Source organism: Podarcis pityusensis, assembly GCF_964106645.2.
Source record: "Podarcis pityusensis genome assembly, chromosome: 2".
NCBI lineage: Eukaryota > Metazoa > Chordata > Lepidosauria > Squamata > Lacertidae > Podarcis > Podarcis pityusensis.
In genome coordinates, this window is record NC_138029.1 from 31,313,176 (window position 1) to 31,446,827 (window position 133,652).

The window sequence follows — 133,652 nt, forward strand, 5'->3', positions numbered from 1 at the left end:
CTTCCACTTTATAAATTCCTGCTTCCTGCAAAGGGGAGTGCACAGCTAACTTGCTCTGCTTCTAAACTCAAGATTATGATTATTTCTAGAAGGTTTAATAGTATGAACTAGTGTGACTTGCAGCAAAATCTTGAACTATGGTATGCTCCTATTGAATGTTCCAGCCATACCTTCTTTCGGGACACTCCCTTGCAAGCTCAAGGGGCTGGGGCTGGTTGAGGAGGCTCCAATGGGAATAGTATTGGAAGTGGGGCTCCCCTCCTCCCAAGCAGTTGCCTCATTCTGTCTAATAATAGGACCAGCCATGGATCTGGAAAAGTAGAGCTGGGAGGGAAGCTTATACAGAGAGACATAGTGGTTAAGAGCGGTAGATTCGTAATCTGGGGAACTGGGTTCGCGTCTCCACTCGCTCCTCCACATGCAGCTGCTGGGTGACCTTGGGTGGCTAGTCACACTTCTCTGAAGTCTCTCAGCCCCACTCACCTCACAGAGTGTTTGTTGTGGGAGAGGAAGGGAAAGGAGATTGTTAGCCGCTTTGAGACTCCTTCAGGTAGTGATAAAGTGGGATACCAAATCCAAACTCCTCCTCTTCTATTGCCAAGACCTGATTTCCATTCCTACTACTTGCACCATCTCCACCATCTTGCCCTAAGCAGGCCCTTCCCGACACTGCCTGCAAATTTAGGAGCACTTTTGCAGGCGGCGAATCTTGCAAATGCAAGCAGGAACCATCTCATGGGGCAGCCTTAGGTTTAGAGAATGCCCCCCACTGTGGATAGCAGTGCAGAGTGAATGTGTAGCCCCAATTTCTTGCCTCACACAATTTGACATAAAACAGCCGAATAGAGATGTTCCTTCTCCCGATATCTTGACTAGGTCCTCCATCCGCCCTTCTGCTCATCCATGACAGAGAAGCAGCAATATGCTCCTCTGACCCTACTCTTCACTTCACAAAAAGTACAGTGGTGCCTCGCAAGACGAAAAGAATCCGTTCTGTGAGTCTCTTCGTCTAGCGGTTTTTTCGTCTTGCGAAGCAAGCCCATTGACGGATTAGCGGATTAGCGCTATTAGCGGCTTTTAGCGGCTTATCAGCTTATCGGATAAGCAGATAAGGGGCTTAGCGGCTTAGAAAAAGGGGGGGGGAAGGGGGGAAAAACCGCAGGAACTCGCAAGACATTTTCGTCTTGCGAAGCAAGCCCATAGGAGCTTCGTTTTGCGAAGCACCTCCAAAACGGAAAACTCTTTCGTCTAGCGAGTTTTCCGTCTTGCAAGGCATTTGTCTTGCGGGGCACCACTGTAACCAGTGGTTGGTTGACACTGTTAGGCCACACAGCAATCTTAACAGCAAATGAGCATGGTACCTGCGGGAAGAAATGTATTTTGCAGGCTGACTGCTGGGTCAATCCAGTGTTTCTACAACAGAAGCACAGCTCGGAGGAAAATGTAGCAAGTGTGAGAAAAATTAACACGTGCAGAAACAGCTTTGACTTCCTCTGCAGTGTGAAGAATGCTCTAAAATCTCCAGTCCACTTACCACTTTCTCAAGTGGCAACCATAGTATAAGACCCGCTATCCCACCAGGGGCCAGCTGAATTAACCTGAAGTCTCACCTGAGAATGGAAACAGAAAGATGTGACTTAGTAATCATTGAGGAAACTGCTTGTTTAAAAACAAGTACTTTCAATTACTCAAAATTGCTGAAATAATCCTCCCCTGTAGAGCTCAAAGTGGTAGCAACATAACGTTTGGTACAGAAGGGCTCTTGATCTGTGAAGAAGTAAATGATGCCTGTGGTATTTTCTAGAAAGAGATAGATGGTGCAGAAAAATCGTGTCCTTAAAACCATCTTCCATATACCACTGTATCCCCAAGACAAAAAAGGGAGAAAGCAGAAATACCAGGGCGACCCACACACTTCTAAACCATGAGGAGATAAAGGTGATAAATGCCTGGTTTATAATGTATACGGGCTAAACCTGTAAGATGAACAGTAACTGGTTGCCCTACTTGGTTACTATTATACAACCTTTAGCCAGATATCCACATTAGAACCCCTCCCCAGAAGGCTCCCCTGCATGCTCAGTGCCAATATTTTCCTCAACTTTTGCCTTTAGGAACCACTAGATGGCAACCACATAAAAGTATCTTACACAAATGGCCCCGCTTAAAGGGGCTCTGGTCACTCCCAGCACTGGGTGGGCTATGGGAGCAGAAAAAAGCTGTGGGGGAAGCAAACCCACACAACCCCCCCCCCCAAAATAGCCTCAAAGTTCACAGAGCTGATGCAGAAAGAAACTGCAAGACATATGTGAAGGGGCATAAAATAAATTTAAAATGTGAGGGGTCGATTCAGCTGCAAAAGGCTGCCCACAGACATTGCCAAGAGCACTGTGGACCAGGCTGAAGCCTCCATTGCACTGAAAAATAAAGGCCCGCAGCAGGGCAGAAAGAGCAAATGCTCCCTCTGCTGGCTTAGTCAGACCTGAGCAGAGAGACAGGCTGGAGATTGTGTCTCCTCAGCTCAGCTGGCCCCAGATATCATCTCAAGGTCAATTATGCAAAAGTCTCTCCCACTAGCTGTTACCTAGGCATGGCAAAGCATTTGTTCAGTTCTGCACGCTGAGTGATTCTGCTGGACAGGACAAGGATCAATAGTATACTAAAAGTGAGATACAAATATTCTTCTTGGGAGAGGGAGGGGGAAACAATACAATTTATAGAACCACTGGCTTGAGGGCCTGTAAAAATAATGCCTGTTTGGAAAGCCAAGGCACTTGCTTACTTAGCTCTGTTATTGGAAGTTGGTGGTCGGTGTGTCAAAAGCGAGATTCATATTTTTAATTTGGTAAAGCAACAAGTAATGTTGTCTTACAGGGCAAGTGCTTGAGGGCATATGCTAGCACATTGTTCTCTGTGCATAGCATTAAAGCAAAGGAAAATAATGCATTTGAAGGATATTTAAATAATTAAGCTTGAAAAGGCACAGCTTTGTAATAAAAGTAGGGCATATTTTCTGCCTAGGGAGTTTCCAAAGCACAGAGTTCTCAAATAACAAATTGTAATCATCATCACTGAGAGCAATTTAGCTCAAAGATGTGTATAAATCAGAGCTTTTTAATATGAATGTTTAAAAATTCCACATATATTAAAAAGCTCTGCACTTTTTTGATCTACACACATCTTTGAACTCATTGCTCTCAGAACCAACAATTACAATTTGATGAGTCACCAAAGAGGCACAAGCAACACAACATTTAAGAGAGCGCAGGAACAGACATCCTGATAAGGTGCATGCTGGGATTGTTTGAACAGGGAACAGGTGAGAGCCTGGGGCTCCAAATGTAAGAAGATGGGGAACAGCTTACGGCAACTCCCAGTTTCTCTCTAAGGTAACTTCATGATTTGGCTTCTGTATTTTAATTCTAGTATTAAACCACTTTTGTGAAAGCAATGTCCACTTCTTCACGGACCATGAAATTTAGATGTTGTTATAAAGCATGGTTTTCAAACAAACTCCAGATTACCACTAGATTTTGACGTGAGAAAGTAAACACTTTCCTCATCAGAGTGTATTAGAAGAAGAGAATTTGTCAAGATCCAGACATGGAAAAGATTCAAGGGTATTCACATGGTAGGTGATTGACTAGTTTGGGATTTGCCTCAAAAGAGCTACACAACTTCAGAGACAAAGTAAAGTAAAAGTACTTAAGTCATTAGTATCAGTTCTGCAAAGGCTATGAAAGTAATTCATGCTTCTTGAAAAAGAATATCAGCACAAATACCTGTACTTATAAAGGTCACTGAGCATGGAAGGCACTGAACCACATGGTCCGGGCAGCCCTTAGGCAGATGGAAATGTGCCAGTTGTTCTTCAGTGGCCAAAGCATCCTCCCAGCACATGGTCAAATTGAAGCCGACACGTGCTCTGCTATACCTAAAGGATGGGTTCAGGCCTAGACTGAAGTGGAGGGAGAAAAAGGTGGCACATGCTGGCAAACATCACCCTGTCCCTTCCCTTTTGCATTCCTGCCACTGCCTGAAGCAATGCAGAAGCAAATGCCCTTTTGTAATGGGTTTGGTCTCCACCTGAGGGGAAAGAGAGGAGGGGAACATCTTGCTAGGCAAAAGATGATTGGGAGGGGCAGAGCTAGTCAGGTACAGGGGCACTAGGAAAAGCAGCTAGCCAGATAATGCAAACAGGAGGAACTGTTTTGAAAGTACTGTAGTCTTAACCATTGCCAACTCAGAAGTCCTAGCAGGAGATAGCTGCAGCAGGAATAGCAGTCAGAAAGGTGTTATCTGTCCTGAATCTTCTAACAGTCAGCTTCATTGAACATCCACGAGTTCTAGAGTTATGAGAGATGGAGAAAGTCCTGTCCTGCTCAGGTCTGATGCTGAATTCTACAGGGAAAGCAAGCCTGGAAGCTGGCTCATGGATAGCACTAAGCGAATGACTTGTTCCTCCCAGCTCCACCCACTTGTAGAGAACTGCTTATAAGCCCTTGGGGTGTTGGAGGGTTTCAGGGGTCATGACACCAATTTCCTTCCGTTGTGTAGCACCACTCAGGGCCCTGTATGATTCTGCAAGGCTGTGCAGCAATAGGGCTGGAGAATTATTGTCTTTCAATTCCTCCCCTGTTCTCAACTGCTCCACGAATTCCAGCATGGAATTCACATGCTCCCGCATCTGCTGCCCCTTTGGAACCTCATCCCATGCAGTTTGAGTAGCGGCACTAGCTTAGCGCCAAATTCAGAAGTGCAGGGTCCTTCCATGATAGTCACAGCCATGCGCTCTCACAGCCACACCATCTTCTAAGATTATGTAGTCAAAATGAGCTTTCAGTCTCTTTGCTTGGAATTCTGTTTAGCACAAACACACTGGGCAGCTGACCTGCATAAATGCCTTTGCCATGATTAAGAGCAGCAGCAGAGGGCAGTGGTGCTCCTATTTCATTTTAATGGGCTTTTACAAGAGAACTCCCTGGTGGTTTGTACTTCAGTCACTACAACTGCCTGTATGAAGGACAGTCTGTAGATCCACGTTACTAACAAACCTAATATGTTCAACTGAATGACATATATTCACAACACTGATAGTACTATGGTAGGTATTACTCCTTTTGTTATGATAGGCTTATGACCCAACCTGCTACACACCCTAAGAATAGACACCCATTTCCCATACAGTAGCTATAGGAGGATAGTGGAGCAAGTGGCGGTTCACTTCAAAACACAAGAAAATCTCACCCAGTGCAAGATGGTAAGAATGCCAGAAACAACCTTTATTTGTTAACAGGGAATGAACAGCTAGAAATCATCAGGCCATGAAAGCCACAGCAGGTGGGCTCACTTCTGCCACACAAAATATAGTCACTTTATTGTTACCCCCATTTTGCAGAAGGGACTTGAAAACGAAGAGATAAACTTCCAGGGTGGCGCCATCGGTAATGGCGGATTCCCTCTGATCTGGAGGGACCAGCTCCACAGGAAACGGGTCTTTTCCGCTACGGCGAAGCGGGGACCCTTTCAAAAATCACAGGCGGATGAAGCCTGTGACCATGGGACTCGGCGGGCACCTTTAGCGCCCCCCCAACCCACAAAGGAACCCACTAACGGGCTCCGGAGCGAAGAGGGGGAAGTGGCGCGGTGATGAGAGTCAACTGCTTCTTCCGTGGAGCGAAGCTGCACAGCCGTTGCCGGAGAGCGCTGCCTTTTTCCTGGGACAATTTGGCTTCTAAAACAATCACCCGTGAGTACTTAAATTTCGGACAATTGGACTCTAAATAAGGACTTGCGTGCAGAAAGGAAAATTGGACTTAAAAGTTTATTTCAATTTGGCACTGAAACGGGAAGGTCTAAACAGGAAGTCAGCCTTCCGTTTCTTTGTAGATAGATTAAAGCAAAGACATGGCAAACTAGAGCTCAGAAAATCGCTTGTAAAGGACTAACTTTCATCATTTAAGATTGTTGAACCCCCTTTGGAAGCAGGAGAAGAGGGGGGATTTTTTCTGAACTGTTTAAACCTGCAGAAGTGAGTGTAAAGTAAAGTAACTTTCCACCGTCTTGATCCTGGAGCGGGGTGTCACGACTGACTTTTTTGAAGCTCATTGACCAGAGACAAACGTTTTTGATAGATAGCTAAAAGAAGAGAAACATAGTGATTCCATTGTTCCCCTTCGCATTTTAAAGGAATAAATATTGACAAAATATCTGAAAAAGGAAACTTTGTTGTTAGATTTGTCTTTAAAAGAAAAGAACAAATAGAAGTTTTTCCCCTAGAGGGAGCCTGTGAAACTGTAACTAATTCTGAATCGGGGAGCTTGCAGTTGTTACAGATTACGATCGTGGGAATAGACTTCTGACCTTGCAGGACAATGTATTCAGAAGCTCTGCTGTGTGCTCTCTGTAAAACAAGTGCCCTACTGGAACAGCTACATGAGAAGACGGACTTGATGACTGATGCAATCAAAAATTTTGAACAGGCAGTGGGAAATTATATGGAGCCCACTCAGGAATTAAATCAGGAGTGTGCCCTGACAGAACAGATGAGGGAAGAGGATGTTGCTGAATCTTGGGCGCCAGAGATGGAGGGAGCTGTGGCCCAGCAGGAACATGAGCTTTTGGATTTGACAAATGAACTTGGAAAAAGCCAGATTTGGAAAGATAAAGTTTGATTTGGTTTGGAAATGGGGGGTTGGATAGACCCCCCCTATGCAGGGATGTTTGGACTTTTCAGGTCTGGCAATGGGCCGTGAGATGTTTGGGGTTGTGGGGGCTCTTAATTTTGGAGAGACTTTGAAACATGTTCTTAAATATCACATGGAGTTTAGTGTGGACTATGGAAAAGGGGCTGATATGTCGAGAAGGGTCAAAAACATTGCTAAGCTGGTGTTCCCACGAGTGAAAGGAGCAGGAGACAAAGGAAAATACAGTTATAAATATGAAGAAGAGCCGCGGAAGGGACATGGAAGGGACTTAAGGGCCTCGGATATAAGATTACCAGGTTAATGCGCTAGATTGATGAGATAAAAAGGACTGACAAAACCCGGGACCAGGAGGAAGAGATGCTGGATGAAGATTGGATTGTTTTTTTATTTCTTTTTTATTATTAGGATTGTTTTATAAAACTGATGAATGTTAGAAAAATGTTGGAACGAAATTATTTGGCTTTAGCAAAAATGTTTAAAGAATTATGTAAGAATATTATGGTTATGAGAAGTTGGTAAAAATAAGATTTAAGTTTCAGGTTTTAAGGTTTTTTATAGTAAGATAAGATTAAAATAGATTAAGGTAATGTAATGACAGAATATTATGAAATATGGAAAGGATTTGCTGCGACAGTTAACAACTAGGATACAAAAAAAGGGAGGAGGAGGAGGTCAAAGAAAGAAGGTAATGACAGTTAAGGATTTGAGAATAATGGATTTGTTTTTAAATGTTTGTAGTATATTTTTGTTTTTTGACCGTGTTATGATATTTTTTGATTTTGATTTTTATTAATTTGTATTGTTTGATGTGGTTTGTTTTTTCTTTGTTTTTTCTTTCTCTTTTTCTACCTTGTTATCTTTTGTAATTCTAAAAAAATTTCAATAAATATCATTTAAAAAAAGAAAAAAGAAAACGAAGAGATAATAGCTGGCCAAAGAAGACACCCACTTCCGTCTGTGACTCACGTGCAATTTGAACTCAGTCATTTTACATGATTTACAATCCAGCTATAATCAATTACTTGGATTAGAGGCTATTTAATCCCATCAAAGTCTACGAGGCTAAACTATTTTAAATCCGGGTTAAGGAATTGTGCATCAAATGCTCAAATACTTGTACAGAGTTTCAGTGAAGACTTATAGAGCATGGTGCTTCTCTTTCTTTTGATCCTGAGATCTGAGGAATACAAAGGCACTTTCCTTTGCTGCATTAATTGTTCATAATTTTATATAACCAGGCCCTCCCTCTGTCTCATGCCCAATATGCTTCATCCCAGACCCATTTCCCACAATCCTCCTTTAGGGCTCCTGTTCCTGACTGACATCTTCACCTACCTACCCCACAACCCCACATCCCTCTCCCATTTCATGTTAGTTGAAGTTGAACCTGCGCATTCTCTATGCAGTATTATTTCTCTGCCCAACCCACCCCGACTCCTCTGCATGGTTTTCTGAGCACCTCTCATGTTTACACTCATGGATGTCTTCAGCAGCAGGAGCTATAGCATCTTTGGTGAGTGTCATACCACCTTCCCCTTGCATTCCTTTCCGTGGCAGGCTGGACATGGAAAAGTGTCTGGAATGATGTGAACCTCAGAACTTAACACAAAATCAATGGTCCCAGGTCCTGGGAAGGTGGCCTGGAAAAGAAATTGCAGTTCTGCTCAATAGCTCGCCTTGCAAATCTAATAGAACGGAGCCTACATTGGGAGTGCAAAGCACAGGGATAGCTAAAAAATAATTGTTGTGCCTTACAGCATATTGTAGCTTATGGAAGAATACTTCCTGCCTATTTAGCACAACAGCTTTCTATCACTGGATTTCAATTAGTACATGAAAGAAGAGCTTTCAGGCATAGTTGCTTTATTGTTTTTGGAAGGACACAGTGAGTGAGCTAGACTGAAAGGTAAGCTAATAAATTATTTATTATTATTATTATTATTATTATTATTATTATTATTATTATTAATTCCCTGTCCATCTGGCTGGGTTTCCCCAGCCACTCTAAGTGTTTGGTAATTTGGGTAATACCAGTTTTTGCCTTGAGTCTTTTAGATTATTGGTTACAAAGCCAATATTCCCTCATTAAACAGAAGCAAGTAGTTCACATGATGCAATATCCCCCCAAATTGTTTTAACAGCTAGGGTTGTGCAACCACTGCATCCAAATCCCAAGATGAGGCGGGATCAAAGTAGGGTCCCTCCAAGGCTCAGCTCTGCCCTCAAAGCGATCTGAGCCGAAGATCCCCCTGCTCTGGAGACATTCAGTTACAAAGCAAAGGTGATCTAAGCCAAGTAACCTGTCTCCAAAATGACTGGAAAAATGTAAACGTCCTCAAATAAGGGAAACACGATGATGGAGTCAATGGGAGTAGTAGAACTGGTGTTTGCTCCCCGTAGCCTCAAACCCAGACGTAGAATATTATCCTACATCCCCACAATCCTAGTATCTTTGTCCCAGTGCCTTTCCCCCTCACACTCTATGGCTAGTACTATGAATGGCACAAGGAGTTTGCTGTGGTATTTTGATTCAGCTTGTCTCTTAACCCAACATTTCTACCTATTTGCTTTTTTCACCCTTCTCTATCTATCTACACACACACATAGAGCTTGTTGTCAATATTAGTCTCCAGTTATAATAGCCACTAAGGCATTTTTACTTCCTTCCTCTCCCAAATGTGGCTATGGTGTTTTGAACTTTATTTACACTTGTATCATCTCTCAATGAGTCATAGATCCTTCATAATCAAACTACGTGTTTGTTTTCTATTCTTTTCCATCCTTCCCAATCCAACATTATATATACATATATCTATGCACACAAGCATATACACATATTGTGTGTTGTCCCCTGGCCATAGTGTTTTCTGAGATAGGTTTTCAAAATCTTTTTCAAATAAGTTATGACTGTTCTGGATTATTATTATTATTAGAAAAGTCACACGATCTATGTGTCTCAAATTTGGCAGGGTTCATCCTATTTTTGGAGAGGTGGGCCTTCTATGTCAGCAGGTGTTATGCACCTATGTAACTATTCCAAAATTTGTGAATATCTTGCTTTCCCAATGCAAGTCAATGGGAGGTCTGAAGCTGCAGCTTTGGATTTGGGGTGCAATACCACCCCCTTCTTGTAGCAATTCAAACTGAATAGGGGACAGTCAGAAGTGAAGCAGCTTGGGTTGCTTCACAGAGCCCTAAGAAATATCATGGCGTGATTACAGCAGCCAATGAATTAATGCCTGGACTGCAACATGGAACAGCAATTTCCAGCTCATAGTTCCTACCTGTCAACCACTCTGAGTTAGGAGTGCTTTATTCAAGCCATAATTTGAAAGTTTTATGGAAAACTTAAACCTTCTAGCCTTTATTTTTAGGTGTTGATGAAGATTTGACACTGGAATAGGGTAGACACTCCAGAGCAATTGTGTGATCTGAGAAACGTAGTCTAACAACCTATCTTGATTTCTTCTGGCTTAGCATCTCAGTGCTGATGCCAATACATGACCCTCCTAAAAGTGCCTGTTATTTCCAGGGAGACTGATTTGGGTGAATCTCCATCAGTCTTGGTACTCAATGCACTCAGAGTTTTCTCTCCTGGGGGTGGGGGAGTCAAATACTAGACTGGAGTGAATATTTACCTCAATAAAGAAAGCCTTCCATCCCGATTGTGGCTTTTCCTCTTCTGCCTTATAAACACCCGTTTTCTGCAATGGGATCAGACAGAAGCCACTGAGAAATGAACAGGTAACAGGCGCTCTTGTAAACCCTGAGCTTATGGAATTCTAAAATGTTCACTAGTGTGAATCTGGAGAAGAGTGTTCCTGGTTTGAGTCTCCCAAGGACAGGGTAGAGTGGAACAGCTATGGCGACTGTGCTCAAAGTGGGGCAAGATGGGTTGGGGTTACATCCCACTTCTTTCCAGGTGATCATAAACCATTGCATACATCACGGATGGGAACCTCAGGCCCAGGGGCCAAGGGCAGCCCTCCAGCCCTCTCTATCTGGCCCTTGGGATAATCTCCAGAACACCCACACTTCCAAAGCACAACCCTCACCAGCTGTGCTTTCCTCCCTCCTAGACTGTTTCCCCCTGGCTGGAATGTGTCCTTGGACTCTGATAATACTTCTTGCTTGCCTGGATGGAGGATAGACAAAAAAGTGTGTCTGTGAAGAAACTAGGCTACTGCACAATTGTGGAATTCACATTGATTGCTCTGTTCACTTTTGCCTTTTACACTGCCCATCACTGGCATGCAGCCTCCACAAGCTTGCCCAGAAGGAAATGCAGCCCTCATTGTGAAAGAGGTTCGCCACCCCGCTATAGACTCATGAGCCCCAATATATTAGTGGGGCTTACTTTCTAGCACGGGTCATTTTAGAACTACAGCATAAAGATAATGCTCTTTAGCTCACATCTCCTGGGGCAACATTAGATGGAAATAGATGGAAATACACTCTGCTGCGCTTTGAAATGAAACCATCCTATGGATGTTTTTGGTAACTTATATAACAAAAGAATCCCATTTTATTTGGTTGTTTGACTCTTGGATTACTTATTCATTCAATGTATACCCCTTTCTTCTGAAGAAACCCAGCAGGTTCCAGAGTGGGCCTTATTGTTACATATGAGCTTCTGCTCCTTTAAGGTGGAAGCAACAGCAATGGACTTTCCTGTGCAGCCCATCACAAATGGTAACCAGCCGGTACATGTCACACACACCACACCACACCACACCACACCACACCCACACCACACCACACCACTATCCTAACTGAGTACACTCACTATCTGTGTAATTTTTTAAAAAGAACTTTGCAAATAAATGGGCTAATTCAATGTGTCGGCAACAGAACCCATCTTTGAAGGAAATAATTTATTTTTGAAGAACTGCTTGTGTGCGTAGGGGTGGGGGTTTGATTCACTCAGCTGTGTTACGAAGCTTAGAAAACCCCCCAATCCCAAATCCTCTTACCACTTTCTCAACCTTGCAGGGAAGCCAAGATATGGGTTGTGAAACACCTGAAGGACCAGGACCCATCAACAGCCTGAAGTCTCGCCTGAGAATGAGAAGGGAAGGAGGAGGCACAGTGAGTGCTGAGGAAGCTACTTTTTGGAGACAAGTACCACTGCCAAGGCAATAGTTCACTTATTGAAGCAAAAGGGATCGTTATGTATAAGGAAATCAAAAATACTCTTTGTCTACTACTCAGATGACTCAACCATTCTGATGGTTCTTCAAAATTATCAACCCGATTCAAAAAGTTCTAGAGCATATTCAGTAGTCCACCCACAGAGTTCCCTTATGAATCTTGTTTGTAGGTTTGAAAACATATAAAAGTATAAAAACTATAATGTTTTGTGGAGCTGTTCACAAAGAGCAATCAGAATGCTTTCTTTTCTTTTTTGCTAGAGAGAAAATACTGCACACTTTAGGGAAGGGAACACCCCAATGGCTTCTTTGTAGAGATTTAAAAGCGAACCTCCATTGTCACACTTTCAAAAATAAAGTGGAAACCAAAACACAGACATCCTTCAAAATTCACATGTCTTTGAAGTTTGCAGTGCAGCTCTCAAGCCAAGTAATGTGCACAGAAATGCTAGGGTGAAGTGTGTATATAAAGGCATAGGTTAGTGAAAATAAAGAACAAAAAAGCACTAGGGGGAGTTGTTAGCAAAAATATGTATATTTGACAAAACGACATACAGAAATGTGGAGATTAAGAGAAAAGCACACAAAAATGCTGGCAATTTTTCATGAGGATTTTTTTTAAAAAAACAGTAATTTGCAAATTGCAGCAGAAATGTGGAGAACTGAATTTAAGAAAGAGACAACTAAGATTAACAGATTGTCCCATTCTTTGTATATTTATATGAACTCTGCATATTTGTATTAATAAATCATACACAATAAATCCTACCTTTCAGAGCCCAAAGTGTTAGAAAAGAAACATTTAACTGCTGAAGGCTCCATATCTGTGTAGAGCTCGATAATGCCCGCAGCTTTTGTCTAGAAAAAGAGAAAATAGGACAGAAATATCAAGTGTTCCTCAAGCTATCATCCATTTCTTCTATCAGCGACATGAAAGTTTTCTATAGGAAGCTGTCTTATACAGAGTCAGACCATTGGGTCCATCTACCTCAGTTTTGTCTACACTGATTGGCAACAGCTGTCTAGGGTGATTACAAGCAGGTTTCTCTCCCAGGCCTATGTGGAAACATCAGGGATCAAACCAAAGACCTTCAGCATGCAAAGCAAATACCACTGTGCAATGGTTCTTCCTACGTAGATCCCAAAGATCTCATTTCAACAGCAGCCACCTAATTAGCTGGCTAGTATAGAAACATGTGTCAGGAAACAGTCTGTGTGAAATCAACCTACAGCTTTCATTGAAATTAAGAACCTTTCAGTTTCATTGAAATTAAGAACCTTTCTTTGTGCTTTGCCTCTAGGGGCACATTCATATACATATACTAATAGAGCCTATTTAAATATTTACTGTATCTGAATGTAACATTAAAAGGCCAGAAGGAAATGTCATAATATTCTAATATGTACCAGTAAAGCTCAAAACCAACCAAGTGCCCTCAGAAAATGGCCAAATGTCATAATGTTCCTGTCATTTATTGGAACATTGGCCAAGGCTTCCTGTTTCCAATAATCCAATAATTTCCTAGTAAGCTTGAGTTTAACAGAGTGTCCTTGATAAACCATGATTTTCATCAATTAAAAGGCTATGTGTACCCATGGCTTGAAGCAAATAATAAAACAAGTCTCATGACTGAATTAGTTATGTTGCAACATGAGTTTTCCTCACCTCAGTTCTCTTCCAGGAAATTTGGGGCATTTTCAGATTCAAAATGGTGTTAAGAAAAAAGCTTATAACCGACATTGCAATCGATATTTTAATCGATGGGTCCCGTGTCATCAAGTGATCATTGTTTGGGGTGGCCCTGCAGGGCAACAGAGAGGTTTTTGAAATAATAGCTCCCTTGCAATAGACAAAGCAATTACATATTTCCTCTAATCACAGAAATTTGACTCTTTCTGAGTTTTTCTTCTTTGGAATATACATATATAGAAAAATATACAGGCGGGGGGGGGGATATTCTAATTCAAACCCTCTATGAATTTTGCAGCAGGGATCTGTAGCCAAGTTCTAGGCTCTACTGACAAATTAAAAACAGAAAATCACCAGATTTTACCCACCAAAAAGTTCTTAAAGAACTCAAATGTGAAATTGCTGTTCTTCTAACAGAAATATTTAACTGGTTCCGAAGACCTGTCTCCATGTCTGAGGAATGCAAATGGGCCCAAGTAACACCAACTTTTAAAATGCAATCAAGAGGGGATCTAGGAAGTAACAGGCCAGTTAATAGGTGAAATTAGGTGAAAACCCTTATTAAAAATAGAATTAGCATATAAAAGAGCAAGACTTATTGAAGTAAAACTAGCATGGCTTTTGCAAGGGTAAGTCTAATAATAATAATAATAACAACCTAATAATAATAATAATAATAATAATAATAATAATACCCCGCCCACTCTGGGTGGCTTTTCTTTCAGAGTTCTTTGAGAGATTCAAAAAAATGAAGCCAGGAATTACTGAGGGTAAAGACAATTGTAAACATTTTTAAGTATAGATTAATTTGAACGTATTAATTTGAAAGAATAGATTAATTTGAACCACACAGCAAAAGCTGCCTTTGCGCAAAACCCATTGGTTGGTGTCCTTTATGTCATCGAGTTTCAACTCATCAGAGGGCAGAACTGCTTTGCAGGCTTCTTCTTTTTTTAATCCTTCTTAATTAGTAAGATGGCAAGCAAATTGACAGAGGGATATGGAAACACACTGAATAATAATAATAATAATAAGTGGCAGACACTCATCAGAAACATTGCAGTGTTGATTGGAGTGATGGCTGAACTAGCATTTTGTTCACTGGTTGCATGTTTATCATTCTAATTACAAAGGTGGGTTAATAACACCATCCACTGACTACCTAACAACCTGGGTCACTTCTGCCCTTCCTCCAAAAAAGAAAGTTTGTTTATCTCCTCTCCTGTGTTCCAGGAGTTCTCCTGAACCCCCCAGCCAACTGGAAGGGGGTGCAGAAATGGGGGGAAACCTTGTTGTGCCAGTGGAAGTCCTTGTGTGGGCGTCCATTGGTTGTGTTTGTTAGCTGAATCCTGTCCTATGCTTGGGAGTGTGTGGGGTGTGCCTGGTAAAGTCCCAAAAGCCACAGGAGCTACTAAAGTTTCCTGTTATCAAGGGTGAAGCTTTGGTATTCTGCACAGCTCCTTACCATTGTCCTTGATTAGACTATGCAGAATTATTGCACAACAGTAACACATTACAGAATTAAGCGAGAAAAGGTTTTATCATTTAAATGCACGTAACCGATGCAAATTAGAATCCAGATTTTCTTGGCTCGGAATGAGTTAGCTTGTTGTAGTTTTGCGGAACATGGGCTGCTGTTTGATAGTAAAAGGAAAAATGAGAGCAGCAGCATGAACTCACCGGAAATATTTTGCTCCTGATAGCTCATTGAAGAAATGGTGGGAATCATCGAGAGGGAAGAATTCATCTCCTGCTGCTATGATTAGATACTTGGGTTTGTTTATGTATCGTTCGTTATATGCTGGGGATGGGAAAATTAACTGTTTTAGAAATGACCAACATATGGTTCTCAGGTTGCTACCACTTTGTTTTATCATAAGTCATCATAAAAAGGATAGCAAGACTGCACAGAAGCAATAAAGAATAAGTAGAATGGAGTAAGGATCACAAATTCCTAAAGGGGGCAGAATGTAAGTACGTGGGAGAATTCTGTCCAGTGGACACAGGTGTTGAAATTGCAGCAGTTCTCATATTCATTTGATTTCCAGAATCAGTCTAGCAAAATCTGAAGTCGGCAGATTATATAAAATTAATGACATGCCACAACAGAAAATTTTTTTATTTAACAAAATTTGTATACCACTTAATTAAGTGGCTGTTGTAGCTTAACAAAGCCGGTAATTGGCTGATAGAGGAAGAAATGTGGAGAGGCAGAGGAAGGGGGAGTGGAGAAATGAGAGAGGAAGAAGAAAAGGAGTTGGAAGTTTGGAGTGGGGGAAGACAGCAAGGGAGTGAACACTTACTCAAGGCAGGCTGTTGAAGGATAGCGTGCAAAAGTGTCTAATCAGTGACCAGCTTGATTGCTTACTTGCTCTACCTACCCTGCCCCACCCCAGACAAAATAATGGATCTACACCAAAGTGGGAAAGACTTCATTTGGTCGAGCCATTCTCTATTCCTCTGAATAACACCATGCTCTTCCATGCTTGTTCCGTGCATTGTAGCGCCACCAAAATTGCCCTTTCCTTCTATTTCTACAACTATCCTTTCTTCTGCTACCATATCATTTATCAGAGAAATCTGAGAACATAAGAAGTGCTCACCAAGTGGATCAACATGCGAAGTTAATATCTTGAACCGCGGAGTGTCCAGCTTCTGAGTAATTTTCAGTTCATGTATGTGCCGCCATGCAAATGTCCAGCCACAGTATGCTCGGTATTGATGATGCCAGCTCTGAAGCAAAGCAGCCAGAAGTGAGTTCTCTGTGTACATTAAGACTTTCCATACAGCAAGTGCCAAAGCTTAAGTGCTGTATTTTTCACTCTATAAGACGCACCACACCACAAGATGCACCTAGTTTTTGGAGGACGGAAAAATTAATATTTGAATCTCAGAAGCCAGAACAGCAAGAGGGATTGCTGCGCAGTGAAAGCAGCAATCCCTCTTGCTGTTCTGTCTTCTGGGATAGCTGCGCAGCCTGCATTCGCTCCATAAGACACACACACATTTCCCCTTACTTTTTAGGAGGGAAAAAGTGAGTCTTATAGAGCAAAAAATACGGTACTTGAAATCCTGTAGAATGGAGAATTACCACACACACATAGCGCATTGCCCTTTGTACAGTCTCGTTGTTCTCTACTCTTCTTTACTTTACTGTGAAGAAACTGGATTCTCACCTTAATGATATTCAAAAGATCAAATACAAGTGGAGCAAAGGACACAACTCTTTCATCCACAGCTGCCGCAAGCCAGCTAGTCCAGCCACGCTTCCAAAAAGAGACAAAAGAATGAGGTTGGGAACAAGAAGAAAACAAGGAGGATAATGCAACTGATGAGTTACATACATGGAAAGCAAAGCAGCACAGACCTTCGTACCTACCTTGGAACCACCTGTCAACATGAACTTGGCAATGTTCAACTTTCCAGCAGATTCTTTCTGTAAGAACGCTGTTATGGTGTCCATGGCTCGCACAGTGGCCTGAACACAAGACAAAAGGATTACAGCCTCTGGAATTCAAAGGACATACTTGCAAAGACTCTGAGGATACTCTATTGTTAGAATGGCATAGTCACAGTGCCATCACAAGGTGGTTTGTCTTCAGAGCTTTAACAGGGGCGCCCTATATTCTGCAAAGGCAATACTGAGGGTACACACAGTGTACTGATGTAAGAATTAGCACTCATCACCTCACTGATATTTTTTACAAATCCTTCTCCTAGAAACAAAATGAATTAATTTCACCCTCTGATATATTCTGTGTTTAGTTCGTTGCAACAGTGTGCTCATTCGTCAGCTCTCAAGCAGAATGTGCACATAATCCCTCAACGGAGAGGGAATTGTGCAGAATTTGTGATCATCATACATAATTTCCAGCAAGGCCAGGGAAATGTGCATATTTCAAGTGAATTTTGTATATCACTGGCAATTATACATAATCCCTAATAGGCTTTGCAGAATGTTCATATCTTCAGCTAAATTTTGAACATTATCAGACCATTATGCATAATCCCAAACAGACTATTGAAAATGTATGTATCTTGACTTCCTTTTGCACATTTTCTGGGCATATGTAGATTCTCTAGTCTATATGCATAGTCTCCATGAAACATGCATTTTTTCCTATTTCCTGTTCAGAACTGCTTCTGGACCAGTGCCTAATCTTACATGGTCGACAGCATACCTTCCCATGGCTCAGCCAAGGAGTAGGAAAAATGGGGGGGGGGGGCTCAGAATAAAGATCAACTTTATTCTGGAGTCCGGCACCCTTTTTCACCACTCTCAGCTGTTCCCCAGTCACCTGAGCAGCACAAGGGGACTCTCGCCACTCCTAGCCTCCCTCCCACCCCCACCCGCCATTCCTCTGAAGAATGATTCCATGCTGCATTGCTGGGAACAAGCAGCAACATGTTCCTGAATATTGGCAGTGTCTGTCCACCAATCCAGAAAGAAGGAAGAAGCCAGAGTTACCTTGACCATTGGGAACTGAATCAGCACATCTGGCTGTGCCATCTTGTCAATTATGAACTTCCTCCATGAACAAAATACAGCATAATCTTCAATGCCATTCTTGCATTCTTGCATAGGGATTTTCTAGAAGCAAAACAGATCAAAGTTTTTGGTTGAGGCCTCCCATCTGGTCCCCTAGAACAACATGATAGGCCTATCCTAGTTCTCATACCAGGTGGAATGAGAACTGCCATGATCTATTACTCTAGCATAGCAATGTGTTTGTTCAGTTCTGTTACAGGTTGAGTGATTCTGCTTGACAGAATGAGGATCAATATATCAAAAGTGAAATACAAATGTTTTCTTTGGAAAACAATACCAGTGAGGGATGGGGGAGAAATTCAAACCGGCTTGCGTTTTAGCGTCAATGTCCCTCATTTGTGTTGTCTGAAGCAATATGTGAAATGAAACACACCTGTCCACGCAGATTTCACGATGCAGTATGCCAGCAAAATAATGCACACACAAATGTGCACGTGCTATTCTATTTGTTTATTTTTGCATATTTGTTTATTTTTGCATATCCTTCAATGCATGTAGCAAGGCAATTTACAAACATGTAGCTGCTTTAAAAACCCATACAAAATAAGAACAGCCTGGTGATAAATTTGAGAACAATTCAACATAAACCATCTATTGCAGAGACTATTTCATCCAGCTGGAAAAGTGTATCTAAACAAAAATGTCTTCCATTGTTTGTAAAAGGTTCAAAGAGCGGGTGTGTGCTGTATCCCAGCAGGAATTCTGTTCCACAGAGCAGGGACAGCTCACTATCTGCACTTTCTACAAACTATTGGAGACATTTTTGTTCCAACAGCTTTTCCCCGTTGGATGAATCGGTCTTTAGCTATGGGTGTCTATTTTGGACTGGTGTGTGCATATGTTTAAAATATATCCCCTGCTTATTGTGTTGTTTTTGTTTTTACCTGGTTTATTGTATATCGCCTAGAGGTATGTGTGTGGAAGGAAACTAATAATAAGTAAATGATGTATTAGGAAAAAATAACATCTAAAATGCGTAATATTAGGGGAAGTGCTTGCAAAAATGTGTACATTAGGGGAAATTGCACACACAAAATGTGCTTATTAGGAGAAATTTTCCTAAAATACTGATGAAACTTCACAAGCCCCTAAAAGAATTCCATAGGTGGGTGTGTAATTGTGGAGAACTGAACTTTAGATTTGATTGAGTGCGTGGGTGGATGAGAAACAGAGAGAAATCAAAACTGTCAGATGTGAACATCCCTACACCCAATCAATTCATTCTGTGGACACACATAAGAGTATGAAAGAGAGTGTGGGAAGAGCACTTACGTGGTAGGTAATTGGCTGGTTTGGGATCTGCCTCAAAATAGCTGTGCAACTTCAGAGACAAAGCGAAGTATTAGTCATTAGTATCTGTTCTGCAATGGCTTCATGCTTCTTTGAAAATAACATCAACGCAAGCAAATACTCTCTGTGATTGACAGGGAATGATGCCAAAGCATCCAGAGCCAACAACTCTGGGTGGCTTTGGGGCCAGTCATAAAATCTGCTAAAATCAAGACACACACTCTATTACAGCAGTTCAGAGAAGAGCAAACTGATATTAATTTCCTGTTCTTTTGCTGCCATTTTAATTAACAGTAAATCATGGTCATTACAGTTTCTTAAATGATTTGAATGCCTGATCTGAGTATGCGTGACAAAGAGTTCAAGAAACATCTTGGTCATAATTTGTACGTATGTACTGGGGAGCTGAGAGGCAGATAACCCAATAAATAAGCATAAAGAAACTTTCTTGAATACAGTGAATTGGAATAGATTACCATTAAACATCTGCTTCACAGTTCTCTATTCTAGTAGGGCTACTAATTCCTTTAACAGTGTTAACAAAGCAGAGTTGGTGTCATAATCATTTCTCAGGGATTCTTCCTGCTACTTACAACCCGGCAGATTTTGCTGTCATAATGGCTTCATCAACCCTTAAGTCCATGGGTTGAGGGACATCATCATTTCTTCCATTCCCAATCATCAGCAAACACAAGTTCGTCATTTTGGGGTTTTGGGGGACAACAATGGTCAGTTCATGCCACCAAACTGTTGCATCCACTTCAGAATCTGAATGGATACACAGAAACATAACTGATATTTATCTAATAGTAGAGAAATCACACACAGGGTTAGGACATATGAAGCGAAAGGAAGGTCACCAGCATCCCCCCCCCCGACATCAATTAGGGCAGGGATGTTGTTAGATTCCAAATCCCATCAACCCCATCAATCGTAGCTCAAAAAATGGAGCATGGAAGGAAGGGAAATGGAAAGGGATGTTGAGCCACTCCTGCAGATAACAGTAAAAACAATGTACTGATTCACACGGGAATCTGCACCAAAAGAACCATGCACTAAGTAAAAAAAGAGTCATCATAAAAGCAGTCAGGAAAATCCCCCGATAAAGGGTCAGTATGACTGGAGGTTGGGGCATGTATCTTGTTCCTCATGCTCAAGCAAGATGCAGCAATATGTGAAAACATTTCACGTTGGATTGGGCTCTGAAGTGAACAATTCCTTGTGGGCAGATTTTGGAAGCGTCTGGGATATGGAGAAATTTGGTAGGAGAATGCTGCTGGCCCAAGAAAGTCAAATGACCCAGCATAAACCTTTGCATTAATTAAAGCTTAGCTCCCAATTGCCCTGCAGTTGTTCTGTAGATGGTGGGTCATTTCTTCTTCATTACATTCTCAGACTGGACAGCTTTTATCAGACCTTGACCTTACAAAGTTTTCTAATTCCAACCTTAATAATTTGTGCGAATTAACCACTTTAAAGAGATTCTATTTCCTGCTTGGACCTATGTCTTGATCTCTGCCTCAGAACTATGTTTTCCCCAGAAGCTGGGGAAGTGACCATGCTCCCTTTTCTAGCCAGCCACAGGGAGACTAGGCCTGTAGCCGCTGCTCCTCACGTTTCCTTACTTCCCACAGAGCAGATCACATCCATCTAGCAGCCTCCACATCACGTTAGGCTTCCCTCCCGCTCTTTCTCATCCTACTCAAATGAAAAGGGCAAGCGGAAAACTGCCATCTTCTGCTCTCACCATCCAGCCACTTCAGGGAGGTCATGTTGAGGGTATAGATGGTGACATCTGGCCTGTCCTCCTTGTTCTTGAGGGTGTAGCTGTAGTGAGGGTCATGCTGCTTGACGTAGTCATCCAGGGCCTTCTGCTTCACCATCCATCCTGAGGGCAGGCAAGTGGTCAATAGGAGAAGGGAGACAGCAGCATACATAGTCCAGTGACTTGACTGTGTCCCGCTGGCAGTTGTCCCAGTTGCTTCACATCACACTAACCAACAGGTAGGTTGACAGCGCACACCAGAGCTTTTCTACAGAGCAGTTCCCTCTATAAATGTTACAATAGGCTTTCCCTGTAGTTATAAAGGTCACTGAGCATGGAAGGCCCCGAATCACATGCTCAGGGCAGCTCTTATGCAGATGGAAATGTGCCAGTTGTTCTTCAGTGACGTCCAGTCACAAGGCATTCTCCCAGCCACATCATCAAATTGAAGCCACTGGGTGCTCTGCTATACCTGAAGGATGGGTTCAGGCCTGGATTGAAGTGGAGCAAGAAAAAGGTGGCACATGTTGGCAAGCAGCACCCTGCCCCTTCCCTTTTTCATTCCTGCCACTGCCTGAAGCAATGCAGAAGCAAATGCCCTTTTGTAATGGGCTTCCTTGCAGGCTTACTCTCAGGTATTTAGAGTTAGTAAGAGAGGGGACTTCCGGGTTAGCGCCATCGGCAATGGCGGAGTTCCTCTGACCGAGAGGAACCCACTCCGTGAAAATCGGGTCTTGCCGCCGCGGCGAAGGCGGAGACCCTTCAAAAATCCCAGGTGGAGGAAGCCTGGGAACGTGGGATTCGGCCGACACCAAGAGCGCCTCCCCTACTCGCGGGGAAACCCTTTTTAGGGGATCCGAAGCGAAGTGGGGTGAGTGGCGCGGTGTTTTGAATCGACTGCTACTTTTACGGAGTGAAGCCGCACAGCCGTTGCCGGAGAGCGCTGACTTTTTCCTGTGGACAATTGGACTCTAAACAACTACCCGTGAGTAGAACGGAAAATTGGACTACAAAACATTTTAATTTGGCACCGAAGCGGGAAGGTTCTAAACAGGAAGTCCGCCTTCCGCTTTTGTAAATAGACTGAAGCAAAAATTTTGCAAGCTAAAGTCTGGAAAGTCGTATATAAAGGACTAAATTTCCTTCAGTTAAAATTACCAAAACCCCTCTTGGAAGCAGGAGAAGAGGGGGCGAATCTTAGATTGTTTAAACCTGCAGGAGAGAGAGTAAAGAAAGATAAATTTCCACCGTCTCGAACCTGGGAACGGGGTGTCAGAGACAGACGTTTTGGGGAAGTTCATCGACTGTGAATGAAACGTCTTTTGACAGATAGTTAAAAAAGAGAAACATATTGATTCCAATGTTGCCTTTTGCATTTAAAAGAAACAAAATATTTGAAAAACGAAAGTTTTTTTTCTTTCTTGCTGGACCTGCTTTCAAAAGATGGATACAAATAGAAATTGTCTCCTCTAGAGGGAGCTTGTTAAACTGTTGCTGGAGTCGATCTGGGGAATTCCACAGCTGTGGAGATTAAGGATCGTGAGACCAGACTTTGACCTTGGATAAGAATGTGCTTAGAAGAAGTTTTGGTGCTTGCTTTTTGCAAGACAAGTGCTTTGTTGGAGCAGCTGCATGAGAAGATGGATTTGATGACTGTTGCAGTCAGTAATTTTGGACAAACAGTGAATACTCATACAGAAACCACTCAGGAACCAACCCAGGAATCTGCTTTGACAGGGCAAGTGCAGAAGATAATGGAGGAGGTTGTTGTTGAACCTCAAGTAACACAAATGGAGAGACCCGAGGCCTTGTTGGAACATAAGCTGCTGTCTTTGACGACTGAATCTGGAGAAAGTCAGATTTGGAGAGATGGAGTACTGTTTGGTTTGGAGATGGGAAGTTGGATGGACCCCCCTATGCAGGGATGTCTCGGCTTTTGGGATATGGTTTTGGGCCAGGGGGAGTCTGGAGTTGTGGGGGTTCTTAACTTTGGAGGGACTTTGAAACATGCCTACAAATACTTTTTGGATTACAGTGCTGACTGTGGAGAATGGGCTGACCTGCCGAGGGGGGATGGAGACATGGTTGGGTTGGAGTCTCCCCGAGACCTACTCCTCAATGAGAAAGGAAGGAAATTAAGAATAACATCAGCAAAAGACAAAGTAAAGTGCAGGTATAAACAAGAAGAAGATCTGCAGAAGGGACATGGAAAAGACTTAAGAGCCTCGGACAGAAGATCACCAGGTTGATGGACTAGATGGAATGGATAGAAAGGACTGACATAACCCGAGACCAGGAAGAAGAGACGTTGGATGAAGATTGGAAGAAAGTTTTTAAAAATTCATTTTGAGAATTACCGTATTTTTCGTTCTATAGGACGCACATTTCCCCCTCCAAAAACTAAGGGGAAATGTGTGTGCGTCCTATAGAGCGAATGCAGGCTGCGCCGCTAAGCCCAAAGCCAGAACAGGAAGACGGAGCACTGTGGAGCGCTCCGTCTCGCTGTTCTGGCTTGGGAACAGCCTTGCTAGCTTCTGCAAGACAGCGGGGTGAAGGCACCCCGCTGCCCTGCAGAGGTTTGCGCGCAGCCCTCCCCAAGCTAGAGCAGCGAGACGGCAGAAGCTAGCAAGGCTGTTCCGAAGCCAGAACAGCGAGACGGAGGGCTCCGTCTCGCTGCTCTAGCTTGGGGAGGGCTGCGCGCAAACCTCTGCAGGGCAGCGGGGTGCCTTCACCCCGCTGTCCTGCAGAAGCTAGCAAGGCTGTTCCCAAGCCAGAACAGCGAGACGGAGCGCTCCGTCTCGCTGCTCTAGCTTGGGGAGGGCTGCGCGCAAACCTCTGCAGGGCAGCGGGGTGCCTTCACCCCGCTGTCCTGCAGAAGCTAGCAAGGCTGTTCCCAAGCCAGAACAGCGAGACGGAGCGCTCCGTCTCGCTGCTCTAGCTTGGGGAGGGCTGCGCGCAAACCTCTGCAGGGCAGCGGGGCGCTGCGCTCCAAAGGCTTCAGGGATCTTTGAGGCTGGCTGTGGGGGAAAGCAGCGCTTCCCCCCACCGCCAGCCCCACAAGCTCTGGTGAATGTACCTTGAACGCACCTTGTTTTGGAGGGGGAGAACAAGAAAAAAAATCTTTTTCCCTGTTCTCCCCCTCCTATGATCCGGTGCGTCCTATGGTCCGGTGCGTCCAATGGAGCGAAAAATACGGTAGTGTAAAATTAATGAGTGTTAGGAAAAATGTTGGAATGAAACTACATGGCTTTAGTAGAAATGATATAAGGAGTTATGTATAAATAAGTATTAAGTTTTAAGTTTTAAGGCTTTTTATGGTAAGATAAGGTTAAAATAAATTAAGGTAATTTAATGACAGAATACAGTTAAAGATGGAAAGGATTTGCTAAGTTAATAAATAGGTCAGACTGTTAAGATAAATTATAGAACAAAAATTGAGAAAGATGGAAAGAATTTGCTGAAACAATTAATTGAACTAGAATACAAAAAGGGAGGTGTGAGGAGGTCGATGAAACAAGTAAATGAAAGATAAAGATATGGAATATTGGATTTTTAGTGTTATTGTTCTTTTTTGTTATATTGTTGTATTGTTTTTTATGGTTTCCTTTTTATGTATTGTAATGTATGTCTTGTTAAATTTTGTGTTGTTTTCTTTTTTTTCTTTTTTCTGTAATTGTTAAACTTTTAATAAATATCATTTTTAAAAAAGAGTTAGTAAGAGAGGTACATTGTTTTGCATGGGTACAGTGTGTATAATCTCAAGGCAAGGCATTATGAACTGTCGAAATCGGCTGTTTGTATATGTGTTTGTGTATGGGGGGCATAGGTGGTAAATTTTACTGCCTGTCCTTGAGCCCAAACTATTTAGGGACAGTGAATTGTAGTCCTGGTGTTCACTCTATCTAGAGCTCATTCAAATGTGAATTGAGAAACAAAAATCCTCAAGCAACTTGTTCACAATGATTCATACTGTTTGTTCTCTGACTTAGAAAGTGTTTATTTTATTTTCATTATTTAATTTTTTTCTTTCGTGAGTATTCCTCAAAGTAAAATATTTCAGAAGTGATCTGGATGTTGTCCTTGACAGTACTGAAAACATGGTTCCACTGGCTGAAGAAGAGACACGTCAGCATAAAAATACAAAACTTCATGTACCATAACGTAAGCACACCCTGTTAAATGTTGCTATAAATGAATTACATTTCCAGTGTTTTTTTGTATTTAATCTAACATGATGACTGAAACAGGGTAGGTTCATTTAGTAGCTTATTAGGCATAGCATGCCTTTGTTTCTTGTTTCCTGGAACTTTTCTTAATTTTCTCTTCTTGATCAGGATTCTGTTGTTCTGTTGTTCAGCCGAATATTTGTTCCTACCCTAAGCAAATAATGCTGTTGCCACCCTTTGTTTCTTGGAAGTGTGCCCTAACAGACATTTCCTTTGAGCTATCAAAGACAAGGCTTTCGAGCAATGCCCCAAAGTGAACATGAAATGCCTTAGGTGAGACTCCCATGTTCTTTGTGTTTTCTAATGTACAGTCGCCACAATACTTGCAGTTTAAATTGCTTTTTCATTCAAGAGAAGAAATCATTTTGGTTATCCAACAGTATAGGTAGCCATCTTTTTTTCCTTTTTCTTGAGGTGTTTTTTGGGAAAATCAGAATGATTAGCACAATAAACTGCCTTTGCCATTCTCTGGATAGCAACTTGGGGAGGATCCCAGCAGCATGAGCTGGGGCCACAGCACCCCTGCTGAGTGTTGCACCAGCTTTCCATAGCAATGTACCCTTGCAGCCTGCATATGGAAATGTGGCTGGGATTGTGGGAATTTCTGAGATAAATACTTATGTGTTGTTGAACCCAGGTACCTGAATGGTGATCTTGAAAAGAGATGGCACTACGGCTGAATAATTGTGTGAGAGGTTTCTCTGGGGTTCCTGTCCAACAGCCTCAGTGGCCTTCCTATCTTCAGCAGTCAACTCTGATCCCTGAAGTTGACCCAGTGCAGCATCTGCTCACCCTGCAGGCTCTGACTCAGTATCCAGGTCACAGATAGATTCAGGGGTCATGACACCAATTTCCTTCCTTTGTGCAGCCCAACCCAGGGCCCTGTATGATTCAGCAAGACTGTGCAGCAATAGGGCTGCTCAATTATTGTCTTTCAGTTCCTCCCCTGTTCTTCTCAGCTGCTCCACAAATTCCAGCATGAAATTCACATGCTCCCACATCTGCTGCCCCTTTGGAGTCTCATCCCGTGCAGTTTGAGTAGTGGCAGTAGCTTAGTGCCAAATTCAGAAGTGCAGGGTCCTTTTATGATAGTCGCAGCCCTGCCCTCTCACAGCCACACCATCTTTTAAGAATATGCAGTAAAAATGTGTTTCGCACAAATGTACTGGGAAGCTCACCTGCATAAATGCCATTGCAATGATTAAGAGCAACAAAAGAGGGCAGTGGTGCTCCTATTTCATTTTAATGGGCTTCTGCAAGGTGATTTCTACCTTAGGTCACCACAACTGAATGTATGAAGGAAAGTCCATAAATCCAATTTATTTAGCCTAAATAAAACTAATAGGTTCAACTGAATGACAGTATTTACAACACAGATAGGCATTGTTCCTTTCGTTATGATAGGCTAATAGCCCAACTAACTACACACCCTAAGAATTCGATTTCTTAGCTGTACCATACTATGAATGGCAGTGAAAGGATGCAGTCTTAAAACATATATTTGGGAGTCTTACTGAAACCTGTTACTCTGTGCTTGAGACAGGAAAAGTGCTAAGAATTGCTAATGCTATGATTTAAATTTATATGTCACTATTCGCATACAAGATACCCTGCTCATGATTTCAAACATTATTCCAATGCAAACACCATTGAAATGAACTGGATTCAAAAACAGTGTCCAGTAGATCCTGGACACAGTAGATCATTATCAGGAGTAGTTGCGGACATCTCTGCTATTGAAATAGCCTTGCAGTCAGTGGGTCCCCACTACACAGATCTATCAGGTCAGTAACAGATATCCCAAACAAACGATTACTATCTCTCTCTCTCAAGTAATATTCTAAGTTACTATTGCACAAGTGTTTCCTCTGCTCATGTCTGCTGTACCAACATCAACAAATGCTCTGTCTCATATCTGTGCTTCAGGATGATCTAGAAGTGTACTCACATAAAATACAAAAGTGGTTTTTGACATGTTCACAACATGTAATAAGAAAAAGACATGCCTGGGGTTTGCTATCATCACTCCATACATGCTCAGGGAGCAATGTGTCCTGGCATACTCAGAAACATAATCACCATAATCACAAATGTCATTCTTGACGGCTGAACTGAAAAGAGATTCAAAGCCTTTGCAAAACTCCAGTCCAAATCAAACATGGACTTTGTTGTGTGTATATGTCTGGAGAGGACACTGCCACCTTTTCTCTCTTACGCCATCTTCTCTCTAAACTGCTACATTTGTGACATCACTGGGTGCCCTTCCCTCTGCCATCATTCATCTTTGCCTGCACTGGAACGCCAGGCAGTAAGCGTCGCAGGCTCCTACACTTCCGCTGCCCACCATCAGGCTCAGTGCCAAGTCTCTGCTTAGGCAAATAGAAACAGGCAAGTGCTGGTGCCCCTGTTTCCTGCACCATGTCACCTGAGTGGGCACGACGCATTGGCACTCCTTCCTGAGGGCACACGTGGTTTACACACAGTCCTGCCTGCGGCAGAAGCACTTGTGGCCCGTCTGCAGCAGGTGCACTTCGACAAGCGTGGATAGCAGACAGTGCGCTCCAGCCCTGCTGCTGCCTGAGAGTAACAGCTTGCGGTGGGCAACTGCTGCAACAACAGCAGAAGCCTCTGCATTGCACACAAAAAAAAGCTAGTCAGGCGGTGGAAAAAAGGCAGCAGAGGGACCCACCAAGGGGACAGGCAGAGCCTGGAAAGGGGGCAGTTAGGTGAGGAAGCACCCAGTGTCAGGTTTCTAGGATGTTACAACAGAGTTCCTGAAAAAGCAAGGGGCCAGTGACCCCCATACCCCTGGACAATTCCTTCCTGCACAGCAGGTACAGCTTACTGTTTAAATTTGCACGCTCATGCAGTCTCTTTAAGGCATCCCACATACTCTAGATGTATCTTCCTTTGATGTGAATCAGCCGGTCATTTTCCACAACCAGGGTGATCACCGCGTTCGCTCAACTATTCCTTTTTGTCCCCATTTTCAAGGTTATCGGCAGGCCTGTCTGCATTCGCCGCTTCCCACAGGTCATCCTTGAACGTGTTGCTTGAACTCCCATTGTTCAGCTTTGCCAATCCCCTGTTTAAGATCTGAGCTGCTTGCCATATTAACATCCAGAAGCCTCCTCTGCTTTGGGCCTACAATGGTACCTCGGGTTACATATGCTTCAGGTTACAGACGCTTCAGGTTACAGACTCCACTAACCTAGAAATAGTAGACTTTACAGGAGCCAGAATCAAGTATGAAAAGAGTATTAGAATTGCTTCAAGAATTTGGTCAGGTAGCAGGTTTTAAGTTGAATAAGACGAAAACTAAAGTTTTGGAGAAAAATCTAAATGAGATTGAGATAGAGAAGTTCCAGAAGGAGACAGGTCTGACATTGGTTAAGAAAGTGAAATATTTAGGGGTTAATATGACTGCTAAGAATGTGAATTTATTTAAGGATAATTATGAAAAATGCTGGACTGAAGTGAAAAAAGATTTAGAAATATGGTCAAATTTGAAGCTATCGCTGCTAGGCCGAATTGCTGTGATAAAAATGAATGTATTGCCAAGAATGTTATTTTTGTTTCAAACACTGCAAATTTTGGACAAAATGGACTGTTTCAAGAAGTGGCAGAGAGATATCTCCAGATTTGTCTGGCAGGGCAAGAAGCCTCGTATAAAATTTAAGATATTAACTGATGCTAAAGAAAGAGGTGGATTTGCCCTGCCAGACTTAAAACTTTATTATGAATCAGCCGCTTTTTGTTGGCTGAGAGAATGGATGCTTCTTGAAAACACGGATGTTTTGGATTTGGAAGGTTTCAATAATGTATTTGGTTGGCATGCATATTTGTGGTATGATAAGGTCAAAGCACACAAAGCATTTAAAAACCATATTGTAAGAAAAGCACTGTTTAATGTCTGGATAAGATATAAGGATTTGTTAGAAAATAAAACCCCAAGATGGCTGTCACCAATGGAAGCAAAGGCTTTGAAAAAACTCAATATGGAGGCCAAATGGCCGAAGTATTGGGAAATTTTAGAACAAGAGGGTGACAGATTAAAGCTACAGAGCTTTGAAAAATTAAAAAACAGAGTACGAGATTGGCTCCATTATTATCAAATAATGGAGGCATATAATTTGGATAAAAAACTAGGTTTTCAGGTGGAAAAATCAAAGCTGGAAACAGAATTGCTAGAACCTAAAGTTAAGAATTTGTCAAGAATGTATAACTTGCTGTTGAAATGGAATACTCAAGATGAAACGGTGAAATCCGCTATGATTAAATGGGCACAAGATGTTGGACATAATATTATGATGGCTGACTGGGAACAGTTATGGACCACTGGTATGAAGTTTACGGCATGCAATGCCTTAAAAGAGAACCTAATGAAAATGATCTACAGGTGGTACATAACACCAGTCAAGCTTGCAAAAATTTATCATTTGCCCAATAATAAATGTTGGAAATGTAATGAAACTGAAGGCACATTCTTTCACCTTTGGTGGATGTGCCCAAAGATTAAGGCATTCTGGGAGATGATCTATAATGAAATGAAAAAGGTATTTAAATATACCTTTCTAAAGAAACCAGAGGCCTTTCTCCTGGGCATGGTGGGCCAATTGGTGCCAAAGAAGGATAGAATTTTTTTCATGTATGCCACAACAGCAGCAAGAATACTTATCGCAAAGCACTGGAAGACACAAGATCTACCTACCAGGGAAGAATGGCAGATGAAGCTGATGGACTACATGGAGTTGGCGGAAATGACTGGCAGAATCCGAGACCAGGGAGAAGAGTCGGTGGAAGAAGATTGGAAAAAATTTAAAGTTTATTTACAGAAATATTGTAAAATTAATGAATGTTAGAAGGATGCTGGAATGAAGTTATATGGCTTTAGCAGAAATGTTATAAAGAATTAAGTAAAAATAGATTGTTAATGGGTTACAGTGGAAATTTAAGGTTAATTGTGTTAAGATAAATTATAGAACAAAAATTAAGAAAGATGGAAAGGATTTGCTGAAATAGCTAATTGAACAAGAATACAAAAAAGGGAGGTGTGAGGAGGTCAATGACACAAGTAAATGAAAGGTAGAGATATAGAGATATTGGATGTGTTTTTTAAATGTTTTTGCTTTTTGTTGTTGTTCTGTTGTATTGTTGTTGTTGTTTTATTTTCTTTTCTTTATTTTTGATGTATTGTGAACTTTTTATTGTTTCTTTCTTCTTTTTTCTGTAACTATTAAACTTTTAATAAATATCTTAAAAAAAAAATAATAACCTAGAAATAGTACCTCGGGTTAAGAACTTTGCTTCAAGATGAGAACAGAAATCGTGCTCCGGCGGCGCAGCAGCAGCGGGAGACTCCATTAGCTAAAGTGGTGCTTCAGGTTAAGAACAGTTTCAGGTTAAGAACAGACCTCCAGAATGAATTAAGTTCTTAACCTGAGGTACCATTGTACTTTCTTTTTCTCTCTGAGTCAGTCACTGTTTACAATAACAGTGCTTCTGGCCCCATGAGCTGTTAGTAGAGTTAACTTGAGTAACACAGAGGGAGTCAGGAGAGAAAAGAAACTAACCATACTTTACTGGGCAAACTGAACAGGAATGGTACATAACTTGAAGAGAAACTTATTTACAGGCCTAGTTGAGAGAAGGGAGACCTATTCCACCACAAGTCCTGAGATGAACCTCCTTCAGACCTAATTTTCCTTCCAACTCCTTCACCTGTGGAAAACATCAACTGGTTTCTAGGCAACCCACACCTCTTTTATAATTGCCAGCAGAAATTGCCTTCCTGAAGCCTATCATTCCCCATAATCAGAGGAGGTACCATAGAATGGTGGCACCCTATGCGTGTTTCTTAAGAAGTCCTACTATAACCAGGAGTAGTAACTCTCCACAGGTGTGTATAGGATTGTAGATGGATGTTTTATTTGGGCAAAGACGGTTGCACGGGGGATGGGGAGCTCCAGCCCTTTCTATGCCTTAAGCAGGTATCCCCCCCCCCCCTGCAACTGAGTTGCCTCCTGGTGCCACTTCTCCCCTCTCCTTCAGCTTCTACTTAGAGCCCCCAGAAAGGGATGAAGGACAATATTTTTCTCAAGTCTGCCTTGATACTGCGTTGCAAAACAATACCTGCATACCCTCCAACATGTCAAGGCGAAAAACCAGGATGTGTGTCTTCCAGGGCCACTATTTGATTCTGGAGGCAGTTGACCTGGTTTACGTTATTGAATAAGCCCAATGACATAGAAGGGGTTGCATTTTGTTATAATTGTGCGATTGTTAGCCTTGAACGTCACTTGTTAGAAGAACGGGTCATGGGTTTAACTTAATATCTTAATAACTAATAAGTTTAAATATATCTCTGTTTTAAGTATTTCTATTGGATCAGGGTCCTCCTGTGTGATGGATATGTATGTATATTTTACTGAGTGAAAGATTCTGAGTTCAGGGCAGGGAGGGGAGTGTGTGTGTATATGAACCTAATAGTGTTTAGCTTATCTTTTAGTTTTCTTATATGAACTATAGCTGACTCTTCCTCATCCTTTATTATTTATGAAGTGAACTGAATAGCGCTAAGAGGACTTTGAATTTAATTTAATTGGAAGTATAATTGCTCATATACCTCCAGGGCTCTGCCTCCTTTCTTTTAGCAAATGTTTTGTGCCACTGGGGAAGTGGTAATTCTGTATTGATTTGTTTTGAATGTTTGTATGTGATGCCAATAGAATGTTTGATGATGATGATGATGAAGATGATAACTTCAGTTGGAAGGAAGGATGAAAGGAGTCTGTGAACTGCCAAGGAACTGATAAGGTTCTTTATTGAGTCATCTGAAGTTCAACAGATGGTTCTTCCCAGGCTAAGAAGGGAAATGATGACAACAGGTTATTAACTGGGACAGAGTGACTTTTGCAACCATTGTTAAAGTTGCAAACAACAAAGCATGGGATGGAGCAATGAAGAAATTTCTGGAACAACAATGGGATATCAGCTCTGCCCAAGGCATGATGGATAACAGCAACAACCACGAGAAAGAAAGATATAACATCTTACAAGGGCAGGAAGAAACTCCATGGACAGAACAATTGCCACACACAGGAAGAACAAGAATATAGTTTGAGTTCCTCACTTGTAGTTTTATAAATAATTTAATGTGCCGACATGAATAGTAGTTATTAATACTGCAGTTGTTGTATAAGAGATTACTATTATGACTGGAATGTAATTGAAATTAATAAGATTTTGGAATGCAGAAATAAAGAAAATAATCAAACCATAAAATCTAGCATGTGGGAGGCCACTTCATCTAAATTATATAATTTGGTATTTGGTATTATTAATAACTGAATTATAAATCGGTATTGTTATAATGAGGCTATTATTGGACTGTAATTGAAAACTAATAAAAAAATTATTACAATGTCCAGGTGTTATGCTCAAATTTCCCTTAACATAAACACTGTTGGGACTGGCACTGAGTGATCAGGAAAGGGATCTTGATGTTCAGTGGGTAGAGCATGAGACTCAAGCCCCACGTTGGGTGAATGTTTCCTGCATTGCTGGGGGTGGACTAAATTATCCTCGTAGTCCCATGCAGCTCTACAAATCTGCAGTTCTGTGATGGACAACTCAATGAAAATGTTGAGAAAATATGCTGCAGCTGTGAAAAAAAAATAATGATTTCCATTCTAGGAATCATTAGGGAAGAGATCAAACCTGAAATTGATCATAATTCTGTACAAATCTAGAGGAATTCTGTACCTGTTGGTCACTGACCACACTTCAAACACAATATTGCAGAGCTGAAAAAGGTACAAAAAAAGCTAGGAGACATGAGAGATGTATATAAATTATGGGTGGTGTGGTGCCACCCATAATTTATATACTTTAATTTATATATATTTTATTTTTTATTTATATGTTTCAAAGGGAATTCGTCAAGTCATGGAAGATAAGGATGTCAATGGCTTCTAGTCATAGGGCAGGATGCTGGACTTGATAGATCTTTGGTCTCATTCAGCAGGACTCTCCTTATCTTCTTACAGCCATAGTAGTTACTGGGGATTCCCTCCCCCCCCCCCCATATGATACAGGTCTTGAAGAATGCTGAACAGGCAAAGTAAAAGGAGACTGGAGTACCACAACTTCAGGGGGTGGGAAGTACTTGCTGCCAAGTATCATTGCAAAACATTTCCCTCTCCGTCTTAAAAGCCAGGTTTGAATCGTGTAATCTGGAGATAGCGTGCTACAATTTTGCAACCCACTTTCCCCATGTTGCACGTGGGACAGAGCACACACTGGCTCCAGCTTGGCTTTACCCTTGAAATGATGAGCGGGAAGGTGCGTTGTGACTGGAAACCAATGTAGAATAACTTGCACATTTCCTCCTCTGCAAAACTGGAATCAATCTGCATAAATGCCATCCTGGCCTCTCCCTGCTACGCAACTTGTGTAAGTACTGGAAAAACTCGTTGTGGCATTCATAGAGAGAACAGCTCTAGATAAAAGCTTTGGTAGAGACCACCAAACCTTGTGGAGCTTTTCTGCTGGGAGCAGCTGTGATCTGAAGCGGGGCAATGGCTGCCAGCTGGACAAAAGGCAGGTACCTTTTTCAAGGCAACTATACCTGCTTGACCATGTATGCTGCGCTCTCTCTTCTCCTGGCAGCCTGCCTGCCCTCTGGATGGGCGCAGACGGCCCTGGATGACTACATAAAGCAGGATGACCCTCACTACAACTACACTGTCACAAAGAAGGAAGACAGGCCCGGCGTCACCCTCTACACCCTCAACATGACCTCCCTGAAGTGGCTGAATGGTGAGCGGCATTTTTGAAATATAGAGGAAGGCATTTCCTCAGTGCCCTTTTCCTTTGAGGAGGAAGAGAGTGAGAGAGCAGGGAGCCTAACCTGGAGAAGTGGCTGCTGGGTGGGTGTAAGGAAACATGAAGAGCAGTAGGTACTAGTCAGGTCTCCTGTGGCTGACTATGAAAGGGAGAAAGGCCACTGCCACTTCCCAACCTGAAACAATCCCAAAGCCGAAAGCAAGAAATGCAAAGTACCATATTTTTCCGTACAAGATGATGTCCTCCTAAAATTGGGGGTTATATAGTGGTGAAAAAATTGGGGGTTGTCTTATACAGGGATTTATATGGTAGATCCCCAGATATCAATTCTGCCTTTGAAATTCCAATAATGTCTAGAAAAATCCGGACGTATGGCAGCCCTACCCCAATAAATACCTTTTTTTGTAAACAATGGTTGATTGGATAATTGCACTGTAACATTTGGATGTGTGCAAATTTCAAAGGATGCCTGTGTTTTGGTTCCCTTAATGTTTCAGAGGAAAAGAATTTGAAAGATTTGCCTTTAAATGCCACCAGAATTAAATTTCTCCCCCACCCCTGGTGCTGACAGAAGTTAGCAGCACCTGGAATGGGAAGATGTTGGCTTAATTCAGGGTTGGGGAACCTGTGGCCCAGCAGATGTTGCTGAATTCTCATCAACCCTGACCGGTGGCTGGTTTGGGCTTGTGGGAGCTGGAGTTTATTTATTTATTTATTTATTTACGGCTATTAGCCCATAAAAGTGGGAGCTGGAGTTCAACAGCATCTGGAGAGCTACAAGTTCTCCATCACTACCCTAAGTGATTTGATCTGTGTCAAGGAGAGTGCAGTGCCCTTCCTTTCACTTCCTAAATGCCAACTCTTTCTTACCCTTAAGGGACGCGGGTGGTGCAGTGGGTTAAACCACAGAGCCTAGGACTTGCCGATCAGAAGTTCAGCAGTTTGAATCCCCGTGATGGGGTGAGTTTCCATTGCTGGGTCCCAGCTCCTGCCAACCTAGCAGTTCAAAAGCATGTCAGAGTGCAAGTAGATAAATAGGTACCACTCCGGCGGGAAGGTAAACTGCGTTTCCGTGCACTGCTCTGGTTCGCCAGAAGAGGCTTAGTCATGCTGGCCACATGACCCGGAAGCTGTACGCCAGCTCCCTCAGCCAATAAAGCGAGATGAGCACCGCAACCCCAGAATCGGCCACAACTGGACCTAATGGTCAGGGGTCCCTTTACCTTTACCTTCTTACCCTCAGGTAGGTAGCTGTGTTGGTCTGACACAGAAGAAATATATATATATATAAATAAAAAATTGCCCAGCAGTGCCTTAGAGACCAACTAAGTTTGTTCTTGGTATAAGCTTTCGTGTCTTTCTACTTTGTTACTTTTCTACTACTAGATAAATATTCATTATGACTCCTGGGGGGGAATGTATTTCGAAGGGAGAATGGAAGACAAATGCCCTGATGAATAAATTCTGTGTATCTCTTTTCAGAGTCTGAAGTGGATAGACCAATTTGGTGGCATGAGCTGTTCATTGCTGTGTCAAAGGAACAAAAACTGAAGGACTCATGTTTGCTGATCATTGGGAATGGAAGAAATGATGCATATAATACTATCATAGATTTTAGCGTTGGTGATATCATCAATCTAGCAAAATCCACTGGGTCGTAAGTAATTGGTGGGATCTCTGAGCAATGAATATGGCACCAGCTCTGCTCTGTTAAAACTGCTAAGGGGATTAGCAGCCCTGCAAAGAACTGTGAGGAAGACATACTTGATGGAGTGAGGCCCTGCAGAAAATACTTTTCCTGTTGGGGAATGAGGGTTGGAATTAGGGTTGCACATCGTATTTGGACAATCCTTGAGCTGAAGTGGAATGCCTGGAAGGATTTGGGGCTTGTCTGAAGTAAGGCAAGATTTGTATGAGGCAGCTCAAATAATTACGGGCTGCTAAGTTTTTTTATGAAAGATTTATCACTGACTGGATATCGAAAGAGACACACAGTCAGGAAGTCTCACCTAAACAATTTCATTCTAAACCACTGCCCTGGCAATCCAGACATAAAACAACAAGCATGTAGTGAAAGGTAAATTAAATGTCTAGCCGTGTGGTCCCATCCAAGAGTGGGGGCGGGGGCAGGAAGATCTGCTTTGCCAGAGTGTTCCCTGTGAAATAGCACCAACCTTATGCTGACCATTGGATGAACAGTCTTCAACCCTGCTGACTTCAGGGGTCTGCTTCAGCAGTGCATTCCCTATAGGGGAAATGGCCTCACAAGCCAACTTGGACCCCCTGGCAGGCCAAGACTTGTTCCAAAATATTCTCCCCAAGCCTTTATCTAAGCTTACCATATGAGGAATAACATCAGCATGGGGACTGGGTGGAGGGGGGAGTTCATGTGCTTCAGAAAAGTTGCACAGGCAGTAAAACTTTGCTTACTTATATAGTGGTGAAAGTTCCTAAATTATTGGTATAGGAACCCAAGGGTGGCTGCTGAGAACCATGTATTCTTCGCTGGGGCAACCAGCACAAACCTCTTCACACACTGAGCTCAGGAAGACTGCAGGAGAACAAAGCTTGATTTCTGAGTTCCTTCCAAGGTGAGGGGAAGTTGGCATAGCTAAGCCTGGAAGGACAGCTTGCTCTATGGTTTTAACCCCTTCATGCATTAATTAGACTTGAGCATGTTGGTTATACGAGACTGCTTATCTCACATATACCAGAGGTGTTGTATGTTTGCAACCTTTTGGAGGAGAAAATCCTAAGTTCTAACTAATAAAGCAGCCAGAAACAAAAATGGCCTGATGACAATCTAATGCAACTCACTGTATTCAAGACAGTTTCTCTATGCTCCAGAGTCACATCTTAGTTCATCTTCCTTCCAGCCTCCCAATAAATATGTATAAAATGTTATATTGCTTGAATTCTCTCTTCGTCTTGATTTTATGCTTGATCTTATTATTGCTCCAAAGCTGCCCAGAGCTGTTGACTGTGGTCTCTTTGGCATCATTGCCTGTAGATTGCAGAGGACATTTACTGCTGATGGCTAATACTTGTTTTGTCTCTGAAGCTGTGCAGCGCTTTTGGGGCAGATTCCCAACTACCCAATCACCTACAAGGTAAGTCTTCTAGGATCTTTGCCATGCTGGGAACTCCCCACACTCACTTTCACACTCATGTAGGAGTTAGGAGTCAATTGGGTGAGTGGAACTGGGGAAACAGGAGGGGGGGAGTTCTTGGCTGTCATATTTTCCCACTGGAAACCTCCACTACAGATTCTCTTCCCCCAATTTCACTCTAATGAGGGAAGTGTTTACTTTCTCAGAGCAAAATCCAGCAGAAATCTGCACTGTGTCCAATAACCTTTCTTCATAAGCAAATCACATTACATAATCTGTGAAGAATTAACCATCTCTTTCATAGGAGTGGTTCAAAATACTAGAATTAAAATGTGGGAGCCAGGTCATGTGGTGCTCACCTCCTCAGAGAAGGTGAAGGTGAGAGCAGCAGGACCCTGCTCTCCAGATACTTACTGGAGCCATGGACTCCTACTGCATTCCCAGTGGGTTGTACATGGGGCAACTGTCCTTATCACTCCTTATCACTCGGAGCTGAAGAATCCTGGCCCGTGGATGTCAGAGCCTGATTGGATGAGGAAGTGAGCTGGGAGCCACCTGCTCAAGAGCCCCCCAGGAAGGGCTTGGACTGGCTGGATGAAGAAGAGTGGTGGGAACCTGCCTCCCAAGAGCTTCCCAGGGAGGACTCCGCAGATGGACGGGAAGTCAATGGAATAGAATTATTCATTGATGTAATGGATCTATTTCCCCCTTTCTCTTTTCTTATCCTTCAGTTCTGTATTTTGTAGCTTTATAAATTCATAAATAAAAATTAAAAAACAGACAAAACAAACCTCATCCATCTATTTTTCTTCTAGAAAATCCCTATGAAAAGATGTAAGAGGAGCTCTGAAAATGCTGCAGTTGCTTGTTCGTGGTGGAAGTTCATGAACGACGAGAGTGAGCCTCCACACGTGCTGATTCAGTTTCCAATGGTCAAGGTGACTCTGGCTTTCTGTATTGGCTGGCAAGCACATGCTGCCATCATTCTGGGAAATGCTTTTTTTATTGTTTCCAGAATCCCCTAAATGCTGGCAGAGCTGCTGTAACATTTGCAAAGCACATATGCCTCATTTTTAATTTTTTTTTAATCTGCTTGCAAATCACAGAACCTAGAAGGAGGCAAGGTGAGGTGGCGGCCTCAGGCGACAGATCTGGATTCAAAGAGTACATGACTTGTTGCCTCCTCCTATGTGGCTGCACCTTCTCCTCTGCGGGTGCACCCTGCCTCCTCTGCTACAGATGCACTGCTGCCACCACATTCATGCCCTATATAAACCGCCCCAGACTCTGCGTTCATCATCTGAGGCCATTCTTTATGTGTCCCCTCCATGTGAACGAGAACGGGTCTTTAGTGTAGTGGCTCCCTGTTTGTGGAATTCGCTCCTCAGTTAGACTACGCTGGGGCTTTCACTACATATATTTAGGTGCCAGGCAAAAGCTTTCCTCTATAACCAGGCCTTTGACCTTTAACTATTTGGGACTTTTTAGAAGTCAGTGGGATGTTCTTAATTTATTTCTCTTTCCTCTTGCCTTTAAGGTAACTATGTGGGGTTTATTGTCTGTTGGTTGGTTTGTAAGTTGATCAGGGTTGTCCTGGGCAAGATAAAGCAACTAACCAATTTAGTACATAATAATAATAAACATTAAAGGCATGAAGACCTGACACCTTTTGAGGGCACTTTAACTCTGTCATACTAATAGAGGGATAGGGACATTGGTGGCGCTGTGGGTTAAACCACAGAGCCTAGGGCTTGCCGATCAGAAGGTTGGCAGTTCAAATCCCCGCGACGGGGTGAGCTCCCGTTGCTTGGTCCCTGCTCCTGCCAACCTAGCAGTTCGAAAGCATGAAGTGCAAGTAGATAAATAGGTACCGCTCCAGCGGGAAGGTAAACAGCGTTTCCGTGTGCTGCTCTGGTTTGCAAAAAGCGGCTTAGTCATGCTGGCCACATGACCCGGAAGCTGTATGCCGGCTCCCTCGGCCAATAAAGCGAGATGAGCGCCGCAACCCCAGAGTCGGTCACGACTGGATCTAACGGTCAGGGGTCCCTTTACCTTTATTAGAGGGATATAACTGAACCCAATCCAAGCATCTTCTTTGAACTCCAGAGACTATAATCCTCTTCTCTTGTGTGCAGGCAGCTGTGCGTGGCATGGACACTGTAACAGATTTAATGCTGAAAGAATTCGGTGGAAAGGTGAAAATCAAAAAGTTCACATTGACTGGTGTTTCCAAGGTAGGTTGGCTTTCCTGTACCCCAATATTAACCCTATGCATGCTCATCCCCATTTCATCTGTACTGTATATGCCATGTTCAGTCTCTCAAGTAGGAACTGCATACCTCTCCATCTTTATGTTTTGTCACTTTATTGCAGCGCGGCTGGACCACCTGGGTCACAGCAGCTTTGAAGAAGAGAGTTGTGTCATTTCTTCCAATTGTCTATGATCAGTTGAATTTCATTCAGGTGAGTATCCACTTTCTTTACAGCAATCAAAGAGAAGGCTGTTCATAGGATGGTGCACTAGCTGTGTATATGACTGTGTATGCGTCTGTTTCAGAGGTGCCAGCTTGCACCAAAGGTTGAGGGGGCTCGATATTGTGCGTGTGTGTGATGTTGCACATGCAACACACACTTGAGATGTCATGTGCACAATGTAATGCAATGGCTTGGCTTTCAGTGACTGATGGATCCTCTTAACATTGAGGAGGCCCCAAACAGCTCTGCCCCCTGAGCTGGCACTCCTGGTCTTCGTCACAGTTCATTCATAGTACAGTACTCAGGATAAATAAGAATACATTGACCATTTGCAGGAAGGCTACAAGTGTGAGAGCCAGTGAAACTTCTGAGGAAGGGCACTCCACAGCCTCAGCACCACTGCTGCAAAGACCTTGTCCTGTGTCCTAATCAGCCATGCTTTTGAAGGCAAGGGACAGTGAGGAATCCCTCCAATGATTGTAAGAGGGGCAGACTCATGGGGGAGCAGAGTCTTTCAAATATCCTGACCCCAAATGTTGGTTCATTAACTCAGCTGTTGGGTTATGGGGCTGGGGAGGGACAAAGCTTTGCAAGCATATTTCTCTTCCCCAAATCCTGGCAATTATGCAAGGTGAACTGGATGATTTCATGGAGTAATAGAAATTGTATTTTGAATGGTTCACTTATTGTTTAGAACTACTTTTTTTATACTGTAGTTATGCATTTTTTTCATGCTGTAAGCCACCTTGAGCATGGTTTGAACTGTGGAAAATTAGCATACAAATAAAATAATGCATGTATGTACGTATGTAATCCAAAAATATTAAGGTTAAGCAAAAAAATATGGCAGACACACAGTGTAGACAGAAGTGAGCAGGATGAACAATAGGCGATTAGGTACAAATTTGTACTTTAAAATAGCATACGTACAGTAAAGCTTCTGAATAAGACATATATTCTGGCCCATCAAGGGAATGGCAGGAAGTATTTGTCAACACAACACAAGTAAATAACCAAAAAAGCCATTATACAAAGGCACTGACAGTATGAAGGGGATAACTTATTGCCATGTCTTGTTTTTTGTTTAGCAGCTTAGCCAAAAGTGTACATAGGGGTCGGCGAAACTGACCCCCGCCAGGGCGCAGGCAACCTCACCTGCTTTTCATATTTATGTGGTGCGGGGGCCACCAATACAGCTCCTAGCCAAGGGTGCAAATGACCCTATATACGCCTCTGAGCTTAGCCCTGCTAAAGATTTGAATAAATCTTACCGTTGTAGCATTTGACGGTCCTCCATCCTGCAGAACTTCGGGATCTTAATATATGACAGTGCCATATATTACCCTCTAACATTCCTCAGAAAATAGGGACAGTCTACTGATGTAGAATAGAATGTTCTTATTTGATGTGCACATAGAATTCACTTCTGTCTACTTTGGTACAGAACTGGCATCATCAATACCGAGCATACTGTGGCTGGTCATGTACACGGAATGATTACTATCACCTGAATATAACTCGGCAGTTGGACACTACACGGTTCCAGAAATTAAATTCACACATTGATCCATTTGGTGAGCAGTTCTTACCATCTCATATTTCTCTGGTGAATGAGATGGTAGCAGAAGAAAGGGTTGAATAAGTGGGAAAGGGCAGCCCTGGGGAATTTTGGTGGCACTATAATGCATGTAAGAAACATTGAAGAACATGACATCCATTTAATTAAAGGGCCACTTGGTGCTTCTGTGGAGTGAGGATTAGGGGGTTGTTGAATCGTGATTGCTGTTTCTTGTACAAATAAGAGAAAGCAATGAAATACTTGGGGAGGAAGAACACTGAAAAGTATCTTGTCATGTAGAGGGATGAGGAATGAATCAATTAAACCAAGTCCTCTCCCCTTTTCTACTTCCCTTTTTGAAAACTCTGAAACTAGGCCCTTCCGCATCTGAGGCCATGGCAGCAAGCTGTGGAATCCTGGCTTAAGACCAGTGCTTTGGGGGGGGGACGGGGACGCAGGGGTATGCATACCCCTAAACATTTTGTGAATCTAAGTTTGGCCTCTTTGAGGGACAGTATTTCAATGTGAGTAGGAAAATGAGAGCACCTGTCCTCTGTCTTGTGCAGAAAAATGTTCCCAGCCCTAGTTATTGCAGCAGAAGCGGGGATGATAAATTATCCTAATAAATATATTTAAAGGTTCCAGTGCGAGAGGTACAAATCAGGATTTGCATAGACTGAATTCCTCAAGCATCCAGAGGCACCTCATATCGCTTTCTTGATGACCTGGAGAACCTACTACCAAACTTTTTTTAATGCAAAGGAATGCTCCCTTTTCAACATTGCATCACCATCATTTGCTACCTAGGCTTTGTTTTTTGGTCTTAGTTTGCCACAATAAGGTTGTTTTACATATTTTTCAATTATATTTTTGTTTCCAACCTGCTCAATGAATGTCTCTTGTTTTCCATTGCTCTTATCCAATCTTACCATCCTTTGATGATGAAATTAAGTGGTAGCAACTTGAGAACTGCATGTGTTTCCCATTACAATATCATTTAATTTTTCCATCCTCAGCATATAATGAGCGATACCAAAATAAGACCTGGTGCTCAATTGGTGCAACAGGAGATGAAGTCAACCTACCTGATGACACTTACTATTTCTTTGATCAGCTAGCCGGCAATAAATACATCCGGTGAGTTTCCTTATTTATGAGACAAGAATGGCTGCTTACCGTCTCTCCTCGGTGAGTGGTGGTTGCGGCCCAATGCGGTGCCTCCCTCGATGACCGGACACAATGCACCATCTTGTCCCCCTCGGCCATTGCACAGACTCATGGGGTTCCTGCCAAACCCCAATTCAATTTGAGCCAATCAGTGGCGGCCTGGGAGGCATGGCCTAGGCAGGCGCACCTGGATGAGGCAGGCTTCACTCAGGTGCGCCCGCCAAAAAGATAGCCTGGCTGACCCTGCGCTCCTTTCACACCTACCCATTCCCTCCCTTTATAGTTGCTTGCTGCATTAACCATTTCTTTTCCAGCTAAGAGGGCTTTGCTGTGGTCTGTGGATGGTCACCATTTTCGGGCCTGGAAGGAATTTTCCCTGCACTGCAGGTTTCACCTTCCCCATAGCACTAGTCATAACTTTGCAGGTTTAGGCCTTGGGTGGAATCCTATAGTCTTTCATCCAATCGGGGTGTGGTGAAGCGGTGACTGCTCCCTGCAGTGGCGATAACAGAGTACCCTGTTAGAGGGGTCTGGAGGGAAGTCTCTGTCCAAAGTGCCAGTTGCATAGGACTAGTGGCTTCCCTCAGCGTTTGGCGCCATCTGTGTAAACCTGTGTTTTGTGTTGGACCCACCCCTGAATTGACCCTGTCATGCCTCAGCCCCCCCCCCCGGGGGTGCGGCACTGAGAGGGATACATGTCCAGTGCCTATGGCAAGGCTTCCTATATCTGAAATCAATAAAGTTGTGGCCATTTTCATCCCAGACGATTTTCTTGCCCATTCATTTACCCCCATTTTGCAGTCAGGTGTGTCTGGTGGGGGACTCTGGGCTGGACACACAATCATCCCTCTGGTTAAAGGAGGCAACCAGATGGCTTGAGCCTCAGATGAGAGACAATACTGTAATATGAGCTGAGAACTCACAGCAGATCCTTCAGCTGTGTGAGGCCACCTGTGTAATCTGAACAATAATACCAGTGAACAAAGCTGCTGATCTTTGCCGCACAATTCACATAGGCTTTGCATGATGATACAGTGTTTCTTCCTTGTATATTTCTCTATATGTGTGCATTCTTTCGGAGGAGCAAAAACTCTAGAAAGTCAAATTTCTGTGATTCGAAGAAACATGTCATTCCTTTATCTTAGTCTATTGCAAGGAAGCTATTTTTTTTTGCAAAAACCTCTCTGTTGCACTGCAGATTCCTCCCGAACACTAATCACGCTGCGACATTACTCCCATGGAGTAAACCATCTGTCCTAGAGACGTGCAGAGCCTTTTATCTCAGCACCATGCAGAATTTGAGCATGCCTCAAATTTCTTGGAAAAGGGTGGAGGTGAGGAAAACTGATTTTGCTTTGCATGCTGAATGACAGAAATAATTCAGTCAATGAAGCTTGTTTTCTAATTTACTCCAAGCCATGGTTGTATGTTGTCCCTAATGGATGTGGGTCGAATTCAAGATTCCTAAGAAATTATCAGAAATGTTGAAGGCAGGAAAGTTGTTATGATGATATACAAACCGGCCTTGGTTGATGTTATCGTTTACCAGTAAATGATGGAAACAATAGCTGGGATAGCTCAGTTGGTAGAGCATGAGACTCTTAATCTCAGGGTTTTGGATTCAATCCCTGCAGTGGGCAAAGGTTATCTGCATTGCAGTGGGTTGGACTGGATGACCCTCATGGTCCCTTCAAAATCTACAATTCTATGATTATAGAATTTTCTGAGGGCACGCTTGGCTAGCCTTGAGTGTACTGATAAACATCAGAATATTGCCGCATTTCTTCTTGGCCTCCTAAGATCTAGGGTGTTCTTTTATTTACAGAATATATGTGTCAGTTCCTCTTTCAGTCACAGAGAAAGTGTCCTGAAGTGATCCAGAACAGGCTCAGAAAGTTGGTTGTGTACTCAGATTCCCAGAGCAAATGACTGCTAGACCAGTTTGCTTCAGTAGTATCAATATATTATTTATTGTGGTTTTCATCTTCCTTCAGGAAGGCTGAGGGGTGTGTGTGTAGATCTTTCAATATTTATCCTTACAACACAGCCTGGATGATGGCCAAAGAGAGAACTGTGATGGGATCTCTTTTTGTTTTTTAATATTGGAAATGATGTGAAGGGAAAATGTTGGTCTGACATCCACTAGCACCAATGAATTTTTATAAATTGCCCCCTTCCAGGCTACATCTATCTTCAAAAAATAATATGAGAAATCTGATCACAGATCTCTCCACAAGAAAGATGGGGAGAAAGGGGAGACAGAGAGAATGGCTCTGTGCCCTACTTTAGAGACGGCAGTCCCACATCTGCATGACTAGAAAATGCTGTTTGCTGGAGTTCTCTATTTGAAGATCTGCCTGGTTCAAGTGCAATTTAAAGATAAAGAAGAACCCCAAGAAAAGAGAGTCGGTGGCCTTGAATCACCAGCTGACACTTAACACCTGGACAGCAGGCTGAGCAGGTCACTTAATTACAATCTTCCCCACCACCATATTATGTTGTTGTTGTTTAGTCATTTAGTCGTGTCCGACTCTTCGTGACCCCATGGACCAGAGCACGCCAGGCACTCCTGTCTTCCACTGCCTCCCCCACCATATTATATTTCTTTTTAAAATATAGTAAAAAAAATGTAAAGGCCAGGTGAGAATAGTACAGATAAGCATTGGTGCTTTTGTGTGATGTGTCCAATTATGTTTTTTCTTAGTTTGCAAGGAGTAAACACTTCACATGTAGCTGCAGCTATTCCTGACCCTGATGAGTATACCTGCATATACACACATGTCTCATTCTGACATTACATTTTTAGTTGTATGCTAAAAAGAAAAATTCACCGTATACCTAAAAATGTCATGTGAATATGCCATTAGCATAAAAACATAAGCAAAAATTCAAGGTTCTCAGTTTCCTTTATTCATTTGGCAACAATGGGTTGACCTTACATAGGGTGTTGCATGACACAGCCAGTTAAAGCAGTGGCTGCTGGAGAGGGTAATGGGAATGGCTCATAGCTGGAGGGAGATTTGATTTTTCTATCCTATTCTCTCTCTTTCTAGACAAATGCCACAGGTATTATCTATCTCTACACCGATCGGGAGCCTTCAGAAACTAAATGTTTTTTTGCTTGCACATGGCTCACCAAAAGGTAACATTCTTTCCAAAATATTTTATATAATTCATTAATACATAGAACAATATTCAAAGTCAATATACACAAAAAACCCTGAAGTTTTTTCTTTCTTAAAGCTTACCAATTTTCTGTCAGTGAGCATCTCAGCAAACTACTAGGTCCCAACTGTGCTGTACATTTAAAACAGTATCAGTGAATTTAGAAATAATATATTGGTGGTAGTTTTCTCCACAAATCAATTTATTCTGTGCTCATGCTAAATCTCTTCTTTCCCTTCTCATTCTCAGGCGTGACTTCAGAGTATTAAGGTGTTCCTTCCCTTTTTTGAGTCTTATGTTTTGGAAACCTTGCAAGGTTGATAAAGTGGTAAGAAGATTAGAATTTCCTTAGTTTCTTCACAAAGCTGAGGATGTCAAGCGTCCTAAAGACACAAACACAAAAGCCGTTCTTGGGAAAGAAATGTCTTCCTTTAAAGCTGGACTTCTGTTGCGGATATTGAATTTGTTCAGTATTTGCAGATTCATTCAATTAATGTCTCTGAGCTCCTTTAGGAGGAAGGGTAGAACATTAATTGAATGAATCTGTAAGAAATCAATCAAACCAATAAATATAATGGGATTCCTTCACTGTCTGAATTACCCAAAACATTTCCCTGCACCTAGCAGAAGAACATTGTCTTAATGTTGCAGTTGTAAAATCACCCATGCTAGGGAGTAGGGCTCCCTAATGTGGTGGGGAGTATGTCTCTACACGCATAGTAGGGGTGAGGAACCTCTTTCTGACCGAAAGCCACGTTCTCTTCTGCACAACTTTGTGGAGGCCAGGGTCAGAGGCAAAAGTCAACAGAGCAATGTGAATTCTACCATTGTGCAGTAGCCTAGTTTCTTCACATTCGCACATCTTTCTCTATCCTCCATCGAAGCAAGCAAGAAGCATTATCAGAATTCAAGGACACATTCCAGTCAGGGGAATACATTCCAAGTGGGGAGGAATGCTCAGCTGGTGAGGGGTGTGGGTTTTTTTGGGGGGGTGTCCTGGAGATAATCCCAAGGGCTAGCTAGAAAGAGCTGATTTATCTAATGCAGGAGTGAGAACCTGCTCTATGTAACAAAGCAGGCTGGGGTCACATCCATTGGAAATACATAGTATTAAGTTGTGGGTGGACATAGCAGTCGACACAGAGATTTCTTCAAGTGGTTCTTTATAGTAAGCTGGAACTGAACTAAACAGCTCAGCCAGCCTGCTTTTACAGGCAGCCGGCTGTCAACATTGTAACAACAACAGCCCAGGGTTTCCCGCCTAAATTAACTGACGTGGACCTGAGTGACAACTATATACACAATACCCCTGGTGGCCAGGGTGAGAACTTCAATACATAACACATAGGGGGGTTTAAGGTCACCTGGAAAGAAGGGCTATGTTATCTGTGGCCATCCTCCACCACTGTTCCCTCTTCCCTATCCTTGGAAGACACAAACCAGGAACCTCAGCTCACTCTTCTTCAAATTCACACTAATGAACATTCTATAATTTCTTAATATGACACGTTCGCTTCTCAGCTCCTTCTTCTGTCTTATCTCTTTGCAGGGAACAGGTGTTTATAAAGCAGAATTGTCAAAGCCATTATTGGGATGGAAGGGTTTCTTTATTGAGGTAAATATAATCTCTAGTTGAGTATTTGACTCATTCTTGCACAGCTTTTTCCTTAGCTTAATAGCAGTGTAAAGGTAAAGGTAAAGGTAAAGGTACCCCTGACCATTAGGTCCAGTCGTGGCCGACTCTGGGGTTGCAGCGCTCATCTCGCTTTATTGGCCAAGGGAGCCGGCGTACAGCTTCCGGGTCATGTGGCTAGCATGACTAAGCCGCTTCTGGCGAACCAGAGCAGTGCACAGAAACGCCATTTACCTTCCCGCCAGAGCGGTACCTATTTATCTACTTGCACTTGGACGTGCTTTCGAACTGCTAGGTTGGCAGGAGCAGGGACAGAGCAACGGGAGCTCACCCCGTCGCAGGGATTCAAACCGCCGACCTTCTGATCGGCAAGTCCTAGGCTCTGTGGTTTAACCCACAGCGCCACCCGCGTCCCAATAGCAGTGTAGGGGGAGGCAATTTCCATTGGAATAGTGGAAGCGGGAGGGGAGGTTTAAAACGTTCCTTTCCCTGCAACCTCCCCCTGCTGTTCATCTGACTGGGAAACAAGTGAGAATGGTGAAAAGTGAAATGGCAAGCAGAAACAAATAATCTTTATCTGGACTCTCTTGCTCTCTTCCTGCTGCTCTGCTGATCAGTGGGAGGGTTTTTTGTGCGCCATATAAGATTAGACAGCCGATAGAACAGTTGGGAATTATACACAGATTACACACAGAACAAGAGATAGAAAACATGCATGTTTTTGGAGAGTAGACATACAGATGGGAGAATATGCATATTGGCCAGAGAATGTACAACATTCAAGTATGACATGCAAATTCCCCAAAGCCTGTTGGGAAGCATAATGGCTAACAAAGTACAGAATTCAGACACTACAGGCAGGTTTCCCAAGCTTTATTAGAGAATATGCATATTGACCGAGAAATGTGCACAATTTCTTCTTCATAGAAACATGGGCTGCACATTTTCCATGAAGGCTGCTGAATGTGCACAGTGTTGGGTTTTACTTACATTAACTGTTTTATGTACATTCCCTTTAATATACATATATTAATTGAAACTAAGTTCTCCAAGACTGTTGTGCAACTGTATAAATAGGCATGAAGTATTCTGCGATTCAACACTGCTTCTAAAATCTGCAGTAAGATGCATTCATCACTTCTTTGATATCTCTGTGCTACAAACTCCTAATCCTGCTCCATTCAGCTCTCTGCAAAGGAACATATTGAGCAGAACTCCAATTTCTTTTCCAGGTAACTTTCAAAGGACCTGAGAACGATAAGCATGTTTTCACCTCAGAGGTTCAAATCATCCCAGACATTTTTCCATGTGCAGACTGCAAGGGAGAAGGATGCTATGGGAAGCTGGTGTGAAATCCTGCAGAGAAAATGTGGCTCTTGTTGCTGAGGGATGACATAAGAGGCATGAGGGAAGACATAAGAGGCATTTGGAAAACCATGCGGAGAAGCGGGTGGACAGAGAAGAAACCTCATGCAAAGAAAGCAGACAGGTCCCACTTAAACTAAAATGAAATAGGTGCAGGGGTGTCACTCAGGATCAGGAGACCTAACCAAGGAGCAGGTGCTGTGGCAGTGGGAAATGGGGAATGTGTAGGGTGGATGTATGAAGAATATCAGACATGAGAGGAAGGGTCTGGTTATATAGAACAAGTAAATATGTCACAGGAAAGTGTGCCTTTTTGATTCCCAGTGCCTTGGATCATAATAAAGAATATAGCTGTGTTTTATAAGTCTTCAATGAAACACTTTGCTAGTTTTTGATCATTTTATGCAGACAGTACAATTCCTTATCATACTTTTAAGACAGTTTAACCTCATAATTGGATTAAATATTCTCTAATCTAAGTATTTAATTACAACTGTCATGTAAAGTGATTGAGTTCAAATTCTGCACAAGGCACAGACCAACTGAGTTGCTTCCTTGGCTAGCTATTACCTGTTACCTTTAGATTCCTCTCTGCAAAATGGGGTGTAATAATAAAACAAATATGCCATTGTACCACTTGCAGGGGTTTTCATTGCCTAATCCTGTCTTCATATTTTTCTGCATTACCAAATATACCTTGTTTCCAGCATTCATGCATTGGGTGACACGTCCTTGTGTTGTGAAGGTATATGTCTATTACAAGGGAGAAATTCATGTAATTGCCCTTGTTCAATATGAGATTCCCAAATGGGTGAAAGTTACATTGGCAAAAGCAAATTTGCTTTTCTTGTGCATAAGTAATTGCTAGCCCAAACAATCAGGATTAAGCATACGAAACGTTTGCTATCCAGGTCACCATCCCACAACATGCGCTCTCCCACTGATTGCCCAAGCAATGGGTTGGACCAGAATTAACACCCTTTCTGTCCCAGACCTCTTTCCCCTTCCTCAGCTGGTTAACTCTTCCTTCCCCTCCAATCCCAGTGTTGACTGACATCTAGATTTTTTCCTAAGGTTAATTGCTGAGGGGGTGGGGGTGGGGGTTTTCATCAGGATTTGGGAAGGAAATGTTTAGGTCTCCTTTCCCTACAGTCACTTCTGTGCTGCTCAGCTGACTGGCTGAGAATTGGGGATAGGAAGACAGACTACAGAAAACAGGTTAATCTTGATCTGGAACCACATCCTTTCTTTCCACATCAGGTTGTGGCCCAGATAATATTAAACAGCAGACCAGGGGTACAAATTGCACTAGACTAAGAAACAAGGTTATGTTTTTGGAGGCTATGCATACTGACTAGAGATGTCAGTTGAGATGTACATGCCCAAAGGCCTGTTGGAGATTCCGTATATTGACCAGGAATATGCATAGTCAGTTTATGTGCACATTCTCCATGATGCCTAGTGATTGTACACATTATTAAACACATTAGATGCTCATCTTACACTCCCCAATATATGCATAATATAATATAGAATAAATCTGTAAAAGAGTTGAATTGTGTCAGGAACTGGCTGGCTGAAGAGGAGTGCTGGGAGACGCCATCCAAGGAACCCACTGGGAAGGCAGCGGAGGAGGAAGGCTCAGAGCCAGGATAAGAGTAGTGGGACTCGGAAAACTGGTTGGGTGGACGGGAAGCAACAGGCCTGAGTGCAAGAGAAGAGCCAAAGTCAACAAGCCCTTCAAGGGCAGGACAGGGGGCAGAGGGAAACACTTCAGGCCCCAGATCTGAAGGAGAGGAGGAGGAGGGAACAGAAGCTGAAACAGCTTCACAGGAGCTGCCCAGCCCCACTATATTAAGCTCCCCTGCCACTTTGACTCCAAGGTCATGAAAGACTTTGCATGTAGCTGAACGAAAAGCTCAGAAAGCACAATGGGCTCCTTCCTGCTGGAGTTTACACCTGCTTGAGAGACATCCGGCAGAGGAGGAGGGTTAGCGAAAAGAAGGAGGGGTCAAGAGCCAATCTTGGCAACCGAGCTTGACTGCTCTCTGCTTGTATGCTATTTTCTTGAATAAAAAGCTGACTTTACTTTGAATCGATGACCCAGCCCTGCCAGATTGGCCCACAAATACTAGATTAAAGGTCCTTTCATATTCTTCAAAGCAGCCTTGTTGATGTTGTGTTGGCTGTAGTCTGATAGAACTTATGTTTTATACATTTGCTGGAAGTAGAATTGCTATGGAAGTAGATCCCTGAAACTCTTTGCTACCTCTGCTATCCTCATGTGAGGGAAGTGGTGCAGCTGGGACTGGACCTCAGAGCTCAAGTCCAGGATCCCACCACAGCCCGGCCTCCCTTCTACTGAGCACCCAGAGAGTAGCAGATGATGGAGGCAGCAGGAAATAAGGTCCAGCAAAAAAACCTAGGCCAGCATGGGCATGTTGGTTCCCACTAAGGCTGACACTGTTTGTGTTATGGTTGTCATATGGAACCATGTACTGAAACAATATATGGATAGGAAAGCACAGATCTTTCATTTAATAAGGAAGTAGGGTGGACTTTGTGTAACCATGGCCTTAGCTCCTGAAGAAATGTCAAATCCACCAGAATGAGGGACAGGAGCAGGTAGGGTTGCCACCTGTCCCTTAAATGGGATTGTCCCATTTCTCTTTTTTCACATATATTTTCTTGAGTGTTTTCAACATAAAATACAAGAAGAGCCAAGCTAATTTAATAAAGTAAGAATAGGCGAGAGAGAGAGAGAGAGAGAGAGAGAGAGAGAGAGAGAGAGAGAAAGAAAAGGAAGAAGAAAGAAAAAGAAAAAGAAACACAATGTCCTCTATTATAATTATATCTTAACCTTTTCCCCACACACAGAAGAGTGAACTCTTCCCTCTCTTCCCCCAGCCTCCCACCCTGGGAGATCCTCTCTACCCTGCCTCTCACACAGGGCCCTTCATCTTCCATCCATCACCTTCCTGTGTGTATCTTCATTAGTGAATCTGTTGTACTACTTCTATTTTGGCCTGTTCTGTTTGACATTTAGCTTCCCTGCCTGACATTTCTTTTCCCACTTGTATTTTGGCCAACTGAATCTGTTGTGCTACTTGAAGCCTGGCTTGTTCTGCTTGAAGCCCGCCTTTTTCTTTCGCTGCTTCTATTTTTGCCATTTCAAGTTTTATTTTCATCCATTTCACCTCCTGACTAGAACTGCCCTCAAAAGTTGCTCCCTCAGTCTGAGCTTCTCCCTGGCTGTCTCCTCTCACTTGAGGAGTTCTAGATGGGAGTGCCATTTCCTGACAGGAATCTTTCCCTCAGAAAATATAAAACTTTATGGTAGTGCTTTATTTTACTTGTGGGTTTTATTTCATATCACTATGCTACCTCCAATTGCAGCAAACCCCTCTCTTTTAACCACCAAGAGTTTATCTTATTGTTTTTGTGTGAGGAAAATCTTTGACACCTGGAGACTCAGGGAAGTTGAACAGATAAGGATTTATTTTGCAGAACAAAGTTGGTCAAACCAAAGATGTGTCAGGAGATGAAATTCTTTAAGGAAACAGTTAACTTATTTATAATTATATTAAATCTAGTGGATGTTACAGGTTTCCAAACAAGGTAGTAAATGCACAGCTTATTTTCACTTCAGTTGCTTATTTTCAGTTATTACTCTTCAGTTAGATGTTATACGTTTCTCGACAACATGGTAAATGCTCTGCTTATTGTGAGTTATTTCACTTCAGTCCCTTAACTTTTTATCATGGTGTTACAGTACATTGGTTCTTAAACAAGGTGGTATTTTCTGTCAGTTTCCCAGTCTTCTATAAATCACTCTCCTGAGGTACTTCTAAAAGTGTAACAGATCCAGGGGGTCACCACACCCTTCCTAACTGGTTTTGGATTCTTCTTTTTCAGGATGATCACTCCCCTCCTGACTGAAGTGCGACCAAAGTAGAGTGTTTCTTCACAGCTCTTCTTCTTGCTCAAACTCAGCCTCCCAGTTTTCTCTTGTCTGAATACTCTCACAAGACACCAAACACTGTTTTTTCAGTCTAAGCTCAGAGACTCCTTTCTCTAGCTGTAGATATTTTCCTCAGAGTGGATGTTACACACACAGGTCAGGAACTATACTCCTCTCCTACTTAATGTCAGAACCAACTTTCTCCTCAGCTCTCAGAACACTCCAATTCTTCAACTGCTTTTCTTTTTCCCTCCCAAAGCCTCCCAGAGTGAGGCTACCTGCTCTTCCAGTATTACCTAGACAGTGGGAAACCGCTTTAACTTCTGTAATAATGGTGTCCATAGATTTTAAATTACAACTTATGCAACAGAATTATACAACAGAAAAATATTATTTAGAATTTATTGGACTCCATTAGACTTTTATATAAAAAAGGACTGTCTAATGTAGCTCTATGTTGGAGATGTAATAAGGATAATGCCTCTTTGAAATGTATGTTATTGCAGTGGCCTATACTCACTAGGTTTGGGGAGAAAGTGCTGGACTGTATAATATGACTGTGCAGAAAAAGTTAATATTCTCAATGGAAAATTTTCTTTTGAATTATATCTATTGTATGCAAGCTGACAGCTGGACAACAAAGATGGATTCTATGTGCCTTAACTGTGGCCAAGAGACTGGTACTAATGAATGTAAAGAAGAACACTATGGTCCCCTTTAATCAATGGATTGATGACATGACAACACTAGCGATGGCTTATAGATGCAGACTTTGTTTGCATAAATATATTGACTTTTGGAATGAGTATACAGAATAAAGTAGGTTATTAATATATGTACTAGGACAATAATAATACTCATATAGCTGTATGATAATGTATGGTACTGTAACTGCTTATATTTAGTGTATTATATTATATATTTTGCCTTTTTTCACTGCCAATACTGTATAGATACACGAGCTAGGTTCATCTTGCCTATACTACATAAATTTCCAGGTCGTACAGAACAACTTTATACCTCCCTGCTACTTCAAGATGAAAACCCAGATGTGACATACTCAGTTGCTAGATTTTGTGCTGCCTGATGGATATTCATCGAAGGATGGTTTGCTCCACAAACTAGGTCCAAAATGCAAGACCTGTGTTCTTTCACTCTTCCTCCCTTATAGTTGCTTTTAATTGTTGGCCTTGTTTTTATCTTTTATGTGTGATATAATCACCTTTTAACTACTAGTTTTTATCCCTTACCTGTTTTAAGTCTTATGCGTTCAGTTTATGCATATGTTTTATCTTATGCTGGTCTGTGACTGAAATAATGTTTGATACTGATATTATATCTTTTTTCTTATAATATTTTTATATTTTATATTTTTAGTTGTACTTCTTTCCTCTTTCCTCTTTTCACTTTATTTTCTATAACTGAAATTTTATTAATAAAATATTAATAACAGAAAAATGATGTTTTGGTTTGCATATTGTTTTAGAAAGTGCAAATTAGGTAGATTTGCCCATAAATGTGAACTGAACCAAATTTCTCCCATCCCTAATAAAAATAGAACTGATTGGACAGGATGAATCCTGCAGTTCAACAACAGCCAAAGTTGCTGACTGTGCAATATTGAGGAATGTGGGGATGTTTTGCCTCATCTAATATATGGATATGTGAAGCAAAAACAACCTCAGGGGTATTTCACTGTAGTTTCCTCCTCTCCCACTGTTACATTATAATCTGAGGAATGTCATGCAACACAGAAACTTCTATACTAATCCGAACCTTGGCATACTTCCCAACTCTGTTATGCAAGAGGAACCTACTCCTGAAAGGAAACTTTTTGGCTGCAAGACAGGGAAGAATATCTGCCCTAAATATTCCTGTGCAGAGTCATGCTGAGTTTGACTACATGATTCAGAGCCCTGTTTGTCAAATGATCCTTTCAAAATTCTGGGAAAGCTTAATGTGACATTCATGGAGGGAACTATACTAAAGCAAAGTTTTGCATGCACTGCCAAGGCTTTTTTCTATGCACAATTCATTGTTGTCGTTTTTCAGAATTTCTGTAACAAACATAAATAGCAAAAGTTAAAAAAGAAAAAAAAAGCATCACATCATTTCATAATACCATTAAGAAGATTATACACAAGCAATCAGAGTGAAGCGGAATAAAAAACGAGTGAAGAAAGTAGAAAAGGGTCTTTTTCCAGGAAAAAACCTCATTTTCACTATAAGAGTTGTCATAGCGATCCATCGTTAAATGTGTCCTCTTTATTTGCTCTTCAAAATATGGCAACCCTAGAGAGGGGATAGACTCTGGCAGAGCCCACATAGTGAAGAGATCACACAATGGTCCTGGATGTAAGTTTCAGACCTCACGGCATATTTGTGTGTGCGCATGCATGCACTCCTGAAGAAAGAAGATATTTCATATGAAGCAAGGGAAGAGAGATATTCTGTTTAATTTGGGGCAGGTATGGCATCACCATCTGTACCTTCAATGTTACCCCACAGAAGTGGCTGGATGGTGAGAGCAGTAGTTTGAAAATGGAGATGGAGAGGGGAGCTAAGGGAAGTCTTTGGTGGGGGGGGGAGGGATGGGGGAAGGGGGGGAAATAATGTAATTGATTATTTGGATTGATAATTTTTTTGTTGAAATTGTCTAATAAAAATATATTAAAGAAAAGAAAAGAAAAGAAAATGGAGACGGAGGGAGCCCCAATGCCATATGCATATAACAACAATGAGTGAGGAGGCTGTTGAAGGGGTTGACTCACTCTGTGGAAATATAGGGAGCATTATGTATATGGGTCTCCGTGTGGTTGGCTGTGACATGGATAAAAGGCAACTGCTGTTTCCTAGTCTCTGGAACCAGAAACTATGGCTCCCAGTTACTCTAAGGTTACCAGATTTTTTTCAATGAATCCAGGGACACTTTTCAACTTCAATGGATTTTGTATGGGGACTGATTTGTAAATCCGGGGACTGTTCCCAGGAAACGGGGAGGTCTGGTTACATTAAATTATTCTGCATTCACTTTTCCAGTTTCCAGTGCTTTTAAGCACATAATTTATCCACAATGCATATCCACTTTTATCAAATACTACTGTTCAATGCATTGTCTTTCAAACCAGCTTCACATCGAATGGAGTCTTTAAGCTACTCCTACTTTATCTCTCACCAAGGTGTGAACACCTTTGCATAGGATAAAAGTATCTCCACCCTGTGAACGCCCCCTGGTGCCAACAAAAACAGAAACCAATCTGACCCTAATGTACCTGTTCTGATGTAAACTGCTAGGGTGGGAAAGAGCTGTGGAACAAACAAAAAACCTCATTGTGCTCTAAGGCGGTAATGGGAGCACACCCTACATTAGAGACAGTCAATTACTAGATCCTTATCAATGACAATAAGGTACAGCCATCCTCTGCTCTTTTTTTTTTTTCACTTTCATGCTGCTTTTAATTAGAAACTTGCCGAAAATAAACGCTGAAAATGTCATTCATACACAATAAATACCGAAAATGTCAAAAATGCCACTCAGCAGCCATGTTTCTTTATAGCAGGAAACTGTTTGCTCTGTAAATTGTGGAGCTGCTCAGACTTCTCTTGTACACGAACCTTCTCCATGGACTAGATTTGCTACACAGAGATGCATGTTGGAAAGAAGCACTATGTGTGTGCTTTCTGTGGGGACTGAATTATCTTGCTGGATTTTCCCTGTCATAGCCAAAAAGCAGAATATATCTTATCCTTCCAGCTCCTCTTATAAAATTTGGAATCATTCAATTAGTCCACAACATGTGGCATTTGCAACAAAATGTAGTGCGGTATACTTGATACTTAGCCTGAACATTGGAAATAGAGGGGATTCTTGTTACAGCCATGCCTTCCTTAACGCAGTGACCTCATTTACAGTGAAGTGTAGCTTGCAACTGAGGCTGCTTTCAATTAAATCACTTAGTTTGTGCTTGACTCCTTAGTCTTTGTTGCAGGTGGCAAATCAGCACTGCCATCAAAAAGTCAGGATAGTGACTCCTCATTGCATGTGAGCAGGCAGAGGAAACCCCATAGACATGATAAATCTACAAAGTGTTAAATGTTTTAAATACATATTGATCTTTATTTTTGTGTTGCACTGTATATGATTTCATGTACACTTCCCTGAAATCTAATAGGATGAAGGGACATTTGAACTTCTAATAGGAAGTATGAATATTCTAATGAAATAAAATTAAGAAGAAGAAGAAGAGTTTGGATTTGATATCCCGCCTTTCACTCCCTTTAAGGAGTCTCAAAGCGGCTAACATTCTCCTTTCCCTTCCTCCCCCACAACAAACACTCTGTGAGGTGAGTGGGGCTGAGAGACTTCAAAGAAGTGTGACTGGCCCAAGGTCACCCAGCAGCTGCATGTGGAGGAGCGGAGACGCGAACCCGGTTCCCCAGATTAGGAGACTACCGCTCTTAACCACTACACCACACTGGCTCTCACATTATCATGTGCGGAAATGTTCTTAAAAATATATACAGTGTTGAAACCAAGGGCCAGAACGTCTTGTCTTTTCTCAGCTATATATGGAAAGTGGACAAAGATAACACAACGGCTGAAAAAAGTTGACCTCTTGAATGTCATCTCAGATTATGCATATCCTGATTTTGCTGAGGGACAACACTCTTTCTTGCTATTCTAAAAACCACAGTACTTCCAGTTCTGATAATCTAAAATAGTTACCCAATATTCTAACAAAAGCTGCAAATTATATCATTTTCACATAGTTCATGTTCCATGTCTAGGTATACCTTGGGCATAAGCAAATTTGTTCCTTGCTCTTATATATATCTCTCAAGATGCTGTTTCCTTCTCTGAAGCTGTCACTTCTTTGTACTGATCTTACACTTCTTTTAAGTATGAGATGTCAGCTTCTAATGTCAGCTCACTACTTTTCCACAGGCAAGACAAGTACCCTTTAGCTTATATGCTTGGCTATGCACCTTTGGACATCTTCCTAGGCAGCATTTTGGCCCTTCTCAGCAAACTTTGGGATGTACTTCTTTTTCTCCAGCAACCCTAAACACATTGTTTGGCTAAACTAATTTGTAATACATACTTTTACAAGCAATTTAAAGCAGCTAATCAATCAATTCACTACTGAAAAGGTTAAAATAAATGAATCCTCCTGAACAATCCAATCAGAATAATTTCATAGGTGCATTAACTTTATCTGAGATTCTGACCCCTACATTAAATTTTGTGAGCTGCAGCTGCCAAGTAAATCCTCGCACAATTCAATGGAAAAGGAAGAAAGGATGTTTAGTGTAGGTCGTGTGTATACAATTTCAGGGTCACAAACAAGGTATCTATGTCCATTCTATGCTACAGTAAGGAATTTCAGACAACCCTTTCCCATATAACTTGTGTAAATGATGTCTCAGGGGGCCTGCTCCATTCATGCATTCAGATCCCATCAGAAGGATTGAACTATATAAACATTTCTGTGCCCTGTACAGTACAGGGTCAGATTTCAGGTGCTGCTTTTGACCTTTAAAGCCCTTCACGGCCTAGGACCCTCGTATCTACCGGACCGCCTCTCTCGGTATGCCCCACGGAGAGCCTCAAGGTCCATAAATAGCAACACCCTAGTGGTCCCGGGCCCTAAGGAAGTTAGATTGGCTTCAACCAGAGCCAGGGCCTTTTCAACTCTGGCTCCGGCCTGGAGGAACGCTCTGCCTCATGAGACCAGGGCCCTGCAGGATCTGATTTCTTTCCACAGGGCCTGTAAGACAGAGTTGTTCCACCTGGCCTTTGGCTTGTAGACCTGCTTTCATGTTCTGTATTCCCATGCTGTGGAGATTCTAATTGCAAACTTGCTAAGCTGTCTGGCAAATCATGCATTCCAGCAGGACATTGCTTGTAATAGGCATGCAACTTCAGAACACAAGATATTGTCACCCAATGCAATATGGTAGGAATGCCAGAAAAACCTTTATTTGTTAACAAACAGAAAACAAACAGAAAACAGCAAGAAATGATCAGGCAATGAAATCCCCAGCAGGTGGCTTCACTTCTGCCACAAAAATATAGTCAACTTTATTATTATCCCCATTCATCAGAAGGGAATCTAAAATGAAGAGATAACAGCTAGCCAAAGAAGCCACTCATTTGTTCTCTGACTCACATGGAATTTAAATTCAGTCACTTTACATAATGATTTACAATCCAGTTATAATCAATTACTTAGATTAGAGGCTATTTGTTCCCATTGAAGTCTATGAAGTTAAACTATCTTAAATCCATGCTAAGGAGTTGTGAATTAAATCTGCACTAAATGCTCCAATACTTGTACAGAATTTCAGTGAAGATTAACAGAAGATAGTGCTTTTCTTTCTTGTGATCCAGAGATTTGGGGATTACAAAGGCACACTTTCTTTTGCTGCATTACTTGTTCAGAATTCTGCAGAGCCAAGCCCTTCCATCCATGCCCTGTATTTCTCATTCATCCACCCTCCTACCCATTTCCTATTGCCACCATAGCTAGTCCTTTAGGTCTCCTGATTGTGACTGACATTCTCACCTGCCCCATGATATTACATTCCCCATCCCACACCTATTTCAGTTTAGCTGAGGTTGAACCTGTGTATTCTCTGTACAAGGTTTTTTCTCTGCCCACTTGCTCCTCTGCACGTTTTTCTAGGTGCATCTCATGTCTTCCCCAGCAGGAGCCACAGCATCACTGGTGGATGTCACACCAGTGTTCCATAGCACTCCTCTCCCTGGCAGTCTTTACATGGATAAGTATCTGGGATAATGTGAACCTCCGAAGTGAAAACATGTGGCTTGTTCTCAGGTCCTGGGAAAGTTACCTGGAAAAGAAATGGCAGTTCTTCTCAGTATGTTCCATTGCAAAAAATGGCATGGAGGCTGCATTGAAAGTTTATAGCACAGGCATATCTAAGAAATAATTATTATGCCTTACATTTACATCAGTGCCTTAGGGCAGAGTACTTCATGCTTTCTCAAGTGGCTGGCTGCACAGCAGTTTTCTGTCTCTTGGTTTCAAGTAATATATGAATACCCAGCTTTCAGGCATGGTAATCAGAAGTTGATGGATCATTCTTAGAAGGATAAAATGAGTGAACTAGACTGAATGACAAGCTAAGCATTTGGTACTTCCAGTTTTTGCCTTGAGTCTTCTAGATAGTTTTATAGCACCTAAAGAATTTCTCACTAAACACAAGCTGTATAACAGCTTCATCTGAATCCTGAGGTGAACATTCAAACTGTCAGAAACAAAATGAGAAAGCTCTCCAAACTGTTAAAAAAATTACAAAGACGATTTTTATCTTTTACATGCAAACAGGGAAAAGAAATATCCATTATTCTTGATTTTGAAAGGGATGGAACCAATAGCTGAGCTGGTACGTGATGTAGACCAGTATTGTTTTCTCCATGCTACAAGAAATGTAGGAATGAAGCAGAAGAAACCATGGCTTGATTACACCATCCAGTAAGTTTAATGCCTGGACAGGGGTTTGGAAAACTATTTCCCGCTTATAGCCCCTGAAGACAATCACTCTGCTTTAGCAGTGCTTCATCTAAGCCATACTTAATGAAAAAGCTGCAAATGCCAACCTTTTTTTGGGTTGGTGATGAAGATTTGGTACTGGAATGGTGTGGACAATGTGTGATCTGAAATCATAAACCAACGATGTCTATCCTGATTCCTTCTTTAACAGTCTAGTACTAATGTCCGTACATGACATTCCATCAGTTCTGGTGCTCAGTACATCCAGATTGTGTGTGTGTGTGTGTGTGTGAGAGAGAGAGAGAGAGAGAGAGAGAGAGAATGAGGATCAAATACTAGAATCCATGGAGCTGATATTTACCTCAATAAAAAAGCCTCTCCATCCCAATAGTGGCTTGCTCATTTCTGCCATATAAACACCATTTTCCTGCAAAGAGATGAGATAGAAGAAGGCACTGAGAAGTGAACAGGAGTTCTTGCATCACATTGCACTTAAGAAATTCTAGAACGTTCATTAATATGAATCTGGAGAAGAGTGAGGTGAGGTGAGGTTCCTGGTTCCACTGTTCCAAGGAAAGACAACAGAGGAACAGCTATGGAGCCAGTGCTCAGTGGGCAGGATGGGGCGGAGGGTGATCCCACTTTTCTTCCAGGAGAACCTTAATCATTTCAAGTTTCGAATAGATAGAAACTTGTCCCATTTTGTTACACAGAGCAGGCTCTCAAACCAGCATTACAAACATGTCACACCAGCGAAGAGGAGCCTCAGGCCCAGGGACTAAATGTGGCTCTGAAGACTTTCTATATGGCCCTTGGGATGTATATGGATGTTTTTAGTAGTGAGGTATAAAGAAAATGTTATTTTCCTCATATCTCCCTGGGCAATGCTAGATGGAAATTGGCTCTGTTGGGCTTTGAAATGAAACCATCCCATGGACTCCCCCATGGGAAAGACCACGTTCCAGCTAACTCAGATAATGAAGGAATCCTATTTGTGTTACAGCAGGGTCTCTCCAGACTGTTGCACATGAACCTCTGCTCATCCAAGGGGAAAGCAAGAGCAATGGGCATTCTTGGGCAGCCAATCACTAATAGTAACCAGAGGATCCTGTGCAACACACCTCACAATTGTCTGAAATGAATGCACTATCCTGGGGTGGGGGACCCCAGCATTTAGCAAATTTGCAGATATAAGGAAATTCAATATCTCTACAACAGAAGCCCAGTTTTGTGTGTGTGTGTTTGGAGTGGGGAGACTTGGCCTCTTCAGCTGTGTGAAGAAATTGAGAAATCCTAAATCACAAACCCTCTTACCACTTTCTCAGCCGCACAGGGAAACCAAGGTATGATTCGTAAACCAGCACTCGTGGACCACCTGAAGTCTCGCCTGTGATTTATATAGGAAAGAGGAGGAATGGTGAACACTGAAGAAGCTACTTTTTTGAGTTAAGTACCACCAAGAATGCAACATCTTATTGCTGCACAAGGGATAATTCTGTTGATAGAAAATAAAAAAATCTGTTTATTTACTATGCAAGACAACTCACCATTATGATGGTCCTTTAACATTGTCAACCTGATCCCAAAGGTTCCAGAGCATAGTAACCCACCCAGAGAATTCCCTTCTGAACCTTGGTTAGCAGGTTTGAAAACATGCAAAAGGATTTCTGGCAAAGAATAAAAACTATATTTTTTTGTGGCGCTGTTCACTGACAGAAAGAGCACTCAGATTGCTTTCTTTTCTTTTTTTGCCAGAAAGAAAATATTGCAATGCTTTCTTTTCTTTTTTTGCCAGAGAGAAAATATTGCAAGGCAGAGAACACCCCCAATGGCTTCTTTGTAGGGATTTAAAGCTGATCCTACATGTTCCACACTTTGAAAAATAATGTGGAAACCGAAACATAGACATCCTTCAAGATGCACACGTCCATGCAGTTTGCAATGCAGTTCTCAAGCACAGCAATGTGCACAGAAATGCATGTATTAGGGTGAGGTGTGCATATAAATGCACAGGTACATTTGTCAAAATTGCATGTTAAGAATGTGTTTTTTTTAGAAGAAATATGCATTAAAATGCTGGCAAAAAATTAATTGCAAATTGCAGTAGAATTGAATATAAGATTTGTACAAAACAGAAACTAAGTGACCCAAAATTAACAGATTTGTCCATCCTTACTTATCTGTATGTTTATATCAACATTGTATGTTTTTATATCATTTTATGCATCAATACATTATATACACTATTTCTTAAATAATCCTACCTTTGAGAGTTCCCAGTGTCAGCAAAGAAACATTTAATTGCTGAAGGCACCTGATCTGTATATAGATAGATAACACCTTTGGTTTCTGTCTAGAAAGAGAGAGAATGGGACAGAAAAATCAAGTGCTCCTCAAGCTATTATCCATTGCTATTACTGTCTGCAGGAGACAGTACTTCTTATAGGAGTATAAGAAGCTGACTTATTCCTTGAGCAGGCACTTCTCTACATGGCAACAAAATTTTCAGTTCAAATCCACAAAGCAGGGTGCCAGGAGTCAAAATATGAGTATCTTGCTTTCTCCTGATGGCTACTGATGTCCCTTTGCCTTTATCAGTTTGGAAAAGGAGTTTTTTTGGGGGGCGTTGGGGGGGAATCCCATACCCTCCAACATTTCTCCAGTGAAAATAGGGATGGCCTATTCTATTTTATTATTAATTATTATATTTATACCCCGCCCATCTGACTGGGTTGCCCCAGCTACTCGGGGCGGCTTCCAACATATATAAAAACATAATTAAACATTCAAAAACTTCCCTATACAGGGCTGCCTTCAGATGTCTTCTAAAGGTTGTATAGTTTCTTAGCTCTTTGGCTGAGGGGTCGTGCAACTCCATACCCTCCAACATTTCTCTGAAGAAAATAGGGATGTCCTAAGGAAAAGCAGGACAGTCTAGGATCAAATCAGAAACTGGGATGGCTTCTGTAAATCCTGGACTGTCCCTGCAAAATAGGGATCCTGGCCAGGAGCCGGCAGTCAGAATGGGTGTCAGGAGAGACTCCTTATATCTTTGCTTGCCTTGGAGTCATGGGACTGTGTGTTTGTGCTCACCTTGTACCTGGCAGTAAAGTTTGAGTGAAATCTATTGCTTTAATTTGAAGCAAATAGTTAAAATGCAATAAAAAGAAGTGTGTGTGTGTGTGTGTGTGTGTGTGTGTGTGTGTGTGTGTTTTACTTTCCAATGTGTTGCTAATGGGAATCCATCAATCACAGCAGGAAATGTCTTGTGTGGCTGCCACCCCCAAGAGCCCCTCCTTGCTGGGGGTTGGACAAGATGGCCCTTAGGGTCCCTTCCAACTCTACAGTTCTGTGGTTCTGAGAGTCAGACCATTGGTCCATCTAGCTGAGTATTGTCTACACTGATTGGCTGCAGCTCTCAGGTGATTTCAGGTAGAATTCTCTCCTAGCCATATGTGGGGATGCCAGAGATTGAACCAAATACCTTTTGCCTGCAGAGCAAATGCGCTACCACAGCGCTATGGCCCTTCCAAAGATTTCAAAGGATATTCAATTTGACAGCAGTTATTGATTCAGTTGGCTTGTGTGAAAAAAAGACTGTCTCAGGCCACAGCCTGCATAAAGTCAACCCACACCTTTCAAATAAATTAAGACCCTGGAATTTTTCTTTGTGCTTTGCTTCCAAGGGCATATGCACACTACATTTACTGAACCACATATCCTGATACAGTAATTAAAAAATAAAATGATAGGAGGCCAGAAGAAAATGTCACAACTTTCTGATATTCACTAGCAAAGCTCAAGGTGAACCAACCACACTCTGAAAACAGACAAATGTCATAATTATTTAAATCAGTTCCAATCAGTTGTTAAAGGACAACATTAATCAAGACTGATTTTCCTATAATCATAACAGCCTGTTTAAAATACTGATAACTTCCTAGGAAACTTGAGCTCAACTGAGTGTCCTTAGTAAAGGATCACACTTCATTATAATTTCCATTAATTAAGGATTCCTTAATTGCTCCTGGCTTGATGTAAGTGATAAGACAAGCATTATGCCTGAATTATTTCTGTTATTCAGTAACACAGTATCATTTTTTTCTTACCTCAGTCAGGTTCCAAGAAACTTGGGGCATACTCAGATTCTGCATGGTGGCGAGATAAAAGGCTATACTCGTGTCCAAGATAGATAATCTAATCAGTGGGCGTAATGAAATCGCATGGAAAGTGTTTGGAATGGCCCTGCAGGATAAAAGAGAGGTTTCTGAAAAAGAAATATCTTCCTTGCAATAGACAAAGATGACATGTTCAATCTAATCACAGCTTCCTGAGTTTTCCCTCATTGAAAAGAAAACACACATAGAGAGAAATATATAAGAAAAACAGGCGGGGACCCTATTGAAGACAAAATTGCTCAGCATATAGAAAAAGAAGGCCTGATGAAAGAAGACTAGCGTGACTTCTACAAACTGCAGCATGATGACAATTTTACAATTTTATTATATACGGTACTAAGAAAAGTTCGTACACAATACATGGTCTTGTAAAATGTGATTTTTAAAATAGGGGGAAGCAGAGGGAAGAAGGCAAAATAGATCTCCTACTCACAAACAAAACTCTGAGGAGCTAGGTATTACTGAGGGTTAAAACAAATGAAATGTTTTAGAGCAGTAGAGATTATTTTTAAACACTCCCATTGTATTTGTTTCAAAATTGCCTTTCATCTTCTCTTAATGGTTCTAAAATCTTATAGCAGAAACTGGCTTTGCACAGCACGGATTGCTTGGTGTCCATTTGATCAGGATCCCACACCACAGAGGGCAGAATCAGCTATAAATCCTCAGTTCAGATTATCTCTCTTCACCCAAAACTACGAATCTGGAGTTCAAACTATCTGTTGCCTAACTAACAACCGGGATGGGTTCTGCCCTTCATCTAAAAAAGAGAATTTGGTATTTTTTCCAGTATGAACTTACCGGAAATATTTTTTTGCTGCTAGCTGAGGAAAGAAATTTCGGCTATAATCAGGTAAGAAAATTTCATCTCCTGTTGCAATGATTATGTACACAAACTTGTTTAAGTATCGCTCATTATATGCTGGGGATGGAAAAATAAATGTTATAGTAATGGGCAAAACATGCAATTCTCAAGTAATTACTACTTGTTTTATCATAAATCATCATAAAAAGATAACAGGATTGCACAGGAATAATGGGAAATAATAGGAACAGAGTAAGGACCACAAAGCCCTAAACAGGTGTATATGTTCAGGGGACAGGATACAGAGATGTGGAAGGTGTGGAAATTGCTGCAGTTCGTATGTCTGTTTGGCTTCTTTATTACTTATTGAATTTATATACCGCCCTATACCCTGAGGTCTGAAACCTAAATCAGTCAAGTGAATGCAATTGGTATATTGTTTGTTTCCCAATTAAAATTAATAAGTTTGATACTTCCTTTGCACAGTTTGATTCTTTCTTTATGTATTTATTTTAACTGTTTAACTAAATTTGTATACCTCTTAACTGCAAAAAAAAAAGAACAAAAAACCCCACCGTGATTGCTGTAGTTTAATGATGCTAGTAGCTGAATGATGCAGGAAGAAGGATAGAGAAGGAAGGGGAAGGGGACAAAGGGGGGATGCTGAAAGCTTGGGGGGCATGCTGAAGGAAAGTATGCAAAAGGCTCTAATCAGTGAACAGTTTGATTGCATAGTTGAATGACAAAATAATGGATCTAGCCCTAAAGAAGCCAACCTCCTTCCAAATAATGTGTCCCATCCCTCCACTGTTCCCCTCTCCCCAAAAGGTAGGGTGGGTGTCACCAGCGTTTGTCCATCACATTCAGTGCTTTCCCCCCTAGAAAAATAGATGCCGGTACTCACCATGAAGTTGTTACAGTACATATCACACTTTTTAACAAAGAGGGGGGTGCTGGTACTGTGTACCCTTGAGTACCTCCTGAAAAATAGCACTGATCATGTCTGATTTCCTCTTGGTGAGGCTGGTGGCAACCTTCAAAAGTCAGCAGAAGGATGGACTCTTCCCTTTCCCCTGCACTTGGTACTGTATTTGGCATGTTGGTGGTTTCTGCTTAGAATACTGTCAGTGAATACGGGTGTGTGGGAGATGTGGGGGTTTCATCTGAATGGGCTGTAGGAAGTGTGTGGGTCACATCTGAATGCAGATCTGGACCATCTTGTAGGCAGCCATTTCCATGTTTGCCTGCTTGGAAAGTAAGATGGGTCCAAGGGTGGGAAGAAGAGGTTGGCAGAGGTTTGTGGCTGAGGGCATAGCTGTCAAGTGTCCCTTATTTGAAGGGACAGTCCCTTATTCCAGCGCCATGTCCCTTATTGATGGATGTCCCTTAAATGATGTCCCTTAAATTTCAAAGGAAGCAGCTCCTCTCCCTCCCTCCCTCCCTGCCGGCCAGGGAGGAGGGAGGCTCCAACTGTGTTGCTTGGCTGTGTTGCTAACCCAATAAGAAGTCTAAGAACGACTGGGGGGTGGAGCTTGCATGCCTTGTGTGTGGCTAGTTAATGCAAGCTGAGGGGGGTTTTGAATGCTGGACGCCATTTTGTTGCACATGCTGCTGCAAACTTTGCAGTGCAAAGCCAGGCTGGAGAGCCATCTTAAGTTGAGGCTGCATAGGCCTTGTGGTGCATGTGATTCAGATTCTATTCAGTTGAACCTCTGGTTACAAAGTTGGTTGGACAGTGTTCTCGAAGCTACCAGCATGAGTTTGACCAGACTGCAGGAGGACAGGAAGATTGGAGTGCCTGGAACAGGTGAGGCTGCAGGTCCCTTATTTTGGCTGCTGGTCCCTTATTTTCAAATCTGTAAGTTGACAGCTATGGCTGAGGGGTGGGGAGTGTTGAATGTGAGTAAGGGAGAAGAATCTGCACAATGTCTTCAGCTTCATGATTTATCTTTCCCATTTAATTTTAACATTTCTCTTCCCACCCCCTCTGAAAGCTGGATGGCTAATATTGGGACCCTGCAGGGGGACCACTAATTGATGGGCCATTAGCTGCTTCATTTACTCTGAAGGAAGGAAGAATGGCGACCCACTAAGAACATTTAGATACTTTAAAAGTGTGAAAGACTGTGGTCTTAATTGACCATAACAGGCACTCTATCAGGAAAAGCATAGAATACACTGAAATAAATGGTGTGAAATCATGTAGCAATAGTGACAATAATTACAACAAAAATATGAAAAAAATTCACCATAGTAGACAACAAAAGAAATAATTATGTATTTGGTGGAATCTGACTTGCAAAAGAACAGAATTGGCTCTGGTTTTATAGATACAGAACAGACGGGACATTGCTAACTTCATTCTTCCCTAGCAGGATGGAACAAAAATATGACTGAAACCATAGAGCAAAGCAATGTTGAAAAGGAAGCCATTCTGTAGCATATATGCTGTTTGGCCATTTGCATCTTTGGTATTATGTTCCTCAGGTCATCAAGGAAGCAATAGGAGGGTTCCCCAGATCTGCACAGACTGAATACCTCAAGCAATCATCAGTTTGGCTTTCCAGTCCTACCAGCAGACAGCCGAGCAAATCCACTAGAAGAATGTGACTTCTCCCCTTCTCCTTCTCTCATTTGCCCCAAATTGGTTCATGGGGGTTGGGATAACCCCTGGAATAGCACACAAGGGGGGGACAAGGCAGCTCATTCCATTAGACAAGCAGCAATGGATCAATCAGTACCCTTTTCTACTTCCCTCTATGAAACCATCCATTGGCCCCCATTAATCTGGTCCTTTCTCATCTATGGCCATGTCAGCAATCCATGGGAGCCTGGCCTATGACTATTCCTTTATGATGCATACAGGCATTTTTAGGAATGGGGAAAATCTGCTCCTTAACTCCCTGCATGATGACCTCCTTTTCCCTGGGGATGTTTTCCCCACCAATGAGTAGCGATTCTTCTCCTAGCGCTTCATTTATCAGAAAAGTCTGAGAAGGTAAGAACTGCTCACCATAAGGATCAACATATGAATTTAGATTCTCGAATCGTGTAGTGTCTATCTGCCGAGTTAAATTCAGATCATATTCAGGCTCCATGGTATATGACCAGCCACAGTATGCTCGGTACTGATGGTGCAAGTTCTACAGCAAAACAGACAGAAGTGAGTTCTGTGTACACCTATGACTTCACACATAGCACATGTCATATCTTAAGAACTTGAAGTCCTATCAAATGGAGGACAGTCACGAGATCTAGCAGGGCCAAGCTGATAAAATTCCAAACAAGACATGCAATTACATTATAGCAGCAACATTCATTATGAGGTCTACCTGAAACTTCTACTGATATCTTTGAGGTGCTATGTAAAAGCTTACCCTCTTTTAGTGTACTAAAATTTTGTTTGCTGTATATGGGCTCCCTAACATTTCTATCACTGTTATGGAGGGGTTGTTCCATGTATACTTTATGCATTTTATGTTGTGTAAATGTGTTTATATTTTAATGTATTTTACGTACGCTTTTAAATATGCTACAAATGGCTCGGAGACTTTTTATGTATCTAGTGACCAAGAGCTCATCCACACTTACCTTTTGCCTTGTGCTTTCTAGTCATAGGTCCATGCTATAAAGCGCAGTGCCTGAGCACTTCCCCCCCCCCCCCACGAAAACCCACTCTTTAATGCTGAATCAGGACAAACAGCAATTTGGGGTTTCTGTGGATTGGCGTTTGCTTCAATTCAGTAGTAAAAAAAGGGTTTTCCCAGGGAAGTTTGGGGCAAAAAAAGAAGGAAGAAAAGTGCTTGCACATGGTGCTTTAAAGACTGCACCTGTACCTAGAAAAATGGCACAAAAGGAAGTCTGGATGAGCCCCAGCAAATCTCTATATTAGTTTATCTCATGGCTTTCTGGTTATTTATTTGGGTTAAGTTGACAACTACCTCTTTCCATCCCACTGATAGGCCAGAATATTCAGAAAATTTCAGTATGACATCTTAATGTGGATATTTGTACCCAGGGCTCTCAAGTGGATGCCACTGCCATTTTAAGAGACCAAAGGAGGCATTCATGGTGAATTTCAGCATCTCTTTTTCTAGAAAAATAGCACTGTTTGTACCTAACCTGCTGGTCATCGTACTCAGCTTTGTCTACATGGCATCTCCCTTACATTTATTGTGTAGCCATTCTTACTATTGTTGGATTGTACACAATCCCTGTTGCTCTAATTCTTGAAACCACCCAGGTCACCCTGCATAATAGCCAGGATTGTGGAATTTAATTTTCTAATTCCACAATCGTGGCTATTGTGGAAAGTTTTCTTCCTCCCCTCGCTCAGTAACCTGTTGTCTGAGTTCATGAAGCAATGTTTGGGGTCAGATGATTTGAGGGACAGTCTTCACTCATGAGTCTGCCCATCTCCTAAAATTATTGAAGGCCTTACTTGCTGTCCCTTTGTCTTCAGCAGTGTGGTTGATGAGGACACAGGACAGGGCCTTTTCAATAGCGATGCACCGTGCTGAGAATGTGGAGTACCCTTCCTCAGGTGTATGGTTCTCTCTCTCTCTCTCTGTCTCTTAGCCTTCTAGTAAATATATTTTAATTTTTCCAGATTTGGGAGAAAGCTGCATTTTGCTGTTTTTGAACCCCCAGTTCTTTGGGAAAATATTCTGATTGTCTTGTATTTATCTATATTTATACTTATCTATAAATCTAGTTCAGGGCCACATTAGGGGCTTTTTATTAGACAGGTAGGGTACATTCCTTATAAATAGTGTGTGTGTGTGTGTGTGTGTGTGTGTGTAGTCTTCAAGATCTCTATAAGCTTCAGCCTGCAGCTGAGTTAGAGGTTGTGAAGGGTATCGTGCACAGCCTATCAAATGTAAGGGACTGCATTGGTTTTTCTTGTGTTTTAATGCTGCTTTGTGAGCATCCTTGGACATTTTATTTTTATTTTATTTATTTTTCTTTTCAGGAGACCCCCATTCCCCCCACAGAACATTTTATTGAAAAGGTGGTATATACATGAACGAACAGTGAAGTTGCCCAGGGTAGCATAATCTCTGCATCTGAAGTCAATACTATTGGCATGTTATTAGGAAGAACTATGCCGTTCTCTACTCTTCCCTACTGTGAAGAAACTGGATTCTCACCTCAATGATATTCAAAAGATCATATACAAGTGGAGTAAAGGACACAACTCTTCCATCCACGGCTGCCGCAAGCCAGGCAGTCCAGCCACGCTGCCATGAGGAGAGAAAAGAATGAGGTTGCAAAGGTGCACTGGGAGCCGGAGAATGGCAAGCGCAGAAGAAGCAAAAAGAAAACAATGTACAGGAAATGTCAAAGGAGCACAGACCTGCACTTCATACATACCTTAGAAGCACCTGTCAAAGAGAACTTTGTGATGTTCATCATCCCACCAGATTCTTTCAGTAGTAAATCTGTTACAGTGTCCATGGCCCGTACAGCAGCCTGTACACAAGAGAAAAGGATTACATCCTCTGGAATTCAAAGGAGTTAGTTGTTGGCATGGCATAATGACAATGCCCTCACCAGAAGGTTTGTCTTCAGAGCCTTAATGGAGCCCCATGCTAATCTGCAAAATACTGAGGGTGCACACAGTGTATTAATGTGAGAAACAGTACTCATCACCAACTGATGAGTAATTCTAAAAACAGAATGAATAAATCTCACTGATTGGTAACTTGGAAACTACAACTAACCCAGAATGTGGCTTCCAGACTGGTGAGTGGGAGGGGCCACCAGGACCATATAACGGCCGTCGTAAAAGATCTGTGTTGGCTTCCAGTACATTTCAAAGCACAATTCAAAGTGTTCACGCTGGCCTTTAAACAGCTTCGGCCCTATATATCCCCCATCATTCAGCCCAGACACTAAGATCCAGCTTCTGGTGGTTCCCTCGTTGCAAGAAGTGAAGTTACAGGGAACCAGACAGAAGGCCTTCTTGGTAGCCGGACCCATCCTGTGGAATGTCCTCCCATTAGATGTCAAGAAAATAAACATCTATCTGACTTTTAGAAGATATCTGAAAGGTGTACAGGGGAGTTTTCAATGTCTGATATTTTACTGTGGTTTTATAACTTGTTGGAAGCCAACCATAGTGGCTGGAGCAACCCAGTCAGATGGACAGCAATAATAATAATAATAATAATAATAATAATAATAATAATAGTCACTGTTTAGTTTTTTCTTCTGTTCTGTTTCTGGGGTTTTTTATAGTTAGGAATGGACAGGTTTTAATAGCCACATCCCTTAACACACACAACAAAGGTTTTTTGGAGAAAGTTTCTTCCTTTGTTTGAACTCCATGGATCTTACCTCTGACTAGACAGGTATTGAAATCAACTGCAGTTCATGCCATTGTATACAGTGCTCATGTTCCATAATACTGTATGTCAATAGCTCAGGATTCTTGTCCGCAAACAGTCTACTCAAGTTACAGTGGTGCCTCGCAAGACGAAATTAATTTGTTCCGCGAGTTTTGTCGTCTTGCAATTTTTTTCGTCTTGCGAAGCACAGTGTCGGGAAAGTTTTGGAAAAGCTTCAAAAATCACCAAAGTCTTTAAAAACCTCAAAAAAGGCTACCACACCGTGTTCTATGAGTTGCTCCTCGAAGTCAAGTCGCAACTGTATTAACGGTGTTAAGAAAAAGGAAACAAACTTGCAAGACGTTTCCGTCTTGCGAAGCAAGCCCATAGCGAAAATCGTCTTGCGAAGCAGCTCAAAAAACAAAAAACCCTTTCGTCTAGCGAGTTTTTTGTCTTGCGAGGCATTCGTCTTGCGAGGTACCACTGTATAGAAAATAATTTAATTTACATGTTCTGAAAAGAAATCTAGACTTTCTTCAGCCATTCTAAAATATTATCATTCAATGAAACTGAAAGAAATTTTAAGGGGGGCTTTTTATACTAACAGAAAAAGCTCACTTTAAAATACAGTGGTACCTTGGTTTACGAACTTAATCTGTTCCGGAAGTTCTTTCTTAAACCAAAGCGTTATTAAACCAAGGTGTGCTTTCCCATAGCAATGGAGGACTCAATTTACAAATGGAACACACTCAACAGGAAGCGGAACATGTTCTGCTTCCAAGGCAAAGTTCACAAACCAAAACACCTACTTCTGGGTTTGCAGCGTTCTTCATCCAAGTTGTTCATAAACTAAGCTGTTCTTAAACCAAGGTACCACTGTATTGGTATAAGCCCTGGCAGTCAAGCTGGTAGAATTGCTGTGAAAACCATGAAGTAGAAATTTTGCGCTACCACCCCATCCAGATGATAGCACTGATGGCCGGAAACAACAAAGAACATGCTCTATAATGATGAAAGTGTCTGTTTGCTAGCCAATCAAGGAAGGACAAAGAAGCCAGAGTTACCTTGACCATTGGGAACAAAATCAGCACATCTGGCCCTGCAGTCTCATCGTTCATGAACTTCCACCATGAGCAAAACAGTTCATCATTTTCCAAGCTGTTCTTGCATCTTTCGATGGGGTATTTCTAGAGGCAAAGTGGATGAAACATTAATGGGTTTTTTATTGAGCCCAGCGTTCCCAAACATGTTACCCACCCTTTAAATGATCTGTATTTCTTTGATTTACACACATCTTTGAGATACAGTGCTAGGGACAATTTATTTTAATTCTAGTATTTTGAACACTTTTGCAAATGGAATGGCAATTTCTTCTCAGAAATTTACACTTTGTTATAAAGAATAGTTCTTGAACAAACTGTAGACTTCTATTGGATTTTGCTCTGTGAAAGTAAATGCCCTCCTCAATAGAGTGCATTAGGAGAAAAAAAAATCTGTCATGGAAGCCTCTGGTAGAACAGTGTGCCAGCCAAGTCTTTCCCCAGCTACACAAAAACCAAAACACTGCTATCCATCAAAATTCACACTTTTCTGAATTGTGTGCAAGATGACAGACACTCACTCACTGTACTTTTTGGAAACAAAGACATTATTTTGGATTGGATTGTGTGTTTAAATGCATCTGCTGTTCTCTGTATTGTTTTAAACTGTTTTTAGCATATTTTTTATAAACTGTGTTGAGATCATGCATGAAAAGCAATTAATACTAAATACTTTATTAGTGGAAATAGCATACAAAATGCATAACACTGAGGATTGAGGGCTTTCAATAATGTGTGCATTACATGAAATTTCATACAAGAATGTGTACATCAGGATAAATTTGCAATAAAATGCTGGTGAAATTTCATGAGACTTAAAAAAAAAACCACAGCAACAACTAAACCACAAAATGATGTGGAAAAATGAATTTAAGAAAAAATGAAAAACGGAGAGAAACCACAATTCAAAGATTTGCCCTCCCCTTTCACCCAACAAATTCATTCTGTGAAACTCTTAGATGAGAATTTAGAAAAGGGTTTGGGGAGTTCCCAGTATGGGGGGGTGGGGGGGAATCAAACAGGACTTACACGATAGGTGATTGGCTGGTTTGGGATCTGCTGCACAAGAGCTGCACAACTTCAGAGACAAAGCAAAGTATTAGTCAACAGTTTCAGTTCTACAAAGGCAGTGAAAGTGATTCATGCTTCTTGAAAAAGAACATCAACCCAAGCAAATGCCTCTACAGTCTACAGACGTGATGTCAAAGATACCAGAGTCAGCAGTTCCAGGCAGCTTATGGCCTAGTCATGAAATCAAGGCACACTCTATATTACACTCTGCACAGAGGACGCAGAGATTATATGAATATGCTGTTATGTTGGCGCTGTTTTAATTGACAGTAAATCATAGTCATCAGAGTTTCTTAAAGGATTTTAATGTGATAGAATGAACATAGAGAAACTTTCTTGAATACAGTGAATTGGGTTAGATCACCTTTAGACTATTAACTTTATTTTTATTATCTAGCCATTTAGCACTCAATATTTTCTCCTCCAGTTGCACTCACAGGCTGCAAACATATCACACCTCAAGCATATTTGTCTTTAATGGTAGGGATATTTAAAATATATCTTGTTACGGCATTAACTTACAAGCCTGCATTGCTGTTTGCTGTGCCCTTGTCTCTCTGTCAACATGCACATAAAAATTTAGGCGTACTATTCATAATGCATTGCCAATGTAACTCCATTACTTCACACTTAAGATGCTACTTTCTCCTCCTCACAGCAGTAATTCAGGAGACATTGTGATGTACGCAGGCAGACAATAAAACACCTCTGTATGGTTTCATCACCAAAGGAAACGTTTGCTACAAAAACACCCTCAGAGATGCTTTCAGACATTTGTATTGTGCTTCTGTCCAGTTCTCAGTAGGGATGGCACCAACTGCAACATTTGGCTCATATCTTGATCCAGTTCTTCAGAAAACTGCCCACTGCAATCCAAGGCATTTCTTAAACTGCCTAATTTAGCTCAGGGCCCATCTAGTTCCAGTTTGTTTGCTCTCCCTGTCCCTTTTCCCAACCGAGAAATTTTTTAAATGGGTATAACTTTTATTCTTTTGACAGAAATTTGCAGGAATAAAAGCCCCTCCAAAGTGTGACTTTTAAAAAATGACTGCTCCACACATCAAATGTGGTCGCGCGCAGCCCCCTGGATCCCATTGTGGCTCCCGGTAGTTCGGGCTGGCTTCACGCTCCCCAGGCTGGATACCTGGAGGTCTCTGCCTACCTCAGCCAATCGCCCAATCCCGCCTGGGGAAGCATTGCCAGGGGATCACCCAGGTAAGGGGTCTGCCCTGCCCACACAGCAGAAGGTGAATCTTACCTGTGAAGCGTCAGTTGGCTCCAGAGCTTCTCCCACCCTGCCCTCCCTCAGTTAAGTCTTCTTTTGCAGGTTAACCTCTTCTCCACAGGTACGTGGGCGCTGCTACGTCATGGTCGCTGTTGAAGGGCCTGCATGGGCAGGTTTTGCCTTTCCCATAGCAAAACGTCACAACTTTGGCGGTTTCAGGCCTTGGGCAGAATTGTTTAGTCTATCTTCCTAAATGGGGGGGGGGGTGAAGCGGTGACCCACGCCCCCCTTGTGGCGGTGATCCCAGGGTTCCCCATTAAAGGGGTCTTGAGGGGAGGCATTGGCCATACGCCGAGAGGTTGTCATTGCTTTCCCCTGCGATGGTGGCGAAACCGGGGGCGGGCTCTCTGCTTGAACATATGTTCTCCAGAGCCAGCCTAATCCCTACACATTCTAGATAACCCTGATGTCCCCCAGAGCCCCGGCTGGGGACTGGGAAGGATAAATGCCCAATGCCTGAGCCAAGGTCTCTCTACATCTGAAACTTAATAAAGTTGTGGGCAATTTTAATCCCACAGCACGTTGTCTTGAGTCATTATTCCGCTAGGGGGTCGCCTGGGGTTGGGGGAATTCCACCTGTCCATGCAAAAAAAAGGGGGGGGGTTCTATAATTTTTTAATTTGTCAACAGAATTAGATGAAATTTGCTGGCAAGGTCGCCACTTCTGAGGGCACCAACACTACCACATTTAAGGAGAATAGGTACATTGACTTTCCCACATGGCAGCTGTTGTTGTTTTTGGGGTGGGTAAAAAAAGGAATCACTTCATCCAACTAGTGTTTTGTGGACAGTTAGTCTACAAATTGCAATGGAAGAGGTGTCTCTGGGTAAGATACCAGCCAAATATCTGAGAAATAGATCCAGGGATGTTTATATGCTAGGCACCTTTAAACATTGATCTTTCCATTACAACAGAGCTCTGCCTTTGCTTTCAACTCATACTGGTGTTATTATTTATATGATAAGCTTAGAGACATTTAGTTTAGCCTTTAATAGACACTTTCCTGCAGTGTTCTGTCTTTGTATGTCTGAATTGCCAAGGCACTATGAGGCAATTCAGGGGTCCTACTGTTGACATTTGCACCTCACATAAGTCTAGCTTCACTTCAGGCAAACCCAGTATCTTCCTGAGACATCCTTCCTGGAATCAGGATTTCTCTGAATATGATGCATGCCTCTAATTCCCTTCATCACCCCACACCCCAGAAAAGTTTGTTCTAAGGTACAGTCCTCCAGCACGTACAACTGGCTCAGTTCTCTATCCTAGTAGGGCTACTAATTCCCTTAATAGTCTGAACTGAACACAGTAGAACTAATGATATGCGCAGTGACCCTTCACTTTACTTACGACCCAGTAGATGTTGCCGCATTAATGGCATCATCAGGAGTTAAGTCCGGGATATCAAGAGCAATATCATTTCTTCCATTCCCAATCATCAGCAAACATGAGTCCTTTATCCTTTGGTTCTTTGACACAGCAATGGTCATCGTATGCCACCAGATTGATCGGTCCACTTCAGAATCTGAAAACAGATACACAGAACTGATATTTAGTTAATACAAAGGAAAGAGAGTTAGCCATGAAGAAACTAAAGCAAGGGCACTAGACTCCCCCTGACAATGATAAAGTTCATTAGGGCACGGATGTTATTGGACTCCAACTTCTATGAGTCCCAGCAGTTGTAGCCAATGGTCAGGAATGACAGGAGTTGTTATTCAGCAACATCTGGATGGTCACAGGTTTTCCACCCTTAAATTAGGGTCACCATCTTCCCATTCAAGACGTGGTTACTTCTGCCATTGTCCCTCACTCCCAGGTTGGAATTCACACTGGAACTCCTTTAATTTGTGAGACAACTACTGAATTTCCCCCCCAGTTTGTAATTGCCACTCTTGCTGCGCCCCGCTGAGGGCTGTATTAACACCATACATTTAAAGCACAATGAAATCATAATTTTTCTCCTTCAAAGAGTCCTGGGAACTATAGTTTACCCCTTAAAGAAGTACAATTCCCAGCACCCTTAACAAACTACACTTCCCAGGATTCAGTGGGGTGGTTTGTATTGGTTGTTATATGTTTTTGTTTTGTAAAGTTCTTGAAGGGTGTGTTTTTGTTTTTGTTTTCAATTAGCAGTATATTATTTTTGCTCCTGTTTTGCCTAATTTATTACAGATGGCATGTGTTCTTTGACAGAGAATTCACTGAGTATTAAGGATGCTTTCACGTGCCCTTTTTGGAAATGAATGAGTTGAAGGATCTCGCAGAGGAGTTGGGCCATTTAGCAAAGAAGACTGAAGAGAGGGCAGCTTTGAGCAAAGACTGTACGCAAGCTAGGATGACCATCAGGAGAACAACTTCCATCTACCCTAAGCTGTGTTACCTCTGGCCACCTCCCCTAAGCAAGCTGAGAGCAGACTGGAAAGACGAGACATTCTCCTTACTTTGCAAGAACTCTCCAATATTTATGGCTGTTTAAAATGCATATATTGGATTCCTCTTAGGGTCTCAAAACTGATTCAGTTTCCCCTTCCATAGCTAGCCACAGGGAGACCCAACGATTACCTACTGCTGCTCATGGAATCATAGACTTGCAGAGCTGGAAGGGGCCCTGAGGATAATCTAGACCAACTCCCTGCAATGTTGGAATATGCAGCTGTCCTGTATGGGGATCAAACCTGCAAGCTTGGCGTTATCTGCAACACACTCTAACCAACTGAGTTATCCTGGTTTCCTTACCACCCACAGAGCGGATCACACCCACCCAGCAGCCACCTCCCCGGTTTAGGTTCCCTGCCTGCTCCCTCTCATCCTCCGCAAAGAAAAAGGGCACTGCAGAAATGCGTTCCTCCGTATTTCAAAACTGCTGCTCTCACCATTCTGCCACTTCAAGGAGGTCATGTTGACGGTATAGACGGTCACGACAGGCCTATCTTCCTTCTTTGTGACAGTGTAGTTGTAGTGAGGGTCATACTGCTTGACGTAGTCATCCAGGGCCGTCTGCGCCCATCCAGAGGGCAGGCCGGCTGCCAGGAGGAGAACAGAGAAAGCAGCATACATGGTCAAGCAGGTATAGTTGCCTTGAAAGAGATACCTGCCTTTGTTCAGCAGCAGTTCTCCCACTTCAGATCACAGTTGCTCCCAGCAGGAAAGTTCCACAAGGCTTGGTAGTGTATGCCAAAGCTTTCATCTAGAGCCGTTCTTTCCATGAATGTCACAACAACTTTCTCCAGTATTTATACAAGTCTCGTAGCAGGGAGGGCCCTGAATCACACGGCCAAGACAGCATTTATGCAGATTTATCTAATGAGCGCAGGAAATAATCCTGACAGTTATTCTTTATTGACTTCCAGTCACAAAGCACCCTCCCACTTATTAACTTCCTGGAGGGTTTGGGACCTTGCCACGCAACTTACCGTATTTCCTTGGCTCAGGGGTTGCATAACTCCATACCCTCCATATATTGCGATTATCTTCCTGATTCTCTTTCTAGTTGCATATTTATTAGTCCCAACAGGAAGAGCTCTGGTTTCAGTTGAACATTAACCTTCAAAATCTTCTGTATCAATGTATGTATTTTTATCCTTTTTTAAAAGCTTTTTCTCCAGATCCACCTTCATGTTCTTGACATTTCCAACATACTGTACACTTGGCACATTTTTATACATTCTAAATAACTTCTCAGGAGTTAGATACCAACAGTACGTCATTTTGTAAAAAATTCTCTTTTAAATCATAACACAATGTGTATTTTAACCCTTTAGTCCACATATGCTCCCACTGTTCGATCTGTATATTATAACCCATTTTTTGTCAATTTAATAATGCATTCTTTATCTCGTTCCTCTTCCATTTCAAATTTCTGATTTGTTTGCAGGGAGATTAAATGACATTGCATGAATCAAATGATATCCTACAATTCCCCGTGCAATCCCAATCACTTATAAAGGGTGGAATTTTAATAAAAAACTCTAAGCGGTCCCACAGCACCACCAAATCAGCTGTAATTGTACAACCTGAATTTGCTGGTATGTGATTGAATCTCAAGCCAAAAGCATCAACTGTCTGGAAGCACTCTTAAGTGCACAAAAGCTAGAACAGGGTCTCATGCGTACACCCAAATTTAAGACTGAGGTCACTACCTCATTGCGTATTTAAGTCCAGGTAGGTATAGTCATGTAACAGGATTACTTGCACCTTGGTGTATCCATCCTTAACTGAACACAATGGATTCCCAAATTCTTCATCTACTCGTGATAAAGATTAGAATATAGGTACGGTACTATACCATTAAACATTTGCGGTTCGTATGAGTTTAGGAAACAGTACGAAATAAATTTGTACTTTGCCTCTGAAAAGAATCATGAGATTGTTAAAGAGGTTGGTTGATTGATTTGGAGCCTTTGTATCCTGCTGTTCAGCCAAAAAAGACTCTTAGAGCACATTACATGCACTCAACTAAAACAAGACAGTCCTTTGCCCAAGGCTAGCAGTCTAAAAACTTAACGCAGAAGTGAAAAGGATCAAGGGAGAAAACAAACTCAGGTGCCAATTCTTATATAAAGTATAATACTTCTGATGACTAGAAAGCACAGAAACAGCTCAGGGGCAGACAGGAGGTGTCTGATGGAGCTGTGCTTTCTGCAAAGCTGGTAGAATGAACCCTGCTTCCCATCAGTCCACTGAGGCCGCCTATTCATGCAATGACAGGAACACTCGATTTCCACAGGCAAGATGGCGACGTGAGCGGCAGCCTTGTCTTATGCTCGGTAAAGCTATGTTTTTACTATCTGCTTTGATGGGTTCTAAGGGCTCTAAGATGCCTTAAGGCGTTTATTTTAGAAGTTTTATGGTTTAGATTATTTCTACTTCTCCCATAAATTTGCAAGAAAACGCGGCAGATAAAGACTGTTAAAGGGAGTAGGGCTCATTAACAGCACAACCTGCCCTGACCCTGCTATTTTGAGAAATTTTCTCCCTATTTTCTTGCCGACATGAGAGGGAAGAAACGCCGCAGGCAGCATTCCAATGAAGCTACGAGCACCGCCAAAAAACAGACAAATATCAGGGATTTCTTGCCTGACAATGACCTAAATGAGATCTGTAGAAACTTCCCCATAGCAAACAGCTATGAGGTCCTTGCTCCCAGTACTACTCATGAGGAGCCTGCCGGCATTGTGGATGGCCCACAACTAGACTCGAGCCTGTGTATGAAGGAACAGATGGAACAGACTCTTGAGTCCCTGCAAAAAACTTCACCTGAATTATCCCAGTCACCAGCCCAGTTAAACAAGGACCGAGAGGCACTGGAACTGCTAATCTGCCAGACTGAGTTGATAACATATACCATCACCAACTTATATAAAAGGCTGGATGGGATCGAAAAGAAGCTTGAAAAAGTCTTTGGCTTGTTCAGTTGCCCCCCCTCACTTCCTCAGCTTAACAATATTGCAAACTCCACTCACCCCTGCCCAAGTGTGCAGGCCAACCTTGCACAAAAACAAGTGAGATGCCTGCCCAACCAAGTACAAAACTCAAGTCTGCAACTCCAGAACAGCAAACTTGCAGTACTGGTGGGAAACCACCCCTTGAATTATAACAAATGGGCGGATAAACATTCGGTCACAAATTCCCTGACCCAACTGCTGGGGCAGACATTACGCCCCGTAGATATCGTGGACATCTCATGGCTGCCTTCTGGACCTTATATGAGACGTATGGTTATTAACTTTAGATCTGCCCATTTCGTTGCAAAGATTCTAAAATTAAGAAACCGTACAAGAAAATGGTACATCTATTTTACAAGGGTATTCACCAATCTGACCCGTACACCGCTATGTACCAGGATAGGTGCTGTCTGTGTTGATGCTGGGCCTGTGCGCCATAAAGAACAAATAGACGGGGGAATGGAGCCGGGATCTATTACCCCACAGGGAGTGGCAAGCCTGCCCGCAAATGACTTAATTGATTTCCTACACCCCCCGCTTGGTACCCTGGTCTCTACGTGCAACGAGCCTGGCATTGGACTACCCAAGCAAGACCAGTCTGAAATGCTCTCGTCCTCATATGCCTCGATGCCGGAATTGGAGGCTTCCATTATTCTAAGCCCAATACGCAATCAAGATCCACAGCTTTTGTCAAATTTTGACCCGCTAGCAGTACCGACGCAAGATGCAGCTGTCGACCTGCTACCAGTACAGCCTATACGGGTCGGCAAAACCCTTGCTCTGCGAAAACCAACTGAACATCATGATACATCAGCTGAACAACATGATATTTGTAACGGTGTCATCGAAGATCCTCTGGGCCAAATCAACCTATTGGCCCCTCAGTTAAAGCTATCACACCTATCTAGGGACCAGCGACCTCAAACCTGGAACCACCAAGCAGGGCAGATAGAGGAGGAGCCCAGCTCAGGAGCCTCAAACCACCGGAAAAGAGATTGACTGCCACTATTTCCACCATCACCCTATTTCCACATTCTATGCTGGAATGTGGCGGGATGGCTATCTAAGCAGGGTGACGTCGACCTTCTGGATTTCCTTACAAAATTTCAGATTTTATGTCTACAGGAGACATGGTGTCTAGATCTCCATGTCCCCTCTTTACAGGGATACGAAGCCTTTGCTACCCCTGCGATAAAACCAAATTCCCGAGGCCGACCTAGTGGTGGTTTAGTCACTTTTGTTTCTACCAAGCTAAAGTGCAAGGCCCGGCAACAGCAGTGGGTGAAGAGTAACAATTTACAAATCTTACTTATTTCTAGCAGTGAAGGAGGAGATTTCCTTTGCTTTAATATATATATCCCTCCCATAGGCACCCCTCCCCAGTCGTCACAAATCTGGGAAGATTTAGAGCTATGTTTGGAGAAGGCTGAACTAGAACTCCCTGGCATGGATATCCTGCTGGCAGGTGATTTCAACGCCAGGATAGGAAATGACATTAATACGTACTGCTCTAAATCTCAGTTCCTGCCAGAGGCAGATTGGTTTATTCCCTGGTCCTCTGACGATAAGGTCTTGAATAAGGCAGGCATTACATTAATGGAGACTGCCTTCAAACATAATTTGTATAATTTGCATGGTACCCATATGGACAGGTCAGGGGGTTTCTTTTCTTTTCTTGGACCTAGAGGTGCGAGCGTTATTGATTATATCCTGGTCTCCCCAAAACTCTTGGAGAGGTCACAGGGCTTCAGGACTTTCAATAGAATTGAGAGTGATCATCTTCCTATATCAATTTCACTAATTCCCCGTGGTTTGGAGGATCCGCAATACCGCAATCACTGTGCAGACCCACCTCCAACTCTGGCCCTTCGTAGGCGTAAATGGAACAGCGACCTGGAATCTAAAATCAAACTACACCTGCATTCATCAGACTTACTGGCCTTGAGAGACCAGTGTATCTCATCTATTTCTGACCCCTTTTCAACATTTCAGCAGGTCTCAGAGTCGCTCTTCCCACTACTCACGAATTCCAACCCTCCCAAAAAACAAAACAACTTGAGGGCCTGGTTCGACAAAGACTGTAGGAATCTAAGATCTTTGCTTAGGAAATTACAAAATAAGGTAAAACAGGAAGGGACCCTGTCCTCATTGGAAAACCTGCACAGGTGGCGTTCTCATTATAAAAATACTCTAAAATTTAAGAAATCCCTCTACAGAAAGGAACAATGGGAGGCACTTGACAAAGCGATCAAATTGCGGGACGACAAAAAGTTCTGGGAAATAATTGCTCAGGGAGTTTCACCCAAAGGGAAAATTGTAACCAACAGTATTTCATCTAACTTATGGTACCAACATTTTTCCCGGCTATATACAGCTCCAAACATTGCTAAACCGAGCCAGTTCCCTCCTCTTAAAAACGATCTATTAATGGGCTGGGATCCTGTTACCGAATCAGAATGTTTACAGCTAATTAAAACACTCAAGAATGGCAAAGCTCCCGGTGAGGATATGATTCCTCCTGAGGTGTTTAAACTAAATGCCCAGTGGTGGGCTGCTATTTTGGCCCAACTTTTTACGGTAATAAATGATATATGCAAAATCCCAGAAAACTGGAAACTGAGCCTGGTAGCCCCCATCTATAAGAAGGGAGACCCCCAAGACCCCTCAAACTATCGCCCCATAAGTCTCCTGGACATTGTGTATAAACTTTATACTCGCTACCTGCTAAATAAACTGGTTGACTGGGCTGACCACTCTAACCTGCTTAATCCGGAACAGGCAGGGTTTAGAAAGGGCCATAGTACAACAGGCCATTGTTTGGTACTACAGACAATGATAGATAAGTATACAAAGGTACATAAGAGCAAACTTTTTGTGGCTTTTGTAGATCTCACATCCGCTTTTGATTCAATCTGTAGGGACAAATTATGGCAAAAACTATATGAAACAGATATTGATAGACGACTTCTCAAAATACTTAGAGAGTTACATTCAGACACCACAGTTAAAATCAGAACTGGGATGTCAGGCAACTATACTGACCCACTGCCACTGGGGAAAGGGGTTAAACAGGGCTGTTTGTTAGCGCCGTTCCTCTTTAATTTCTATATAAATGACATTGTTCAACATATGGCAAAGTATAAGTCATCAGCTCCTGCCCTGGAAGGCAAACACCTGAATATATTACTATATGCTGATGACATGGCTGTCATGGCACTTACTCGAAGGGGCCTACATAGCATGCTGGAGGGGCTCGCAGCTTATTGTTCCCAAAACTCTCTAAAGATAAATTATGACAAAACAAAAATTGTGGTATTTACTAGAGCTCGCCACACATTTAGATGGTCTTTAGATGAACACAAAATTGAACAGTGTCTTTTTTTTAAATATCTTGGTATCACTTTCCAAGCTACATCTAGCTGGCTTGCCCACTTCAAGACTGTAGCCCTTCTAACACGTAGGACAATCGGTGCTCTGCTCAGCTTTTTTTATTCGAGGGGAGGGCAACTGGTGATCCCGGCACTAAAAGCTTTTGTTGGAAAAGTGATTCCCCAGATGCTATATGGAGTAGAACTCTGGGGATGGAATCAGAAGCTGTTAGAACGGCTTGAAATCTTCCAAAATTTTTACCTCAGAAGAATTCTAGGCCTCCCTCAGAGTACTCCGGCAGCTCTCCTAAGAGTGGAAGTAGGATTACCTTCTGTGTCTGCCAGGGCCCACTTAAGATTCCTGCGTTTTTTCACCAACCTCACAGATGCCCCGAACACCTTATTGGCTAAACAAGCCTTTGTATCATTACAAAATAATACTACTTGGCATAAAAACCTACTAGATATCCTATCCAGATACAATCTACCTGAGTTTAATACCCTCAAATTGTGGAGCCCTGATAAAGTTCGGGAATGGATCTTTGAAAAAGACGCCTTTTTGGACTCCACAAAGATAAAAAACTCTGGGTTTTCCTACTGGTTTCCCCGAGTAAAAGCAGTCAAAATCTGTGCCAACTACTTGGTGGAGATCACTGATCCCACCCTTCGGAGAGCTTTTACTATGGCACGGTTTCAAACACTGCCAACTGCATATCTGACCGGTAGATTCACAAAAACCCCAGTAGAACATCGTTTATGCCCTTGCCTTATGAAAATTAAAGAGGATCTTACACATTACCTCCTCTATTGCCCCATCTACTCGGGCTTTAGAGACGCATTGCTGCAAATTATACCCAACTCTATAACCAATCCTGAAGATAGAGTAAAATTTTTGTTAGTCGATGCAAACCCACGTATTACCCATGTGGTAGCGGTTTTTGTGATGAAGGCCATGAAAGCCAGGGAAAGATTTATGGATGACAATGTAAAGACCCCTTCATCGTCTGTTTAACTCGTTGCTGTTTTCCCTCTCTTTCTATTTTGTGGGATGAAGGTTTTGTTGGCGTAGTATGTAATGAATTTTAATATTTTTTAACTATTGTTGTGTTGATGTTTGTGTACAGGCATGGTCCTCACAATAAACGGATTTGATTTGACAGGAACACTCATTTATCAGGCATCTCTTAATATAATGAGCACACATGTCACACTAATTTTTGCAATTGTAATTGTAATTAGATTGGTTGCATTGCATTCCTAATTAAATAATTTGAGTATGGTCTGCATCAAGTGAGAAACAGGAATGAGATGATCTGATTAGCAATGCATAATGAACCGTGGTTGGAGTTTGTGTTTGGACGTGATGTGGGTCAAGCCCTTTTGGAGTATGGCACTCAAAGACCAGTGAGAACGGAATGTGAAGGCAGCATGGAACGACAGTTTAGGGGTGGGGATATTGTAAGTGGACAATCAAATTGTGTGAAGGAGCATTTCCTTTTTATCTATCTCAAATATCCCAACATTCAGCTGCCTTGGATCTCCACAAGTTCTAGTGTTATGAGGGAGAAAATGTTTTCTCTGTGTGAATGCAGCCTCCAGCAGGGGCTGTTGTTGTTGTTGTTGTTGTTGTTGTTATGGAATAGGATGTCCCTATTTTCATCAGAGAACTGTTGGAGGGTATGCAGTTGGTCCCCTGCATGATAAGGGAGTCAAATGTGTACTAAAGGAAGATAAGGAGACAGCAGAGGTGAATGGTTGTTGGTTTTTGTTGGTTTTTTGTATCTGTCTTCCGAAAGGAAGCTATAAGGCACATCCCTGTGCCTGAACTAACATTTTCAGGAGGAGAGTCTGAGGAACTGAGGCAGATAATGGTAACAAGCAGTGGTGTAACATGGGTGGCCAGTACCCGGGACAAAGCAAGTATTGCGCCCCATAAACTATTAAGTGATTACAGTATTGCAGGGGTGTGTGAGAGAGACAGAAGTGGGGAGAGGGAGAGAGAGTGTAATAGAGTCTCAGTCTGGCAGAGAGGGAAGGCCAGGGCAGCGGGAGTATGCCATGCCAAAGGGCTGCTTGCTGTTGAGGGACATCATCGTGGCCAGCAGGATGGGGGGGTGGGGAGCCAGGCATCCGTGGGAAACACAACACAAAGAGGCAGGAAAAGGCACACAGAGAAACTGCAGCCTCAGCTGCTGCCACCAGCCTTTCAGATTGTTATATGCACAAAGATGGAAGGACTTATTATTGCCTACAATGGAAGGATGATTATTGAAATTAATGAATTTTGCTAAGATGGCAAAGCTGACATGCTTAATCAGAGAAAAATCACTGACGACATTTATCGATTAGAAACCCCTAATTGGACTTTCTGCACAAAAAGGAAAATGAGCTTTTAAGATCTGGGTTTGAAGACTGAAAAAAGGTTGGTTTATAGAAAGTAGAGGAGTTGCATGTTATTATGGAGTAAGAGTTTTGCATAAGTTTTTTAAGCTGATAGACGGAGATTTGAAGTCTTTTCTTTCTTTCTCTTTCTTTCTTTTAGATTTTATATTAAAAATGCTTGATATTTGATGTTGACATGCATATTTTTTCTTTGTTTTTTTAAAGCTATTTTTATTAAAGCTTGTAAAACAAACAAATCAGAGATAATGCTCAAAATATAGCTGACATCATCTAACCACCTTGCAGGATTAATCAGGATGAATGCTCAACAAACTGGTCATTTGCAAGTAGTGATGGATGACTATGCCACATCCAGTTTTCCCAGTTTCTCGTTTTCCTGTTTTAAGTTCAGCTTTTTACATTTCCATAATTCTATAAACTTTATAATGTCACCTCTTCCTCTGTCCCTTTTGAACAGAACCTGAATGTCTTGTATGCCCCAGAATGTTTCCCAGTGCATAACAAATGCAAACGCTTCCTACTGACATCACTGTCTCATCAATTAAATATTATCTTAAATGAATTAAATGCATGTAAACTCTGTGAAGTGTTTCCTGTAAAGGGATTAGTTGTTCTTGTAAATGAATTGAACCCCCCCTTTTTTTTTTGCATTACAGTAGCACTAATTTGATATGATGACTGAAAAGATGCCGGTTTTATTAGGCAGAATATGACTTCATTAAACCACTTCTTGTCTCCTGAAACTTTTCCTAATTTCCTCTTCTTGAACAGGATTGTTCTGTTTGGTAGCAAATCATACCATTTCCACACTCTGTTTCTTCAAAGTGTGTTGCACTACCACCAAAGACAAGAGTTCAATACAGGACAAACTGTCACAATGCCAATGAACAAACATGAAATGGTTTAGATGAGACTCCTTTGCTCTGCATCTCTTTTGATATGCAGCCAGCGATAGATCTTTCATAAAACGAGGCACCTATGTCCAATATATTGGTTCTGTACTCAACTTGTCCCTGTTTAAGTGAATGCTATGCTGTCCAAAAATGACAAAGAAGAATTTAGAAATGTTACACCCACCACACAATGGGCACATTGAAGTCTCCATTTTCTTTTAGGAGAGGATAAATGATTTTGATGGGCAGAGACTTCAAAAGTATATGTGTCTGGGTTTTTGTTTTTGAGATGCATTCTGGGGCAATCAAAATAGCTGCCACAATGAAAAATGCCATTGTCATTCTCCAACTATCAGCAGTTACTAGAGCAGAGCTTTCCAAACTTTTCATGTTGGTGACACATGTTTTAGATATGCATCATTTCATGACACAGTAATTCAGTTTTACTAGCAAACCAAAGGTTAAACCAGGGGTCAGCAAACTTTTACAGCAGGGGGCCGGTCCACTGTCCCTCAGACCTTGTGGGGGGCCGGACTATATTTTGAAAATAAAAATAAAAATGAACGAATTCCTATGTTCCACAAATAACCCAGAGATGCATTTTAAATAAAAGGACACATTCTACTCATGTAAAAACACGCTGATTCCCAGACTGTCCACGGACCAGATTTAGAAGGCGATTGGGCCAGATCCAGCCCCCGGGCCTTAGTTTGCCTACCCATGGGTTAAACAAACCCCTTTCCAGCCCCGGAGGGAGAGTGGGGAGCATTCATGTGACTCACCTACACACTGCAGCCGACACACTAATGTGGCGACACACAGTTTGTAAAGCCCTGGAGGACTAAATGTTAACTACTGTTTTGGCCAATAGCATTTACCTTGCTGGGGGCTATTCTGTCCCCCATGCTAACTTATATCTGTATGAAGCCATTGGGAGCTGTCGTCTGGAGATTTGAAGAACAATGTCATACGTATACTGATGACACTCTCTGTATTTCATTTGAACCGGTCTCTGAAGGCAGTATTGAGATGGATGGGGGCCTTGGCATAACCAAGGGGTGCATAATCAAGTAAATAAATAAAATTTCTTAACTAATGGACCAATTGCGTCACAGATAGCTTGGTTCTCCCTCTCCCCGCCCAACATAAATCCTGGTATGCCCATGGATGGAGGCCAGGTCCAGGCTGGGACGTTTTGTCACCTGCGGCAGAACTGAAAATGCCGTCTTCCGGCAGCATGGCCTTCCCCTCTGCAGCCACAACAGGCAGCCATTGCAGTCACCTGTCACCACCGCCTCCTTGTGCACAGTGCACAGGCACACCAGCACACCATCCCATCCCCTCTCCCCATAACTCTCCTCTTCACAGCACAAGTGTCCTGCCATTGGTGATGCTCTGGGCTGGTCAACATACTGCTGTTGCACCTACACACTGCAGACAAGGAGGAGGTGGCAGCAGATCTGGTCTCCAAGGAGTATGCCATGGCAGCCACCTACCACTGCCACCTCTTCCACAGCTGTTGCCACCCTGGTGGGCTCCATGGAGGCTAGATCTGCCACCTCTGTCTGGATCCTGCCCCTTGAGGCAGCTGACTCACCTTGCCTCATGGACAGGCTGGCACTGACCTTTATATAGGGCAGCCTCTCTGACTAACTCAGCCACTGGCTCCCTTCTCCTGAGCCTCACAAGGCAACTACTAATAACACACTGGGAATTTCTATTCAGGCCTCAGTTTTTCTCTAGTCTTTTCCTCACACCTTTCCTTGGCAACTAATTTCCCCTTCATCTCCTCAGCTGTCTCTCTCTGACAGGTAACTCCCAACTGCCGAGAACCTCTGGCAGACTGCTGTCACCCAGACCAGTCAAAATGAATTTACCTGAGCCAAGCCCAGCTAATACATTTTCAAAGCAATAGTCTCTCTTTCTCTTTCTTTCTCTCTCTCACACAAACAGCTACAGCTAAAGAGGCTTGCAACGGGGGGCCACTAGGGGGCGCATTGGAAGATGGCCGACAATACCATCTCTCCGACCCACATGGGGTAATTAAGAGGCTGTTATGGGAGTAGGCAGCCTCCCTTGTTGCCCCAAGGAAATGGGGAACACTGCCCTTGCCTGCTGTGCCCATAAATCACCCCCTAATTCGAAAGAAGGGGGTGAGGGCCCTAGGCAGAATGCCCCCGTGTGGACCTCGGCTCTCCTGGACGCTGTCTCTGATCGCGCACTAGTTGCAGCAATTTGGAATAATTAATTACAAAAGAAGCAAATGCACATATTTCAAGTGAAGAAGGGGAGTGAAGTCTGCTAATTTAAGTGACCTCTGCGAAAGAAGACGACGGGCTGAAGAAACAGGAATATTTTACGATGAAGATACACCAAAGGCAGGGTATGTTGACAACGGGGCTGAATGGGGGGGGGGGGAACCTTTTTTGGGAATGGCGCAGCAATTAATTCGGAGTTGCCATCTTGCCAAAGGATTTATAGCCGGGAGGAAGAACGGATTTGTTTTCAGACTGCATTCCTAGTGAATCTCCTCAGAGGTTTTGAGAAAGGAGGCAGATTGGTGAAGATTAATGACGCTAAGACTGTTTTGGTGTATGGAAGTGATGTTATATGGAAAACGTCTGGATATGGCTACTGGATAAAAAAAATAATATCCACGCAGGATTACAAACTGTTCTAACCAGCTTGCAGAGACTATCAGAGGTCACAAAGAGAAAGGAAAAATATATGAAAATAACAACAAGAGATGTGGAAAAATAATAAGAAAGGACTGGATAGTACTGTGAACATCATAAGGTTAGATTTGTGGACATTAAAACAGCAGTAAGAAGCAAGAAGTTGATTGGATCCCTTCGGAACTTGAAATATGGGTACCCCCAACAAAAATTTAAAATTCGGCTGTGTAATTTGGAATTTATGTAATTTGGTTTGATTTGATGTGATTGGTCGGTTAATAAAAAATTATTCTTAAAAAAAAAAGAGGCTTGCAACGTGGTAACAGTATAAGGCCTTGAACTTTGAGAACACATATTTTTTCCATCAAAACACAAACAGACACACATATAACATTTCTCCACACCAGTGTAATACTCAAAGCTGAACCATTGAAATTAATGGTCATGGTTAACTTAGGCCCACTGTTTTTGCTATGCCTACCTTGAGGAGCGCTTAGTTGGAGACAACCCTATATTTCTGCAGAGTGCTCTAAAACAAGAATCTACTGAACAGAGGAATGATAAGCCCCTGATGTGAAATAAGGAGACTGAGGTGGACTTCAGCACCATGCAAAGGTAATCGTCCCATCAGTGCAAGGATTGCTGCTTGCCTGAGGGAACCATCTTCCCTCCCCCACAATGTACTGTTCTGCTGCAATAGATGTATGTAGGTATGGTCATGAACTGGCACAGAATTTCAGTGAAGATAATACTTTTATTTCTTATTATGCAGAGATCCAGGAATTACAAAGGCGCACTTTCTTTTGTGCACATTCTATACAAGATGCACATTCTATACAAGATCTCAAAGTAGCTGTTTTACTACAAAGGAATTTCAGAAATAGACTGGAAAGAGAAGCTGCTGAATTGCAACTCATTACCAAACTTAAAACCATGAAGACACCTGGTTTGAACAAAGACATTGGATTCTTATCCCATTATACATGACTAAGCCATTTCTCACCTTCTCACCCCTTGCCTTTTCCTGTAAGACCTATTACAGTCGTTAAGAGTCGTCAGCAGGCTCATCTCAGCTATCTCCCATTCCCACCACCCTTCTGAGTAATACCCCTCCCCACCTTCTCACTATATAGAAGGATCTGGCAACTTCTGTTTCAGTGTATCTGAAGAAGTGTGCTTGCACACGAAAGCTCATACCAAGAACTAACTTAGTTGGTCTTAAAGGTGCTACTGGAAGGATTTTTTTATTTTTTCTTTTGTTGTGTTACTTGTTCATAATTCTATATAGCCAGGCCCTCCCAGCCATGCCCAATAATTTTCATGCTACCCATTTCCCACCTTTCTGTCACCGACCCATGACACCAAATTCCCCACATTTTAGTGATAGTGAGAGCTGTACATTCTCTAGGCTTGGTTATTTCTCTGCCCATCTGTTCCTCTGCATGGTTTCCTCAGTGCCATGTGTCTTCCCTCATGGATTATTTCAGCAGCAGGAACCAGAACGTCTGTGATGGATGTCACACCAGCTCCCCATAGCATTCCTCACCCTTGCAGTCTGCACATGGAAAAGTGTCTGGGATGATGTGAACCTCTGAGGTGAAAACGTACTTCTTTTTCTCAGATTCCAGGAAAGTTACCTACAAACAACATTGCAGTTCTGCTCAGTACATTACCTTACAAAGAGTGGAAAACAGGCTGCATTGGGAGCATATAGCACAGAAATTTCTAAAATATAATTGTTACGTCTTACTGCATATTTTAAGAGTAGTGCCCTATGGCAAAATACTTAATGACTGTGCAAAAGCAGCTTTGGATCACTTGGTTTCAGTTAATATACTAGGTTGGCAGGGGCTGGGACAGAGCAATGGGAACTCACTCCATTGTGGGGATTCGAACTGCTGATCTTCTGATCGGCATGCTCAAGAGGCTCAGTGGTTTAGACCACAACACCACAGCTTTCATGTACAGCAGTTAGAAGTTGCTTCATCATTCCTGGAAGGCATAGGGCCTCTCCAAGATGGATATTTATATTATTTATGGTAGTCATTATTATTAAATTTAAGATCAAAAGTAGAAACAACAACAAAAGACTGGTTTTTTTGGTGAGTGTATTTTACAACATGTCATGAATGCAACAGAAGTGTGTTATTGATGGTTTTACACCAGACTGGCCACACATTAGTTGTTCTGCATTGTTTCCCCAGTGGCATTATTACCATCTGTAGGAGCACTCATGTACTATGTGCAACAAAAACAGGGCAAAACCTAAACCAGGACATTTGTGACATAAAACTTTAGAGGTTTCAGTAGGATGTTACAGGACATGAACCAACTGGAAACGAAGCCATATGTTCCACCTCAAAACTTTCCTAGGTGCAAACAGTATTGAAAGTGAGATTGCCTATAACTGACCCAATACCATTGCGAGTACATCTCATGAATGCTCAATAACAAACACATCTGGAGAGGCACACCAGAAGTGAAGTAATATAAGTGGTTACTAATATTTGCCCAACCATGTGATGTAGGTCAGTATCATTTTCGGCGTCTTATAAGAAATGTGTGCAGAGGGGCAGTGAAGGAAGAAGCACCATTCCATAATTACACCATCCTGAGTTAATACCAGGGCTGGGATTTGGAATGGCAATACAGTGGTACCTCGGGTAAGTACTTAATTCGCTCCAGAGGTCCGTTCTTAACCTGAAACTGCTCTTAACCTGAAGCACCACTTTAGCTAATGGGGCCTCCTGCTGCCGCCGTGCCGCCGGAGCACGATTTCTGTTCTCATCCTGAAGGTACTATTTCTGGATTAGCGGAGTCTGCAGCCTGAAGCGTATGTAACCTGAAGTGTATGTAACCCGAGGTACCACTGTACCCAGCTCATAGCTCTTCCTGTTAATCACTCCACTTTAGGAGCACTTCATCTAAGCCAGGGGTCGGCAAACTAAGGTCCGCGGGCCGGATCTGGCCCAATTGCCTTCAGGATCCCGCCTGCGGATTGTCCGTGGATTGGCATGGGGATTCTGTTCGTTTGGGCTGCGCATTTCCCCCCTGCACCATTCCATTCCCCTGCCCTCTCCCTCACACACACCACGGTGGCGCCTCCTCCCTCCCTCCTCCTGGCTTCTCCCCACCCTGCCTAGAGGAGGAAGGGGGCTGGGCTGAGCTGGCTGAGCGCCATTTTAAGCAGCCCCTCTCCAGAGCCAGCCCTTTCCTGCCGCTCATCTTCCCTCCGCTGCCGCCGCCACTGCCGCCCTGGTGCTCCTGTGAGCCAGAGAATGAAGCGGACAAGCTCCCTCTGCCTACCCACGAGAAGCAGCAACAGTGGCAGCGGCGGTGGCAGCCCCTGGGAAGGTAAGCGCAGTGGCTGGGGCTGGGGAGGAGGACTACTTGCCCCCTCGCCTCTTTTTCCAGCCCCTCCCCCCCGGTGCTGCTTCTCCGACCCGCCACAAGGTCTGAGGAACAGTGGACCGGCCCGCAGCTAAAAAAATTTTGCCAACCCCTGATCTAAGCCATAACCTGTCCCAAGCACACTTCATGAAAATCCCACAAACACTGGTTTTTATTTCTGGGTGGCAATGAGGACATAGTACTGGAATGGGGTGGATGCTTATGAGCCATTTTGTGACCTGAGAAAGGTAGACCAACAATGTCTGGCCTGCTTTACTGTTTAATGTCCCAATACTCATATCATTATATGACACTCCAGGAAGACTGATCAGGGTGAATCCCCATCAGTCCTGATGCTCGGTGAATCCTTATGCATGTGTATAGGGATGTGTGTGTTACCTCAATAAAGAAGGCTCTCCATCCTATATCTGGCTTTGTCATTTCTGCCTTATAGACACCCGTTTTCTGCAAAGAGATAAAACAGAAGAAGGCACTGAGACCTATCATGGTGTCTTGTATAATATTGAGCTTCACGAAGTCTCAAATGTTCATTAGCATGAATGTGGGGAAGAGTGAGGTGAGGTTTAATAGGGAAGAGGGGAACAACCAGTGCTTTTTTCTAAAAAAAATGTTTAGGGGTACTCTCATTTTTCTACTCATATTGAAATATTGCCCCTCAATGAGGCCAAACTTAGATTCACAAAATGTTTGGGGGTATGCATCCCCCCCAGAAAAAAAGCACTAGGAACAACTATGGCTCAAAGTGGGGCAGGATGGGAGAGGATGACATCCCACTTCTTTCCAGGTGACCCTAAACCACACCACTTATTTCCAATGGATGTAAACCTATCCCATTTTGTTACACAGATCAGGTTCTCACACCAGCATTACAGAAAGTCACTATCTGCACAATCCTGTGCCCGAGGGGGCACCTTGGGCCCAGGGGGAAATGTGGCCATCCAGTCTGCTCTACCCTGCCTTTGGGATTCTCAACAAGCCCCACACTCTCCCAACCACATCCCTCCCCAGCTGTGCTTTCCTCCCTCCTGGAATGTTTTGGTCTGGCTGGAACGTGTCTTTGAACTCTGATGCTGTTTGCTTGCTTGCTTGGATGGATGGAGGATAGAGAAGGATGTGTGAGTGTGAAGAAACTAGGCTACTGCACAATGGTAGAATTCACCTTGATTGTGCAGAAGGGAATGTGGTCCTCTGTCTGAAAGAGATTCCCCATCCCTATTATACATGTATACTCATCAGCCCCACTTTGTTAGCAGGCCTTTTTCTCTCGCATAGATGTTTTTATGACTGCAGCATAAATACAACATTCTTCTGCTCACACATGCCTGGGCAATGCTAGATGGAAATAGGCTCTGCTGGGCTTTGAAATAAAACCATCCTATGGACTCCCCCATGGGAAAGACAATATTCCAGGCAACTCAGACAGTGAAGGAATCCCATTCCATTTATTGGTTTGATGGCTTCCTTCTTCAATTTATGTTCCACCCTTCCTCCTGAAGGAGCTCAGGGACTTTACAGGATGGGCCTTCTGTCCACATGCTTGCTGTGGCACATTAGGGTTCTGGTCATCCAAAGTAGACATGCCAGCAGTGGGCTTTCCTTGTTTGTTCTTATCACTCTTCACATCACAAATGGAAACCAACAGGTGTCTGTGACACACACCACACAGAAATCCTAAATGAATGTGCTGTGCAAAGTATCACATTGTGGAAATCTGCAAACATCGAGCAAATTCAATGTCTCTTCCCAACTTTACGGGGAGGCATCTGTTTCCCAAGAACTGCTTTTGTGTCTGTCTGTGTCTTTGGAACCCCTTGACATCCTCAGCTTTGTGAAGAAACTCTAAAGAAATTCTAAATCTAAAATCCTCTTACCACTTTCTCAACCTTGCATGGAAACCAAGATACACGATGACCCCGAAATCGCCTGAAGTCTCGCCTAAGAATGAGAAGGGAAAGAGGAGGTACAGGATGAGCTGCTTTTTGAAGAAAAGAAGAAGAAGAAGAAGAGTTTGGATTTGATATCCCGCCTTTCACTCCCCTTCAGGAGTCTCAAAGCGGCTAACATTCTCCTTTCCCTTCCTCCCCCACAACAAACACTCTGTGAGGTGAGTGGGGCTGAGAGACTTCAAAGAAGTGTGACTGGCCCAAGGTCACCCAGCAGTTGCATGTGGAGGAGCGGAGACGCGAACCCGGTTCCCCAGATTACGAGACTACCGCTCTTAACCACTACACCACACTGGCTCTCTGAAAAGTACCATCAACAATACAATATGTCTTAATTCACATCGCAACACAAGTACTCATATTTATGGAAATTTAAGATAATGTTTACAAGATTACCCACCCATTATGATGGATCTCTGATGCTGTCAACCTGATCCAAAATGTTCAAGAGCATCCTTAATAACCTACTCAGTGGTCCCTTTTGAATCTTTGATAGTAGGTTTTAACACATACTGTCAGGGAACTGACATCAGAGCGGGAGGCGAAGGGTAGGCTCCTAGATGATGCTGGAGAAGGACCCAGCAGCAGGGGGAGAGGCAGCTCAGTGGAGGGGGAAGCATTTAAGCGCAACACCAGGAACAAAAGTGAGCTGATGGGGAAATCGGAGAGAGGGCTCACGGACTCTTCACTGGAACTCAGTGAGGAGGGGACAGGTCCTCCGCTACCTACGCCCACCCTGCGCAGAAGGCTCCCACGCAGTGAGAGGCGGAGGAGATTGGGTGTCAAACAACTCTTATGTTGGAAGAGATTCAAGAAACGCCCACTGACGGATTCTGCTAGTGACTGAGACAGTCATGATGAGAAAGGGCTGTGCAGTCAGAAAGGTTTAACAAGGCAAATGAGCCTAGAGAAGCACCAGTTTACGCACGAGTAACTCATAATCATCACAGCAATCCGTCAGTCCCTGAAAAGTTGCTTGTGCGCAGCAGCAGGCAGGCAGCATCATGACCAAGCCCGGAGAAGCAGGCACCCAGGGGGGAGCAGCTGGAGGGCAAACGCTGGTGGAGAGGAACCGAGAGTTGGAGCAGCATGTGGCCATTCTGACGGCGCGGCTGGACGAAAGGCGGTCTCAAGATGCACAGGTCAGACCCACCCCCATAGCAAGGAAGGTACCGGGACTGGTGCACAAGTTTGGGGGGAAGCCGCAAGAATACAGTGCGTTTCGAACGGAAATAGAGTACGCATTGGAATTGCAGCATAACGATTTTGAAGACGACGTGGCGCGGGTGGCATATGTTGTGGGTCACCTGCAGGACGGGGCCAGGGAATGGGTCAGGCCCCTTATGGCGACGCAGAATGCCGCCATGCAGGACCTGAGGAAATTCTTCCAAGCAATGGACGCGATGTTTTCCACTGATGTTCAAAAAAGTGTGACAAGGCGGGAATTGATGAACTGTAAACAGGGGAGCCAGTCAGTTAGGGACTACTGGTCGCGCTTTGCCATGATAGTTCACCGCCTCGGGTGGGAACTGGGCTCCGAACCCATACAGATGTTATTCGAGGAGGGGTTGTCCCCAACGGTTAAGGATGAACTTTCCCGCGCACCCCGCCCACAGGGGATGGATCAGCTGACCAAGGCGGTGCTTGCGATTGGCATGCGTCAGGAAGCGCGGGCCCAGGAGAGGCGGGAAGGGAGAGAGCAACGTTGCCATGACTACCGCATTCCTGAAATACCAAGGCAGCCCTCCCCGCCAGCAGAGCCAATGGAAATAGATGGGGCACGCGCACAGGAAGTTTCAAGCACCAGCGAAGGGCGCAAGAAGGAGGGAAAGGATTGGAAAACCTCCAAGAAGTGTTACCTTTGCCAGCGGCCAGGCCATTTTGCCAGAGCCTGCCCTCAAAGAAAGGCTTGGCAAGGAATGGTGGGAACCGCAGGGGGTGAGGAGGAGGTGGTAAAGGAACAGGAACAGGGAAACGGGAACGCTTGGCTGCCAATCAAGGGGCACAACAGCCAGGCCAGCCACCAGTAAAAGTGCCCCAACCAGACCCCCCCAAGGCGGCAATAGCCATCGAAGTGGTGCTAGAACTCCCGAACGGGCACCCAGTCAAGGTGAAAGGGATGCTGGATTCAGGCAGCTCATGTAATTTCTTCAGCAAAGACTTTGCATTAGAGCACCAGCTCCACTTACTGCCTTTGGATTTTCCCTTGCAAGTGACCACCATTGATGGCAGGGAGCTTCTAGGAGGGGAAGTGACACACCAGACCCCGCCAATGAGAATGAGGGTGTCCAGGCACTCGGAGACCATCGCCTTTCACGTCGCCTCACTAGCAGGACCCCCAATAATATTAGGGATGAGCTGGCTAGCACAACATGATCCAGTGGTGGCGTGGCATCAGAGGACAGTCACCTTTGGGTCAGCTTACTGCCTGGAACACTGTCTAGGGGGGGAAGCCCCAAGAATGACCGTGGCCAGGGTGGCTGGGATGGCGGTGGAGCGGAAAGGGGAGGTGCCGACACAATACGCAGATCTGCGGGAGGTCTTCAGCGAGAAAGAGGCAGATAGACTGCCACCCCATAGGCCCTTTGACTGCCAGATCAATTTGCTTCCGGGGGCTCAGCTGCCAGTGGGTAAGCTGTACGCCATGTCAGACAGGGAGATGAAGGAGTTGCGAGAATTTATTGCCAAGAACCTGAAAAGAGGCTTCATAAGAGAATCAAAGGCAGTAGGGGGCAGTCCGGTGTTCTTTGTGGACAAAAAGGACACAAATAAACCCAGGCTCGTAGTGGACTATAGAGCTGTCAATTTGGTGTCAGAACCCGTGACCTTCTCAATGCCCAGGATTGACGACATTTTAACGCGAGTGAGGAAAGGCAAAATTTTTACCAAGCTGGACCTCAGGGGCGCATACAATTTGATCAGGATGAGGGAGGGGGACGAATGGAAGACCACAATGTTCACACCCCTAGGTGCCTTTGAGTACTTAGTTATGCCTTTTGGATTACAGTCGGGCTCCGCCTGTTTTCAAGCTTTCATGCACCACGTGTTGGGGTCTCTGCTGTACAAGAACTGCGTAGCCTTCTTGGACGACGTCTTAATTTATTCGGACAATGAGGAACAACATGTTAGAGACGTCAGGGAAGTGTTACAACGACTGCAGAAGCACCAGTTGTGGGTCAAGCTGGAAAAATGTCAGTTTCACTCCAGAGAAGTCGAGTTTCTGGGGTACAAGTTGTCTGACAAAGGCTTAGCGATGGACCCAAGCAAGGTGCAGGCAGTGCTGGAGTGGAAGGCTCCCAAAACACGGAAGGACGTACAGAGGTTCCTAGGGTTCAGCAACTTCTACAGGAAGTTCATCAAGAACTTCGCCCACCTGACAGCGCCCATCACGGATTGTCTCAGTAGCAAAAAGAAGTTTGTGTGGACAGAAGAGGCCCAACAATCCTTCGAAAAGCTGAAGAAGGCGTTCGCATCGGAAGAGCAACTCCTGCACGTGGATCTGGAGAAACCACTGAGGCTAGAGACCGACGCGTCCAACAGAGCCGTAGGGGCGGTCCTTTTGCAGCCAGGGAAGAGCAAGCAGGAATGGAAACCGTGTGCCTTTTTCTCGAGAAAACTGAGCAAGTCGGAGCAAAACTATACAGTGTATGACCGCGAACTGCTGGCAATCTACGCGGCCTTTCGTCGTTGGCGTCATCTACTGATAGGAGCGCAACAACAGATCCAGGTTTGCACAGATCACAAGAACTTGGAGTACTGGAGAACCGCACGAGTACTCAACCAGAGACAGATTCGATGGGCACAGGAGTTCTCCAAGTTTTTCTTTGAAATCCGCTACGTGCCCGGAGAGGAAAACGTAAGAGCAGACGCTCTCTCGCGTAAACCGGAGTACCTGGAAGGAGAGGGGCCACCGGAGAAACGACACGTGATCCCCGAGGACCGATGGGTGTGTGGGGGAACTTTGGTGGGGAAGCGAGAACTAGCCGGGCTGACCAGAAACGACGTGTTCGCGCAAACTAAAATCCGGGAACTACGAGACGGAAGAGGGACCCAAGAAGGGTTTGAGGAGAAGGAAGGGGTACTGTACTATAGGGGAGCGCTGTACGTACCGGGGGAGACCCTGAGGGGAAAGGTACTCAAACAACTCCACGACAACCCCACAGCAGGGCACTTTGGACAGCACAAAACCATGATGCTTGTGACCAGGCAGTTCTGGTGGCCCAGGGTGAGGGAGGATGTACGGGAATATGTACGGGGGTGCGACCGCTGCCAAAGGGCAAAGGGGGAGCGGGCTGCCCCCACAGGATTGCTGGAACCCTTACCCACGCCGGGGAAACCCTGGGAGGTGGTATCCATTGATTTTATGACAGATTTGCCCAAGTCCCGGGGAAAGACAGCAGTCATGGTAGTGGTCGACCTACTGACAAAAATGTGCCATTTTATAGCTTGCTCACATGCTGTAACGGCAGAGGAAACAGCCCGGTTGTTTGTGGAGCACATATTCCGGCTGCATGGCGCCCCCTTGAGGGTGATCTCTGACCGCGGAAAACAATTTACTTCCCGGTTCTGGAGGAAGCTCATGAGCTTACTGCAGGTGGAGGTGGGTTTCTCGACGGCGAGACACCCAGAGACCAACGGGCAAGCAGAAAGAGCGAACAGTATACTCCAGCAATACCTACGCTGCTATGTCAGCGAGAGGCAGAACGATTGGGTAGAAAAACTAGCGCTGGCTGAATTCGCGTACAACAACGCGGAACACGTGTCCACGGGAATGAGCCCATTCATGGCCAACCATGGGTGTCATCCCAGGGCCTTCCCGGGGAGTGGGGAGGAAAGCTGGAGCGTACCCGCTGCAGAGCAGTTTGTGGAAGAAATGGAGGCCCTACACCAGCAACTTAAGATGAACTTGGAGCGGGCCAAGGAAACTTACAAGAGGCAGGCAGACAAGCACCGCAGGGAAGGGGAGACCATACGGGTGGGGGACCGGGTGTGGTTGTCCACCCAAGGGCTACCTTTCAAAGGGGGGTGCAAGAAGTTGCAGCCCAGACGGCTGGGACCTTTTGAGGTAACACAGCAAGTTAATCCCGTGGCATTTAAGCTCAGGTTGCCTGATAGCATGAAAATACACCCGGTTTTCCATAGGTCCCTGCTCTCACCGCATAGGAAAGGGCGGGAATTCCAGGGGCAAGAGGGAGAAGTCACCACACACCCGCAGGTAGAAGAAAGGGAACACCACCACAGGGCCACGGAAATACTGGACTCAAGGTGGCAAGGGCGCCGGGTGGAGTATTTGGTAGCGTGGGAAGGGGAACCCAGGTCCGAAAACACGTGGGTCCCCACGGAAGCCGTCGAGGACAGGTATCTGGTGGAGGTATTCCACCGCCGGTTCCCGGACAAACCCAAACCCCTGGAGAGATTCTGGGAGGAGCAATTTGGAACCACAGATGAGGAAGAGGTTTTTGAGGGATTTTCTGACTCCGAGGAGGAGGGAGGAGAGGTTTCGGAGGAAGAAGCGTCAGACGGGGAAGACCACCCCGTTGGTAGGTGGAAGAGCGATTGGGAAGCGGGTTTCGAATCCACAGAAGATGGTGACAGTTCCTTCCGGGGTTTCCCCGCCTCCTCGACCGACGAAGGGGACGAAGTTGGTCCCACAGGTCGGTCCAGGGGTGGAGGGGATTCTGGGGGGGAGGTGGATGTCAGGGAACTGACATCAGAGCGGGAGGCGAAGGGTAGGCTCCTAGATGATGCTGGAGAAGGACCCAGCAGCAGGGGGAGAGGCAGCTCAGTGGAGGGGGAAGCATTTAAGTGCAACACCAGGAACAAAAGTGAGCTGATGGGGAAATCGGAGAGAGGGCTCACGGACTCTTCACTGGAACTCAGTGAGGAGGGGACAGGTCCTCCGCTACCTACGCCCACCCTGCACAGAAGGCTCCCGCGCAGTGAGAGGCGGAGGAGATTGGGTGTCAAACAACTCTTATGTTGGAAGAGATTCAAGAAACGCCCACTGATGGATTCTGCTAGTGACTGAGACAGTCATGATGAGAAAGGGCTGTGCAGTCAGAAAGGTTTAACAAGGCAAATGAGCCTAGAGAAGCACCAGTTTACGCACGAGTAACTCATAATCATCACACATACAAAAGACATTGGCGGACTTTGAACTTTCAAATTTCAGTGGCATCCTGTGCAATGCCAAAACTTGGGTTCCCCTTGCCTTACAGCTTCTGTTCTATGTGATTGTTGCAGTACCCAGTGTGGGTGAACCACTTGTGCTCCCTTAAATAAGACTCTGCCAAGGATTTCTGGGGGGTAAATGAAGAGTACAGGGATCTATCTGCACTGTACATTTAAAGCAGTATCATGCCGCTTTATACACTAATGCCTGCAAGAAACCTGGGAAGCACTGTTTGTTAAGAGACCCCCATTGCCCTCCCAGAGCTAGAATTTTCAAAGTGGTTTAACAATTGATCTCTTTTCCAAGGAACTCTGGGAATTGTGATTCCCAGCACCCTTAGCAAACTACAATCCCCATGACTGTGTGGCTGTGCTGTGTGTGGAGCCATTACTGTACTGTTTAAATTGGTATGATACTGTTTTAAATGTACAGTGCAGATGAGACCTAAAAGTTTGCAGAGCTGCTCACTGCTGACTGAGAGAAGGCCAGTGGCTTTCTTGCTTCCTCTCAGGAAAATTTAGTAAGCTTTAAGAAAGAGAAGACCTCAGGGGCTTTTTTGTATGTTGACTTTGTATGTTATTCTATATACTAATGAATTATATAAAATTTTGCTGAAAGAATCCTACCTTTTAGAGTTCAGAGTGTTAGCAAAGAAACATTTAGTTGCTGAAGGTTCCTGATCTGTACGGAGATGGATAATGCCTTTGGAATTTGTCTAGAAAGAGAGAGAATATCACAGAAAAATTGTCTCCCTTCAGCATATAACTAAAAATGCAACGTCAGTGTCAGGAGTAGCTGCAGCTGCACATGAAGCACTTGCAAATTGAGAAAAAAATTACTCAAAAACATCACATGAAAGCACCAATACATATCAGTACAATTCGCAACTGACAAAAAAGGCTGCATTGAACCACTATGTCTGTGCTGAATCACTATAGCTAAATTTAGTATTTTAAGGAGTTGATACACTTTTAAAAACTAGAATGATTAACACCTCTTTCTTTTTATCTGTATGATGATTCAATATTTGGAGAAAGTTTGGGTTGGGGGATAATGATTAATGTATCACTTACTACAGTTGAGAGCCAGTATCACATAGTGGCCAGGTTGCTGGACTTAAATCAGGGAGACACACTTCCAAACCCCTGCCCTGCTTAAGGAGTGAGATTTAGGCTGGCCACTTAAATTGCATATCATCACTGCCTCCCAAAAGGAGCACACAGATCTCCATCACATTTACACACACTAATCTGTACATATAGGGTGACAATTAGAAATATTACTACATTTTAAATAGAAATACAATACGGTGGTGGGGAAGATTGTGATTAAGTGACCTGCTCAGCCTCCTGTCCAGGTGTTAAGTATCAGCTGGTGATTCAAGGCCCCCAACTCTCTTTTCTTGGGGTTCTTCTTTATCTTTAAACTGCACTTGAACCAGGCAGCTCTTCAAACAGAGGACTCCAGCAAACAGCATTTTCTAGTCATGCAGATGTAGGACTGCCTTCTCTAAAGTAGGGCACAGGGACCCCCTAGTGATCTTGAGCCATTCTCTCTCTCTCCACTTCCTCCCCCCTTTTTCTTGTGGGGAGATCTGTGCTCAGATTTCTCATACTATATTTGTAAGATAAATGCAGCAATTTAGAAGAATGTATTTGTGTTAATGGCTGTAGGGCCAGCACTTTCCCTTAACACCATTTCCACAATGAAAATCTCCTCCTCCAAAACTGATTCTTCAAGAGGAAACAGTCAGATGTGGGTCACAGAAACTAATGTGATTTTCACTCATGAAAACAGCCTGGTGAGAAATGATTTAGCAGCTGCCTCCCCAGATCATCACATCACCTATCCAAATCTATCCATAGTTGCATTTACGTACCTTTTCTCAGCAGCAACAGTGACAACAAACAAAAGAAGAAGAAGAAAAGGCAATCCTATCACAGTTCTCACTTTGGCCACCCCAATGTATCCCACAAGGCTGTTGTAAAGATAAATACTAGAAGATCTACACACCTCTCAGTCTTTCTGAAGGAAGATGAAAGCCACAACCAATAGTATATTTATACTACTGAAGTAAACTGGTCTAGCAGTCTTTTGCTCTTCTATAGGACTTGAATACACAACCAACTTTCTGAGCCTCTGGATCACTTCAGGACACTTTCTCTGTGATTGAAAAAGAAACTGAATCCTATATTCTGATACAGTAAATACAGAGAACACCCAAGATCTTAGGAGGCCAATGAGAAATGTGGCAACATTTTGATGTTTACTAGAACACTCAAGGCTAACCAAGGGTGCCCTCAGAGAATGACCAAATGCTATAATCAAAGAATTGTAGAATTAGGTCATAAGGGTAATGTAGTCAAACCCTCTGCAGTGCAGGACTCTTTTACCCAATGAGAGGCTTGAACCCACAACCCAGAGATTAAGAGTCTTGTGCTCTATCAACTGAGTTATGCAAGCTATTGTTGCCATCATTTACTGGTAGGGTGCCATCTGTCCTGTATAATACAGGATTGTCCCATATTTCAATGTAAAATGTTACTTCATGTATTTGTCCTGTATTTCAGGTCTTCTCTCTCTCTCCCTCTCTCCCCCTCTCTCCCTCTCCCTCTCCCCCAAATTAGGGATCCTCTCCAAATGTATGTGTTTAAAGGCGTGTGTGAAATGTCATTTAAGCTCTGAGTAGCCAAATACAGACAAATTTACAAATTCATGTTTATGTGTGTGTGCGCGCATGCATTTGACAAATTCCAGAGGGGCCATCCTGTTAGGCTGCAGCAGATTGTAATGGATTGTTTTGAAGTCAATTCAGCTCCAGTTTTAAACAAAAGAATCACCCCACAACTGCCCTGTCCTGCATTTTGCCCAAACAAAGGTGGCAACCCTATTTACTGGTAAAAGACAACATTAACCAAGGTTTGCATATCATCATAACAACCTTCCTGTTTTCAATATTTGTGATAACATTTTAGGAATCTTGAGCTCAACTCCATCTCCTTAGTACTGTAAAGGAGACTCCATCTGTTAGAGACAACATGCACCCATTGCTTGGGGTGAATTAGAAAACATGCTTCTTGACATCATCAGCAACATCAGTTTTCCTCACCTCCACCCTTTTCCAAGAAATTTGAGGCATGTTCAAATTCTGCATGGTGCTGAGATAAATGGTTCTACATGTCTCCAAGATAGATGTTTTATCCCCAGGGCGCGATGCCACAAAGTGTGTGGTGTTTGGGAGGAACCTGCAGGCAACAAGAGAGATTTTTTTTGCAAAAATAGCTTCCTTGTAATAGAGAAAGATATAGCAACGACATGTTTCTTCTAACCACAGAAATTTGACTTTCCGCAGTTTTTCCTCCTTAGAAAGAATGCACACACATATAGAAATATACAAGGACGAAACATTGCATCATCATTCAAAGCCTATGTGAATTGTGCAGCAAAGATCAGCAGTCTTGTTCATTGGTACTATCATTCAGACTACACAGGGGCTTTGCTCAACACTAAGGGACCTGTACGTTCTCAGTTCAAATTACAGTATTGTCTCTCATTTGGGTCTCAAGCCATCTAGCCACTGCCTTTAATCAGAGGGATGATTTCATTGCCTCGAAAAGGATAATTTTTTGCAGCATGAACTCACCGGATATATTTCTCTCCTGCTAGTTGATCAAAGAAATAGTGAGAGTCATCAGGCGGGTTTATTCCATCTCCTGTTCCACAGATTAGGCACTTGGGCTTATTTTGATATCGCTCATTATATTCTGAGGATTGAAAAATTAAATGTTATTGTATTGGTCAACACATGCAGTTCTCAAGTTGCTACTACTTATTTCCATCATCAAAGGCTGGTAAGATTGGACAGGAGCAATGGAAAACAAGAGACATTCATTGGGCAGGTGGGAACAAAAATATAATTGAAAAATATGTAAATCAGCCTTATTGTGGCAAACTAGCACCATGGATCAAAGTCTAGATAGCAAATGTTGGTGATGCAATGTTGAAAAGGAAGTCTTTCTATAGCATATATGCTGTTTGGGTCTTTGAAAAAAGTTTGATAGTAGGTTCTCTAGGTCATCAAGAAACCAATATAGGATGCCTCAGGATGCATTATTTATTTATTAGGATAATTTATATCCCACCTTCATCTTCAACAGGTAGGCCTGGCCCAAAATAATTTTTGCACAAGACGGAGGACAGGATGGCACACCCTTATTGTTCCTGGTGAAGAAGCTAATTGGATTGGTAGAACTGGCCATGCGGCATCACAGGTACACAAGGAGATCCTCTCAGAGCAGACCAGTGGTCCACCTAGACCTGCACTCTGTTCTCAAAGTGGCCAGCCACATATCTGTGGGAAACTTGCAAGCAGGACCTGAGCATACCAGCACTCTCCCTTCCTTCAGCTTCCAGTAAGTCACTTTGTCTTCAGTTACTTGCCTTTTCTCTAAACTAAGAAGGCCCAAATGCTGCAATCTTTCCTCAAAGGGGAATCACTCCACCTCCTTGACAATTTTGGCTGTTCTTTTCTGAACCTTTTCCTGCTCTACGATAACCTTTCGGAGGTGTGACGGACCAAACTCTACACAGTATTCCAAATGCAGTCACAGCTTAGGTTAATATACAGTGGTACCTTGGGTTAAGAACTTAATTTGTTCTGGAGGTCCGTTCTTAACCTGAAACTGTTCTTAACCTGAAGCACCACTTTAGCTAATGAGACCTCCTGCTGCCGCTACACTGCTGCTGCACGATTTCTGTTCTCATCCTCAAGCAAAGTTCTTAACCTGAGGTACTATTTCTGGGTTAGCGGAGTCTGTAACCTGAAGCGTCTGTAACCTGAGGTACCACTGTAATGGCATTAGAATACTGGCAGACTCCAAAGAAACAGCTGTGAGGGGGTCTGCTGTTGCTGTCCTCTGGCATCTCGGCCTAAGGCTGGGCTACTTCTGAGAACCTAGACTATAACGACATGTTTATTATCAATTCGGCTTGCTTAGAAACCAGATCATACCCTCCAACATTTCTCCTATGAAAATAGGGACGTTCCATTCCATAATGATAATTTTACTATTTATACCCCACACATCTTACTGGGTTGCCTCAGCCACTCTGGGCAGCTTCCAACAAATATAAAAACATACTAAAACATTAAATATTTTTAAAACTTCCCTATGCAGGCTCAGGGGTTGCATAACTCCATACCCTCCAACATTTCTCCAATGAAAACAGGTACATCCTAAGGAAAAGTGGGACATTCTGGGATCAAATCAGAAACCCTGACGGCTTCTCTAAATCAGGGACATCCCTGGAAAATAGAGGGTCTGCTTTGTTACTTTAAAAAAGGACTCCTTGGGTACTTTCATACATTTCTGACAGAAATCGAGACATGGAATTGGAACAAGCACCATGGATAAAAGCATCCAACACAACATGGAACAAAAGCCAGCCAACTAACAGCCAGAACAGAGGGGACCCAGTTAACGTCTTGTGGCAGGAGGTTCCACAGTCCCCATTCCCAACAAACAGTACCTCTCTCCATGGTGGGATGCTTATAAAAGCTACCCCTGTGGATCATAAGAAATGAGCTTACTCATATGGGAGGAGATGGCCCTTTTTGATAATCTTGGCCCAAACCAGCCAGGGTTTTAAAGGTGATGCTACTGCACTGAATTATTCCTGGAAAGATATTGGAAGCCAGTGTGATCTAATGAAAAAATAGATGACCCGAGATCCCACGGGCGAGTTCCTATCAAGACCCCCCCAGTGCTGCATTCGGGGCCAGCTGAAGATTCTGAAGGTTCTTTTGAGCTTTCTTCATCTCAGCAGCCTGATTTTTAGAAGGAAAACCCTCATATGTTTGCTGTTGCTATTGTTAAAACAAATCGTAATTTAAACAACTTACTTCCTGTAACCCAAATATCTAGTACTAGATCCCAGTATAACTTCTCTGCCCTTTTGATTTGAAGGATCATGGCCTTGGGGGATTCTCTTAAAGCTTTCCACAAAGTAGCCACATGCCATATTTTATCTTAGGTTTAATTTAGGGTTGCCATATTTCAAAAAGTGAAAATCCGGCACAAAAGTCGTTGAGCTTTTTTGGCAAAATCACAAAAAAATGTTTTTGAGCAATTTTTAAGTGCCACCACAATTCCCCAGGGCTGCCCTTTCCCACCAATTCAACCCTTTGTTCTGCTATTCTGCTACCATTTCATTTGTCAGAGAAATCTGAGGTGGTAAGAATTACTCACGAAATGGATCAACATATGAAGTTAATTCCTTAAACCGTGGAGAGTCCAACTGCCGAGTTAGGTTCAGCTGATAGAAGACTTTCAATGACCTTCCCCAGCCACAGTATGCTCGGTATTGATGATGCCTGTTCTGTGGCAGAGTAGAAGAAAAGAGTTCTAAGTGCACATCAAATAAGAACATTCCATTCTACATTAGTAGAATGTCCCTATTTTCTGAGATGTAGGGATGATCGCGGGGTCCAGAGGGAGAACACTCCCCACCCGCAGGCAGCCTCAGTCTGCCTGCACGCGTGACCTTGGGGTGTGGGGCACAGATCCCCCCTCACAGATAAAGCCACAGCTGTCTGAACATCGCGCCCACTGTCTAACCCTTTGCGGTCTCAGTAGTCTGCGGTGCCGTGTCTGTAACCTTTGTCTTTGAGACCTTTTGTCTCCTTCGTCATACACTGTGCAAGGGGGAAATGAAGCGGTGGAAACAGGTGCCAAAATAGCTTTGTACCACCCCACGATCTCGGGACTGGAAGATGTGTAAAGCCCAAAATGTATCTGCCTGGGTTTGCATATTCGTGTCAATAAAAGGAGGCTCCACAGGGCTGGCCGGCAGCTTGCATGCAGCTCACCTGTGCGCAGCTCACCTGCATTATCAACTGCTGCCTCATGTCCATCACTTCACTGAGAAATGATGGAGGATAATATATGACACTGTCATATATTAAGAACCTGAAGTCCTACAGTATGGAGGAGAGTCAAATGCTAAAACCATAATATTTATTCAGCTCTTTAGCAGGGCTAAGCTCAGAGGCATACCGAGGGTCCCTTGGAGCTGTATTGGTGCCCCCAATTTTTTAGAAGCAGGTGAGCTTGCCTGGACAGGAGGAATTTGCATCTTCAGGGCTGACAGGGCAGCTGCACTGCTCTGTGCCTGGAAGCCACTCCAAGGACCCCTTCCTGCTCTCTCCTATAGCAATAGCAGCAGCAGCCTTTTTCTCCTGGAGATCCTGATGGATTCCTTCTGCGGGCATAGCAGGTGTTGGAGTGCTGAGTGGTGGGGAGTACTCCAAGAGTCATGGGAGGACTCCAGCATCCAACAGGTGATTTTAGCGCCCCACCCCTTGGGCAGTAGTCAGTTTCGCCAACCCCTAGGTACACTTCTGGCTAAGCTGATGGACACAAAACAGGACATGCCAATAAGTTAGGGTCAACAGTCAGTGCCTATGGCTCTCATGGGTTGTTGTTGGGTTTTTTTGTTTGTTTGTTGCTGTTGCTATTTACTTGTATTGTGTTTGTAAGAAAAACACTGGGGCCTAATTTGAATAGTAGAGTGCTTGGTATCTGGTGGGCGGGGCTTGTGTGTTTTGCTCCGGAATCAGCCCCTCTCTTCAGTGTGTGTGTTCCTTTATGTTCAGTTAAGAATGCCAGTTAAGAGGAACCAAATGTTACATGTAATGTCTATGGCACTACTTCATGAAATCATCCAGTTCACCCTCCATAATTGCCAGGATTGTGGGAAAAGAAATATGCTTGCAAAGCTTTGTTCCTCCCCAAACCTAGAAGCCAACAGTTAATGAACCAATATTTGGGGACAGGATATTTGAAGAACCATTTTCCCTCCACAAATTTGCCTCTCCTCCCTTACAATCACTGGAGGGATTCCTCACTGTCCCTTGCCTTCAAAAGCATGGCTGATTAGGACACAGGACAGGGTCTTTGCAGTAGTGGTGCTGAAGCTGTGGAGTGCCCTTCCTCAGAAGTTTCACTGGCTCTCACATTTGTGGCCTGCCTGCAAATGGCCAACATATTCTTATTTGTCCAGAGTACTATGAAGGAACTATGAAGAAGACTCAAGACTAAGTACACACAGCTTGTGCACCATCCTTTGAACATCTACTCACCTTAACGAAATTCAAAAGATCATAAACAATTGGAATAAATGACACAACTCTCTTGTCCACAGCTGCTGTCAGCCAGGTGGCCCAGCCACGCTAAAACAAAGAGATAAAGCATAAAGATGCAGAGGTATTCAGTTCCCACTGGAGAGCCTAAACATGGCATATACAGGTGAAATGGGGATGAGCATGCATAGGGTTAATTCTGGTGTATCGAAAATCCAATACAGCACAGACCTGCAGTTCATATTTACCTTGGAAATACCAGTCAATGTGAACTTTGTGATCGTCACTGTTCCACCAGATTCTTTCAGCAGGAAATCTATTATTGTATCCATGCCTCGCACAGCTGCCTGCACATAACAGAAGAGGATTGTAGTCTCTGGAGTTGATCCCTGAATACCCTTATCTCAAACAGGAGATTTGGCAACCAAGATTTGTACCTTGGTTGCTTTTCATCACCGCATATTTATCTTTGCTGACAGGCATGTCAGCAACTGATTACTATTTTGCCATCTTCTTCCCCTGAAGTCCGGAATGAGAAAATATATTGGCTTCTGGTTCCTCTCTGCCTTAATGGAGGCAGCTCCCACGATAGCAGGAGATCATTGGCAAAGGAAAAACCAGGATGATTGAGGGTAATTATCCTTGCAAAATCCCCCCAGGGACAGGGGGAAATGGGCTTCACTCGCAGTTTGTCTCGGTACCTTGCTCTTGCTCTGGCATGGATTGAGGGAGGCAGGGAGGCACTGAGTGCAAAAGCACTTCACCTGCCGAAAATCCTCCAATGCCATCATTAAGGAGCAGAGGTTCTCCCATTAATTAGAGTTTAATTGGACTAAAGTACAGGAGCATACTAGAAAAGATGATATCACAAATTGCAAAACATAAACAACTGCAAGGACTTTAAGGTTTGAATTTGAGATAAAACTTCATTTGGTGCAAAAGACAGTGGGGGGAACCTATGGTTTATTTAATTAAAGTTTTCTTCTCTACATATATGATTTGGCAACCCTCCTCTGAATGTTTAGTCCAAATTATATTTGTACAAGCGAGGATGGAATAAATTGGATTATAGATATGGAATATAACATTAAACAGAACTGTGTGTGTAAAAAAAAAGGAAAAAGGAAAAAGGAAGGGAAGCTCTATTTTGCAAAAGGTTTAGAATGGAAACTTAGAGCTGACTCTTCCCCATCCTTTATTATTTATGGAGTGAACTGAATAACGCTAAGAGGACTCAGAATTTGATTTAAGTGGAAGTATAATTGCTCATTTATCTTCAGTTGGACAGAAAGATGAAAGGCATCTGTGAACTTTCCAAGGAACTGATAAGGTTTGTTATTGAGTCATCTGCAGTTCGACAGACCACTCTTCTTCCCAGGCTGAGAGGGGAAATTGTGAAAACAGGTTTTTTATTGGGACAGAGTGATTTTTTCAGCTCTTGTCAAGGTCGCAAAACAACGCACGGGACGGAGCAATGCAGAAATTTCTGAAACAACAATGGAATATGACATGATGAATAACAGCAACAACCGGGGGGGGAGGGGGGAGAGAGACAAGGACGGGAAGAAACACCATGGGCAGAATAATTGCCACACGCAGGAAGAACAAGGATATAGTTCGTCACTTGTAGTTTTAAAAGTCATTTAATGTGTCAACACAAATAGAAGTTATTAGTATTGTAGTTGTTGTATAAGGGATTATTATTATGAACGGAATGTACTTGAAATTAATAAGATTTTGGAACACAAAAATAAAGCAAATAACTAAGCCATCAGTTCTAGCACGTGGGGAGCCACCTTATCTAAATTACAGTGGTACCTTGGTTGTCAAACTTAATCCGTTCTGGGAGTCTGTTCGACTCCTGGAACTGTTTGAAAACCAAGGCATAGCTTCCGACTGGCTGCAAGAGCTTCCTGCACTCAGTTGGAAGCTGCGAAAGCCGCGTCGGACATTTGGCTTCCGAAAAATGTTTGCAAATTGGAACACTCACTTCCGGGTTTGTGGTGTTCAGGAGCCGATTTGTTCGGGAGTCAAGCCGTTTGACAACCAAGGTACCACTGTATATAATTTGGTATTTGAACAATTGGTATTAATAATTGTATTATAAATTGGTATCCTTATAATGAGGCTATTATTGGATTGTAATTGAAAACTAATAAAAATTATTATCAAAAAAGAATGAGAAAATATATTAGTGGGCTAATGTTGTCACCTAGGCATAGTAATTATCACCATCATTATTTCCAGCATTAATATGTATTATATATTTCATTCATTTTCTTAAGTGTCAGATGCCAACAATATAACACCTTTTAATAATTCTCTGCCAAATTAATACAAAAAGAGAAAGATTTCCATTCTGCTTAACTAATAGTTGCCAGGAAGTCTTAAAATGTTATGCTTTCTATGTTCTTTTTTATTTTATTAATATATGGCACATTCTTGAACAGCTTTTGAACCATATCTTTGTCATCCCTGTTTCCAAATTGCAAATAACCTTCCTAATTAGTAATAATTCATCTTCCTAATATCTTTAATAACATAATCTATCTTCATAAATTGAAACCATTGTGTTAGTTTCAAATTTCCTTTCTAAGGCTGCAATCCTAGATATGCTTACCTGGGAGTAAGTCCATTGAACTCAATGTATCTTACTTCTGTGCAAACATATATAGGAATGTGTTAAAATTCATCTCATCTTATACAGTATTTTGTTCTTGTTCCAGAATATCTTAATGGGAAACAATATTTGTCCATACAGACCGTGTACCAGGAACAGAAAACAACTAATTTACCTGCTCCAAAAAGTAGGTGAAAACCTCAAGGAGATATCCTTAATCCAAATACATTCAAATGCCACCAGGCCCCTGCCCCGCCTCCTCTTCCATGGACCCATTCCTCTGCTGCCATGCCCCTGCCTACATGCCATGTCTCCTATATGCAACTTCCACCTTTGCCACAGACGTACCTCTCCACAGGCATGGGCACACACATACTACTACTACTGCAGGGGGCATCCACGTTGGAGGTGGCAGCAAGTGGTGTACTCTTTGTACCCAGATCTATCGCCTGAGGCCACCACCTCACCTGCTTCTAGGTTCTGTGATTTGCAAGCTTATAGATTGTGTGTGTGTGTGTGTGTTTGTATGTATATATGTATACGTATATAAGGGGTATGTGGTTTGCAAAACTTACAGTAGTTCTGCCAGCTTTAAGGGGTTTCTGGAAACAACAAAGAACATTTTTCCAGAATGATAGCAGCATGTGCAGAAAGCCAGAGTTACCTTGACCATTGGAAACTGAATTAGCCCGTGAGGTTGCTCACTCTTGTCATTCATGAATTTCCACCACGTACAATAAACCGCAGCATTTTCAAAGCTGTTCTTGCACATTTGCAAAGGGATTGTCTGGAAGCAAAATAAAAGAAAGATGAATGTGTTTTTGGTTGAAGCATCCCATCTGGACCCCTAGAACAGCCTGACAGGTCAGCTTTCACCAGGTGAATAGGAAGGGAATTAGCTATCACTCCAGCAAGGCAAGGCATCTGTTTAGGTTAGTTGATGGATGGGTTGTTCTGTTTAACGGAGCAGGGATCAGCATGCCAAATATATTGCCAAACCTATCCAACAGAAATCCTCTCCCCTCTCACCACTGCAAATACCAACAAAATCCTGCATGTCTTTCATTTACACACACATTTGGGCTAAACTGCCCACAGTAACCATGACTGCAAATTGTTGAGCCACCAAAAACAACATTTAAGAAAAGGTATGCAGTGCTCATCTCACTTTCAGGCTGAGGGAGCAGGCGTTTATCCACAGACAGTTTTCCGGGTCATGTGGCCAGCATGACTAAACTGTTTCTGGTGCAACTGAACACTGTGATGGAAACCAGAGCACATGGAAACGCCGTTTACCTTCCAGCCACAGTGGTCCCTATTTATCTACTTGCATTGGCGTGCTTTCGAACTGCTAGGTTGGCAGAAGCTGGGACAGAGCAATGGGAGCTCACCCCATCACGCAGATTTGAACCGCTGACCTTCTGATAAGCAAGTCCAAGAGGCTCAGTGGTTTAGACCACAGCGCCGCCCGCGTCCCTACAACATTTAAGAACAGAGGTCCTGGTAAGGCAGGCCAGGATTTTTCAACTCCTAGTGATGAAGAGGCACAGTTGCCCCATGTACAACCCACTGGGAATGCAGTAGGAGTCCATGGCTCCAGTAAGTATCTGAGGAGCAGGCTCCTGCTGCTCTCACCTTCACCTTCTCTAAGGAGATGCGCACCACATGACTTGGCTCCCACATTTTAATTCTAGTATTTTGAACCACTTCTATGAAAGAGATGGTTAATTCTTCACGATTATGAAATGCAATTTGCTTATGAAGAAAGGTTATTGGACACAGTGCAGATTTCTGCTGGATTTTGCTCTGAGAAAGTAAACACTTCCCTCCATTAGAGTGAAATTGGGGGAAGAGAATCTGTAATGGAAGTTTCCAGTGAGAAAATGTGACAGCCACACCTGTTTCCCCAGTTCCACCCACCCAGCTGACTCCTGACTCCTACACGAGTTTGAAAATGATTGTGGGAAGTTCTCAGCATAGTAAAGATCCTAGAGCACTTACCTTGTAGGTGATTGGCTGGTTTGGAATCTGCCCCAAAAGAGCTGCACAGCTTCAGAGACAAAACAAAATATTAGTCAACAGGAATAACGTCATTTGTGATCAACAGGCAATGAGGCCAAAGAGACCAGAGTCAATAGCTCTGGGCAGCTTTGGAACAATCATAAGATTTACTAAAATCAAGGAAGAGACAGAGAATTCAAGCAATATTACCTTTCTTGTTACTTATTGGGGGGGCTGAAAGGAAGATGAACTAATATGTCACTCTGGCGCATAGAGAACCTGGCTTTCAGACCATTTTTGTTTCTGACTGCTTTATTAGTGAGAACTCAGTACGGTATTTCCTCCTCCAATAACACTCACAGGTTGCGAATATACAACACCTCTAGTACATGTGGGATAACGAACATATTTAAGTCTAATTAATGCATGAAGGGGTTAATACCATAGAGCAATCGACCTGCCAGGCTTAGCTATGCTCACTTCACCTTGGGAGGAACTAGGTATTCAAGGCTACCTCAGAAACACAGCATGTGAAGAAGTTTGAGCTGGTTGCTCAAGCTCAGACAACATCTCTCATCAGCCACTCTTCAGTTCCTATACCCAGTGCTTTTTTTCTGGGGGGACACAGGGGGATTCATACCCCTAAACATTTTGGCCTCATTGAGGGGCAGTATTTCAATATGAGCAGGAAAATGAGAGCACCCCTAAACTTTTTTTAAAAAAAAGCACTGGCCTATACCAATAATTTAGGAACTTTCACCACTATATAAGTAAGCAAAGTTTTACTGCATGTGCAACTTTTCTGAAGCACGTGAACTTCCCCTCCACCCACTCCCCATGCGGATGTTATTCCTTATATGGTAAGCTTGGACGATGGCTTGGGGAGAATATCTGGCTCTTGGATAAGTCTTCGCCTGCCAGGGGGTGACATCAGCTGGTGGGCAGGGCAAGGTGAATTCCTGATGGGTACTGCTTTGCCAGTTTATGGGGAAAGCGCTGCTGAAGCAGACCCCTACAGTCAGCAGGACTGAACACTCTGAGCATCAAATGGTCAGGATAGGATTCAGTACTGCTGGGTGCTACTTTTCCAGGGAACACTCTGGCAAAGCAGATCCTCCCGCCCCCACTCATGGGTGAGACCACACAGCTATCAGCCACCTGATGTCACTATGATCTCGGGATGATTGACTCTACCCATCTGTCCAAGTTGGCCACAGAGTAGGGGGAAATAAAGATGTGGCCCACCAAGCCAAAATAGATTCTTCATTCTTGACTTAGACATTTCGTTTGCCTTTTACTAGACACTTGTTGTTTTACATCTGGATTCGCAGGACACTACAAAGCACCTCAGGAGGTGCCCATGCCCATACAAATCCTGCTTTCCTTCAGATAAGCCCCAAATCATTCTGAGGCATTCCACCTCAGCTCAAGCGTTGTCCAAAAATGATGTGCAGCCCTAATTCTAACCCTCATTCCCCACCAGGAAAAGTATTTTCTACACGACCTCCCTCCATCAAGTATGTCTACCTCACTGTTCTCCATTCTTGCAGGGCTGCTAATTCCCTTAACAGTCTTAACAGAGCAGAGCTGGTGCCATATTCATTGCTCAGAGATCCCACCAATTACTTACGACCCAGTGGATTTTGCTAGATTGACGAGCTCATCAACACTCAAATCTGTGGAAGTATTAGATGCATTATTTCTGCCTTTCCCAATCATCAGCAAACATGAGTCCTTCAGTTTTTGTTCCTTTGACACAGCAATGATCAGCTCATGCCACCAAATTGGGTTAGTCAATTCAGACTCTGAAAAGAGATACACAGAATCTATTCATCTGGGAATGAGGACTCCACTTTCCCTTTGAAATACATTTTCCACCCAGGAGGCATAATGAATATTTATCTAGTAGTAGAAAATTAACAAAGTAGAAAGAGAGTGTAAGAAAGAGTTGGCACAAGGAAGTGAAAGGAAGGACACTGGACTCTCCTTGACACAGATCAAATCACTTAGGGCACTGATGGAGAATTTGTAGCTCTCCAGATGCTGTTGAACTCCACCTCCCACAAGCCCAAACCAGCCAGCGGTCAGGGCTGACGAGAATTCAGCAACATCTGCTGGGCCACAGGTTCCCCAACCCTGAATTAAGCCAACATCTTCCCATTCCAGGTGCTGCTAACTTCTGTCAGCACCAGGGGGTGGGGGCAGAAATTCAATTCTGGTGCCATTTAAAGGCAAAACTTTGAAATTCATTCTTTCTGAAACAATATGAGAACCAAAACACAGGCATCCTTTGAAATTTGCACGCATCCAAATGTTGCAGTACAATTATCCAATCAACCAATGTTTACAGAAAATGCATTTATTAGGGGAATGAGTGCATAGCAATTATTGCATCAATGAAAATAACACACAAAAATGTATTATATTGAGTGAAATTGCTTGGGAGAAATTGGCACTACAATACTGAACAATTTTCATGAGGAAATTCTTTTTTAAAATATCACAGATAGCTGCAGAAATATGGAAAACTTAATTTTAAGATTGGAGAAAAGAGAAGCCGAAAGAACTGAAATGGACATATCCATTCCTAATCACCACCTCTCACCCTCCAAGTTGAAATCCACAGACACACAAAAACCATTTTCTTTGTGAAGAATTGTAGTACTGGTATTTTTTTACAATTTCATTCACCACTCACAGGGCACCCTGTCTGCATTAAAAATTGGCATTTCTCTTGGTTATAGCATCATTCCATTACTATGATGAGCAAAAAAAGGTGGGAGAGTCTTTTAAGCAGGGATGGGGAAATCTGTCAGCTTTGGTATACCTGGCTCCCATTTTTTAAAATGTAAAGTTCAGTTGTCCACATTTCCACAGCAGTTTGTCATCTATATCTATATCTATATCTATATCTATATCTATATCTATATCTATATCCCCATGCATTTTAATGTACATTTGACCTAACATTGAAATTTTTGTATGCAATTTTGCCTAATCTACACATTTTTGCAAAACAATGTCTCCTAATGAAATGCATTCTTGTGTGTGATCTTGACTACAATATGTTCATTTTTGTTCATATTACTTGGCTGTATAATGGCATTGCAAACTCTGGAGAAACGTGAATTTCAAAGGATGGCTACGATTCAGTTTTCATATGGCTTTGGGAATTGCAAATTAGGTAGGTTGATCTCCAAGTGCGAACTGAATCTAATTTCCCACCCATCCATGGTCGTAAGTCATCTGGGAAGTGAGTTGTCCCTGCAGGATCACTTTAAAAGAGGGGGGGAATGTACCCCTCCACACCTGTGCTGAGCAGAAAGTTAATGCAAACAAATGGTAGTCCCACTGTCTGAGTTAGGTTCAAAGAAGAGCCTGTATCCGCATTAGGCCTGGTAAGTATTTCAATATACAGTGGTACCTCGGGAATTAAGTACTTAATTCGTTCTGGAGGTCCGTTCTTAACCTGAAACTGTTCTTAACCTGAAGCACCACTTTAGCTAATGGGGCCTCCCGCTGCTGCCATGCCGCCGGAGCACGATTTCTAGGGATCCAGCCTTTTTCATCTATGCAAACTAATGTAAGGATCACTCTGTCTATAGAGACAGCTGCAAAGAGGCATGTTCACGTAGCCATCACAAAAATTACATCCCTTCCCCTGTCATAAACATTCCTCACCTTTGTCTCAAGTGCACATGAAGAAACAGCGTCTCCCCCAACTATTTATGGTAACTTTTCAGTTCTTGAGAGTAAAAAGGAGGATGAAACATACAATACTGTTTATGCATTTTCTGTTTAGACCCATGGCCTTGCTTTTTTTGCTCCATAACTGATTCAGTTTCCCCCAGAAGGTAGGAAGAAGCAGTGGTTTGGATCCCTTTCATAACTAGCCACGGCAGACCACAAGACTAGTACTTACTGCCCCTCATGTTTCTTCGCTTCCCACAGAGTGAACCACACCCACCCAGCAGCCTCCTCAACAGCCTAGCCTTCCTCCCTCCCACCGCTGCACCCCCTCAAAGGAAAAGAGCAGTAAGGAGATTGATTCTACTCTCACCATTCAGCCACTTCAGTGAGGTCATGTTGAGCGTATAGACAGTGGCACCCCACTTATCCTCCTTCTTCATCAGGGTGTATCTATAGTGAAGGTCATACTGCTTCACGTAGACATCCAGGGCCTTCTGCTCCACCATCCATCTAGAGGGCAGGCAGGCTGCCAAGAGAAGGAGAGCAGCATACATAGTCAAGCAGGTACCTTGGCCTTGAAAGAGGTGTGTGACTGTCCAAGTGACAGGAGTTGTCCTGCTTCAGATCACAGTTGCAGCGGCGTAGCGTGGGTTGTCAGCACCCGGGGCAAGGCAAGTAATTTGCGCCCCCTAACCCGTGGATTTGCGCCCCCTAACCCTAACCCCCAGATGTTGCGCCCGGTGCGGCCGGCCCCCCCTGCACCTCCCACGCTACGCCACTGCACAGTTGCTACCAGCGGATGGAAAAACCCTGCTTTCCTCTAGAGCAGTTCACTCCATAAACATCGTCAGATGTTTCCTCCTTATTTATAATGATCCTTTATCAGGGAGGCTCCTGGTTAAGATGGGTGAGGTAGCATTTAAGCAGACTGATTCAAATCACGCCGAGGAGGAAGTGTGCTAGTTACTGTACTCTTCACTGGTCTCTTGCCGCAAAGCACCCTCCAACTCATCAATTCAGGTTGGAGCCAGTGGGTGCTCTGTTCCACTTGCACCATGTGTTTGCCCCCCACCTAAGCACATTTCGGGGGGGGGAAGCATTTCGGCATTGTAGCATGGCAGCTCCCATTTCACAATTCAAAGCTGGCTTTTTGGATGGAACAGGAAATGTTTTCAAACTTTATTTGGCAGCAAGTGCTTCCTGCCCTCTGCAGTTGCAGTACAGAACAAGAGTGCAATCTTCCTCTCCCATGGTTTTCCAGTAGACCAGACACATGTTGCCTCATAGCCTGTACACAGCCAGCATGACTAGGAGCCCTGGACAGTCAAGGATTACTAAGGGATTTGACTAATTCCTTTGCAAGGCCATCTTCACACCATCCACAATCTGTATATGTCTTTTTGAGGTGTGGTGAGTGACCAAAACTGTCTAGATTTGTACGGGACTATGATCAATTTCAGTTTTGATCCCTTTCATAACAATCCTTGCCATAGAATTCACTTCTTTAACAGCTACAACAGATCTAGTCAATATTTTAACTGAGGTGTTTTTTTCCTCATTAAGATGTTTATTAATTTTTTCACGATTTTCTACAGTAAGATATAGAAAACAAATGTAAATAAAATATAAAAACAGCTACAAAAAGTTTTTAAAAACGAGTATGGAGTGCTATCTTAAGGGTAGTTCTTAACAGTTGTTTACCGCAGCTTTAAGACCTCTTTCTTTTTATTCTGCCATTTCAAACATATATGTTAAGGGGAATGTAAATTGAGTATAAAAAGCCTTGTGGAGAATGCAAAAGTGAGTGATCCATGAAGAAAGGACAGATACAAAAAGTAAAAATGGAGTAGAGTCCTCTCTTGAGGCTAGTTCTTAACTGAGAACTAGTTTCTATGATATAGAAAACTGTGTGTGGAATATCTATCTCTTGTTCAGGAGTGCGCAATCTGCAACCATCTCTTTCTACTCTACAGCATACTTTCCTACAGAGCCCACTGCCTTTTGCCCCAGCTGACACAACATATTCTCAGTTCCACTAACATCTTTTTTAGGAGCCGGGGACCCTGATATTACATTATCATGTTAGGATTTTTCATAATTGGATGTACTCAACTCAAACTTCTACAAGCATTTCCAATCCAATCTCCAACTGCCCTGCAGTTCCCCAGAAGACAAGGAGCTTCAGGTTCTTTCCCAGTGTGAGCTTTCTGTCCTCATTCTGGTCCCGAAAAAAGATTGCGCCAATTAAGATATTTCATATGAAATGCTTGCCTTGCCAGATTCTTTCTATACACAGGCGTTGCCTCAGGCTGACAGAGGTGCCAGTGAATGTTGCTATTTCTGTTATTTGGAAATGAATATGTAATTGCTTGAGGAAGAGATTTGCAGCAATGCCGGGAAGAGCTTCTACCTTTGCCAGGAAGGGGTGAAGAACTAGAATGTAAACAGCACCATGGGCAAAATCTGGTAGTTCAAAGCGGCTGCCAAGCTGTAGGTGTAAGTTCATGTAAAAAAAAGGAAGGCATTCTTAGGTGAGGCAGAGAGAGCTCCAGGATGAAGGCCCAGGACACTGGCCTGCCATAATTCCCTGACTGCAGACCAACAGATGCAGCTGGCTTATTCTGAGTTGTGGCACTGGTCTATCTCAGCTCATTCTCTCCATTTTGACTAGCAGCAGCTTTCCAAATCCTTGGGTCAAGAGTGACTCCTCCCAGTTCAGCCCTGTCCTACAGGAAGTCTTTCAGACTGGAGGTCCCAAGTGGCAGACCTGGGAGCTCCTGCGTTAAAATATGCCCAGTTCCCAACTGGCCATTATAACTTTAAGAACTGAGCTTGTTCATTTTCTCCTTCCTTCCTATACCCTTTTCCTTTTATGTCATCTACTTTTGGTTGTTTTTCATTGATCTGTGAAACTGCTCTGGACCCTCAAGCCTAGGGGTCAAATGTGGACAAACCCCTCAGGATTCTTTGTAACCTCTGCATCTTCTCCAGGCCACAGCTCACAAAGGCCCTGCTGTGCACCCTCCGTGAGTCATTTTGCCTGTCCAGAATGTGTCTTTGCACTGTGATAACTTCTTGCTTGCCTGAAGGAAGTGTGCAATGAACACACATCCATGCAATGCGTTGGTGGGAAAACTGTGGGCCTCTAGATGTCACTGGACTACATCTCCCATCATCCTTCACTCTTGGCCCTGCTGGAACTGACGGGAGCTGAAGCTGCAACCCAGCTCAGTTGGCAGAGCAGAAGACTCGTAATCTTAGGGTCAAGGGTTTGAGCCCCATGTTGGGCGAAGATTCCTGTATTGTAGGAGATTGAAGACCCTTGGGATCCCTTCCAACTCTCCAACTCTTCCAACATTATTAACATTTTTGAGACACAGGCTGCATTTGAAGTACTTGTGTGAGTGTTAACACTTCCCAAAAAACTTGTAACAATTACCTCAATTGCTTTTGTTGTGCTGCATTGCTAATGTGTAACAGAGACTTGGTTGGACATGGCAGATCAGCATGTTCTTGCCACAGCTTGTCTGTCAGGTTTCTCTTCCACACAGCAACCCAGGTCATGTGGGCGGGGAGGCGGTTGCAGTGATTTTTAGGAGGTCATTAGCTTGCACCAGACATCCTATTGGGGAGAAGCAGTTTTCTGAGTGCACGTTCTGGAAGTTGGGCAATAGGGGCAGTACAGGATTCCTGCATCCTTGGTGCAGCAGCAGTACCAACCTTCCCGCTGCACCAAGGATTCCCTGCCTGAGCTGCTTCAGGTCGTGGTGGATGTTCTCCTAGAGACACCTAGCTTGATTGTCATGGGGGATTTTAACATCCATGCTGACACAACCTTACAACGGGCCACTCGGGACTTCTTGGAAAGCATGGCCTCCATGGGGCTGTCCTTGAATAAGTTTGGCCCAACTCATAGTTGCAGACATGCCTTAGACCTGGTGTTCACCTCTATAGATGTGAGTGATCTGATACTAAGTAAAAGCGAAACAAAAGAAGTGTCATGGTTGAACCACTTCCTAGTGCAACTGGACTTCTCTGTGACCCTTCCCCTCTGCAGGGAGGTGGGACCGATTCAGGTGGTCCACCCCTGCCACATAATGGATCCAAATGGTTTCCAGAGGGTAGTAGGGGCTGTCTTATCCCATGTTGATGGCTCTCAGCTGATTCCCTGGTGGCCTGCTAGAATGCAGATTTAACCAGGGCTATCGACTGTCTCCCCTTCATGGATCACTGCCTTGCCGTGGCGAAGGGGCTTGAATAACTCAGAGAAGCTATGAGTTATGCCGTGCAGGGCCACCCAAGATGGACAGGTCATAGTGGAGAGTTTTGACCAAACGTGGTCCACCTGGAGCAGGAACTGGCAAGCCACTCCAGTATCCCTGCCAAGAAAACTCCATGGACAAAGACAACAGGCATATAAAAGTTATGACGCTGGAAGATGAGCCCCTCAGGTCGGAAGGTGTCCAGCATGCTACTGAGGACGAGCGGAGGACAAGTACAAGTAGATTCAGAGCTGATGAAGCGGCTGGGCCAAAGCCGAAAGGACGCTCAGTTGCGGATATGCCTGGAAGCGAAAGGAAAGTCCAATGCTGTAAAGAAAAATATTGCATAGGAACCTGGAATGTAAGAACCATGAACCTTGGTAAGTTGGATGTGGTCAAAAATGAGATGGCAAGAATAAATATTGACATCCTGGGCATCAGTGAACTAAAATGGACAGGAATGGGCGAATTTAGTTCGGATGACCATCATATCTACAACTGTGGGCAAGAATCCCGTAAAAGAAATGGTGTGGCCCTCATAGTCAACAAAAGAGTGGCAAAAGCTGTACTGGGATGCAATCTCAAAAATGACAGAATGATCTCGATACGAATCCAAGGCAGACCTTTTAACATCACAGTAATCCAAGTTTATGCACCAACCACTGGTGCTGAAGAAATGGAAATTGACCAGTTCTATGAAGACTTACAACACCTTATAGAAATGACACCAAAGAAGGATGTTCTTCTCATTATAGGGGATTGGAATGCTAAATTAGGGAGTCAAAAGATAAAAGGAACAACTGGCAAGTTTGGCCTTGGAGTTCAAAATGAAGCAGGGCAAAGGCTAATAGAGTTCTGCCAAGAGAACAAGCTGGTCATCACAAACACTCTTTTCCAACAACACAAGAGACGACTCTACACATGGACATCACCAGATGGGCAGCATCAAAATCAGATTGATTATATTCTCTGCAGCCAAAGATGGAGAAGCTCTATACAGTCAGCAAAAACAAGACCTGGAGCTGACTGTGGCTCAGATCATCAGCTTCTTATAGCAAAATTCAAGCTTAAACTGAAGAAAGTAGGAAAAACCACTGGGCCGGTAAGATACAATCTAAGTCAAATCCCTTATGAATACACAGTGGAAGTGAGGAACAGGTTTAAGGATTTAGATTTGGTGGACAGAGTCCTTGAAGAACTATGGATAGAAGCTCGTAACATTATACAGGAGGCAGCAACTAAAACCATCCCAATGAAAAGGAAATGCAAGAAAGCAAAGTGGCTGTCCAATGAGGCCTTACAAATAGCAGGGGAGAGAAGGCAAGCAAAATGTGAGGGAGATAGTGAAAGATACAGGAAATTGAATGCAGATTTCCAAAAAATAGCAAGGAGAGACAAGAAGGCCTTCTTAAATGAGCAATGCAAAGAAATAGAGGAAAACAACAGAATGGGAAGAACCAGAGATCTGTTCAAGAAAATTGGAGATATGAAAGGAACATTTCGTACAAAGATTTCCATAATAAAAGACAAAAGTGGAAAGGACCTAACAGAAGCAGAAGACATCAAGAAGAGGTGGCAAGAATACACAGAGGAACTATACCAGAAAGAAATGGATGCCTCGTATACCCCAGGTAATGTGGTTGCTGACCTTGAGCCAGACATCCTGGAGAGTGAAGTCAAATGGGCCTTAGAAAGCACTGCTAATAACAAGGCCAGTGGAAGTGATGATATTCCAGCTGAACTATTTAAAATTTTAAAAGATGATGCTGTCAAGGTGCTACACTCAATATGCCAGCAAATTTGGAAAACTCAGCAGTGGCCAGAGGATTGGAGAAGATCAGTCTACATCCCAATCCCAAAGAAAGGCAGTGCCAAAGAATGCTCGAACTACCGCACAATTGCACTCATTTCACACGCTAGCAAGGTTATGCTTAAAATTCTACAAGGCAGGCTTAAGCAGTATGTGGACTGAGAACTCCCAGAAGTGCAAGCTGGATTTCGAAGGGGCAGAGGAACCAGAGACCAAATTGCAAACATGCGCTGGATTACGGAGAAAGCTAGAGAGTTCCAGAAAGACATCTACTTCTGCTTTATTGACTATGCAAAAGCCTTTGACTGTGTCGACCACAGCAAACTATGGCAAGTTCTTAAAGAAATGGGAGTGCCTGATCACCTCATCTGTCTCCTGAGAAATCTCTATGTGGGACAAGAAGCTACAGTTAGAACTGGATATGGAACAACTGACTGGTTCAAAATGGGGAAAGGAGTACGGCAAGGCTGTATATTGTCTCCCTGCTTATTTAACTTATATGCAGAATTCATCATGCGAAAGGCTGGGCTGGATGAATCCCAAGCCAGAATTAAGATCGCCGGAAGAAATATCAACAACCTCAGATATGCAGACGACACAACCTTGATGGCAGAAAGTGAGGAAGAATTAAAGAACCTTTTAATGAGGGTGAAAGAGGAGAGCGCAAAATATGGTCTGAAACTCAACATCAAAAAAACGAAGCTCATGGCCACTGGGCCCATCACCTCCTGGCAAATAGAAGGGGAAGAAATGGAGGCAGTGAGAGATTTTACTTTCTTGGGCTCCATGATATACTGCAGATGGTGACAGCAGTCACGAAATTAAAAGACGCCTGCTCCTTGGGAGAAAGGCGATGGCAAACCTAGACAGCGTCTTAAAAAGCAGAGACATCACCTTGCCAACAAAGGTCCGTATAGTTAAAGCTATGGTTTTCCCAGTAGTGATGTATGGAAGTGAGAGCTGGACCATAAAGGTTGATCGCCGAAGAATTGATGCTTTTGAATTATGGTGCTGGAGGAGACTCTTGAGAGTCCCATGGACTGCAAGAAGATCAAACCGATCCATTCTTAAGGAAATCAGCCCTGAGTGCTCACTGGAAGGACAGATCCTGAAGCTGAGGCTCCAATACTTTGGCCACCTCATGAGAAGAGAAGACTCCCTGGAAAAGACCCTGATGTTGGGAAAGATGGAGGGCACAAGGAGAAGGGGACGACAGAGGATTAGATGGTTGGACAGTGCTCTCGAAGCTACAAACATGAGTCTGACCAAACTGCGGGAGGCAGTGGAAGACAGGAGTGCCTGGCGTGCTCTGGTCCATGGGGTCAGGAAGAGTCGGACACGACTAAATGACTAAACAACAACAACAGCATCGACTGTCTGGCTCCGAAGCACCCTCTCCGATTACATGGAGCCTGGATGGACCCATGGTTTACCCCAGAGCTGAGGGCAATGAAACAATCGCTGAGACAGCTAGAGCGCCGGTGGAGGAAAACGCGTTCTGAATCAGACCAAAAACGGGTTAGAGCTCAACGTCGAGCCTACCAAGTGGCAATAGTGGCAGCAAAGAGGACCTTCTTCACTGCCTCTATTGCATCTGCAAAAAACAGCACCAGGAGACTCTTTCAGGTGGTTCGTAATCCTAACCAAACCACTGTCACCATTGGGGCCTGGTGAGGACCACAAGATCTCCTGCAATAATTTTGTTTTTTGCACTCAGATTCGGAAAGAGGTAGACTCTACCATGGGAGCAGGACTGGGGCAAGAGAGGGCTAGAGCCCTGTCTAGCCAAGTTGCATGGGATCAATTCCAATCTGTTACCTCTGAGGATATGGACAGGCTGCTTGGACGAGTGAAACCGACCACCTGTCTACTTGAGCCTTGCCTATCCTGGCTCATAAAAGCGAGCCGGGAAGGGCTGGGTGATGGGCTCCGCAGTGTGGTGAATGCTTCCCTCTGTGAGGGAGTCTTCTCAGACCTGCTTAAAGAAGCAGTCATCAAACTGTTTCTTTGAAAAAACATATTTGGACCTGGCCACTATGGCCAACTATTGCCCGGTCTCAAATCTTCTATTCTTGGGGAAGCTGGTTGAGCAGGTGGTCGCTGAACAACTCCAGGCACATCTGGAAAATGCGGATCATTTGGATCCCTTCCAGTCGAGATTCAGGCCCCATCATGGGACTGAAACTGCCTTGGTCGTACTGGTCAATGATCTCTGGCAGGCTAGGGACAAAGGTGAATGCTGTTTCCTGGTTCTGCTGGATATCTCAGGGGCTTTTGATTCCACTGATCATCCTTCTGGACCATCTAGAGGAGTTGGGAGCTGGGGCCACTTTTACGCAATGGTTCTGCTCCTTCCTCCTGGGCCATGTCCAAAGAATGGTGTTGGGTGATGAGTGTTCAGACCTCTGGGCTCTCACTTGTGGGGTGTCTCAGAGCTCCACCTTTCCCTCATGCTTTCCAACTTCTATATTGGAAGCAGCTGGGAGAGATCATCCCACTGAAAGCCGCTAAGTTCACCAGCATGCAGATGATACTCAGCTCTACTTCTCTTTTAAATCAGAACCAGTGAAGGCGGTGAAGGTCCTATGCGAGTGTCTGGAAGTGGTTGAGGGATGGATGGCAGCTAACAGATTGAGGCTGAATCCCGACAAGACATAAGTACTGTTTTGGGGGAGGGCAGGGGGTGGGTAGGTGTGGGAGACTCCCTGGTCCTGTGCCCCTGAAGGACCAGCTGTGCAACTTAGGAGTCATTTTGGACTCACAGCTGTCCATGGAGGCACAGGTCAATTCTGTGTCCAAGGCAGCTGTCTACTACCTCCACCTGGTACACTGGCTGAGACCCTACTTGCCCACAGACTGTGTTGCCAGAGTGTTGCATGCTCTGGTTATCTCCCACTTGGACTACAGCAATGCGCTCTACGTGCGGCTACCTTTGAAGATGACTCGGAAACTACAACTAATCCAGAAGGTGGCAGCTAGACTGGTGACTGGGAGTGGCCGCTGGGACCATATAACACTGGTCCTAAATGATCTTCACTGGCTCCCAGTACGTTTCTGAGCACAATTCAAAGTGTTGGTGCTGACTTTCAAAGCCCTAAACAGCCTCAGCCCAGTATACCTGAAGGAGCGTCTCCATCCCCATCATTCAGTGAGGTCTTCCTCCAAGGATCTTCTGGCAGTTCTCTTACTGAGAGAAGTGAAGTTATAGGGAACCAAGCAGAGGGACTTCTTGGCAGTGGCGCCCTCCCTGTGGAATGGCTTCCCATAAGATGTCAAGAAGATAAAGAACTGCACAACTTTTAGAAGACGCCTGAAGGCAGCCCTGTATCGGGAGGTTTTTTTATGTTTGACATTTTATTATGTTTTTATCTGTGCTGGAAGCCGCCCAGAGTGGCTGAGGGAACACAGTCAGATGGGCTGGGGATGATGATGATGATTGCTCTGAGCCATTTAGATTGTTCATAGTGGAGAAACGTCTGTAAGCTTTATGTATTTGTGAGAAGTGTTCCCCATTATACATGCTTTTTTAAACCATTGCAATGAAGAAAAAACCTTCTGTGGTGGGAGATATCACAATGACAGAGTCCTGAGTCATATCTCCTTGTTTAGGAATGCACAACTAGACATGGTGGGGACAAACCAATTTCTTTTCATATGTCTTCCCTGTCTGCATATAAAGAAGGGAGCAGCGTTAAAGAAGGGATATGCGTAAACTTTGGGGGAACTCAGCTCCTCAAATATTTTATTGGGGAGCCAAAGGGAGCTCAGCCCCTAGGAGATGGCGCCTATGTCTTTTGGTATGTACAGCTCAGCTGCATATAGTAAACTCTCAAGCTAATATGCACATTCTCCAGTCAGTATGCATAGCCTCCAAGAAACAACCTTGTGTTCTATGTCTCTAGTGCAGAAATGTGCAATCTGCAAATCTCACATGGGCCACAACATACCTGCTCAGCTGATGAACACCCACCCCCACCAGCATCCCAGCAGAAATTAAGCTTGGGGAAAAGCTTGAGGCGAATCAACATTGGGCTTGAAGGGAAGAGTTAAGCAGCTGAGGAAGGGAAAAGAGGGCTGGGAGAGAAAGGGTGTGAAGTACAGATGTGGTACCATTCACTCCTTCGAAAATCAGTGGGAGACTGTATGTTATGTGATGGTATACCTGGGTGGCAAACTTTTGGTATGCCTGATTGTTTGGGCTAGCAATTAGTCATGCACAAAAAATCTGAAGTGTTCTGCTTTTGCCAGAGTTTTACTGTTTTCCTGAGACTCAATGTGATTTTCACTCATTTGGGAATCTCACATCATATTGAATTTCCTCCTTGCAATACACATATTCCTTCAAAACACAAGAAAATGTCACCAAATGCACAAATGCCAGAAACAAGCTATATTTGATAATGGAGGGAAAACCAGCAAGATGGGACTAGGACAATGGAAACCCCTGCAGGTGATATTAAGGCATATTCATGTTTTTAGTACTGTATCCCCATTTAGCAGAATGGATTCTAAAGGCAGGTAATAATAGCTAGCCAAAGAAGTTAAGCTGTTGGTCTGTGCCTTGTGCAGAATTTGAACTCAATCACTTTACATGACAGTGGTAATTAATTACTTAGATTAGAGAATATTTAATCCCATTATGAGGTTAAAATGTCTTAAAAGTAAGATAAGGAATTGTACTGTTTGCATAAAATGGTCAGAAACTAGTACAGAGTTTCATTGAAGACTTATAAAGCATAGCTATATTCTTTATTATGATCCAGGGCACTGGGAATCAAAAAGGCACACTTTCCTGTGTCATATTTACTTGTTCATTATTCTATAGAATGAGCCCCTTCCTCTCATGTCTGATATTCTTCATACATCCACCCTACCCATTCCCCATTCCCCACAGCCACAGCATCTGCTCCTTGGTTAGGACACCCTTGCACCTATTTCATGTTAGTTTAAGTGGGACCTGTCTGCTTTCTCTGCATGAGGTTCCTTCTCTGTCCATCCGCTTCTCCGCATGGTTTTCCAAATGCCTCTTATGTCTTCCCTCATGGATGCTGTTAGCAACAGGAGCCACATTTTCTCTGCAGGGTTTCACACCAGCGTCCCATAGCATCCTTCTCCACTGCAATCTGCACATGGAAAAGTGTCTGGGGTGATTTGAACCTCTGAGGTGAAAACATGCTTATCGTTCTCAGGTCCTTTGAAAGTTACCTGGAAAAGAAATGGCAGTTCTGCTCAATACAGTGGTACCTCGGGTTACATACGCTTCAGGTTACAGACTCCGCTAACCCAGAAATAGTACTTTGAGTTAAGAACTTTGCTTCAGGATGAGAACAGAAATCGTGCTCTGGCAGCACAGCAGCAGCAGAAGGCCCCATTAGCTAAAGTGGTGCTTCAGGTTAAGAACAGTTTCAGGTTAAGTTCGGACCTCTGGAACGTATTAACTACTTAACCCGAGGTACCACTGTATGTTCCTTTGCAGAGAGCTGAATGGAGCAGGATTAGGAGTTTATAGCACAGAGATATCAAAGAAATGATGGATGCATCTTACTGCAGATTTTAGAAGCAGTGCCTAATCGCAGAATACGTCGTGCCTATTTATACAGTTGCACAACAGTCTTGGAGAACTTAGTTTCAATTAATATATGTATATTAAAGGGAATGTAAGTTCAACCGTTAATGTGCATAAAACCCGACACTGTGCACATTCAGCAGCCTTCATGGAAAATGTGCAGCCCATGTTTCTATGAAGAAGAAATTGTGCACATTTCTTGGTCAATATGCATATTCTCTAATAAAGCTTGGGAAACCTGCCTATAGCGTCTGAATTCTGTACTTTGTTAGCCATTATGCCTCCCAACAGGCTTTGGGGAATTTGCATGTCATACTTGAATGTTGTACATTCTCTGGCCAATATGCATATTCTCCCATCTGTATGTCTACTCTCCAAAAACATGCATGTTTTCTCTCTCTTGTTCTGTGTGTAATCTGTGTGTAATTCCCAACTGCTCTACCGGCTGTCTAATCTTATATGGCGCACAAAAACCCCTCCCACTGATCAGCAGAGCAGCAGGAAGAGAGCAAGAGAGTCCAGATAAAGATTATTTGTTTCTGTTTGCCATTTCACTTTTCACCATTCTCACTTGTTTCCCAGTCAGCTGAGCAGCAGGGGGAGGTTGCAGGGAAAGGAACGTTTTAAACCTCCCCTCCCTCTTCCACTATTTCAATGGAAATTGCCTCCCCCTATGCTGCTATTAAGCTAAGGAAAAAGCTGTGCAAGAATGAGTCAAATACTCGACTAGAGATTATATTTACCTCAATGAAGAAACCCTTCCATCCAAGTAATGGCTTTGACAATTCTGCTTTATAAACACCTGTTCCCTGCAAAGAGATAAGACAGAAGAAGGTGCTGAGAAGCGAACGTGTCATATTAAGAAATTATAGAATGTTCATTAGTGTGAATTTGAAGAAGAGTGAGCTGAGGTTCCTGGTTTGTGTCTTCCAAGGATAGGGAAGAGGGAACAGTGGTGGAGGATGGCCACAGATAACATAGCCCTTCTATCCAGGTGATCTTAAACCACTCTACATATTTCCAATGGCTCTGACATCCAACCTGCTTTGTTACATAGAGTAGAATAGGTTCTCACTCCTGCCTTAAATAAGTCAGCACTCTCTAGCTGGCCCTTGGGATTATCTCCAGGACACACACACCTGAAATCACACCCCTCACCAGCTGTGCTTTCCTCCCCACTTGGAATGTTTTTCCCTGACTGGAATGTGTCCTTGAATTCTGATAATGCTTCTTGCTTGCTTGGATGGAGGATAGAGAAAGATGTGTGAGTGTGAAGAAACTAGGCTACTGCACAATGGTAGAATTCACATTGATTGCTCTGTTGACTTTTGCCTCTGACCCTGGCCTCCACAAAGCTGTGCAGAAGAGAATGTGGCTTTATGTCAGAAAGAGGTTCCTCACCCCTATTACGCGTGTAGAGACATACTCCCCACCACATTAAGGAGCCCTACTCCCTAGCATGGGTGATTTTACAACTGCAACATAAAGACAATGTTCTTCTGCTAGGTGCAGGGGAATGCTTTGGGTAACTCAGACATTGAAGGAATCCCATTATATTTATTGGTTTGATTGATTTCTTACAGATTCATTCAATTAATGTCCCACCCTTCCTCCTAAAGGAGCTCAGGGACTCTCCAGAATGGCCCTTCTGTCCACATGCTTACTGGTGAACATTAGGTTCTGCTCATCCAAAATGAAGTACCAGCTGTGGCCTTTCTGGTGCCTGTTATCATCACCCTTCGCAGCCACACAGAAAGCCTAAATGAATGTGCTGATTTGCAAATCTGCAAATATTCAATATCTGCAACAGAAGTCCAACTTTAAAGGAAGACATTTATTTCCCATGAACGGCTTTCGTGTTTGTCTGTGTCTTTAGGACCCTTGACATTCTCAGCTTTGTGAAGAAACTAAGGAAATTCTAATCCTCTTACCACTTTAACAACATTGCAATCAATCCAAAGTGCAGGATTCACAATAATAAGGGAAAGCCTAAGTTGCCTGAAGTCTCGCCTGAGAATGAGAAGGGAAAGAAGAGACGTGGCATGAGCACAGAATAAATTGTTTTGTGGAGAAAAGTACTATCAACAATATATTATTTTTTTAGTTCACTTTTTGCGGCACAAGTAATCATGTTATTTATGGAAATTAAAGTTACTGTTTATTATACAAGGTTACTCACCCATCAGGATGGTTCTCTAATACAGTCAACCTGATCCAAAAGGTTCCAGAGTATCCATAATGACCGACTCAGTGATTCCTTTTGAATCTTTGTTAGTAGGATTTCTGGGGGGAAAGTACAGGGCTCCGCCTGCACTTTAAATATAAAGCAGTACCATACCACTTTAAACACCAATACTCTCTCCTGCAATAACCCTGGGGGCCATAGTTTGTTAAGAGATCCCCATTGCCCTCACAGAGCTTGACTTTTCAAAGTGCTTTAACCATCAGTCTCTTTTCCAGGAAATTCTGGGAATTGTAACTCTGTGAAGGGAATATGGATCTCCTAACAACTCCTAGGACATTAAACAAACTACAATCCCCAGGATTCCTTGCCTGGGCTGTGTGTGGAGCCATTACAGTGGTACCTTGGGTTACAAACACTTCGGGTTACAAACTCCGCTAACCCAGAAGTAGTCCCTCGGGTTAAGAACTTTGCCTCAGGATGAGAACAGAAATCGTGTGGCGATGGCGCGACGGCATCTGGAGGCCCCATTAGCTAAAGTGGTACCTCAGGTTAAGAACAGTTTCAGGTTAAGAACGGACCTCCGGAACGAATTAAGTTCGTAACCCAAGGTACCACTATACTGTTTAAATTGGTATGATGCTGTTTTTAATGTGCAGCACAGATGAGACCTAGAAGTTTGTGGAGCAGCTCTTTGCTGACTCATAGAAGCCAGTGGTTGGCTGGCTTGCTTGCTTGCTTGCTTGCTTGCTTTCAGGAAAATTTGGTAAGCTTTAAGAAAGACAGCGCCTCAGGAACTTTTTTTGTATGCAATGTTGACTTTGTATATTATTCCATATATTAATGAATTATATAAGATATTTCTGAAAGAAGCCTACTTGTTGGTGAGCCATGTGTTAGCAAAGAAACATCTAGTTTTTAAAGGCTCCTGATCTGTGGAGAGAGAGATGATGCCTTTGCCATTTGCCTAGAAAAAGAGAGAATAGCACAGAATTATCAAGTCTTCCTCCAGTTATCACCCATTCCTATTATCCTCCCAAACAGGAGGTGCAGAAAACAAATTTGTTTCCACAGCATATTTAATTCAACAGCAATCATTGCTTTAACTGGCTGTGTCATGCAACACAATATGTGAGATCAACCCAAATAGTTGCCACATACATAAAGGAAATGGAGAAGCTTGAAGTTTTGCTTGTGTTTTCAGGCTACGGCATATTCACCCTACATTTTTAGGTGTACAGTGAATATTTCTTCAAGCATATGACTAAAAATGCAATGCTGGAATGAGACAAATGTGTGTATTATGCATCTATACTCATCAGGGCCAGGAGTAACTGCAGCTGCATGTGAAGTGTTTATTCCTCGCAAACTGAGAAAAAATTAATCAAAAACATCACACAAATGCACCAATACTTATGCTCACCTGGCCTCTCACCTGGCACTGAACCACTATGTCTGTGTTAAATCACTATGACTAAATTTAATATTTTAAAGAGTGGATACACTTTTAAAAACTAGAGTGATCAGCATCTCCTTCTTTTTGTCTGTTCAATATCTGGAGAATGTTTGGAATGTAGCACTTATTACAAATTGAGAGCCAGTATCACATCGTGGCCAGATTGCTAGATTTAAATCAGGAAGATACACTTCCAAATTCCTGCCCTGTTTAAGGAATGAGATTTAGGTTGGCCCCTTAATTACACAGCATCTCTGCCTCTCAAAAGGAGCAAACAGATCTCCATCACATTTATGCACACTAATCTATACATACAGGGGAAACCTGTGTGCCTGCTCAGTCTGTTATTTGGGTTTTAAATGTAAGTGGGTGATTCAAGGCCCCCAACCCTTTCTTCTTGGGTTTCTTCTTTATCTTAAAATGGCACTTGACCCAAGCTCTTCAGATAGAGGACACCAGCAAACCAAAAGTAGGGCTGCCTTCTCTAAAATTGGGCACAGGGACCCCTTAGTGATCTCGAGCCATTCTGTCTCTCCCTCCTCACTTCCTCTCCCTCTTTCTTGTGGGGAGAGCTGTGCTCAGATTTCTCATTTAAAAAAAAAAAAAAAGATAAATGCAGCCTGGAAGGGGAGGCAATTTTTAAAAAATTGTGTTAATGGATGTTAGGCCAAC

At 43.2% G+C, this 133,652-nt stretch overlaps 5 protein-coding genes and 1 long non-coding RNA gene across 10 annotated transcripts in view; 2 read left to right on the forward strand and 4 right to left on the reverse strand.

Annotated features, from left to right (window-relative positions):
• Positions 1-7,644: 7,644 nt before the first annotated feature.
• Positions 7,645-21,368, reverse strand: LOC308470504 (autocrine proliferation repressor protein A-like). 3 transcript variants are annotated; one of them, XR_013982449.1, is made up of 14 exons: positions 21,134-21,368; positions 19,980-20,154; positions 19,369-19,417; positions 18,016-18,138; positions 16,927-17,025; positions 16,724-16,813; positions 16,151-16,280; positions 15,228-15,348; positions 13,524-13,659; positions 12,627-12,715; positions 11,681-11,765; positions 10,763-10,842; positions 10,346-10,411; positions 8,334-8,347 (listed from the first exon to the last, which is right to left on the reverse strand). XR_013982449.1 is itself a non-coding variant. In XM_080993882.1 (13 exons), exons 1-13 carry the CDS (start codon positions 21,321-21,323, stop codon positions 8,228-8,230), a joined length of 1,473 nt encoding a protein of 490 aa, XP_080850008.1. In that variant the 5' UTR covers positions 21,324-21,368; the 3' UTR covers positions 7,645-8,227. The 3 variants fall into 3 exon arrangements, 1 of the variants encoding a protein (XP_080850008.1); XM_080993882.1 differs by lacking the exon at positions 10,763-10,842 and having other exon boundaries at positions 7,645-8,347; XR_013982448.1 differs by having other exon boundaries at positions 8,302-8,347; positions 10,346-10,842.
• A 12,286-nt stretch (positions 21,369-33,654) lies between these two features.
• On the forward strand, positions 33,655-49,330 carry LOC308470497 (autocrine proliferation repressor protein A-like). Its single transcript, XM_080993868.1, has 13 exons — positions 33,655-34,197; positions 35,707-35,881; positions 37,286-37,334; positions 38,150-38,272; positions 39,470-39,568; positions 39,708-39,797; positions 41,254-41,383; positions 42,384-42,504; positions 43,733-43,868; positions 45,588-45,676; positions 45,949-46,027; positions 47,249-47,314; positions 48,565-49,330. Exons 1-13 carry the CDS (start codon positions 33,957-33,959, stop codon positions 48,682-48,684), a joined length of 1,518 nt encoding a protein of 505 aa, XP_080849994.1. The 5' UTR covers positions 33,655-33,956; the 3' UTR covers positions 48,685-49,330.
• A 9,281-nt stretch (positions 49,331-58,611) lies between these two features.
• Positions 58,612-90,336, reverse strand: LOC308471442 (autocrine proliferation repressor protein A-like). Of its 3 annotated transcripts, XM_080995431.1 has the most exons (14): positions 90,209-90,336; positions 77,818-77,967; positions 76,292-76,466; positions 73,617-73,665; positions 72,552-72,674; positions 70,532-70,630; positions 70,309-70,398; positions 68,172-68,301; positions 65,155-65,275; positions 64,285-64,420; positions 62,440-62,528; positions 61,490-61,562; positions 60,537-60,602; positions 58,612-59,513 (listed from the first exon to the last, which is right to left on the reverse strand). In XM_080995431.1, the coding sequence occupies exons 2-14, from the start codon at positions 77,840-77,842 to the stop codon at positions 59,394-59,396; spliced, it is 1,296 nt and encodes a 431-aa protein (XP_080851557.1). In that variant the 5' UTR covers positions 77,843-77,967; positions 90,209-90,336; the 3' UTR covers positions 58,612-59,393. The 3 variants fall into 3 exon arrangements, with proteins under 3 accessions (XP_080851557.1, XP_080851555.1, XP_080851556.1); XM_080995429.1 differs by lacking the exon at positions 90,209-90,336 and having other exon boundaries at positions 77,818-78,311; XM_080995430.1 differs by lacking the exons at positions 58,612-59,513; positions 60,537-60,602; positions 90,209-90,336 and adding an exon at positions 60,657-60,834 and having other exon boundaries at positions 61,507-61,562; positions 77,818-78,311.
• LOC308471443 lies at positions 61,506-70,315 on the forward strand. Its single transcript, XR_013982964.1, has 3 exons — positions 61,506-61,620; positions 64,290-65,206; positions 70,131-70,315. It is a non-coding gene; the product is annotated as an uncharacterized lncRNA (long non-coding RNA).
• A 647-nt stretch (positions 90,337-90,983) lies between the features above and the next one.
• On the reverse strand, positions 90,984-118,258 carry LOC308470511 (autocrine proliferation repressor protein A-like; the record flags this gene model as incomplete). Its single annotated transcript, XM_080993896.1, has 13 exons — positions 90,984-91,364; positions 93,517-93,582; positions 95,010-95,073; positions 101,880-101,968; positions 104,363-104,498; positions 104,897-105,017; positions 107,502-107,631; positions 109,394-109,483; positions 109,642-109,740; positions 112,678-112,800; positions 114,015-114,063; positions 115,645-115,819; positions 118,075-118,258. 13 exons carry the CDS (start codon positions 118,256-118,258, stop codon positions 91,245-91,247), a joined length of 1,446 nt encoding a protein of 481 aa, XP_080850022.1. The 3' UTR covers positions 90,984-91,244.
• Positions 118,259-128,151: 9,893 nt separating this feature from the next.
• LOC308470510 (autocrine proliferation repressor protein A-like) overlaps positions 128,152-133,652 on the reverse strand; it is a 22,789-nt gene continuing 17,288 nt past the window's right edge. The window contains exons 10-13 of the mRNA XM_080993895.1: positions 132,403-132,491; positions 131,274-131,352; positions 130,086-130,151; positions 128,152-128,981 (exon numbers count right to left, since the gene is read on the reverse strand). Coding sequence (XP_080850021.1) covers positions 128,862-128,981; positions 130,086-130,151; positions 131,274-131,352; positions 132,403-132,491 — 354 coding nt within the window. The 3' untranslated portion in view covers positions 128,152-128,861. The remainder of the gene's footprint in view (positions 128,982-130,085; positions 130,152-131,273; positions 131,353-132,402; positions 132,492-133,652) is intronic.

Bases quoted from the DNA above. Each gene is read 5' to 3' on its own strand.
- LOC308470504 (XM_080993882.1), bottom strand. From the start codon at position 21,323: ATGTATGCTGCTGTCTCCCTTCTCCTATTGACCACTTGCCTGCCCTCA. The intron at 18,139-19,368 runs GTAAGTGCTCTT...TTTTGCTTCTAG, and splicing joins ACCAGCCAATTACCTACCAC to AAAATCCCTATGCAAGAATG. The intron at 17,026-18,015 runs GTAACTCTGGCT...TCTTGTGTTCAG, and splicing joins TTCAGTTCCCAATGGTCAAG to GCCACTGTGCGAGCCATGGA.
- LOC308471442 (XM_080995429.1), bottom strand. From the start codon at position 78,001: ATGTATGCTGCTTTCTCTGTTCTCCTCCTGGCAGCCGGCCTGCCCTCT. The intron at 76,467-77,817 runs GTGAGAGCAGCA...ATCTGTTTTCAG, and splicing joins CTCCTTGAAGTGGCAGAATG to ATTCTGAAGTGGACCGATCA. The intron at 59,514-60,536 runs GTAAATATCAGC...TTTCTTTTCCAG, and splicing joins GGAGAGGCTTTTTTATTGAG to GTAACTTTCCCAGGACCTGA.
- LOC308470497 (XM_080993868.1), top strand. From the start codon at position 33,957: ATGGCTGCCAGCTGGACAAAAGGCAGGTACCTTTTTCAAGGCAACTAT. The intron at 39,569-39,707 runs GTAGGTTGGCTT...ACTTTATTGCAG, and splicing joins CATTGACTGGTGTTTCCAAG to CGCGGCTGGACCACCTGGGT. The intron at 46,028-47,248 runs GTAAGAAGATTA...ATCTCTTTGCAG, and splicing joins CTTGCAAGGTTGATAAAGTG to GGAACAGGTGTTTATAAAGC.